Source organism: Rhipicephalus sanguineus, chromosome 4, assembly GCF_013339695.2.
Source record: "Rhipicephalus sanguineus isolate Rsan-2018 chromosome 4, BIME_Rsan_1.4, whole genome shotgun sequence".
In the NCBI taxonomy this organism is placed as follows: domain Eukaryota; kingdom Metazoa; phylum Arthropoda; class Arachnida; order Ixodida; family Ixodidae; genus Rhipicephalus; species Rhipicephalus sanguineus.
The window spans coordinates 169,408,611-169,552,789 of record NC_051179.1 but is presented as its reverse complement, the minus strand read 5'-3'; the positions used below and the strand labels follow the sequence as shown (position 1 = coordinate 169,552,789).

The following is a 144,179-nucleotide window of genomic DNA, read 5'->3' as shown; positions in this document are numbered from 1 at the left end:
CGCGATTCACTGCGTACGTTTCTTACGTGCACGCGTCTAAGTTGTTTGGGTGATATGTCAACACAGACGAAATAGAAACTGTTTCAATACAAAACACCATTCTTGTTTTATTGAACACCCCAAACAGTACAACAATGCATATTACGGTTGTATGCCTGCTTAAGAAACGCACAAAAACACGCGTTTTTATCTTTGCCCAACACTTGTAGCACTCACTATGCACCTATAAAATTATGCCAAGGCAACCGAAATCTAACTTGCTGAACGTTTTAACAGGCGTCACACAGCTGCGTAATAATGCGTGAAAGCACTAGAGCAAATGACCAACAAAGATTCACACGGTGTTTTTTTTTTTCACACACCGTATTACCATATAAGAAACTTCTGACTGACTTACAATCACATATTTCTGAAAATTTAATCACTTGCACCACTGAAGCCACAATCCTCTGTCACATGCGCTTAAAAGTGAGCATGGCATTACTCAGATTTATATAGGGAATGCGAACGCGTGTGGTATGTATCTCGTATGCTAGATTCTTCTTTGGTACGTAAAACTCAACATAAAATGCGATTTTATATGTAATATTCGTGGAGTAGCGAGCATAAGGAAGGGCAACTACTTACAGATTCACTCACCTTTGCAAAACTGGTATTCCAATTGCAGTTCAATATTAACCAACGCAACAACGATAACAACACACTTGTTGCACACAGTCGGATCAAGCTGACGCGCGAGGCCAAACGTGGCATTTTAAGTGTAGCACAGTCGTACGCGTACAGTACGCTAGAATATTCTGGCACATTGTCGTAAAGGTTGCAGTCATTTCAGCGGTTCCCACATTGTAGCATCAGTTCACCTTCTCGCGTCATCAAGCTGTTGCGACGCCGAGAACTACACACATAGCTGACCGTTAAGGAAAAGCCGGGAAAAACGCGTTCTTGCATGAGGCCATCTTTTCCAGCAACCGACGGACAAAAGTGCACAACTGAGGCGTCTGAAACATTGCCGGTCATGAGATGGCAGCATAGCGCGCGCTCAAGCTACAGCCGAAATAAATAAAAGTGGAGAGAGGAGTTAACTTAGAGCATAGCAAATCGGCGGAAGCAAGAGGAGGTGTTGCATCGTCGGTGCGGCGTGTTTGCTGATGGCGCTAGTTTGTTTTTGCGCAACGGAATCTTAAATTTCATTCAAAATGCATGGGTCCTAGGGGGGCTGAGAGAGGGTGCAACCGCCTTTCTCTTCACTAGTGACCAAGTGAGCCGAGCAGTGGCGCCACCATACCAGCGCACGAGGCGGATACTTAGTTTTTATACTGGAACACGGTTGGAAATGACAACATGAAGGTGGTTAACCACAGTTTGACTCAGTTCTACGAAAGAAGAACCTTGAGCGTTATGTGAGGAGGGCTATCGGCATCGCTCGCTTCACAGCGTTGCTGGGGGACGCCTACATGCACTTCAGAGGCTTTTCAGATAGAAAAATACTGCTTATAAAATAACCACGCGCTTTTGAGATAAATCGCTGCAGCTACAGTAACTACGAGGGGGTAGCATTCTGTTGCGCCTTAAAAAACTGTGTCGATAAAAATCGGTTGCCAGCCCCTTTAAGTTTCGCAGATGTGATTGTTGTAAGCATTATTACCCCACACGGGCACATTGAACAGATTGTTTTTCTCCTGTATGTGCACGGGCACGTCATCGAAGTCTCAAAATCAATTGAATGACATGTTAACTGAGACACATCCCTTTTTTATGTACGTTGGTATGTTGCGTATCTGTGTCATTGTTGCAGTTTCTGTGCTACAAGTTCTTAGAGGCACTTCTCTTCATGTTGATTCCTTCTTTTCATTAACGGCGTTTACCCACTACACGGATGTACAAAATCTCGGTGGTATTAGGCGAAGTTATTTTTTAAATAAAATTATTACGAACATAAAACGACTTCACGGCATTTATTCCATTCCTAGCTGCACATTGGTTACATGTGTAGCTATATTGTTTCGCCCCGCGTGGCGAAACGATGGTAGCTAGACGAGAAAGAAGATTCCTGGGCTGTGTTTGCTTCGTGGTACAGCGGTCGGTGTGGTAGAGCTTCTCGTAGCTTTCGCGGTTGGAAATGACGACCAAAAAAGAGTTCGAAGAGCTCTGCCAGAACGCCAACGAGCTGCCCTGTATAAAAGCTTTCGACAGCGCGGACATCGTCCAGGCCGTCGTTAAACATGAGGTCAACACGCCGCAGGAGCTGGGTAAGCGAGCACGGCGCATTCGGTGCCCTTGTACTGCGTTATTGTTTTTTTTCTTCCGCGCGCGCAATTTCTCTACTTGCGATGACGCACATATTATAATACACCATTCGTGATTACTTCAGTGAAAGTGCAAGCCGTGAAATGCAGTACAGTTGAAACCCGCAATAACGAAATCGGCGGGGAAAGCACAAAATTTCGCTCTTGCGGGAATTTCGTTGGCGCGAGAATGCGGCAGAAAGGACATGGAATTTACAAAAAACACTTTTTATTTCCAAAAGTCAGTAAGTTTGCTTTGGCGGGCCTTATACCATGCAGCAATTTCATGCCTCTCGATCGGGAATCTCGTTTGCCACGGCACAAAGTTCGCCCCATGCACTTGCCAGTGACGGCGGCACTGCGCTGTCACCAGTACCGTCATCATGCGCCTACAAGCGAACCTTCGTCCGGCTCCACTGGATCAGCGCGGATCAGCGCGGAATCGTGGACAGCGAGCTGCACGCAACGCCGAATTCTTCGGCGATGTCCATCTTTTTCCTGCCCTTTTCCACATCACTGATGATTGCAGCGTTATCTTCCAGCGTGATGAACTTCCGCTTTTTCGTTGTAGGCGGCATCTTCGCAGGCAGCGAAATCGGACGAAGCAATCGCAACACACAGTTCACGTTGCACCAAGCGTCCAAGCAAACGAAAGAAACTCCATGAGGAATGTGGATTTGGCTACGTAGTCCGCAATAACGAGCTGGTGTTCCGGCAAGCCATCATCATCATCATTGTCGCAAGCTTTATGTTTTTTTTGTAAACAATTATGGCGGCTGCTTCTCAAGTGCGCTGTAGCGATAGTCTTGGACAATTCAAGTGTAGCATGAATGCATTTCAGCAGTTTTCGAATGTAGTTAATGTTGCGAGAGTAGGTTATTTGCGCACTCGTGTTTCAAAAATTTCGTTAATGAGGGACTGCGGTATGAATTTCTTTCGTAGTCGTGAGTTACGAAATGCATTGACTCCTACGGGCGTTGGCCGGTGCTCCGAAAATATTTCGTTACGGTGAGAATTTCGCTCCCTCGGGATTTCGTTATCGCGGGTTTCAACTGTAGTACGATATGTGAGCAACTCGCGTACATCAATGAGCGTAACGCTATAGAATTTCACGAATCCCACTATGACACCTTGGGATAAACTAGCAATGCTCAATACAATATCCATGACCGTGCATTGACAAGTGACAAATCTAAGCTTTCCACTAACGGCATCTTGTGTGAAAAGCTATACTTATGCTAATACATATTTTCCGCTAGTATACACGTTATCCGCAATTATCCTTTATTTAGGCGACTTTTGCACATAGAGGGAATGTATGGCTGAAGTTATTGCTTGATGTTTTCAGGTAAACCCTTTAGGACCTTTGGGGAAGCACCAAGGTGGGCAAAGAAGAATCGATAAACGATAATTTATGTAAAGTGTCCAGCAGGTAAACTAAGATCAAGGTTACAACACAAGCGTACCGCATCAATAACGTAGATAGTTATAGCATTACAATCTATATACAAGAGAATTAAATTACAGGAAGAGAGATAACGTAAGCAACAAGGGAATGCAACAGATGTTAATCCGAGAAGGCAAACACACAAACAAATGAAAAATTCGGAACGTCCCACTCGTTGTGGGTATCGGTTTTATGCGAAGCAGTCAGCGAGTACTTCTATGCTGTATTTTATGGATTTCAGCCGAGCATTACGAGGTGGATCGACGTGTTTTATAAGTGTAGTAGCTGTGTGCACATTCTGGGCTTACCAGGCACGTCGACAACACTGGTGTTTAAAGGGTAACTTATGATGCGACGTAACGTCAACCCTCACGTTATAGTACATACGTCAGTATTATCGCAACTAAGTGCACCTTATGGCGCAATCATACGCGTGCGCAGAGTTCCCATTCAGGGGGGGGGGAGGGGGTGAAGGTGGGCGAAGGTTCATCGCAACGATGAGGTAGACATTGCGCCCCCCTCTTAGGTGACTAGGGGGCAGCCGCCCCCCTGCCCTCCCTGCGCACGCCTGTGGGCGCAGTCATGTGAATATCATACGTAAATTTCGTTAGCGTATTCATCCTGGATCAAGCGACGCTTGAACTTAGCTTGCTGAATCACAGGAACACAAATGTATTGTTTATTACACTGATATAAAAGTGAAGCCAACACTGAAACCACAGACGGTAACCTGACATGACGCCTGTATTGTAGGAGTACATATGTAGCGTTTATTGCTTTCTTTTAAAACTATATATCCAGCACCACCACCACAATTGACGTTGCACCGACCCTACACCTGCATAGGCTGTTTTTCCAAGCCTGCTTCTAGACCTAGCGTTTCTGTGTGGTAGAATACCTGCTTGCAACGCAGAATCCTTGGGTTCGATTCCTGCTGGGATCCTAATTTTTATTCTTTCCATATGTCGAATCAATGCTGCCGATGTCGCTTTTTTGTAGTGCTCTCGCATTTAAATTACCAATGTCTATTCTCGCCGTTTCTGTGTAGATATACACTGTCAATCACCTGTGGCGCATACCCGTGCACCACGGCCCGTGGTAAATGGATATGTGCCAGACGGTTCTGGAGGAAAGGGTTTGGCATCGTACGCGACAGGTTTTTCGCGTTATTCATATCATGACCCGACAGCCATATTCGTCAAATCCTCTTACCCTCCCATGCCAATTTCCGTCTACACCAAGTTAAGGAGGCGCTCATGAAAGCACCCAGACGTAGGCGGATAGATAGATAGATAGATAGATAGATAGATAGATAGATAGATAGATAGATAGATAGATAGATAGATAGATAGATAGATAGATAGATAGATAGATAGATAGATAGATAGATAGATAGAAACGCTCAAAGTCGAAAGGTTCGCTAAGAAATGCTTCGCATTTGACAACCCTTCGTTTTTCGGGAAAACAGGGGCAAGGGAAACTTGGCCTGTGCGTACGGGACCTATATTTTTCTTTCTATATTTCTGTGATATTGCACGATGCTGCCTCCTAACTTTAACCTTCTTCCATGCCGGTTATTCAACCTTCACCCATGCGCTTAGCAGCGCAAGGCTTTTAATACTACAAAGAACGACGGCGGCCATGCGTTCATACCCAGGCAAAAATGAAATGTCACCTGGATATGAACAATTGCGCATGTAAAGGGCGCCTTCGAGATCAGCATGCATTTGGGCTCGCGGGCGCCGTTGTTTGTTTGCGGTCACAGCTACAACGACAACGGCGCTTGTCAGGCAATACGAGATTCACATGAATAATTAAAATTGAACAGGTTAAATAAACTTAGTGAAACCCTCAGCTTTAAATCAGGACAAAAATTGACATAAAACATATGCATGTTAAACACTCCCCCCCCCCAAGAAAAAAACAGCAGACAATGACGAAAAACATCAACATTAGGGAAATGAGCAATCCAAAGACAATATACGAGGTCGATTCATTCGCCTCAGAGCTTTGGGCGAAAAGCGGTGGTGATTACATTGTGAGCGACAACAACCAGGGGTTTTATGTGAGCGATGATTGGACAGCGGTAGCTGATTGAGGAACAGTAACTAGTTATAGAAAATCAATTTGAAATAAAGAAGCTTTATTTGATAGAAGAGGAATAGGATTACTAAAGCTTTTAAATAGGTTTGATGGGCCAAGAAAAGGCGAGTTCCTCTTATTTATGTGCGAATAAATATATTTTTATTCTCCTTGTTAGCTTTCACTGAAAAAAACTCACAGTTTCACCGCAAGGGCGAAGCAATGAATGCGATAGCAACAAAATGTAGTGTTCGTGAGGCTCGGAGCAACCTGTTTTTATCCGATCTCGCGTAACTACAAAACACTGGTGTGAGAGAATACGGCCGCTCCAGGGAGAGATGCTCTCCGCATAATCACTTCGCGTTGAGAGCGCAGCACGTAGAAGGGTATACGAGCCGCCCACTGAGATGGCTGTCGAGATAGCGCACGCGCCAGCGCCCTTACATTCAAAGTTCAAAGTGGTTGCTCGCGCGGCCATTCCCTCCCCCCCCCCCCCCCCAACATTGATTCCTGTCATGGTCGTTAAAGACGGACGGGGCGTTTCCTGTCTGCTTCGATGACAGGCCTCCCGAGCGGGGTGCTGTTATCGCATGTACCCTCCGAGCGACGGAAATGAGCCGGCTCGTTAGATCTCTGCTTCGGCCGCGTTCGTCGCCTCCGCTCGCGCGCTTTTACCCGCGGTATAACATAAGATGCGTGGGCGGATCTTATCAATTTGCGCTTCATACGAGAGGGACAAGACGGCGACGGCAAAAACCCGTCGAGACTGTCCGTATAATTGCTATCGCAATAAAAGGCGGGCAGGGCAAGAGGACGACATCACGTCGCTGATTATGCAGCGACGTTACGCTCCGCTACTAACAGTGTTGTTGTTAGTAGCGGAGCGTGGTGTCTTTATGCACCTTCTCGTGTCCGCGTGTCTTTCCGCGCTACATCAAAGTTGCACAGATGATTCAATAGCAAGCCCACATCGCAACATATGACTGCGTGAGCGCTCGAAAAGTTTCTCCTACAATGCGCACACAACCCCACCGGTCAAGTTAGAACTTCTTGGGATAGTTGGTGTCTGTCATTTCTAAACGTGTGGGTCATCATATGCTGTTGCGTTTCGCTTCTCCGTGTGTTATCCCAACTCCCGTAGCCTGAATTTGCGTTTGCAGAGTGCCTCTTCTTCAGATGTGCTTCATCGTGTGTGAACGAGTTCACTGAAAACTCCGGACACAACACTTCGTATGAGCCGCAAAATAATGAATGCACTGCTGTGCAATGGAATGCCGCTGAACAGTTCTTCGAGTGTCTGGCCGCACGACGGCCTGTGCGGCCAGAAATGCAAGCGGAACAAGCGGCTACTAAGGCCGGCAGGCGTGCGCCGGAAGTAAGCCCAGTGGCTAGCAAAAATATTCGGAGCCATAAAACGGAAAGGTGGGCTAGTTGGTTTGGCTGCATAATGATAATATTGCGCACGCAACACGAAGACACAGACGAAAAGTTCACAAGAACCAGCGCACATTGCGCAGATGGAAGAAATGTATTGCATTAGAAGGTTCAACTGGGCAAGTTGGTGTGCTTTCATCTTGAATGAATAAAATGCGCGAAAGAACGAGGACGAAGAGAAGTCACAGACTGAAATGTCATATCTCAGAGATAGCTTGCTTCATGTTCATGGCTAATCAGCCACATAGGGTATTTTGTTGTTGTTGTTGTTGTTGCTTTTGTCGCCTTCTGCACATGTGACGATCGTTTGATATCCTTTTCCAGATGCTATTTATTCTGTTCGTTGCGAAATAAAGTTTTAGTTGCGAGTCAGCGCCATGGTCTGTTGGTTCTTCTGTTTGTCATCGTTCTTTCGCGCGTTTTATTAATTCAAGAGGGAAGAGGGAAGATTAGCGAAGCTGTTTGTTCTAATTATATTTAAAGGTATTCCTCTTGAAATATCCATTTTCCTAGCAAAGTCATCAATTCCTCGTCGATACCATACTCGCCACTGACGTGCGTCGAGCGACGCATGCGCATGAGCGGAAGGCTTTGATACACCAGCCGATTCTCGACATTTATTTTCAGCCGGTGCCCCGATACGTTGGGCTACGCATAGCCGTTAGTGGTGGCCAATGGACCATACCTCCCTTAAACCACGATTTGCGACACACCGCGGAATTTCTCGGGGCAGTCCGATGCCACACGGCCTGATCATCGCCGCTCCACCGTTACGGTGCATTCAGTCACGCACGCCGGATATGATAAACAAAAACATGGCTGATCCCTCCGTCAGAGGAATCGGTATAACACGAAGTGAAACGTGTCTTCACAGAAGTAGTGCTTATTGTGTAGTGATATATGAGAGCTTGTACAACGGCTATTCGTGTTTGGCAGCTATAGCACCGTTTGACGTGGATGCACCCATGTTGACAGCATGTCTCTATCGCGGCGACTAACGCCCATGATCATGATTAAACCTTTGTAGTAGCTGACGGTGTGAACATATATTTGGACACAACGAATCGTGAATCCCGCGTAAGGATGATATCAACAAGCTCATAACACCGGTACCCGGTATGCGCTTCTTCAAAGCGTCGTCAATTAAGGAGAGAAACGGCACGGTGTGCGCTTCCTAGTAATGGGTAGCCGACGCCTGTGCTCATGCATACATAACACGCACTGCGCTTCAGCAACACGGGAGGTAGAGGTTCGTAGCCTGAGCCGCAAACGCGTGCGTGCCGCTGGCCTCTGTCTCGCAGGCGCTGCTCTCGCTCCACCAAGGCATGACATTCGCCAGTCGAAATCGCGTCCTTTCTGCAACGCATATTGCAGCAGTTTTGTTAGTCGGTGCTCTCGCAATTGAAGCAGTCGGCGGTGGAGAAATCCCGTTGGTGCACGTGGAAGATGCATTACTCCGATGAGCCGACGCACGCTAACACGAAGCCAAAGGCAAAGAACGTAATTGCGTCAAGGTTGCCTCGGCGACGCCAGCGCGGCCAGTCTACCTCTCTGGTATCGAGACGCTTTAACCATGGCCTCCGATATCGCTCGCAATCTCGGAGTAAGCGCTGGTAGGTGTCGATCGTGAAGCATTACTTCTTTTCACATCTCACAGATGGCGGCACCGTGCCGCTCCGCCCGCCGCGAAAGAGAATGTGTGAAAAATATAAGGCGCGTTAGCGCCGTGTCTAGCCACTTCCGAGTTAGCTTAGTCGGTAAGGCGTCGGGCACGGGCCGTCGCGGCCGCAACGTCGTGGGTTCGATTCCCAGCGGGGTATCTTTTTCTTGGCTTTTTTTTTCTTACCCGTTGGCGTCCATTTTATAAACGTAATGCCCGTGGCGGATGTACTTGGTGAACCCCGGCATAAAACGCTTTCGTGTTAAAAAAGCGTCCGGCGAACCACCGACGATCACACACGCCGAACGAATTCCCCAACGGATTCCCGATAAGCTCCCGTTGAAATGTTATTGAAGCTCCCCGAAAGCGGTCATCTGGTTGGAATCAACTCGCCAACGGGCATTGTCAACTTCGCGATACTGAGGATCTTGGCGGGCATTGAATTTGCGCTTAGCGGTGTTGGCCCGATCTTCGTTGGTCATTTATTCTCGGTTGCATTGTTTGGACTCACGCTTCTGTTGGCACTGCCGCTCTAGACGCGGGCGCGGCGTGGTCATACTATCTCTCGGAGGCGGCGTGTCCACTCCACGCAAATCCTGTGTTTTCGTCAACATCTCAGGCACATTTCAACCATAAAGTTTCATAAAATTAACTAGGGGACACTCTGCTGCTGCTGCAGTCGTTCAGCCACCAGGGGAATGATGGGGACTTCACGGATTTGCCTAATCATCGTGCTTAAGGCTCCAAACGTACTTGTTGCTTTGTTTATTGCTGGGTCTTGGCGTTCCTTCCGGATAGAAGAATGGACTTTTGTGAACTTCGTGATCAGATTTCAATTCGTGAGCCTAAAAAACCCGCATTTCCCCGAAGGGGAGTATGAGGAAGTGCGAAGCACGGGGTGATGTTATGAGGGGGCGCGCGCGACTAAACTGCAGAGCCGAGCGAAGGAGACGGCAGCGAGAGAGCACGCGCCAGCCGACCGCGGAGCCGAGCGAGAAGAGAGCGAGCGGCAGCCGGCGGACATTTATATACGGACTGACGCGCCGGCGCCACACACACAGCTGCACAGCGACGCCAGCTGCACAGCGCGTCGTGACGTCACGCCGCGGAGAGCGGTGCGCCCGCGCAAACCGCGGTGAGGAGGCGGAGCGCGCGCAGTCACGAGGGGTGTGACGTCACTGCGCCGTTGCTACAGACGCTCCTCTCCGCTCCTCGCGCCGTTGCTATGGGACGGCGGATTCCGGGTCGCTTATAAAGTGCATTCGCACTTAAAAGATTAAACAGGTGAAGTGCAGCTGCTGACTTTTGCTCGACTTCGTTTTGCGACAAAGCGGATACAGGCGACGCGGGGCCAAACGGAGCCGAAAGAACGAAGTTTAGACAAATCCGTGTACTACCCATCACTTCCATGCTGGCTGAAGCGCCATGCGTTGCAGCTCCAATAGACAGTAGTGCCAGAGTTACCTCTAGCGTATCTATAGAAAACTCTATGATTTTAATAGCGGAGCTGTTTAGGCTTGAAGTTGAGGCGGCCTTCTTTTCAGAAATTTCGTCGAGTATGCGCAACAGAAAGCGGGTTCGTGCCAAGCAGCCCCCAGCATACTACTGCATAGCCTTGCATAGCAGGAGGGTGGGAAAAAGAAGTGAAGTTGAGGGTGAGTAGTCTGACGTAAAGTTGAAGAGGAGGGAAAGAAGGTGAGAGGGTAAACCATAACATAGCCAGGTACAGAGCAAGAGAGAACTGAGGTTGAGAAGTCATGTCAGATTAAGGAGGAGGTAAAGAAGGAGAGAGGGTAATTTGAAAGAGACAGAAAATGAATAAATGTGTCAGAAAGAAGATGAAGAAAGAAATCGGTGCGTTCACCAGGTGGTGGCGCCTGTTTGCCTGCTCCGCGATGGAACAATTTAAGAGACGGTTAGAGTATTGGTGGCAGAAAACTAGAGAGAACGGAGCAAAATAAACAGTGGGAAAAATAAAATGGTCATACTGCTGTAAGAGGCAGATAGCTGGGCTGAGGTTTTTTTCTCTATGGTAGAAAGTAGAATCGATTTAATCGAAAGCATGCATAGCCATACGTACTACAGTATAAGAAGGACGAGGAGGAATGATTTCAGAGTCAGGATCAGGTAAAAGAGGAGGGGAGGGTAAAGCATAACATTCTCATCTGTGGCAAAGTACAGAAAAGGGGAAATTGTGGGAGGGTGAGGAGGAGGGAAAGGAGCGCTTGTGTGTCGCTTTCTTGTCCTTGTCTTTTGTGTATGCTAAAAAATATTAAATATGAAAGGATGAAGTAAAGGATGAGTTAGAGGGTAGAGCATAGGATATCCGTATATATTATAAAATAGCATGATGCAGAAAGAGGAAGTGAGGATGATGAGTGAGTTGGCGGTGAATAAGAGAGAAAGAAGGAGGAGAGAGGGCGCCACTGCATCTCCAATGAAGGTTTCCTGTCCCGCCATGGAGACCGAGCAGGCTACTCGCTTCGAACGCCAGCGCACACTTGCCCGTGAACGCGAGCGTCGCTGAAGCACAGTCAAATCATTGCTTCGCATTTGTTAGAGCTTTCACGTTGAGTGCAAGTGCATGCATTTTTTCCCAGATCCTAGCCATACACACCTTCACACTAAAAGTGGAAGATACGTACCACACACAACGCCTCCTAGATAGCCTGCTTGAGCACTTTACTTTAGCACATCATGGCAATTCCATTTTCAAGTCACCCAGGACAAGAGCAGCGGCCGAAGAATTTCTGTCCGGGTGCCTTGATGCCATAATGTAGACAGCGAAAGTCTGATATCTAAGAGGCGGTGCTTCAGCCGAGTGGGTCAAACGCTCGGGTTCTGAGCGATAGTGGTAGGCACGGAACTTGCTAGCGACAACCTTTTTATTGTCGAAATGTATCCTGTTCTGTTGCATTGCTTTTCTACAGAGCGATTACCACAGCTACGCGAGAAGGCAAGCCAGAGCTTGCGTTGACAAAGAACGTATGGTGGGCAACAGAACCTTGCGAGGGTGACGTGGCGTAAGGGCAATGGCCTCTCCCCTTATTGAACACGCGGGGCGCCAGCCTGGAAACAATCGTTGCGTTCCACCACATCTGCTACGTCCATGGGGGAAGGAAAGCTAATCAGATTCCCCCGCTGTCCGAGCTGTATTAAAAAAGTGTGGCGAAAACCACGTGCTTTCGCGAGGCCTAACGGGACTCCTTAGTCACGCCGTCGTCTCGCGTCGCCTCTGCATCGTCGGCCATATTACTGCGTTGTTTAGAGAGCCGGGCGGGTATATGCAGTCGTTGAATTGTACAGATGACGAAAGGTGTTTGTGGCAACTGAGCGATGGACATTACGGTTGAGTGTTTAATTCATCCAGCTGGGCGTTGTAAACGGTTGTATTTGAAGCCCGCGACAGGTTCTCTGAAAAGGCTTGGCGTCGCAGCTTCACTGTTCTCCCTTGCACAGCGATATTCCTTTCCTCAGCGCGAAATAGCTCTAATTCGAAGAACAGAGCGACAGTATCGATAGCGCTTAATGCGAGAGGCGGCGGCGACCCGCTCCCATGCACGACGGTGACAGCGATTGGAAAGCATTTGCCCGGTGTACTCACCGAAGTTTTCGGCAATGACGTACCTAGCCCCATAGTATTTTACACAGTAAAACGCCCCGTGCGGCCGTCAGAAGTGTTCTATTATGTTGAGCTTTTCTGCGTGGTAACTTTATCTGCGTCCAAGTTTTGTTTGATACTGTCCTAGGCGGCCGGCCACGGTTGCTGTACCTCGGTTCGAGGGCCACGACAGGGTAATTATAGTTTCCTTCCGACCAACTACTTAATCGATCATTATTTATCACTTTTATTATTTGTGACGTCTCGTCCGGCAAGTTATCTCATGTTGTTGTAAGTCAAACCATGGTTGGCATAACAATGGCTTCTCTGCCGTTTCTCTTCGCAGACCTTGAAGTCAACAGAGCCAGCAACAGGGACGCAGCATGCACGAACCCGCTGCTTTCAGAAGCTGATCCCCTGTGTGAGTGCACTGTTTGCCAATTTGTACCTCCTTGCGTGTCTGTTCATTAGCCAAAAGTGAGGATTACCCTGCAGCGAAACCGTTAGTCAAATGCTCCTCATAATATAAGAGCACTCATTGTATAATCTCGAAATTTTAAACCCACTCTATTTACACACAGTATATGGTGATAGCGTTCGGCCATGTGCATCATGCTTGATCGGCTTTCTAAACTTTCACTGCGGCCCGTTCAACCGTGCTGGTCAGCCGTTGGATCGTGGCAAGTAACATTATACACGAACATTTCGTCTTGTGATTCTACTGTGCGTGTTCGCATTTTCGACAAAGCGAGATTATCTGATACAAATCACCCTGGCGAGACGGCGAAGTAGGCGAGTGATTAGTCCGGTTTCTTTTGTAAGTGCGTATAGGTGGCTGACTCGTGGTGTCCTAAAGCAAGCATTATTTAGCAAGCACAGTCAATGAAATGAACGGCTTTCTGAACATCTTGAGTGCGAGAATAGTGTCTGCGCAGAGCCGCTGGAAAAATTCATGTGATGCTGTTTTCTATAGTAGAACAGTAAACGGCATGTATTGAGGAAAGGCTTCGCTCACAACCAATTTTACTCAAATTATTGAAACGTCAATGGCCAATGTTGACATATTGTACACAAGAACAATTGTCTGTGCAATGCATTATTATTGAGCTCATTGGTGACGCAAATTGAAAATTGATCGCCGAAATTGTACTGAAATTTTATTGCAGAAGTTTAACCGCCGTAGATTTAGTATTAAAAGTACATTGCGATGGTTATCTTGCATAGTTTGGAGCTGAAATTCAAACAGCGTAAAACTTTTATGATGTATTGAAAATATGTTTTAACAAAATATGTTTTAATCGTTGCTGTATGGTTGTATACATATACTTCAAAATACGCTACCTCAGTATATTATTGCTCTAGTTCAAGGACACTTCAGACATTATTGAGTATTGGAAAGCACATTGCGGTATTTGTTAGGATGATACTCAAATTTCAAGACGAGCGACTCAAGTATTGTAAGTCATTTTAAGGATTATCCAGCTTCAGTGTATTCAATCTAATATATCTATCGTAATACTGATAATATGATTTTATTTTCGCGAACATAAATAACAACACGTCTAGCGCTTCAAGAACTGCACCAGCAAAAACTTTTGCTGTAATGCGTGCTCTAATGCTTCAATTTTTCAATACACCTGTAAATCTAAGAACAAAGGAAACTGCGCGAAAACTAGAAAAACGGCGGTTGGTAGAGGTCTTGAGTAATTGAGAAAAACACCTATTTCATTATTTAATTTCGTTAAACGACCCCCTCATCAAAATTTGAAGGTCTGTGGGGGAGGACCCCTAGCAACGGTCATGGTTCTGGCTGTCCTGTCGTTGCCGTACGGTTCGCACTCATGACGTTGGTGTTGCGGACGGCGCCTCCTGATTTTGCTTGTCCGCGAACGTCGTTTTCATTACGCTGCGCGACAGATTTGCGGCGCTACGCGCTCGGTGCGCTCCGAGGCTCATTCGAATTAACCGGGTTGCGGCGAAATGTGACCCAATTAGCGCGAGTTGATGTCATTAAACAATGTATATAGAATAGAATAGAATAGAATAGAATAGAATAGAATAGAATAGAATAGAATAGATGTTTATTTCATGAGAAATACAGATCATGAGGAGTGAGAGAAAAAGCTGCTTTTAGGCAGCTTGACAAAGCTCTCACCCCGTGTATCTTGGACTTCGGTCAGCATTTGGCCACAGACACTATTAATACATCAATAGAATATATATACAAGTCATTAAAATAACAAGTTTGCACACTATTATCATCGAGAAAAGTAGTACAAAAAGAAAACAATACAGTGAATAAATAGTTCATGATGCTGCATACATCTTTACACAGGAACAAATTGTGAAACTTTTAGTTTATTTCAGAATGAAAGAAAGAAAGAACAGTCACAAAAATGGGGATAAAAAAATAGAATAAAGCATTTAATTAATGCTATATGTAATATTGCTTAAACTGGTCGAATGTGAAGTACTCTATATGTAAGTTCTGTGCATAAAAATTATGTAGCATTCTAGGAATGAGACAACACAGCTTATATTCACCATAGTTCGTTCTGCTGAGAGGCACATCCCAATATTCAAGATGCCTAGTGTTATAGCTACGCGCGTTTACTTTTAATTTAGCCAGGGTGCGTAGACTATGTGTGTCTTTCTTAATTTCATTCCACAGTGCCAAACATAGTTTAAAATTATACAGGTTGTCCAAACTAATTAAGCCGTACTTAAGTAACGATTCAGCTGAATGATCGGGAGCAGTGTTAGCCATTACCCTTATTATTTTGTTTTGGATTCTTTTAAGTGGTTGTTCCCCAAACAAGAAAACAGTATTCGATGTAAGAAAGAAAGAGTTGTAGAATAAAAGTCTGGTCTTTATTGGCAATGAGTCGCGATGACGGTAGAGAAGTCCTAACGCACGAGCCGCTTTGTTAGCTACATGCTCAGTATGCGAGTCCCATGACATATGTTGATTAAATACTACACCAAGAGTTTTAATTCGTTAACAACTTCAACGGGGCTTCCGTTTAGCAGGAGTGAATTGCATGGTACAAAATGCTGGCCGGGACCTCATAACACGTCCTAATTATCCAATTTTCTGAACTAATGACGTTAGAATAAACGAGTTTATACTGTATTGCTATCAAGGCTGCGCTGCAACGCAAACAGCGTCGCAAGCGCTGGACAAGCACGACCGCGCTGATAGCATTCCACCGCGCCCGCAACTTCTGTGATTGCCGCATGCGAGAGTAGACAGTGCAGAACTGCATGCGTCACACCCACGTAGTAGGATCGACAGGAGCGCCGACTCCGCCACCGCGCAACGCATTCGCTCGGGACAGACTGTGTAACGTAGACGAGGGGCTCTAGCTGCCTCCTCTCTGGTTGACGTACTCTCCGCAAATGTCATTCTTTATCACGCAATCACTCCCCCTTCAGTGGCAACTCAAAGAGCTCATGACGCCCTGCGATCCAACGTTTCTAGGCCGCGAGCTGTCTTGACCTATACTCCGTTTTGAACATCTGGTGTGACGCTGTGGAGGCTAACGAAACTTCTTGCAGTAGATGCGTTCGCATTAAGAAATAGTTCAATCTTCTTCCGGCTCAGAGTATAATATTCTTATTGTTATTACAGTGAGTAGTAATTTAACGTGTTTTCATTCTTACAAGTAAACAAACACCGTTATACGCCTGTCATTTTGCAGGTGGGTCGCTTAGCGTTAGTTATTTTCGTCCTTCCGTATTTCGTTTGCAGAAAAATATTTGAGGCCTGTGTACTTAGGTTTAGGTGCACATTAAAGAACCCGAGCTGGTTGAAATTTCCGGCGCCGTGCAATACGGCGTCTTTAATAATAATATCGTGGTTTTCGGACGTTAAACCCCAACAGTTTTACCTCTCGCGAAGCGTCATGCGCCGGCACATTCTCGGCTCGCGCTAGCCTTTACAACGAGAATGCCTGCCACGAGACGTGCGGAATTATACATGTTGCTCGCATTTCTCGCATGGCTTCCACAGCGCTGCACTTTATGTGTGAAACTGAGTATAATGCAATCGAAAACACACATCGATGTTACAAAAAAGAAGTTCCAAGATCTACCGACTGTTTGCAAACATCTTTATACACATGTATGTCTGTGAAAAAGCGGGCAATTATGTGTTGGCGCTATAGTGCAGGGATTAGAGTATCTGTGTTCGCTGCGTGCGGCGACGAGTTCGATTCCTGTGTGCAGCGTACTTCGTATGCTGATATCATGTTTGTGTGTAAATGCATTGTTGTCCATCTTCTAATATACTCGAGCGATGAGTGGCACTAAAATTTCTCCGTGAAATGTTGCTACAGTTCGCAAAATGCTTTCGTGTACTCTGCAACCACTTTAGGGCAGCTTCCAAACATGACGTCGCGCGTAATCGTAAACCGTATCTACCTAGGAAAATTTTGACATTAAATCCTGCAAGGGTCACGGCAGTTATGAAGGTCGCTTAGTATTGGGCCGCTTCCTCTGAGAGCCGCCTTACAAACTGACTAGTAACAGCTGTGATTTCACCAGATTCCCAGCCTTCAAGCCTGGAATATAGTCAGGATTTACCTAAGAGTGTATTGCCAACGCAATTCATTCTGAATCGTTAGACAAAACTGTCAGTTCATCTTGCAAAAATGCAGGCACATAGGATTTCGGCGCGCGCCTAGCTGAAAAACACGGCGCAACAAGAGAAAGATTAAGCGGACAAAAATGAGGAGAGCGCAGTGTGGAAAACTTAAAATTCCGTCATAGGCGTATCTTTAGGAAGAGCACTTCGTTTGCTTTCTCTCCTGCATTGCACTTTTTCAATGGTCACGTCTTTGGGAAAACAACGAGGGTGCGATTAACGGACACGATGCGAACGTCGCATGCACTCTGTGATAAGTCTCGATTATGTTCCAAGCTGAGCATCTGGTACAAGCAGTACAGCAGGAGTGCTGCATCATTGTACTGCACTCCCGTCGTGACCTTCCGCAATGAATTATTGTCATGTTAAAGAGCTGGCTAAGGATACTGTTAATTCTGCAGTACGCGCGTCCGTTTCATGACTGCATTCGCAGAGCTATCACTTCACTCTTGCTCCAAGGAACAGCCCATGATGTTATATGTAACGACTTCTTTTCTTTTTTTTTGCAGTTTGTGACGACTGCCACAGGAGCTACCCTGGCGAATGCCCTGTACATGGGCCACTGACGCATGTCAGGGATACGTATGTGAGCAAGACGATATGGCAATTTCAATTCTTTGGAATCGAGGGACACAAGTTTCCGTAACTCTGCCATGTGATCCATTTAATGTAAACGGTGATGCTTAGTGTCGGCCGTTGCTTTCATAAAAATGGGCTCTTCTATTTGTCGTGCAATACGCTGCAGGACGTGGAATACAGCAAGAATTGCAGCTTCATCAAAAATGAATCCTTACTATGTCGCCGAGCATTCAGGGCCACCTATCAAGAATTAGACTCCTTGTTATCGACAATGCTACGTTCTGTTGGGAATGTCCAGCTGCATACCTGCAGAAAAGGTGGCAGGAGTCGCTTAGCTTGTCCAATATAATTCTTTCAGAAGCTTGTAAGAAAGTGTGATCTGTTTCTTAAGTTAAACACACGCAGCGGACAAGAGTATAGGCGTGTGCTGGTTACTGCAATGGAAGGGAACGATCCATGTTTAGGACCCCGCCGGTCCTTGCTGCCTATTCCGCCTCTAACAAAGTAAATGTAAAGAAATGGTGATTGATACAACGCAGGCTTTATTACCACTTACTCACAGGTTTCAGCATATACGTTTAGGCTAAAGGGGACTAGGAAAGCGAATCTTACAATGTAGAATGTACATAATAAGTTAGCGAAGAAAGCAACGCCACATGGAAGCGATTACGAAAGATGTTATAGTTCTCGCTTTCACTTTGCTGAATTTTTTCTACTGATCTTACTTTTCGTCCTAAATTAGCGTGGAGCAATGCGTAAGGACAAAGGAAGCACGTTTTCGGGACCGTCCTCTGTAATTTTAACTGTACTTAAGCTTCCGCTTTGTACGAAATGTTTTGTTCCTCTTGTTCATAACCACTTTGCAGAGTGACACGCTATGCATACATCACTGTGAGCTGTTTCATTTCGTGTAAGGCTAGACATTGTGCGCAATGCATTTTTGTTCACTTATGTTTGTGGCCATTCCTGCTAAATTCCTCTCGTCTGAGGCTGGCAGCACTTAGGAAATAAATAAATTAATTATAAATAAATAGGTGATCATGCAACTGCTGGTTGCAAAGTAATAAATTTAACTGGACCGCATTTCCGCCATACTTCTGGCCCAAAAGAGCGCGTGCTCAATGAAGGAGGCAGTGCCCTTTTGAATCGTCGTGCTAAACAGCTCTGCAGATTCCCTTGCATTTTATTATTCTGTGCGACCGCCTATATCACCGACATCGAGTACCCTTGCCACGCAGGTCACGTACGGAACACCTAAGTAATATTTAAGACCTCATGGACGCTGATATGTGATATATTATTCGCGAACTTGTTATTGTGTTTATCCTCACCATGTATATACGTTATATAACGCGCATTTACCTCAATCCGTACAACAAATGTTCGAATTATACGATCTTGAATAGCGATGAGGTGTTCAACTTAAATGTAAATGTGGTCTTACCCTGTGCATACTTCGCCATTTGTGGGATGGCTGGTTGCCTTTTTGGGTGTCGTCAGTTACTGGTTTTTTTTTTACCCACTAAAAGCCCGCTGTCTTTATTTTTTTGCAATGAAAACGCGTGCATTTTCTCTCGTGAAATAAACGCGCGTACATATCTGTTTGAAAATGCGGCGCAACAAGCTTGACGTAGCTTCTTTTACAGGTGCCCTATGGAGACCCGCAGCGGGCGAACAAAACCTTGCCAGAAGGTCTCTCGATACGTCGCACCACGCTAAGGGACTCGAAGTACAGCGTATTCGCCACGAAGCCACTGCCAAAAAGAGTCTTCTTCGGGCCCTATGAAGGCGTACTCACAGATGCAGCGACAACGCCAAGGACCACATTCGCCCGTCAGGTATCGAAATTTTCGAATACGAATCCAACATGAAATAGGCCGTAAACTCTCTTCAAATATCGAATCGGATATGTGTGCGTCGCTTAAATTAGCGAAGGATTTCTTCAGGGGCGTAGCCAGAAATTTTTTTCGGGGGGGTTCAACCATACTTTATGTATGTTCGTGCGTGTGTTTGTATGTGTGCGTGTATATATACGCAAGCAAAACTGAAAAATTTCGGGGGGGGGGGGGGGGTTTGAACCCCCCAACCCCCCCCTTGGCTACGCCCCTGGATTTGTTTAAAATTAGGGATGCGTAGTATTCCTAGATCGTTCTTTTTTTAATATTCAAACTTTTCCGATTATGGGTCTCTAACCACATATTCAACCGTGGTCTCTATGCGGAACAATTTTAACATGTATTAAGCATGAAATGCTTTTAGCTCCCGTTGTGTCAGCGGCCTTCAAGTGAAACTGAGCCATATCCCAGCGCCTTTATTCGGATACTTCAAACGACACATGCGGGAATCTCAACGAGCAGCATACGAGCATTCAAACGAGATAATCTGGGCATCTTCAACGAGCATCCAGGCAATCAGCTCAAAAGTAAAAAACAAATGCTATCTTTTGCAGTTAACACTTCATACAGGACCGCATTACATACACTTGATGTGCCCCAAACAAGCTGGAAATTGCATTCCTTCACATGTTCGTAGTGCCCGTTCACACTGTCAGTAAGAGTGTAATTTTTGTACGTTTAGCCCTTATTTACACGTTACGATATCGACGTTCCAAATGCAGATAGGGCACCGTGCACTTGCTCTTTGAAACGCCAGCGCAAAGGCACCGCTCTTTTGAAAACGCCAGGAGTGTACAAGTAAACGGCGCGCTGCCAGAGGCAGATTTCGCGGTGCGAGTGGCCGCATTCCTCGAGATATGGCGCCACGTTGCGTGAAGCGCCCCGCACTGCTGCCGCGCCGTTGTCGCGTCATCCGCATGCGCTCAGCGAAACTTAAGGTTTATCTCGTCGTTTTTCTGTGGGTGGTAGTGGTGGTCAGGAGGTGGCTTGTCCAGCTGTATCTCAAGATCGCGCGGGCTACGTCAGCAGTGAAGGTCGTTTCTCTGTCGCTGATGATTCCCTCTGAGGCACCATGACACAAGACGATGTTCTCATTGAAGAACTTGGCTATTCGGCGTCACTGCCTCCGGGCAGGGCCCTTGTTTCGGCGTAGCGGGTGATGTAGTCGGTAGCTACGGCAGTCCATTCATTTCCGGAATTCGACGTCGGAACTGCCCCAGTAGCCCCTTCTGATTTGCTGCAATGGTTGGCGAGGGGGTTCGATCGGCTGCAGAAGTCCCGCTGGCCTAGTCAGCGGTGTCTTCAGTCGCTGACAGTCTCGGCAAGTCTTTTACGTAATGGGCGACGTCGGCAGTGAAGCGAGGTCAGCAGCAGATTTCGTGTGTCCCCGTGGGCGTGCGGGGAATTCCAAGGTGTCCAGCCATCGGGCCGCCATGGAAAGCTTCCAGAACCTCTGGACGTAATGCTCAACGTAATACGAGTAAGTAGTTGCCGCCAAGACGCGAGAAGTTCTTTTGTAAGGGAACGGCGCTTCTCACGGAATACGACCCCAGTCTTCGATGGAATACCTTCGCAACAATGGGGGTGTCGCCCTCTAGGTATTCCACAAGGCCCCCAATTTCCGGGTCGGCTCGCTGTCGTTCAGCAAAGTCGTCGGCATTTATGGTTCCCAGGAAGCAGTCATCTTCCTGGTTGCCCTGCGGCGGCGGGTTGAAGGAAGCGCGAGACAGGCAGTCGGCGTCGGAGAGCTTTCGTCCGGAATCGTCAACGGAGGTAATGTCGAATTCTTGAAGTTTCAGACTCCGCCGTTCTAGGTGACCTAAAGGGTTCTTCAAGTAAGTTAGCCATCACAAGACGTGGTGGTCGCTCACAGCATTTAAAGGGAAACTCCGGAGATTTTTCAATATTCACTAATTTCAATTACACTTCGAACATATGTTCTCTTCGGTACCCTGATGAGATGTGCCAAGTTATACAACCGTAAGTCATTTAGTTTTTTTAGAAAGCGAATTTTAAGACGTTGTAGACAATTCCGGAATCACATCTGTTAACGCGGGCCACCCTTTGTATGTGACGTAACGTGTCTTCTCTTTTCCAGCCCCGCCTCGCCCAGCAGACTGTTGCAGCGCGCGTTTTCTTCTTTCGAGGCCGCTACGACGCCAGAAGAGTTGTTCGGTTTTGCTAGCTGCACACCATCTCAGTCGTCGTTGACATCGGGTCTTAGAGTAGGCACGCACAATATTGAACAAAGAGGAGATCGATTCAGCGCCCGTGAGCCACTTCACGCGCCGGCGGGTCGAAATCAAAAGGTGATGCTTCTGCGCTCATATAGTAGCTGCAATCATCGCTGAACGCGTCATTGGTAAGTTGAGCTAGCACAGTGTGATTCCGCGTCGGATGACATCACCAGCTTGCTTGTCGCTCGATAGAAGAAGCACGTGGCCTATGTTTACGCCATGGGCAGCCGTGGCAGTGTGTAGCGTATTTCGTGACGTCATCGCATAACCAGCATGGAGCAGCTCCCTGTTCCCGTTTCGACTGATCGTTTATTGCTTTTTTAAAATTATTGAAGAGTCTCTCACCAAAATGAACCACCCTTGCTGTTACAGGACTTTCAATACTATTTGACAAGGGCATTATCTCAGTATGGTCGAAAATGAACCGGAGTTCCCCTTTAAGGGCCCGCCTTAGAGGTGGGGGTGGAAATTTGGTTCAACCCAGATGATGGCACGGCACCCTAATCTATAGCGGAATAGTTGGCTTCCGGCTTGAAGAGCGTACCGGCTAGCATAAATGAAAGCCCTTTCTAGCCCTTAGTACACTGCACTAGGTCGGCGCCGAGTCCCGTAATGTTTGCGTCGGTCTGGATTCCCTTATCGGCGTATTCGTCGGAATGCGCAAGTATCGGAGGTGTCTGCCAGCGTCGTTTCATTTCTTGCAAGGGTTCCACTTGCGCCGTTTCCTATTTGAATTCCACGTTGGTCTTCGCGAGGTGCTTTTGTGGCTTGGCGATCCGTGACACTTCCTTGACGAAGAGTCTGTAATAGGCGCACACGGCGAGAAATCGGCGTACGGCCTTGTCTGTGGGTGGCGCGAATGCGGTGATGGCAGCTGCTTTCCGCGAGTGTTGCCGCACTCCAGATTTATCAACTACGTTACCCAGTAATAACAGCTCCTCGTACGTGAAGAGGCACTTTTCCGGATTCAGGGTGAAGCCCGAGTTCTTAACCACTTGAAGTATCGCTTGAAGGTGCCGGGGGTTTTCATCCTTAATGCGTTGGAAAGTCGCAAGTGCCGAACTAAGGCAAAAGGGCATTACGTTCCACTCGAAGAGGCCATCTGGTGTATAAAGGCAGTCTTCTCTCGGTCTCTCTCCTCGACTTCTATTTGCCAACAGCCGCTCTTGAGGTCCGTCGACAAAAAGCACCTCGCGGTGTAGTGTCGACCCTGAGCGTCATCCGTCAGCGACGATAGACGTCATTTTTCCTGACTTTGTTCAGCCGATAATAATCAGCGCAGAATTGTAGGATTGCATCCTTCTTCACTGACACTACAGGAGACGCCCACGAACTCTTCGACGGTTGGATGACGTCGTCGCTTATAATTACGTTCACTCGTTTCTTTACGGCCTCACGTTTTCGCCTCGAAATTCTGTACAGGCTCTGACGGATTGGTCGGGTACTTCTTTCTGTTATGATGCGATATTTCGCGACTGCAGTCTGCCGAATTCTTGACGACGAGAAATACTCTTTGTATTGCAGAAGCAGGGCTTGGAGCCAGTGAAAGCTCGGATTGACGTCGAAAACCGGTTGGCAACCTGGGTTCGTCGAAGCCCGTTCGGTAGCATCGAAGAGGGGGAAAGTATTGCTGGCGTCCACGAATTTATCCACGTTGGCGTCCGTCGTACCAACTTTGAAGTGCCTGTACTCGTAGCTGAATTTTGTCAGCACTACCTTCGCTTTCTCATCACGCAGCTCGGTTATGCCTCTCGCGACACAAATCTGACAGCTCAAGAGCAGACACTGATCGCCCTTGATGATGCAAAGTGAGTCCATGAATTCTTCGGTGCCGCGGGAATTTGGACGTTGAAGAAAGGCTCGTCTACCACATTCAAGGCATGGTGACCTATTTTTCTATTCGGCGGTATGACATTGTTTGTGGAAAGCTTTATCGACTGGGATCTTTCTTCAGTCATTGACTCCACCATGTTGATTTAGGAAATCCACGCGTCGAATGACCTCCTTCGAACAATGCTGTAGGACCACAAAGCCCGGTGTATAAATCTGACCGTCATTCGTGATTCTCGGCGCACTTACTGCTGTCGCTGTTATTAGGCGGCCTCCATGGCTGTCCGGATTTCGGGTCCTTCCCAAGCGGTCTTTATTTCTTCATCTTGGTAGCCAACGGGCCACTGATTACGGAGTAGTCGGCTCCGGTGTCGACTAGAGCGGTGACGTTGTGGCCATCGATAAGCACGTCCAGGTCGCCTTGTCGGATGTCGTCTTGTGATACGGTTTGGTCATGGCGTCGGATCACGGCTGCTTCGACTTAGTCTGATGCTGTTATGTCGTGTCCTCAGGTCTTCTTTCGTCGGATAAGTGCTCTTACATAGGCTCTGTCTGGTAAGCGGCAAACTGATATCTGATAATCCCTCTATATCGTCGTCGTCGGCGGCGGCGTAGGAACTTCGGCATTTCATTGCACAGCAAACGCACATCCCTCGGTCGTTGCCCTTACTTTTCCGGATAAGGACTGCTATACTCGCGGACAACTTTTCTTGGCAATGAAGGGAAAGCTACGGGGGCGGAGCGGCTGCACATGTACTACTACGCGAAGTAATCCGGTTTGGCGCGCGTCTCGTAAGGCCGTGGAAAGTGGTGGCTAGCGTTGCATTTCGCCGCAAACGCTGCTTAGCGTCTAAGGTACGGGTAAAAGGCGCGACTTTTTCACGCACTCAAAGTGACAACGTATCAATTAAAACAAATACATTTATCTCGCTTGTAGCCCTGCGTTCAGTCTCAAAAAGCTACATGTAGAAAACGAAGGAGTATTTTATATATCTCACGCAGAAAATACGGACGCACTTGTAGGACTACATTCATTAGCGGTAGGATACGTGCATCCTACGTGCATCCTACCGCATCCTACCGCATTTCTTGGCAATGAAGCCTTCGCTTCATTGCCAAGAAAAGTTGTCCGCGAGTATAGAACGGCACCGTTACCAAAACGGTCCCTAAAACACGACTTTAAACACTGACACCCCCCACATTCGAAACTATTCCAAAATAGCGCAAAAAGCGCAAAGTAGCTTTGCAGAGTCAAAATTGTTGTACAGGCGCTTCAACGTAAACGTTAATGCATACCTTGAAACAAACTCTATAATAAGCGCGGCCAATAAAAGTCAGTGCGTTCGAAAGTGAACATAAATCGCAACCTACATTTATATTAGGACGATGTAATCATGCAAGCCGCAAAAAGTACGCAGTCACGTACTTCTGAAACATGTCGCGCATGTAGCCCGGGATGCAACAAAACACGCATTTTCATTTTTCATGGTTTTCGAATATAGTTGTACACATGTAAAGAAACTGAACTTACCGTGAACAAGGACAGAGTCCTGTAGTTTAAAGAATCCGAAAATCCAAGCAATGGTAAACGCACATCAAGGTGATCGCGTCCGTCCCTCCATCTAAGCAGAAATGAAGCTGAGCGAGTCTCGCACCCAAACTGAGACGTCCATTTCTCAGCAGGAAATGTTACGGGACTATAGGCCTAACTCCAGTCCGCGTATAACAGTCACTAGCAGTCACTCCAGAGAAAGGAAGTACTTGCATGCAGGCTCTGTGATTGCAGAACGTTTCAAGTTTAATCGCCATGTAAGAGCATAAAACTGTTGAAGACTTCATCGCGGAGTTGAAGCACTTGGCGAGAAAATGGGCTTTCAGCTAATTCTTGCAGGATGCGCTAAGAGAGGCACACATCGTCGGCCTGCGAAATAAAAAAAAGCCGACGCACTGTTTGCTGCGACGAGTGGCCTATGAATCGGCATGTGAAATTGCATTAGATCGGGAATGGGCAGCAAGGAATGTAGCGCCAATCCAGGACAAAGGAAAAAAATCTTTTGTTAAACGCCTTGAACCCTAAGCGCAAGACAGCAAACAAGGCAAGTTTGCCTAGGTCTCATTCTATCCAACTGACGGAAAAGTGGTCATGTGAAAGGTGTGGCAGCAATCGTCCAGAAAGATGTTGGTACAAACATTTTCAGTACCGTAAGCGTTCTAAAGTTGGTGACATGCAGAAAATATGTCGTGCCGCAAAACACATGACGTTGTTGACAGCAGAAGCGACGAGGAAGAAAAAATTAAGGCAGCATCGCCTTAGGGGTGTCAAGCCTGAAGGAAGTGCGGAGCTGGGCAGCCTACTTTGTTTCCTTTCGTTTTTTCTCTCTTTCCTCCTCTCTTTCTTTCTTTTTTTCTATTTCGGTTTTCTTCTCCTTTTTTTCCTCTCTTTATTTCTATTTATTTCTTCCTCTCTCTTTTCTATTTCTTTTCTCTTTCTTGCTCTTTCTATTTTTCGTCCAATTTTTCCTTTTCTTCCCTCTATTTCTATTTCTCGCTTGCTTCCTCCTTTTTTTTCCTATTTTACACGTGCTTTTGCTCGCGTTACGCCAAGCGACGACGGCGTACGAGAGCATACGACAGCCCGGGCCCCTAAAGTGTTCCGCACTTATCGTAATCTAGGCCCTCGCAGAACAAGAGGAAGAAGACTTCTCCTTCGTGCGACCGCGCACTCGCAGAACAAGAGGAAGAAGACTTCTCCTTGACGTGAGCGCGTGCTCACTTATCATCATCAAGTCGCTCGCAGAACAAGAGGAAAAAAACTCCTTGGCGCCAGCGCGCGCTCAGTATGCTACAGATTGCTAAGCTATTCGTGGATTTGACTGCGTTAAGCGAAGCAACGACAGCATACGATGACAGCATACGACAGGCCGGGTGCCTAAAGTGTTCCGCACTTTAATACATTTAGCAGCGCAAGTGGGAAATCGCCGGTGCAATTCTTTCAAAGGCGCCAACCACGCACGAAGCTTTGTGTGCTCAAACCCAGCTTTCTCTAAAACGGATGCTTAGGGGAGTTGGCTCATGCTGATGAAAGATTTTCACGCAAAAATACAGAACACCCAGGGAGACACAAAGACACAGCGCTCTCGCCGACATGCAACAAAAACAAGGCGCTCTAAAAAAAAGTCACAGTTTCGCCGCAACGGCGAAGCAATGAATGAGGTAGCAACAAATTGGAATCTAACGCCAAGAACGGAAAGCAGCTCGAAATTGCCAGCACATCGCTTGAGCCCAAAGGACGCACGAAAAGAACGCACCGTGGACGAGCGTGAGCTATCATGCGTCACAGTTCGACACTTTTCAAACATAAAGCGCACTGTTCAAACAAAAGCAGGACGCACGGAACGAACGAACAGGTACACACAGGACGAGCGCGAACGTCACAGTTGTTACTTATTTCTATTTGAACAGCGCGCTGCTTTCGAAAACGCTGCCGCTGCAGCGAGCGAAAGACCTTCGTGGCGCTCCTCGCGCCATCTCGCTAGCAATGAAGAAAGGCTTATAAGCGCCTGCCGTCTCTCAGCCCGGCCAGAGGTAAAGGGTGTGTACATAACGCTCGCCGTTAGCTCCCAAGAGGATCGGCGTTTCGTGGCGTAGTGGCTAGCACCACGGGCTGCGAGAGGTCCTTGGTTCGATTCCGCGCTTCGGAAGCATTTTTCTAAATTATATTTCTTTCGGACTTTCATATATATACACACATTTATACATATACGGTGAATGACGGCGACGGGGACGGACAAAAACCAGCCGGACTGTCCATATAATTGCAATCGCAATAAAACGTGATTTTATGCGTGGTCTTGAGCGTTTGTTCTCTGTGGGTTATCGTGTATACGTTGCGAATGGAATTTCCCGTTTAGGAGGAAGGTGTTGTGCTACAAGTGGTCAGTGCGGTGACATATGGTGTGGAAACGCAAAGACAGCTGCGATTCACACATGTCGAACATCAGCGGCCACACCATGCTGATCGAATTCGGGCTAAGCGACCTCTAAGGACGGAAGTGCCTCATGGTGTGCCACCGCCTACAGCTGAACAGATGCACACACATAGCGAGCTTTCGCTGACAGATATTCCCAACCCAGGCGCTCCTCAACCCTTTCAGGAGGGCAATGCAGTCCTTGCCACTTATCGCGCTCATTCCTCACCGCGATCTATCCTAGAGCCAGCACCAGCATTGCGACCGATGCTTTCTGTCCCGGCTCAGGTTGCACAGCTTCGCAGGAGCACCCGTCCGCGCAAGTCACCAGAACGGTTCAAGAAAGAGAACGTTAATTGATTAATATATTGAAAGTGAGGAGGGAAGAAATGTCATAGCGCGACGCTCAGCAAGACGCTGTGTTCTGATGTCATTCCTCACTCTCTACATGAGCGTGTACCGTTCAATAAATGAGAGTTGTTCGTCGTAAGTTCGAGACTCCAGCCATTAGAGACTGTTTGGTCACATTTCGTTGACCGACCATTTTTAACGCCCTAGTGTTAACTACCACAGAGTGAATCTACACAAACGAAGGAACTTGGAAACGTTCCCATATATGAATAATGTCTCCACCCGCCGTGGCGCTCTAGTGGTTTGGTGCTCGACTGCTGACCCGAAGGTCAGGGGATCAGATCCCGGCTGCGGCGGGCACATTTTCGATGGAGGAGAAAATGCTGCAGACCCGTGTACTTCGACTTAGGTGCACGTTAAGGAACCCCAGATGGTTGAAATTTCCGGAGCCCTCCACTACCGCGTCCCTCATGATCATATCGTGGTTTTGAGACGTTGAACCCCAACAATTATTATTTGAATGTTCTCCTCGCACGATTAGTTCTTTCATCATAAGGCATCAGGAGAGCTAAAATAATTTCGCATTTCCCTAATATCTGTCCTGTCTGCATAGCGCTTTCTCAACACTTTTGGATTGTCGCTTAATGGCAGGTAAAAACCAGCGCTGGGCAGGCAGTTGTGGACGGTCGTCCACTTGCGTGGTCCAACTGGATGCGCTACGTCAACACCACCACGAGCGGACAGCAGCACAACCTTGTGGCCTTCGAACGTGCTGGAGGCATCTATTACAGGACGTGCCGGCCAGTCGGCGCATTTGAGGAGCTGCTGTTGTTGGATGAAAGAGCCGATTCGGGAAAGTCAAGCGCCTCGGGAGCCCAGAAAAGTGGTAAGAAAGTACTTGAACGTGTGTTCGGTGTGGCTATTACAAGTGTGTATTCATATCCAGCTTTTGTGGACACATCACAGCCAGCGCCCCTGGCGGCCCCAGCGCGAAGCTAGCGCGTTTTCAATGGAACTGGCGAGTTTTTCCCGAATAATTAAGCGTAGAGGGTGAATGTTGAAAAACGCTGACCACAGAGCGCTTCTGGGAACCTAAACGCACGAGAGGACTGCAGCGATCATGTTGCAGTAAGCTTCAATTTTGTTCCCAGAGCAGTTAAAGATTGTACAATGGGAGTCTATGGAAACAGCGAAAAATGTGGCCTGTTTTTCGAGACAAAAACGGTCACTGTCGTAAAACAAAGCAAGTTATGTTAATGGTCAGGAAATCACACGTAGTCCTGACACTCAGCTTTCGTCTGAAGCCATTGTCAACTTGCCGCAATTGGCATAACATTGTTCCCTAACGCGTTTTTTGATGCGCGGTCGTTCAAATGTTTGTGGTAAATTGATAAAGCCTTGCTTACCACAGGCGACAAGGCGTCCACCGTGGCCGAGCGAGCTAATCGCTCAAGTTCAGAGCGCGGCATCACCGCGCCGTCAACGGTTCGATTCCCGGCGACGCATCAGCTTTTTTTTGTTTCAGCCCGTGACTTACTTCCACAGCGTCGCACAGGATGTCGCCGCCGAAACAAAAAAGAGTTTTTATTTCGGTTTCGGTTCTTGACTGTAATCTTGAGCTGCTGTCTCTTTTTCTCTTTATTATATGACTTTTTTAGTGTATGTTTAAACACTCCACGCGTATCACATCGTTCAGATCTACATTTGTAATTCTTACTTTATTCTTTTATAAACGTCCTAAGGAACAGAACGCCCGATCAAGTTATGGTGAACCAAGCTCTTTCGAACTTTTGTACGCGTATTGTGGTGGAAACTTATTTCTCCCTTCTCAATGATGTCGTTACGATCTTCTCAGGTACCTACAATTCAGCAACGTAAAGGAAGCGAACTAAGCTTAAACAAGCGAGGCATAGTAATTAAATGACAAGTTAGACGTTTTTGCAGTTGCTTTTTACTTTAGGGCTAACGCAAGTGTCCGTCGTAATCTTAACGAACGAAGGGGAATTTTTCGAGGGGTTCTTTTTTTGTTAGACACTACTAATGAAACCAACAGATAATTAAGCCAATCAAAGAATAGGAAAAATTATTTGTTCTTTTTCAAACAGCAGTGCAATGATTTCGCCCTAACTTAAATGAAATCAAAATCGTTATCTCGACAAGCATCAGCGGACGGCTCATATACCCTTCTATATGCTGCGCTCTCAACTCGAAGACACTGTGCGACATCCCCTTTCCTACCTGGAGTGGCTCTGTTCTCTTACAGCACCATTTTGTAGAGTTACGCGAGACTGGATCTAGAAGAGTTAGCTGCCAGCTTTACTTCATTAGTTGCTATCGCACTCATTGCATCGTCCTTGCGGTGAAACTGGGATTGTTATTAATCTCTTGTCATATCTATCGCCCTACGTGAATAGAAAAAAACCAGCATGCCTTCTCCTTTAACATCACAAAGCACTGTGCGCTGCATTGGATAGGTCCGTGTGATATGACGTGTGTGGATCAAAGCTTTCGGGAAGTCCAGGGACTGGTGCTCCCAGTTACAAAACGAAAATCCTGTGATTCAGCAGCTTTTCGCACGCACTCGCAGCCCACCTCAACGTACCGCAATAAGATGCGATTTTAAACATCTGTAAATGAAAATGTGCGCAGCATGTACGTTTGCGCAAGGTTGGAATCGATAGCGGAGCTAGCGTTCGACCTAGCTTCTTCTAAGGTTGTGCTAGTAATACCAAGCTATTGCTAGAGGTGCAAAGTTTTTGCTTGTATAGTATTATAGGATATGGCTAGGATTGGATAATCTATTCTTCTCGGGTTTCGGTCGGTTCCCCACACTACGCACTTGTTGCGTGGTTCTGAAGGGGAAATGTCGCGTCACTAGTAGTTACGTGATGGGATTTTAGTCACGTGAGAGAGAAAGTACATCTTTATTAGAGTCCAGTGCAGACGCTGAGGTTGCCCCGCGCCACCCGGTTATTCAGAAGTTTTTGGCGCCAACACGTCACGTCAATAGTTACGTGACGTTACGGGATTTTAGTGGCGAGAATAATTACGTGATTTTACGTCATTTTTAGTCACCTGGCTAGTTGTTACGTGATTGTATAGTCACATAAGTAGATGTGCGACGTTACGTGATTTTGGTCATGCGACAATTGCAGGCCTGGTGTACAAAAAATTGTAGTCGCAGGAAACAACAACCCATCATCGATATCACATACATTTTACGATAACTAGAAATTCACTTTCGTTGCTCGAAAAAGCAAGCGAAGCTGCACTCGTGCACTTTTTATCACGTTTCAAAATTGTTTGGGCTTCTACGATTTTTTCTGGAATTGTTTGTATGCTTCATTTGCATATATTGCTGTAAGTTTGAAAATATAGTCAGTTGTAAGTTCAGCGCTGTGTGTGTTTTCCAATGTCGTCCTCGTTCCTTGCGCTGTGAAACATCAAATTATGGTCTACAGCGCATTTTTGCAAACAGAAAGCAGCTGTTTTCACTTTTGCATTCTGTTCCTGCTCTTTGGAAGGTGGGGACACTTGCAAGGAGCGTTGCAAGGAGAGTTTGACCGTAGTATCTTTAGAATAGCTATCGTATCACGGGCTAGCCGCCGCGCGCTGTGGCCGAATGGGTTGATCATACGTGCTGGCTGTTCGCGCGTAATCGCTGAAGCCTGGGTTTGAATCCCAATGCGTTTTTTTTTTCTTTTTGTCTCTCTCAGAATTGCTTATGTTTGCTGCGGTGGTACAGCGGTTACGGTGCTCGGCTGCTGACCCAAAGGGCACAGGTTTGAGGGGGGCTCCAGCATTTTTGAACAAGCCGAAAATGCTAGAGGCTCGTGTAGTTGGTTTTAGATGCACGTTACGAACCTGAAGTGGTCGAAATTTCCGCAGCCCTCCTCTACGGCACGCCTCATAAACATGGTTTGGGCACGCAAAACTCCAGCAATTATTATTACTAGTACAACGCTGCTGAAGATTTAGTTGCTTTTTTTTTCGCTGGAGCATTGCACCCAAGATATTTGCTGCAGTTTCGATTTCGCTTTTGGAAATGAAGCAAGTAAGCTTCTAATGTTTTATTTTTTATTACCACGCAACCCATTACTTAATAACGAAGAAAAGGAACGCAGATTTTAGTTAACCTGAACCATAAGAAAGCAATACAAAATGAAACCAAGGTAAGCATGAGGGCAGCCATTCATATTATAATGAGGCGTTTTAAAAAAGTACGCTACTATTAGAGACGACGCAGAAACGTAACCAGTAATAGTAGAACCAACGCAAAGCTTGTATTGTTGAATCGTCGCCTTTTTTCTACGGGAGCAGCGTTCTCTACTTCTGCAAGTAGTGCTGCTTTTTTGCCTTACATTAACTTCCCCTCCGAAAAAGAGCCATCCTGGCTAATTACGGACAGCTGCACAGTGGCAGTGAGGCTTTAGCAGGTCCATATGCACAATCTCATGCCTCGAAATTGTTTGATTACAATAGTCTCAAGCGACTTTACGGCGTATATGATGAAGTACGAGGCTTGCTAGACCAGACGGTACGGGCCGTGGTACTTCGGAAGTTTCGTAGACCGACCGGGGCAACCTAGGAGTCCAGAGAAAAGGCCCGTAGCTAGGGGGTATGCCCCAAGGGCCCGCCTCCCCTCCCAAAAGTTTGACGGAGGCGGTGTTTTACTGACAAAGAATAATGAGAATCGGTGTTTCTCTCAAACTGTCAAGGCCTTCAGCAAGTGCCCCCTCCCTTTACCCCCCCCCCCTCGCTTACTGGCGCAGACCGGCGGCGGGGACCGGTGTGCACGGAACAGACGGCGAAACGGTAGGCAAGCAGACTCGGAAGCGAGCGCAGCCGCACGCGCCGTTGCCATAGCAACGACGGAGAGATCTTCAACCGGCTGCTTTGCTGCTGGCTTGCGTTTCCTTTCTTGAATTCTCGGCACTCGCCACTTTCCTATGAAGAATGCCGTCTCACGCTCATAACGTGCATGCCATTTGTGACCTGGAAGTGCCGGGCGCGCGGCGATAATGCAATCGAGAGGCATGCACGATATCAGGACAGTTTTTGCGAGGCTTTCAACACGTTCTTTAGTGTACGCCGCTTTCCTCAAAAGCATAGGTAATTTCATAGGGAATATTAGCCGATTACACACTGCCTCTGTTGCCGCAACGCCACTTCACGCCGTTGAATGAGTAATAAGAGGGAGTAACTAAGAGGGAAGTCCAGGCATGGACACATGCATGTTGTCTTTACTGATGACTTTCTCTTAACAGGTACCCATGTTAGCAGCAATGCACAGCATAGTGAATGAAAACAGCGAGGAAGAAGACTTCAAAACTAACAAGCGCTTTTCGCTTTGCAGTTCTGCTTACCGATTCAATAAGCCAAGTATTCGACGCTCACTAGATTGCCCTCCGCACTGTGTTCCCGAGCCAAGCCTAATTGTGTGTGTGTGTGTGTGTGTGTGTGTGTGTGTGTGTGTGTGTGTGTGTGTGTGTGTGTGTGTGTGTGTGTGTGTGTGTGTGTGTGTGTGTGTGTGTGTGTGTGTGTGTGTGTGTGTGTGTGTGTGTGTGTGTGTGTGTGTGTGTGTGTGTGTGTGTGTGTGTGTGTGTGTGTGTGTGTGTGTGTGTGTGTGTGTGTGTGTGTGTGTGTGTGTGTGTGTGTGTGTGTGTGTGTGTGTGTGTGTGTGTGTGTGTGTGTGTGTGTGTGTGTGTGTGTGTGTGTGTGTGTGTGTGTGTGTGTGTGTGTGGTGTGTGTGTGTGTGTGTGTGTGTGTGTGTGTGTGTGTGTGTGTGTGTGTGTGTGTGTGTGTGTGTGTGTGTGTGTGTGTGTGTGTGTGTGTGTGTGTGTGTGTGTGTGTGTGTGTGTGTGTGTGTGTGTGTGTGTGTGTGTGTGTGTGTGTGTGTGTGTGTGTGTAGAGAATGCCATGCGGGTAGCACTCATTAAAAAAGAAAAGATGCCTTTACTAACGTTTCAGCCGTGACACCGCCTACGTAGGTCAGTGTCTTGCGAAGCCCATGCCACAGCCCAAACGTTATGGAATGCATTTTTCCGGTTTTTGATGTGCGCTACCTGGAAGTTCATTCAATGTAGAAAGCGCCGCGCACATGCGCCATTGCTCGACATGCGTTCACTAGGAGTCGCGAAGGCAACGCCACCTCTCAACGTCAACTCCTTTCACTCTTTTATAAGCACAGAATAAATCGAGAATGCCTAATAACGTGCGGCTTAATTTTGAACGCATTTTTTTTTTCTTTAGTACTAAATAGCAGCGTACTGCGTACAGCATTCTGCACATCTCATTCGTGCACTATGAAGTCTTGCCCGTCAGGCAATGCGACATGCCGTTGTGATTTTCACAGCGCAATTCAACAATACAAATCCTAATCATATGGTGAAAAAAAAAGCTCGTTTATGTCACTGCAATTCACAGCCAGGGTCTTGTGACCCATTTCGGTCGGTTGTCAGTACCTTTAAAAAATCACATCGCGAATATATATAGTGATAGAGTAAGTATTTACTCTAAAAAGGCGTGACCTCACTCAGGCTCACCTCATGTTCCACGATCCCAAATATTTGTCCATAGGTAAATATTGAGAAGGAAGGTTATTGTGTATACATATTTGAACTTTCTCACTATCAAGGAGGTAATTTCCGCGTCACTACAAAATCTGCCCTAAATGGTGGCTCTGCGCTGTACAGCACACGTGTGTGCTGTACAGCGCAGAGCCACTATTTAGGGCAGATTTAGGGCCTAATCTAAGAAAAAAAATAACATGTTATCAGATTGACAGGAATTCACTTCTTTGACCTATTTCCACTCAGACAAAGCTGAGAGGGAATACCATGCCTAGAGGGTGTTTTCTAAAACGCGTGCATCTATGATAGCACTGTGCTATCGATGTGCATTGACCAGACTTCACACCTGTGTGCAGATATCCCTATTATTAAAGTCGAGGCTACATGCCAGTTATCGCTTCTTATGAAATATTATTAATTTTCCTTAGTCGCTTTTGCGCGTATTTTTATTGCAACTTTTATGTTGCAGTAAAATTTAATACTGAATTATATATTTCTTACTAGCTATTTTACTATGCTTTCCTTATCTACAATAGAGACAAAGCTATCCGATACAGTGGAAGGGACTTTCAGGGTGGGCCTACACGTTTGAGCCAAAAAAAAAATCCCAACCAGGAATGTCTTCGCAGCTTTGACATTCCTATCAAGCCAGAAGATTCCAGGATTCAATACGCGGCTGATATTTTGCATCATGAAGTAAAAAAAAAATTCTGCGGTTTTGAAGACCCTCGAGCGGAGCTGTAATCATTCTATTCGACATGGGTCATTTTCCGTTAGGCTTTCAGAGGAAGAAGACTACTGCTTGAAAAGCAGTAGATATTAAGGGAAAAAGCAGATTTCGCTAGGCTTTATCTGGCTGAAGACTGGTATTTTTCAGTCATTGCTACGAGCGAAAAACTTCTAATCAAAATTCCTGTGCGCATAAACACCATCGTTCTCTTAAGGGAACCTCCTGGAAAGAAAGGCTTAAGATTTCCTTTGGAACGCCTGCACATCTTCGTGCCAACAGAAGGAGCTCCACTCACAACTGAAGAAATGTTTATATGCTGAGTGAACGAAAGAAGGGGGAATTAAAGGGTTCGCTTTTCTATGATGTGTCTTGTGACCCGTTGTTGAGCAAGTCAAATGCATTTTGTATTCTACATCAGGAGTGATACAGAATAAAGAAGTGATTTTGAGAGATTGTAGGAATAGTTACTATATTATGTTGCATTAACAATCGTTGTTGTCAGCGCAAAAACGCCCAAATTCGCTCTTCTTAATTTCTTTGTGCTGATCAAAGTGGACGATTGGGCCAGTAGGTGATTTATGATCGACTTTGTGCTTGCTGAAGTGCAAAGTTGAAAGAGACTGCGCCTACAGAACATGAAAGGAGAGCTTCAGGAGAGCTTCCAGCCCATTAGAGTAACCTAATGGTGTATCTGCGCCAACAGGATTCAAGACAATCACCTCCAGCATATGAGTCAGTCGACCGAGAGAAAAAAAGGGAAAAAAAGAAAGAAAAAGAAGAAATGCAATTAGGATAGATAACTGCCTTTTTTAGCGGGATAGACGGCAGATCTAGAGATTATTACACAACACGTCAGTCGTATATGTTCTACTATACGTTCATTCCTAACAAAAAAAAAACTAACCAAGTTCACATGTTCCGGTGTACAAGATCATACAAGATAAACTACTAAGAACATACAAAAATGCCACATTAGGAAGAACAGAGCTATTCGAAGCATTAGCAAATCTCCGAGCAAATACAATTTCCTATCCTTTCAGGTATCACCCACCATACCACGTTCCTTTCTCGCGTACCCATTATGGAAAAGAAAAGCTTGATTACGTACTCGCAACCACACTAAATGAACTAGAACAAAGAAATGTTGATGTTCTTAACTGTACGAACAAAACCTTACTAGATCTGTTTATATAAATGTATTGGAACTACTCATGTTCGTATATTTCCAGCAGCCGGTTTTACTAAACTGATTGTAACTTAAAACATACATTGGTGTTTTTTTTTCAGTTCAACAACGTAGATTAGGTAACTACTTTTGGTAGTAGCATTTGTATATACTGCGGCTACATAGACTTGCTTAGATGTTTCGTCCTGTCACTGCTGCTGTACGGGTGACCAGAGCTTAGTCAAGCTGCGCAAGCGCAGCTTTTTTCTCTGGTCCCCTATTTTCGCAGTGACAATGCACTGTATTGTCTGAAGCGAAAATAAAATTTGATTTGATTGATTGATTGATTGATTGATTGATTGATTGATTGATTGATTGATTGATTGATTGATTGATTGATTGATTGATTGATTGATCGATCGATCTTTCAACTATATCATTTTTGCACACCCGCTTAGACGGCGCCAAGCTTGCGGTGGCAGCCACATTTCAATAAAAACTAAATACCCCAGTCTGGCAAAGCTTTGCCCCATGTACCTCCCTATACCAGCCACTCCTGTTCCAAGCGAGCGTGCCTTTTCAGTGGCAGGGGGGGGGGGTGTCTCTGTTAGAAGGGAGCGCATGCTGCCTGATCATGTGGAGCAACTCGTATTTCTTCATGATAACATCTAGTCATTACTTTCATTGAGCCGTGATATTTGCCTGTGTTGTGATGTGCATTGGGCTAGCCTGGACATTGTGTTCTGGAGATAGCAGTGTATGTTATGTTGCCAGTCAGGCTGTTAATGTTTTTTTAGAGGCGAAGCTCCTTATAGCGGCACCCGTTCGTCCCTCGTAGCGTAGTATGTAACCAGTCTTACGCTTTGACCTGCAAGGTGGTGCCGGTGGGAGATTTTTCCTGTGCGTTGTTGAACAATAAAAAATTCGCAGCGTTAGCTAAAAGCCGACTTCTTCTGTCTCTCATTCCCATTAGCAGCCATTCTTTACCTCCAAGGTAGTGCCTGGTGAGATTTCTCCTGTGCGTGATTAAACAATAAAAATTTTGTTCAAGACGCCGTTGATTGATGAAATAAACCAACAAAAGACGCCAGATGTTTTGTAAAAGCAAAACGAAATAACGCCAGATGTTTCTAAAGCAAAACGAAAAGACGCCAGCTGCTTACCGAAAGACGCCAGATGTTTTCTAAGCAATGGTTTTCTAAACAATGAAAATTCACAGCGTACGTGTAAAATTAAAGTGCGCTGCAAGTCGTCATAACTCATCGAACCTTTAGTATAAACGCGCCCGATCTCACGTCGGTGATGATGTACTGGGCAGAATTCACGGAAGATTCACGGTTTACCGATGAACCTCCGCAGCTTCGCCCACTCATCATCATTCACTCCGTGGATATGCTGTGATTTTTTTTACTCTCATTCCTAGCGTTCTCAAACTTATCCAGTTCTAATTTGAGGTAACGCAAGGAGCAAACGAGCATCAGCCAAGTGGTACACCAAAGGAAATTCGGTTTATTATGCAACCACAATATCCTGTTCGTACCCAAACTTAATGGTTTCCGCTAGCTGAAAAAAGAAACTCGGAAAGCAGCATGCTGCTCCAATATCCCACCGGTACGGCAGCGCAAGAAACTAAACAAACAAACAAATAAAAACACGACTGTCTTCATGCATCGCGGGCGCGTCTATAACGGCCAGACATTTGGCACGGCACGTCTAGAAAAACTGCCAATTCATTGCCAGTCGTCGCCGTCGAGATAACGCCGACAAACAGCGCTCTCTTTTCTGCGCACCGAGGTGAAGCGACAGTCTCGGGGCGTGTGTACTGTTTCTTTTGATTCTCTTTTATTTGTGCCGCGTAACTGCATACGTCATGGCGGGACTTTTGAATTCTTTAAGGTCGATACGCCACGTGGTGTCGTTCACGCGATCTAGGCCTCTGGTGTCCAGAAAAGCTGCATATGGCCGGCAATAGCAGCCGGACGTGTCGGAGACATGCACCTTATATGAGAACGTGGAGTCGCGTAACTTTGTCATTGATTGCTGCTCTAAGACATTTACCATATAACAGCGAATCGCGAATAAACAGTTGTACCGAATAGACATACCTCTGACATGGAGTATCTCCTCGCTGATGTAGCAAAAACGTGCGTAAAACGTGACGTGGAGCTAATGAATATGCGCGAAACATTGATAAATTAAATCTGTCATTTGTTATTTACGACCAGTAAGCATCCGGAGCTTTAACGAACTGTGATAAACCATTTTATTTAGACTGAGGGGGCAATACCATTCAGTATAAGCATATTCATAGGTCGAAGCTTTGTAGAGCAGCCCTGCCATTATTTGCTGAGTGGTTGCTTGGTTCACAGTCTTTTCGAAAAGCTCACACGCTGCGTAGCATTTATTCAGCGAATCAGATTGAATGTAATGCCATTTGAGCCACACGTCTACTCGGGCCGTCTTTGTTGCCCAATGAGTTGCTCACAAACATAAATTGAATCCGGAGTTCCACAGGGAGGTATATCGCGCCCAATATTTTTCCTGTTCTACAAAAATGATATCACACAAATTTATGATCAGCGCTATTCGCTCATACATGCAGATGATTTCTCAGTCCTCATAGATGGCATATATGAAAGAAATCGCACCTAATGCTACGACCTTTTGTCAGCAATTATACGTGTGCTGCAAAACAAATAAGCTTAACCTAAATGGATCTAGAACGAAATGTGTCCTGTTGCGTCCACAGGGATCGGCGCAAAAGGCACTTGAGCGCATAACAAAAGCTCCTTACCAAATCACCATTGCAAACTCACTAAAACTACTCGGAGTCATCTTTATGGAGCACACGCCTTCGAATGAGCGCATAAAAAGGCTACTAACTAAATTAAAGCTGCTGGTGTGCTGCGTCGTTGTCACCACATTCTTCTGGCTAATGGTAAAATGACTTTGTTGAATTCACACTTGTACTACTTCGCATCAGTAGGGGAACTCGACAATTACAAACCTACACAAACTTACATTAATGCAGAAAAAGGTACTACGGTCAATTGATAACGCCTTGTTCCTAGAGCACAAGATCCACTTTTTCCGAAACATAAAATTATAAAATTTCAAAATGATACACGCACAAATTACTAACAATGTATAAATGTGCTCAACTATAAGTTTTTAGACAAAGTAAGCTTAAAGAAACCAGAGCGTTGTATCCCTTTAGGTACAAATCGCTGTATAAAATTCCCTACTCCCGTACACATTATGGTACAGAAAGGGTTCAACACACAATACCACTTACATTAAACGCATACAATCACGAGATATAGATATAATAACACTAACGAAAAAAAATATTCCATCTCTGTATAGTCTAAAGAAAAAAAATCACAGCATATCCACGGGTGAATGATGAAGACCTAAGGCGAAGCTCCTGACGCAATCATGGTTACACCGTGAAGTCTTCAGTGGTTTCGCCCAGCAGTAATCAAAGCGATAGCCCAGTACATCATCAAAGACGTGACATACACTGGATATACTTATGCAAGAAAGTTTATTATTCGTAAGTGGTAGCTAGACGTGGCTTCCGTTCCCACTTCATTATTGGCCTGGTGTGCGACCGATGGTGGCGCTGCGAACAGCGCCTGTATGACGTCAGAGCGGGGATTCGCGCGCTTTGGTCTGCTGCGTAGGCCCAGCGCCGTGTTGAAACCACCGTTGTGGTAAATCTCAACAAAAAAAGCAGTTCAATTGGTTATCTTGCGTATGGTGGCTACTGACGCTGTTCGAACAACCATGGGTTTGCTTTTAACGTTCATTTAGAACTACAGCTCTTTGTTTCTTAGAACTGCGGCCGCTTGCCTCCACGGCGAGTACTGCGCAATGGTGAACTACTGCTCTGTGCCTCTGTGTACTTCGTCCGCTCGTGAAAAAGGCGTTAGATTTCACAACTATCCTAAGGACCCGAAGCTGAAGAAGAAGTGGATAGTCAAGCTCACAATGGGAAAGCGCCCCAAGCCTTCATCGACAGTGTGCAGCAAGCACTTCGCGGACAGTGACTTCTGCAACCCACCGTACGCGCCACTCTTATGTAAGCTTGTGACCGCGTTTAAGCGCCTCGCCAATACTTAAGTCGTTTATTGCACGCAGGCTATAAGCATTGGCCACTTACACCAGGTGCGGTGCCGTCCCACAACCTGCCGCGAAGGCGCCTAGACAATGGAGCCAACGACGCGGCCTCCGAATCGTCTCACAGGAAAGCGCGCCTCGTGAGCTCAGCTGGGGGGCGCGGGATATCTGAGACTACGGTTGCATTTCGATGGTGTACATACGTATTTTACTCATGAAGGCAAGCGCGCGCCTAGCGGAATGCTTATCATAAATTCATAAGCGAAACCTATTGCCGCTGTTTAGTGCACATGCATTCTCTAAATGTTTTCACCTGAGGCAGTGCAGACAATTTTTTTTTAACGGAGCTCTTTAAGCTTTTCGTTAGACTGCGTGGCGTGAAACTCGACCCAGCTTGCCTTTGCCATGTTAATCTCTGTGGCCTTGTGCGTGGTATATTCAGCGATTAACTATTTGTTATATTCTAATACCCATGCGACGGCCCTGTGTGGTGTTAATATGAAGCACGACGTAATATCGTTCTCACTGAACCAACATTACGGGAGAAACTGCGATCAAGGGCATCGCCAGGGGGGTGTGCAACAAGGCGGCACTTGCGCACTTGTTTGCAGGACGAGAGCTGCGACGGTGATGCGATCTCCGTTGACGGCCTCGACCGCGCATTCAACAACGTGGCCTGCGTCGTACACCGCCGCGCCCTCGATGAGGCACTGCGCGACCTTTCACAAGCTTTACCTGCATACTTATAGATGCTGAAGAACGGCACGCTTACTGAAATATCGAAAGAAACACCCAAACTAATTAGTATCGTACGGCGGAAACAAGATAACGGGCGAGAACACTCACACGTAGTTTCACTTTCTTACCAGCAATGCGCTCGGTTGCATAGGCACAATCGTCAGCCATCCGGGGGATTTCTTAGCCCTGACGATTCGGCCGCAACTAAAACAAGTTGAAGAGTGCACTCGAAAACATTCGCTAATGGCGTTATAGTTGACCGCCGCGAGGCTGTTCGTTCAACAAAGTTCCTGCCTGAAGCAGACGATCCGCATACAGGAGCAGCGGCTGCTGCAGCGCGGTTGAGAGCGGAGTCCCCGCTGTGACGTCACACGCGAGAGGGCGCCACTCCAAGATCTCGAGGCCAATAGCGGCTTTATGGTCGGTGAAGTGATGGATCGGTGATGGATCGTAGTGGGATGTTTGCAAAGACGAAGTAGTGGGCAGTTTGGAAAGGATCGGTGATGGGTCGTAGTGGGATGTTTGCAAAGACGAACTAGTGGGCAGTTTGCAAAGGTGGCTTCCATTCCCCCTTCATTATAACGGCTTTATGGTCGGTGAAGTAATGGATCGGTGATGGATCGTAGTGGGATGTTTGCAAAGACGAAGTAGTGGGCAGTTTGGAAAGGATCGGTGATGGGTCGTAGTGGGATGTTTGCAAAGACGAATTAGTGGGCAGTTTGCAAAGGTGGTTACGCCGGACAACGGAGACGTTACAAGGTTAGACTAAGAGAAGCTTCGCCCCTAAAACGTTCGCCTTAAGTGAATCATCTTGATCTAATTATGTAGTCAACTGATTAGCATTTACTGAATCATGCTAAAATATTGCACCTGTGCTAATATGTGTCGCAACGCAATTTCTTTTTGTATTGTTCGTGTTTATTGCTTTACTGTTTCATGTCATGTAACACAGATATTCTGTGAAGGGGTTCAACTGTAAATAGAAGAAAAGCACTTCTTTCTAGGTTCATTTCTGCTTTATGGATTTTGCTGTTGCCTATGTACGAGTGGCAGGAGCGCTGACAAGCTGCGACGAAGCAGCTTTTTCTCTTGCCACCTTTATTTCGTTCTGTTGTGTCATCGGAAGACTAAAGAATCGGGAAGGTTCCCAGACATTCGGGCGCGGTTTGCGCAAGGCAGTGGTTACACGTGTAACTGGCAGGTTACAGAAAAATACAAAAAGAAGCGCGCGTACCAATACTTACAAATTGTACTCTGTCGCTTTAGTACGCTACAACCCAATGATCTGTACAATATGGGAAGCCTAGAATCTCAAGCGTCAAGGTTAAGGTCTCGTTGCTGTTATCATCATCCGACCGACTGTAAACAGCAATGGTCACACCCATGCTTGTTGGCGGAAACGTATGTGCCCGAGTTGTCGAATGAGCGGTGCTGCAGTTTTCGAACATCTAGTTTCCCATCTAGCATTACATTGCAAAAAAGGTTGCGGATCGCTACCTTAAACTTTCGTCATTGCGGAAGTGCTTCGTAAAATCTGGTCGCTGTCAAGACAGAGCAAATGCATTGAACTCTATCGACGTTCGCCAGGGACACCACATTTCTTCGTTGCCACGAGAATTTAGAACTTGAGGTATTTCGTTAATGAGGGGTTCAACTGCATATTATTATGAGTCAAAACATGTTCATGTAATTCGCGATGTCATGCTTAGAATTTTGCAATATGAAAACGTCTGTGAGATTGGTCGATAGTTTTTGAATAGCATGTTGTCTCCTTTTTTGAAGACGAGAATAAATCGAGCTGTTTTCAAATGAGTGGGAATGTTAGCTGATTGATGACAGGGAGGCACGAAAATGAACCACAAGGAATTTACCGAGTACTTCGGCATTCGGGCGACGAAGAAAAGTTTGGTATATTGTCAGGTCGAGGTGACGATATAATCTTTAAATTTAGCAACATAAAAACAACACCGGCTTCTGAAATAAGGGTAGCATTTTCACGCCCGTTTTTAGGCTATGATGTAACTGTTCAGTTTGACTAGTAAACAGATTCTCAAAGTATTCATTGAACTTTTCTGCTATACCACGTTTATGATCGATAGTCACACCATCGAACATAATGCGATAAACTGCCCGTTTTTGTGTGGAGACGTATCGCCAAAACTTCGTGCGGGAGTTCCTAGTGAAATTATGAAATGTATATTTCAAATAGTATAGCTTAGCATTACAGGTACCTTCTTCCAGCCTTGTCAACGCCACATGCGCTGTGTTATCATTTGTTTTTGCTCGCTTTCGTCTCTTAGGCTTTCGTTTGAGGGCAATATAGCCCTTGTTATCTAAGCATTATTTTCGCGTGCTTTTTTCTTTTGTAAATTTTATTCGGCAGATGATTATCGACACAATACGTGCGAGTTCCACAGCAATCTGAAGTCATGTCCTGTAAAGTTGTCGAGCTTATGAGGCAGATAATTCATAATACTTTAATCTCTAACCGAAAAGAAGTCTTTAATCAATACTGGAGTGACAATTGTTTTTTTTTTTTTTGCTCCTCGAGGGATCGCGTTAAACACACGATACGCTGTTCACAGATACCTTCCTCTGCAAATATATTGTAATTTTCAGTGGAAGGGCTCATAAATATAAATTCCAGCAGTGAAGCAGAATTATTTTGAACACGAGATGGTTGATTTACGTTTACAATCTGGCGAACGTTAGCATTCAGCATAATGCCGACCTCGTAATCAACTTGTTGAAGTGCATCATCATACGAGTGTGGGTGATTCCTTCAACGTTTAGAAGGTTCAACCCCTAGTTATAATAACTTTGCTATCCTGACAGCGTGCCACGTAATCACACAGACGATGCCAAAATTCAGGGGGCGACTCGGGTGCACGATAAATCGCAGTCAGAATTATGCGGTGTCGCCAACACAACTTCAGCGTGATACCTTCGTCGTCAATTTCGTGCGTCAGCAGAGCCGGTATATTTCTTTTCCCAAGTAACGCAACTCCCCTTCCTAGTGAACACCTGTCTTCGCAAAAACCTTGATAGGAGGGCGGAAAAACATTCCCATCATCAATGCCACTGTGTAACCGCATTACCGTGATTATAACAAGCTTGGGAGCATAGCTTAGAAGGTTGGATTCAAGTTGCGTAGCTTCCTTTACGCCTGCCCGTTTACTAATGTTCAGGAGCCAAAAGTCAGATTTTTCAGACTTGGTTGTCACTTTTCCACAAAGCTGTTCTCGCAATTCAGCAATTTCATTCCGATCTTCTTGCTTTCATCCCAATAATGCAGATCACTTATTAATACATCCCAGTAATATATTCGCAGTTTATATCAATTAGGGTTTACTCTCTTGCCTTGTTCCGTTTCGATTTTGGCGTTGTTAAAAAAAAAGCTTTCTTTTTTTTCAGGGTATTAGGTGCGTAGTCATTCTGGATGGAGAATCTCGTTAATCTGCGGTTATGTGCACTTTTCAGTATTAGTTATTCTTTATGCAATCGTGAAAATCTACTATTAGATGTCTAAGCTTCCCCGTATGACCAATGCCGTGGATTCTGGCCACTGAATTTCCGGACGTGTTTACCGTTTCGCGATTTGTCTGTGTAATACCTTTGTTTCAGATCCTGTTTTATATATTTTGAATATTTAGTTACCCCACAAACGACAAGATTTGAACGTTCGCTTCTGTCCCCAAAGTAGACGAATTTCTCACAAAAAAATAAAAGAACAACATATTTTTCCAGTCCGTCTAACGAGCTGTGAACAAGTTTGCAAGCTAATCTGCCTGGTTCTCATTGCTGTAACTTCAGCATTTAATGTGTTATGCCCCTCAAGCAACTTCTTTAGCATTTCCAGAGTATTCGGGCCAGGACTTAATTCCAGATCCCCGTACAAAAGTTACATGCACACGCAAAACACTTGGCCAGCAAAGTAACTGCACTTCATTGGTGACGGCCAGACAAGACCATGAAAGTCACTCCTAATTGTACAATGCGCTTTACCAATTCCTGCGCGACCCAAAAGAGATGCTCATAAGGCAACATGCCGAGCGTTGGTCGGCCGCCCCACCGAGGGGAACAGTATGCGGTGCGGCTTTTATAGCAAGTTGACGTGACATGAAAATCCCAGGAGGCGGCGTTTCAGCGATGTCGTCACACGCCCAGTGGAGATAGTGGTGACACGCCGCCGGCGCTTCTTCTTTGTAGCAGCACGTGCTAACATGCCTCTAGTAGACGGGAGCCAGATGCGCGGCAATTCCAACTTGAAAAAGGAAAGCCCGCGCGAACCAAAAAAAGAAGAAACATGGCTAATTCCTCCCTCAAAGAAATTTGTAAAACACGAAAGTGCGAAAGTGAATCATGTCTTCACCGAAGTAGTTGATTGTTTATTGTACATTGATTTATGAAAGTTTGCACAATGTCCATTGGCATTTGGTACCTATAGCCCCGTTTGACGAGGTGCACCCACGTGGACGGCTAGTGGCACATCTCCATCGCGATGACTAACGCCCATGATCATGATTTAAACAGTGTGGTAGCTGAAGTTAACATATACTTGGACATGGGATATTGGCACGCATGCTCCTTTCTTTCTATGTTTCATTATGTTACCGGCCCATTGCGCGTGTAGCCGCTGCCTTGCCCAAACAGCGCCAGAATGTCTGGGAACATTCGAGATTATTTTAAGATCATCTGTTATGCTACAGCGCGCAAGCGCGAACAGCGGGGTTTATTCTCGAAATAACGCGGCCACCAGCGAAAAGGCTCGAATGTTCGATGCGGCGTGTATAAATGCCAACACGCCTTGCCTCAGTGCACTTTCATCGACGACCGACGCTCTGTTCGCCGCTATCGCGGTACAGTGTGTATTGCTGTAGTTTGACTTTCCGTTTTCCGGTCACAAATTCGGCCAAATAAAGAGTTTCATCTTGGACACGCCGACTGGTGCCTTCGTCAACGTCACTACCCCGTCAAAATATTGTCACGTGATCGTGACATCCACGAAGGCAGCAGTCGGCACGTCAGAGATGAAACTCTTTATTTGGCCCAACTTGTGGCCGGGAAACTAAAAGTCAAACTACAGCAATACACTGATAGCGGCGAACAGAGCGTCGACCGTCGATCAAATGACAAGCGGTGAAGCGCGTCGGCATTTATACATGTACCGTCAAATATTCCAGCGTTATCGCTGGTTGTCGCGCAAGTTCTAGAATAAGCTCGAGTGTGCGCGTCATGCACGCGATCTTAACAAAACGATCTACAATAATCGCGAAGGTTCTCGAACAATGAGGCGCGTTTCGCGCTGAGCGTTGCTGACAGTCTTTGTGGGCGAAAACCGAATGCAGCAAGAGTTATAATACGAAACGCAAGTGACAATACCGTGAATATCCCAAAAAGATTACATCAACATGGACATAATAAGCACTAATACTCGATATGCATTTCATCAACGCGTTGTTAAATGCAAAGATACATGGCACGATGCGCGCTCCCTAGGGATACGGTAACCTAAGCTTGTGCGCATTCATACACTACCACACTGCGCTTCAGAAACACGGGAAACAGAGATTGGTAGCTTGAGCCGCGGAACATGAGAAGGCGTTCCACGTCTCACTGGCCTTTGTCTCTCTCCTAGAAGGAACGACATTCGCTTGTCGACATCGTTGACTTTCTGCGGCGCTTATTACAGCGGAGAAGCACCGTTGGTGGATGTGGAGGCTGCACTACACCGACAAGCCTAGCTAACTTTTACCATATGAATCTTCATGCCTTAGAGCGGCACATGTATTTTTTCTCGGCCCACACTTGGCAAAAAAAGAAAAAAAAATATCAACCACAGAGCGTTGTATTGGCTTCCCTCGTAATGTCGCTGAAAATCGGAAACGTCGTTTTCCAAACGCAGATTCCATCTGGCCTCGAGAGGTATATCCATGCGCAAAATGCCACGACTGTTTCTCTTCCGAAATGAGCCTCGCAAAGCACCGTCGCCTCTGTCATCCAGAGACACCGCGAGGCATGCACCGCTGTTCTCAGTGTGACTACTCCACTAGCATAAGGTAAGCCATGACATTGCTTCCACATCTAAACAAGACAAATGTCACCTGACAAAGAAAAACTAAAAAAAACAAGTGCTGCGAACTTCCGCAGACCGTTAGCAGAGGTTCTGCAATAGTTCAGCCGTATATATAAAAATTACACCATCTCCCGTTAAAGGGGACCATGAGGCGATGAAACCGGAGCACTTGCACGATCGCGTTCCGTTGGCGTTCTTTGGGCATGCTACGGACCTCGCGTCGGGGAACGCGAAGAGGAACGCTACGCGCGTCTTGTCTTCCCTCATGCCTGGCCGTTAATTTTCACAGGGCGAGCGGGGAACGCGGTCGGCAGGCGTGCGAGAGGGGGGCAGCGTAGGAGAGGAGAGAGAGAGGGAGGGGACGCGCATGCGCTGGTGCTCATCGCGGCTTTGCGCGGGAGAGAATTTCGGCATGTCTAGCCCGCGTTTCAGAGGAAGAGTGGAAAGGGGAAGTGGAGAGGGGGAAAGAGGAGAGGGGTAGTGGAGAGGGTGAGAGGAGATGGGAAGTGGAGAGGGTATGAGCATGCGCAGTCACGCCGCACACCACCACCACCACCACCCCCACCGGATTGAACTCCGCCATAAGATACTTCGCATCTAAAAACCGCTCAGTTAGACTAGCTGGCATGAGGGATAGTTAGTAATCTCGCATGCTGTTGCATGTAATATGTCTCCTTTAACAATACTTTGACTTGGGCGAGTTGGTACATACTTTGGACGAATGCAGCGCGGTTTTGACGAAGACAGGAGACACAGATAAACACAGACGACCGCTCACTTAAAATTGAGTTTATCTGCACTTGAATTGTGTTAGCGAGACGTCACTCAGCCTGTATGACTCGGAAGTACGGTATCTGGAGAGAATGTGTCCGATAGCATGATTAGGTAAGCGAGCATGTTGCGCATGTGTTGATGAGAAGTGGGTGTATATTAGCCTGTTTCCTCAAGGAATAAACAGTTGTAAGTGAGCGCCCGTCCTGTCTTGTGTTTCTTCTTCTGTGTGAACGTGAATTTGGCGCGAAGTTGACTATTTAATTCAGACATGTACCAACTAGCCCGACAGCGAGTTCTACTTGAAGAGGCATTTTTATGCACCATACCTGGCAATATCATCCAATAATTAGAAGAAAGAAAACAAAGAAGTTGTAGCAAAAATAATCGCATGTTTACAAGCTGGGCGAAACGCTAGCGCTGATGCGCCCACATATTACTCAAAGCAACCTACTTTAGCGATGAGGAGACCGACAGCACTGCATTGCACTTCGAAAACGTGGCTTCAGATTAACAAAAACGAACACGCGCAGGGCGTGAATTACATAACTGGTCCTGGTGATAAGTGACAGTACGGAAATAAAAGAACACGTGAACATCAAGAACACGGAAAAAGCACGTGAGGATGAAACGACAAAAAATACAAACCTATGGAAGAGATCTCGGCGCGAGTCAGTAAAACCGACAGTTTGCTTGTGCACTTAGCGAAAAACAAACACAAGACAAAAAAACTAACAAAAAACAATTAAGACATAACCAGGAACGGACTAAGGTAATTCAAAAGAAACCAGTATCGAGTTAATTGAATTACCTTGTCCGTTCGTGGTTATGTTTTTATTTCTTTTTGTTAATTTTTTGGTTTTGTTGATTCGGGTTGATAACATTGAGCCTTATGGGTATTTGCTTGGGAATCAAAATTTCTTTTTTAGATAGGGAACTTTGTAAAAAACGGTTTTCGTCAGATCAAGTTTTCACTATACAAAAATTTGTGTTTTTTATTATAGTATACACCAGAACGTACAGCCCCACCACGGTGGTCCAGAGGTTATGGCGCTCGAATGCTGACCCGAAGGTCAGGGGATCGAATCCCGGCCGCGGCGGGTGCATTTTCGGTGGAGGCGAAGATGTTTGAGGCCCGCGTATTTAAGATCAAGGTGCACGGTAAAGAATCCACGGTGGTCAAAATTTCTGGAGCCCTCCACTACGGCGTCCCTCATAATCATATCGTGGTTTTGGGACGTTAAACCCCAGATATTATTACCAGAATGTTCATGCGACATGAACAAAAATGCGACAGTGAACGATATGTCTTGACAGGAACGCTTTGGTCCAAAAGCCAAACAATGCGGTGTATGCAGCTCCTCTGCGACTGTCTGGCACTGCATGGATTCCCACTATGCCTTGGACCTGCCGGATTTTTGAACATTGGTTATGGTTCATACGCTCGGGGCTTCCTTCCTCTTGGTTTCGATGCGCAATGGCTCGAAACGTATGAACATCGCGCAACATAGCGCGAACCCGATCGATGCTGAAACGTGGCCACCAGATATTTTTTTACTAGCAGCTGACGGGAAATGCTCACCTTCACACACGGGTACCTATTGTAAGCTTTTATCTTAAGCTGTTTCTTGAAGGACTGGAATGCCGATTGATTGCTTGTCCTTCAGTTCGGGGCCTTGTATTTTGTATCAATACCAGCGTGTCTCCTCTTCTCGCACAAGTAATTACCGAAGCTCGGCGAAAACCCACGAACTTGCTTCGCATCTGCGCATACCCCCAAGAAACATGCTACCGTGCGTACCTTTGTGCGTTGCGTATTCCTGAAGGAAAGCCGTGGCGTTGAGTTCCGCAAATATTTGCGGACGATGTATTCTAACGATACCTAGGCATCCAATATGCGATGTTTGACTTCGTGGGACACTGCGTCGGCCCTCAACAGCGGGCTCTGGCCGCTCAAGTATACTTCCTAGCTGACATTGTGGTCTTTATTTCTGCTCATTGTATATCAGAATAGGCGTTAAATATAACCTTAGAAATGTAACATACAATCCGGAACAGAGCTTGTGACTTTTTTCAATACTAATTAATGCGCCCATCATTCCGGCCACCGGTTCGGCAAGTCGACGCTGGTATTTTCCTTCGGCGCCTATCCACTCGAGCCATGTAGCGGTGGAAAGGGAAGGAGGAGGGAAGTTAGCCGATGTTGTGTAACCAAGTTCTATAATAGGGGATATATAAGGTCCGCCTATGGGGAAGGGCAGTAGGGAGAGGAGGGGTCAGACCGGTCATTTTAGAAAAAGAGGCGAGGTGGTTAAAGGGGCCCTGCAACTCTTTTTCAGCATAGTGAGAAAACGCTGCCTATTGGTAGTCCGGGCTGCTGAGAACACGCGAGCCAAATATTATGGCGCAGCACGCGGCCTGGGATTTACAATAAATTCGCGAAGTCAGCTAAAAAGCGCTACTTCTTCTCTCGACAAAAAATGATGCTTACGGCGTCACAGGCAGGTTCCACGCCATTGGCTGATTTGAACATGGCGCGCTCGGTAGTTACGGCGGCCGCCGCGAGAGGCCGCCACTGGCCAAAAGAAAAAGAAAATGTATTCAAGATCAGGAGGTGCGCGTGACGTACCTTCTTCCCGTGTGCCACCCCCCCCCCCCTCCCCCATGCTTGGCTTCCAACGCTTTTGTCGGGGCGAGAGAAGAGTGAACGGAATTTCAGCGTGTGACAATTCTTTGTAACTCCGCTCGTACTGGATGGATTCAAAAAGTTTTGCGGCGCTCGATTCGTGAGGCAATACGTTCCTTTAACGAAGCCATTTCATGGCTACTTGGAAAAGTGTTGCAGGGCCCCTTTAATGCATTCATTTTGATGCGCCCGATAATGTGAGCCTCCGAGAGAACGAGGGTGGATGATGGGTATGGTAGAGACGCTTGCGAGACGGAGTTGTAGCCTAGGTACACTTTAATGATGGTGACGTCCTCCGACGTTCTCTCACCGTCATCCGAGGCCCTGGACAAAAATTCAAAGGCGCCTGGGGAAAAATGTCGCGGGCGAGCTGGTGGGCAAGGGCATTTCCGCCAATCCCCGAGTGCTGAGGAACCCATAGGAGGAAAACGGTGAAAGGTTGCTCTACCGGGACCACTCGTTTGAACTCCTGATATAGGGAGGGAGGCAGGGTGTTCTTATGAAGTTAGTGGATAACGGCGCAGTATTCTGAGTACATCTCACTCTCTGGTAAAGAGGCTAGGGTGGGAAATAACTGTAGAACACGGAGCCTGGACGAGGTCATCGAGTCATAGCGCATCCGTATAGTGCAAACATTAGGCCACTTTCGGCAAATGTGTTGCTAGTGTTCGCTACAATTTTTTTGCCGTTATATATCCGCTGTAAACACATTTAATAGACACATTGCGACGACAATGCTTAGCACAGTGGGAAGTTCCCTTAGGAAATAGCTGCCAATTTTCGTTCGTTACACGATCTCCATTGAAGCGCGATCGTTACAGCGGATCGCGTGATTGAATTCTTAGTGATCTACGTTTTCCCTTGCTCTCACGTTCCCAGGTCGCGCTTAAACCAACACATGCTGACCCACACCGCGGAGAGGCCGTTTGTGTGCGAAATGTGCAACAAGGACTTCACGTGGCGCTCTGACCTCAGCGTTCACCTTATTACGCACACTCAAGAGAGGCCTTACGAGTGCCCCGAATGCGGCGAGCGCTTCAACAGCCCGTCTCACGTGAACCGTCACCGAAAGAGACACTCGAGCGACTCGAGGCCGCACGTCTGCCCTTACTGCGGCAAATGCTACGCGAGGAGAGATTACCTGAAGGTACATGTGTCCACGCACACGACTGAGCGGCGGCACGAGTGTCCGGAATGCCGTCGGAGGTTTACCGATCCGAGTAACGCGAGGCATCACTATAATTTTGTGCACGCCAAGAAGTATCCTTTGTCGTGTCCTCATTGTGGTAAAGGATTTCCGAGTCGACGCGACGTGCGACGCCATGTGCTCAGGGAACACGAAGGCCAAGAAAAGTGACTCTGTGCGTCGTGGGGTCGACTTCGACGCGGACGATCGTGATTCGTGCAGTGAGCGTGTGCTCAATAAAATTTACGTAACCGCGCTGTAACACGCAAAACGCCTGTTGATGATTAACTGAACGCACGCTATCGTCTACTTTGGCACATTTATGAGTTGCCTCATAGTCTATTAAAAGTATAACTTGCTGGTGTTCAACTGAACGAACTTTCTTAACTGAGCTGAGTGTTTGTTTCAGAGACTGCTTGGAGCACGAGTTGCCTCGTTCATATATATATAGTTAAAAAAAAAATGAAGCACGTAGGAAAAATTGTTCTGTAAAGGACTGACGTTTCGGCCGCGGGACCGGCCTTCGTCGGAGCGCGTCCCGCGGCCGTAACGTCAGTCCTTTACAGAACAATTTTTCCTACGTGCTTGATTTTTTTGAACTTTTACTTCCGGGTCCTTTGTTAGCACTTCATTGTTTATATATATATATATGTATGTATATATCAACATCAAACAGACGCGCGTGCGAAGCAATTTTATTTACGTTTCGCTCGGCGTCCGACCTCAATTAGGATGGCATGTGTAGCGACAGCGCAGTTACCATTTATCTCATATCAAGCGGAATGAAGATATCTTACTACAATACGATGTACAAAAGTGAAGTGATCGTAACAAATGCTGCATGAGCACCTCAAGACAATCGCCGATGCATCTGATACGCTGGCGATGCTGAAAAATATACACATGTAGAAATGCACAACTAAGTATGAAAAAAAAATGATGGCTGATCCCTCGGTCATAGGAATTGTTATAACACGAAAATGAAACGTCTCGTCACAAAAGTAGCTTATTTTTATTGCATTGTTAGTTTATTACGAGGTATTTTGTTTTTATTAATCGGCACTGTTGCTTTGTTCATTATGAGTTCACATCTAATTTCACTGTAACCCCCCTTACTCAATGGCTTCGGGCCTGTAAAGTATTCTTCAAAAAATAAATAAATAAATAAATAAATAAATAAATAAATGAGTGCATTGGTATATGAGAGCTTGTAAACTGTTTACTGTTTTTTGGCAGATATACACCGCTTGACGTGGACGCATCTCAAGCACATTGACGCCTTGTGGCACATCTCTGTAACGACGACTAACTCCCGTGATCACGATTTAACCCTTTCGGTAGCTGAACCTCATAACATACACGTGCATACCACATTTGGTGAATCCCGCGCAAAGATGGCATCAACAAGCACATAATAAATACTGATACTCGATATGCACTCTGTCAAAGCGTCGTGAAATGCGAAGACAAACGCTACGTGCGTCTTGTCTTCCCTCAACCTGGCTGTTACTTCTTACAGGGCGAGTGGGAAACGTGGTGCGACAGCCAGGCGAGTGTCGGAGAGCTATTTTTCGATATAGATGGATGCTATGTGCGAGGCTTAGGCTAAAGCTGCCACCTCACGGTGTGCTAAAGAGTTGACGAAATTAAACTTGTATTGGAAACGCGCCGTATAGGATGGTTGTAGCAGCGGCGCATTTTTTTTGTTTTTTTTTTCGAGCCTACATGGTTGCCCAGGTGTCACCGATGGCGACAGCTCAGTGGGTTAAACGCCCGCGAGTCATCGTCGCGGGCCGAGAGGCCATGGGTTCGACTCTCGTAAACGGAACTTTTTCTTACAGTTTCTTTTTTCCATCTGATGGCGTTCATTTTGCTGACGTATTTCCGTGACGGAAATACGTCATGAAAGTCTTGGTGAACCCCGGCATAAATTACTTTCGTGTTAAAAACAAAACAATAAGGAGAAAGGTAAAAGCAATAAGAAACAAAAAAACACGAAATATTCACAGCCTGTTGTGCAAATACACGCCACTTTTATGCCTACGTTAGATGGCATAAAGAGACAAGCAACTCAATTTGCCAGCGCATTCGTTTAAACCAGACGCGATGGTGTCGAATTTGTGAATCAAAGGATTCCCGGGCGTCCCGGTCATACCTTGAGAAAAATCCAGACTCAGGTAACGTAACCTTAACGTTAAGGAAACAGTGACCAGGGAGATGCACATGTTTTTAAATGGGTAGGTTTGGTAACGTGTTAGCGTGGGATTAATCATTGTTAATCGTAATCGGATAGGGTGTGTGCGTGTGTGTGTGTGTGTGTGTGCGCGCGTGCGTGCGCGCGTGCGTGTGTGTGTGTGTGCGCGCGTGCGTGTGTGTGTGTGTGTGTGTGCGCGCGTGCGTGCGTGTGTGTGCGTGCGTGCGTGCGTGCGTGCGTGTGTGTGTGTGTGTGTGTGTGTGTGTGTGTGTGTGTGTGTGTGTGTGTGTGTGTGTGTGTGTGTGTGTGTGTGTGTGTGTGTGTGTGTGTGTGTGTGTGTGTGTGTGTGTGTGTGTGTGTGTGTGTGTGTGTGTGTGTGTGTGTGTGTGTGTGTGTGTGTGTGAAGGGGGTTTATATACGAAGGGTCGCAGACAGAGAAACGAACTCGGAGATGGCATTCACGGTGCCAACACGTCGCGATCAGTGCTCGCACCTCATATTGAGATATTGTTCACTGCTACGCGCATTGCTTCTTCGCCACTAGAATATCCTGGCTGCGAGAATGAGTCATTCTGATGACTGTAGGTGAAGAAAAAATGAGGAGGTCATGGTACGGCTTGAAGCGGCTAATGTGGACCGTCTCGCTACAAAGGAGGTGCTTGTCCAGGTATGGCTCGACCAGCCCAGTCACATAGGTGGCGGCAGATGAGCACGTGATGATGATGTAAGATAAGGTGGTGCACGGTGCAAAAAACAGAAGGCGGATGGGGTTCATATTGACACATTTTAAAGCGTTCAAGAAGGTGTACTGCGCGCGGTTAAGGCTACGCTAGACCGGCTGAATCAGAAAACGCCTTTTGTATTTGCCAAAGTGAACAGGATTGAATGCATTTGCAAAGAAATTCGTACATGCGACGCCAGTAGCAACGTCGGTGGGTGAGCATGCAATTATGCACAGATATCAGAAAGCACGTGGCCGGGTATGACTAGTGAACGAATATGACCATCCGTCTGATAGTTGAAATGTTATAGTTACGCGTCCTTTAACGTGAAATGCTTGGTTTGGTGGCGGAGGTTGTGTGGGTATGCATAAATTGAAGAGGCGGCAATCGCAATATCAGGTTTTTTTCTTCATTTTTAACGTATTTTTATTTATTTATTTATTTATTTATTTATTTATTTATTTATTTATTTATTTATTTATTTATTTATTTATTTATTTATTTATTTGTCAACATACTGCAGTCATAGAGGACTATTGCAAGATTGGGGTTTAACAAATGCAATGAAATTACAGAACAAAACAAGATGCACTGAATATGAATATCAATTGTTAGCATTATAGAGAAGGAACTCGGCAAGCTAAAATACCTTAGATGGCCGCTGTCTAAGAGAGTGCTCAGAATAACTGCATTTGAACGCATAAGTGCGGTGAGGTAAAGCAGGTATGTTCAGTTGATAATGTTAGATGGACGCAGATTTAGCGGGAGCGATGTGCGTAGCTGTTAAGTAGAGGAAAACGAAGTGTGAATCAGAGTATAAAAACTACAGTGGTTCAACGTGATGACGAGAAGAAAGGCTGGTAAGCTGAAGTCTACGATGACGGGAACTAGGTGAAATATTCCGGTCATAAAAATGAAAAATTCGTCGTACAGATTTCTTCTGGGGAGTTTAGATATTGTGGCCATCAGATATTTTGTGTAGATTCCATACGACAGAGCCATACTCGAGTATTCGACGAACCAGAGCAGTCATTGAACAGTGTTGTGTTAAATGCGGAGTAAGGTAGTCTACGTTGCAGGTTCACTAAGCTTCTAATCGTTTATTGTCATGCGACCGAGACAGATCACTCGAGAATACAAGACCTAGATAGTCATGCTGTGACATTTTTTTAAGATGGCCATTAGGCAAATAGGCATAGGAAGAAGGAAAATGACGCTTGGTATGGGACATAGATACAGCTTACTTGCATCCGCTAAGTATCACACCATAAATGAGTTGATGGAAACGAATCATTAAAAAAACAGTAAAGAGGCTCCGACATTTCTGTGATACCTCTGAAACAAGTTTGCCAATTCTTGCAGAAGGACACAGTGATCACATTTTGCCTATATCGAAAAGCTGCGAGTGGCGCAGGCGTTCCATTTCGAAAAACCTATTCCCGCGCCCATTTCCAGTGCCTGGCCAGTCCTCTTCGCCTGCAAAGAGATGTAATGTTGCCAATGGGCAACATTACGTAGCACCGACTTTGTCGATTGGTCTTCTGCACTACGAAACAGTGCTTTAGCTCTGCGGTGATGTATAGTTTTCGCCGCACAATTGTCGTGCATGTCATGTATTTGTTTACCTCACCAGTGCCTCGCAACGGGCTACGTCACCGCGCCGCGCTGACGACACGTGAAGGAATCCCGTTATCCCTGACGTCGCTTTATGTTACCGAAGTGGGCGTAGTCGCAACAACAGATAGCGCCTGCACCTCTTCGTTGCAGGGGTGCGGGGGTGGCCGAGCGAGAAACTGAAACCAGCCGAAGAGGGTTGCTCTATACCCGGGAATTTGCTTATTACATCACTTATTCGCAGTACAGTAAAAGCTCGTTAATTCGAACTCGACGGGGATTACGAAATTGCTTGAATAAAGCGGAGTTCGAATTAGCGGGCGGGCGCTAGACTAAATGGACAACGCACCACACTGCGCGGGCAGGACCCAAAGCAACCATCTCTGGACTCGTTATCGCGAACTTGACGCTACTACACGTTTGTGGCAGGTGATTTCGTAAACTAAGTTCATGGAGCTCTAACGGCGAACAGAATTAACTGGTGAGTCAGTCATACGCCAGGAACCAGCACCGAAATGAATTCATGTGAACATTGAGCCTTAATGTCAAATATATGACGCTATTTATGCTCCAAAACACGTTTATTTACATGGCAGAAATAATGCAATTAAAATTGAAAGTAATGAGTCATTTGCGTTTGCTTGCGTTTCTTCTGTCTCGACTCATGAGCATCGTTTGCAGCTTGCCCAAGAGCACCATGCAGCGCAGCGTCCGTATTCTTATCTGCCGAGAAATCTGCTGTTTTCTTGTTTTTCATCTATAGTATATTTGGTTTGGTTTGGTTTTGCAACACATTCTGATCACTTTGGGCCGACGTCTGCGAGCAGCCATGATAACCAGGGGCTCCCAGTTCGAATTAACTGTTGTGCATACCGACGCGTTTGAATTATCAGCCGTTTTCCCCCGTAGAAATACACACGGCTCTGCCGGGACCAGGGCGTCAGTTCGAATAACTGCAAGTTTGAATTAACCGTGTTCTAATTAACTGAGATCACTTATTTGCAAAATTCTTGAGGCAGCATGTTCACATCGTGTAAGTGTGCAGTTATCTCTTATCACAAATGTTTGATCGCGGATTGTATACTGGGCCTTTAACGATTATGTGATTATCAGAAGCTTTAAAAGGGTACTGACACGTTATTTCGAAGGTGATGTTTCTCTGCCATACAAATCTCCTGTATGGACAGACGGCTCGGGCAAGTGTGAAGCTCAGCAAATGTTGACATTTTATTTTAATATTAAAGTGAATTTTTGCATGGCGCACCTACCGACATAGACACTAGCTGGACGTCAGACTACAGTACCAATTCCGGTGACTTCACGCAGCAGTCTGGCTAGTTGTGATGACGTCAGGTACCAAAATTTTCAAGATGGCCGCTTGTGCGTCACCAACGGCGCCACTATGAGAAGGGGCCGTGGAAACGTCACCATATAATGTGCGAACACGGACATGAAGCTCGTACCGTGTTGTGACGTCAGGGTACAATGCGAACAGAAACTATATTTTAAAAACACACTGTTTTACTTTTTCGCGCTTAGCACTAGCTTTTTTTCTAGGCTCTTCGACAGCTTGTCCTTTCATTTTACGCAAAAAAAAAAAAAAACTGAAAATTTTCGTGTCAGTACCCCTTTAATTCTGTAATACAAACAAACTCAGCGCGCATACGGAAATGCAGTGGAGTCTTTCATGCTAGATCATTTATATCAATCAAGAAGAGAAGCAGACGACAGAATGAGGCTTGAGGTAGAGCAGACTTTACACTAGAAATCGGTTATTGAAAATACTTAAGGTGTACGTACCGAGACCGATTGGACAGAAAACAAGAATGACAGTTAAGTAATCATTAGATATTAAGGATAACAGTAACCTTTTTTACTAGTTGAGGCTCAAAACCTTTCGAAAACTCGAGAAATATTGCGTCAATTTAAACGCCTATATCGAGAGCCTGGATGATATCTTAAGTGAATTCACTAAGTTGATTTGCAGCGTTAACATCGCGTCGAAATTCATGCTGAACGTCAGATAACAGATTATTTTACTCTGTAAATTAAGTGATATCTTTGTACATTAAGCGTTGAATTATTTTTCATTAATGAGATGTCAGATACGTATGTAATTTATTAAGGACTGTTTGCTTCGGATTTGAATGGTGGAAGAATTTTGCATATTTCTTGGCGAGAGGAACTGCTTTTGAAACAGATTTCGGGAAAATAGCAGGTAAATAGCGAATAGTCCGTAATGAATATCTAGACAGAAATTCCTTAATAAGCGACAGTTACATACAGGCTGTTTGTTAGACACTACAGATTTTATATAAAAATGTTATGAGAGTCGGGGACCTTCCGCCTTAAACGAGCTCTACGCCGAGGCGGAGGACTTTGCCGCACCTAAAATTACAATCAAATGAGTAATTAAGAAAATTTCCTTAATTACCTTTTTAATTATAACTTTAGGGTCATTGTTTCACGTGAGTTGTAGGAGTTGTAAGTGTTTAGAACATGACGCTTTATGACATGCCCATTTTTTTTTTTAATCGCGAAATACGCACGTAATTTAAGATAATAATCACCGACATTCAAGTCCCCGATCTAGGCGAAACCGAAACTGAGCGCTCCGGGCATGCAGCAAATCCGTCCTCCTCTCACGTCAGACCGGAAGATGACGTGACAATATTTGAAAAAAGGCGCGTCGCAGCAGAACATTGGTCAGGAAAAGCGGAAAACCTTCTCAAATACCCAACTGGACCGCTTATTCCCTGCGTTTGGTGGGTAGCGACACGAACCATAATTGGAAAGATTTTAGCTTTATTCTTTCCTATTTTCGCAAGGTTGAAGACTCCCACCCATATACTATAGCGAGAAGCAGTAGGAAGTTTACGCGACGAATTTTGTTTTTGAAGCTGTTATCATAGTCCATCATGTTTCATAAAAGTCCACTCATGGATAGCTCTGTCTTTTTCCCTCTCCTTATACTACTCTTTGTTGTCTTTCCTTTCTAGCGCTACTGTCACATCTATTCTAGATCTTAGGGAAACAGTGTAATTCAGCATGTATTTCTTCTTTATTGATCGAAATATTCAAATTTTCACCTGCAGAAAGAACATTATTCTTATTTTTACATAAGAAGACCCTTCTCGCAGTCTTCTTTTACTGACAGAATGCTTTCGGCTTGGAAGATAGCGTCTTCTGCATATCGTAGGTTGGCTGCCTTTGTTCCTTCGATTTTCGCTTTCATATCCCAGCATTCGAGTTCCCAGTTTCCGATCATATATTCTCTGTATATATTAAGTAAGATTGTTGAAAGAATGCAGCCTTAACTAAGCTTTTTTTGAAGCCTAACTCAATCTGTGTTAACAATATTTCTTTCTTAGCAAGCGCTGATTGTCCTTTTGTATGCGTTCCTTAACAGAAATATAAGATGCTCGGGATTTCCTAAATTCATAAGACGTGCCCAGAGCTTGGAGGAGTCCGCAGAGTAAAAAGACTTGCTATAATCGATCAAAGAGAAATAGAAATGATTTTCGTATTCTTCACAGCCTAGGTTCTATCTCACATTTGTAGTTTAATCTCTCTTATACAAAGCCCTACTCGCTTACCTGCATGCCATGTAGCGATCTCTCTAATGTGTGTAGCTTGCGTACATCAGGTGCGGCTATTCCATGGTTTGTTGCCACAATTGGGCCCTGGGTGTTTTTGTCTAGTATATTACACAGCTATTGTGTCTGTTATTTGGTAATATGTAGTCTACTGTTTTCTATACTGACCACATTGAGAGCCACAAAACATTATGTTGAGCGAGTTGGTTTCTAGCTGCCATATTTAGAGCGCGAGGTGACACCGCAGAGAAGACGGCACGCAAGACACACGGAGCCCTGTACAGCGCTTCGTGTGTGTTGTGTGCCTTCTTCTCTGTGATGTCGTCTCGCGCAGTAAATATGGAAGGCGCATGGGGGAGGTCCTAGTGTATACACGACGTGGTGGCTACTTGAAGGTACTGTTATACAAAAATAGATTATTCGCAGATCAAAAGGTGACAATACAATTGCCAGCTTCATTGCTTCATCTACTTCAAACTTACCTGTAATGGATGGAATTCATTGCTAACTTTTGTGTTCAAGTAACCCAGGACCAAGTATAACGCGTTCTTGTTGTGGTTATTTAGAGCGTTTTGGAGTTCACTATCAAATTAAATTTCTTCGAATTTAGATTCTTAGGCACGGGAATGCAGCTGGATGAGCATATAGATTATTCGGTAACCTTTATCCTGATAGACATAATGCGATTGCTGACAGTGTTACAGCCTAAGCCATCTGCCTGTTGTCTGGCCGACTTGCATACTACCAATCGATGTAACGTGATTAGTTTTCGCTGGATAACGGTGCGAGTAAAGAATTGTAAGTTCGCTAGAATTGAAATGGCTCTTACCTGTACGTTTTAGCTCGCTAATACATAGCACAGAAATTTTTGCTATCAACATGTCTTTTAATACTGCTAGCTTTTCTTTATACATACTTTCAACAGTCCAAGTGTTTATCCTGACCATCTTGTTTTTTCTGGCCATTCTCTTGTAATTTTTGGTCGCAGCTCCTGAACATCCTGAATGCCTTAATCCAGAAGCATCGTGACCCACAGTCCTACTCAATACATCCCCAAGCCCTTTCTCTGTAGCCGGTGAATTGGCTTCAGACATGGAGGTTCCATCCTTCATCATAGCCTTCTTTCGTTCGGTAATTCCCAGGGTGTTATCTCTGCAAGAATTTGAGAGTTAACGACATCATCGCAGTAGTCTCACAAGCGGAAATAGGCTCATAATCTACGGGCATCCAACGCTGCGAAATGGGAACTTAAGGAATTTGAAGTTGGGGTCCACTATTTTCAGAAAATGATTGTGATGCCATAGAATTGCTGGTTAGGGGTGTTGAGCTAAACTGAACGATCCAAAAGAAAAATGGCTTTAATGACCTTGCGGCGTGTATGTCGTGCTCTTTACTGACCAAAACCGCTTAAATCGGGGGAACGCCGAGTGTGATTAACAGGATTGTCGATAAGTGCATCGAATGCATCAGTGCATCGGACATTATGTTTCGAATGTTTCTTGACGTAGATAGTCACATATTTTGACCTCTCGTCCGCAAAAACCATAACCCAGACAAATGATAACGTGAACGCTACACGGTTAGCGTACATCCATGAAATTGCTCATGTCGTTGAGCGCACAGCTTGCATGCACGAAATAACCGAGCACATTCAACCAAGCCAAGAAGACAGCGAATTCAGCCTGCTGGTCGCGGACTCCAAGTCACATGGCGGTGCACTTCAACATAAGGAAACAAGAAAATCAAAGGAAATGATTGGAAAGTTCATGCCACCTGACCTTTTGATACAATATCTTCATCCATGCGATCTTTCGCAAAATTCATTAGTTGAGTGTATCATATACTCGTATCCATATGGAATCCAGATGCTTACGCACTTAAGTCCCAGTCTTCTCAGCAGGCATACACAGGCCATAAAATTTATTCAGAAGTGTGTGTCCCTGAACTCTTTCAAAAAGCATTTTAAAGATACTCATTTCCTCTCCTAGATATTAATAGGTTGTGTATACAGAAATCATATGTTCCTGAGGCTTCGTTATTTGTAACTTTATGGCTCTTTCTTTATGACTGTAAAAACTATGCACCTTGTTCACTTTGTATAAAACTGCGTTTTGTGTGTATTATTAGTGTATAATGTTGTTTCTGTTGATACATTCCCTGAGTGTGTGCATTCGGGGCCCTGAGGTCCCGTCAGGCAGAGCACGTCCGCCTTTTGCCCTTGTATCCGGGACAATACTGTCTGAAGTAACGAGCGGAAATCAAAATGAAATAAACAGACTTTTGATCCCAAGCCATAAGCAAGTACATATAAAAAAGCATTCCAAATGCCTGCAGTCTCTAAGGTTGTATACACCCTAAGAAAATGTGGCTGAATAGAAAATGCGTGAGCTGAAGTGAATATACCCCGAAATTAAAATTACGGGCCAAATTCGAATAATTCATTCAGCCGAGCGAAAGCAACTTGAAAACAGGTACATGTGTTTCAGCTTCGTCGTGTCACTAGAAGCTTGATATTGCGAACAGGATTGAGTGTGACCATCGGCACGGTTAGCTTCATCGGGTCACCGGTCTCATCGCACGCGCTGAAAACGTACGTCCTTACTAATTTGGCGAGCACCGTCTTCAACTCTAGCAAGGCGAACCGACGCCCTATGCACTCGCGCGGTCCCAAACCGAACGGCACGTATGCCGCCGCGTGCCTCCGTTCTTGTTGCCCGGTGTCCGAGAGAAATCGACTTGGAATAAATTTTTGCGGCTCGGGCCATATGTTTGGGTTATGGTGAACGTGCCACGTGGGCAGAATGACGTGCGTGCCAGCGGGCAAAGTGTAACCCGCGACTGCCGTGTCTTTTGAACACACCCTAGCGGTGAACAGGACGATAGGAGGATAGAGTCGGAGGCACTCGCTCACTACCATGTCCATTCGCTTGAGCTTCTGGACATCCTCGTAAGCGAGGCGAACAGTGCCCTCCGCCAGCTGGGAGTTGACCTCTTGGAAAAGCATGTCCTGCTCTTCGGGATGCCGGGCCAGTTCGTACAAAATGAAGGCGAGTGTCGTAGCGGTTGTCTCGAAGCCTCCTGCGAGAAAGACAAAACAATTTGCCACAAGGTGTCTGTCCGTGATTTCTACTGTGCCGCTGTCTTCTTGTGCAGCCTCGGCTCTAGAGTCGAGCAACAGCTGGATAATGTCCACGGAGCTTCGTTGTTTCCCTTCTTTTTCCGCCGATCGGACACCTATGACCTTGCGGAGGTTGTCAGCAATCTGAATTACCACCTTCCCATAGTTCATCAGAGGGAAAATCCAAGCGTAAACCTTTCGGAGAATCGGAATGGCGACTGCAGACGCCATCATACGTTGGTCCACATCAAGGAACATCTTATTCAAAAGTTTGAGCGTAGGGTCGTCACCGTTTCTCTGGCAATCAACCTGCAAATATAGTGCAAAAAACGAGTCATAAGTTAAGACAGTGTTAGGGAAAATAATATAAAGTACGATCATATTTAAAATTTCCTGCCCTGGCAATAACCGTGGGAAATGTACGCTCGTTTAAACGAACGCGTTTCAACATAGCCACAAAATTCTGCCAATCAAAAGCCAAAGCTCCTCTGATCATGCGAGCGAGATATTATAACATTTACGCAGGAGGTAATTTACAATTTCCTTTAAAGATAAACAGCGCACAAAAAAACGTAAACAATAAAGAGAGGGAAGACACACAGCGCTGCACTCACAACTGAAAGTTTATTGGACGGTAACATGAACTTACCTTCCAATTCACCTTCACATTTGGCATCTCACTACGCCACGTGCGGTTTTACAACCGGTTTTTCAAACGCCGTTGTAAGCACTATGACCAGCTCACACGTGAAGTCTGAGAAGCTTTGCACATTAGCAAGTCTCGTCCAAATTGTGTTATCTAATCCTCAGCCACGTTGCACAAAAAGAAGTTTTGTTTTATTGATAAGTGTATTACTTAATAATTCTTTTCTGAAGTTGACCTCACTTGACATGCGCGGTCTTACGCTTATAAATTCATGGTACCTTCCAATGAATCTTCAGTTGTGAGTGCAGCGCTGTGTGCGTTCCCTCCCTTTTTTTGTTTACGTTTTTTTTTGTGCGCTGTTTTATTCAAAAATGAACGAGCACCAACTACCCCAACCTGCCAATTCGTTACAATATATTCTTTTAAAGACAGCCAAAAATCAATCGCACCCATCTTCGCAACGTAATAGGTAATCGGTGACCGTGCTCACGTACGTGCTGTATTCGGTCGCTCGTCTACGACAGCACGTACTATGCAAATCGCGATTTTCAAATTTCCAAAATTACCAGTACATTTGCCAGTACACACTCACTGCCTCGTTTGTAGTAGTAGGCAGTTTGAGAAAATATATACATACGGAGGGATGGAAGGAGAATATTTTTACTGATGGCCGCACTGTAACTGTCCAGCTCAAACAGGTGAAACCTAACGGCGGTCATCAGCGAACGAGGGAAAAGTAAATGACAGGGGGACAGGGAAAGTACAGGTGGCGAGTATACATGGTGTTAGGATCGGGGTTGCCTGGCCCATCGCTGGCCCATACGCAACGGAACGCCACAAACTTTTTTGGAAGTCACCTGTCATAACCCTATTCACGGCACCCATCTCTTAAACCTTCTTTGCATATCGGCTAACAAAAAAAAAACATAGAGCGCTAAAGAAAACAAAGTTCAATACTAGTTGAACTAAACCGTCAACAATCGCGGAAACCACAAGGATAACTAATTCCTAACTAAAATCAACAGACAAAAAAATTCCTTTCAATAAATCCTGAGCCGACATTCCATGAAAAGCGAATAGCTGTCCTCAACAACTTTTCAGGCGCACTCGTGGTGGTCACGCCCAGAAGGCTTTTCTCGTCGAGGGGGGTGTACGATACGCATGAAAGTTAATCACCCCCTCGCCGAACTCCACTACGTTCCTCACAACGGACTTGCCTTTGTCGCCTCCTTCTACCTCGCGAAGATCACCGACCTCGCGATCTCGCACCTGATCCAACGCTCCGCGAAAAGAACAACGGGGAGTTCCTTTGCCCTCCGACCCTTTGCGCGAACCATGCGCTTCTGTTTTCTTTATCTTTCGGCGGCTCGGACGCGTGCGGTAGGAACCTGTCAATGACGACAATCGCACTTCTCTCGCAATTTCGCGCCGACGTTAGAACTTCTTCCTCAAACGCGTCGCGATCTTAGCTGCCTTTCTGTCTTTCGGACGCTTTCTACTTTTTGCACGCTTCTTGGTGCAGACTTTGCAGCCTTTCGTCCGCCTCCGATTCTCATCAGCTTCAACATGCACGTCAGCTGTCTCGCGCACTCTCGATTGCGCATCAACTCATCCTCCGACCGAATGCGCTGCGCTTTTCCATTCTTTCTGGCCTCTCAGACTCATGCGATACAGACCTGTCAGAGATGACAACGGCACCTTTCTCGCCTTTTCTCTGCGACGTTTGAAGCCTTTCTTCAAACGCGTCGCGATCTCGGCCGCGTTTTCGTCCTTTAGACGCTTTCTCCGTTTTGCACGCTTCTTGGTGCCGACTTTCAAGCCTTTCGTCCGCCTCTGATACTCGTCGACATCGTCATAACACTCGCAATCTGTCTCCCGCGCACCGTGTTGATGATTGCAGCAATTCATCCTCTCCTTCAGTCGCTGGACCGGCGGACAGGTCAATGCTCTCTCGAACAATGCCGCTACTTACTCTTTTACAAGGGAGCTCGCATACCAGAGAGCTGTTCGTAACTGCATTGTCTTCTTTACTCAGTTCCTCAGTTAGCCCTTGTGGCCCTTGGTTTCTCAGGGTGGGATCTCTTTCATTTCTGGCACTCCGAACGGCAAGACTTCCGTCTAGGAGCTCTCCTGTGCACTTCGCTTCGCGACATACCCGAGAACCCTCTGAACTCCCGACTCCTTCCTTAGCTGGCGCGCCTTCCTAGACATCGTCTTTAGTGCTGTAAGCTCTCTTTCCTTGGAACGGGTTAGGGCCTCTGCTAGCCCTGCACCTGCAGTAGCCTTATCTCTGACTTTAAACGGCACCGCCGCCACATAGCACCGTTTGTGCGCTACATCTACGGATGTCTGGCCTCTTTGCGGCTGTACGTCCCGCTCATGGTGCAACCTTTCTATCGCCTCTATTAATGCCTCCTTCTCCCTACGTTTTTCCTGGCTGCGCTCACATTCTCTTTGCTTATCAACTTCAGTGTGCTGCTGCCAACTGTTTGACATGGGGGCTAAAACCGACCCTTTTTCACGTTCTAGGCATTCTTCTCTCTGGCCTTTGTACTCGGCCGAACCTACACTACCACAGGGCTGAACAACGTATCCTTAACCTCAGTTAGTTCCCTCAAGCCGTCTGACACAGGGGCTAAAATTGAGCCTTTGCCACGTCCGAGGCACTCAGCGGGCCGGTTAGCCATATTTCCTCTTCCCCGATGCGTGCCCTCGTCCGATGTCCTAGCTTTGCGCGTATGCCTAAAACGCTGTCGGAATTCTTTTGTTGACAAGCGACATTTGCGCAGCAGCGCCTCCTTGACCTTGTCATACGCTTCAGCGTCCTCTCTACTGAGTCTCGCTATGACATCGGCGGCCTCGCACGGAAGTTGTGTGAGCAATTCGTGCGGCCGACTTTCGAGGGAGAATCCGGCCTTATCGCATGTTCGCTGAAAATTAACAAGAAAAGGTGCGATGTCCTCGCCAACTTTGAACGGCTGCAAAAGGTCTATCATCGTTACCGACTCCCTCACTATGGGAACATGGCTTGCGGCGGATATACGAAGTTCCAGCTCCCTTAGGTTCAACTCGTGTTGCCTCTCGGCAGCTTTCTTTTCTCTTTCCTTTATCTCTCTTTCTTTGTTCTCTTTATCTATTTCCTTATTTCTAGCTCGAATGTCCTCATGAGCTTTCTGGGGCTCCTCGAGAGTCACCTTCTCTGGCTCCATAATCGGGAGGATCTGTCGCTACCGCTTAGCAGAGCCAACGGAAATACCCAACTCCTTGCAAATTTCAAGGAAGTCCTGCACACTGAACGTGTCCATACTGACACTGCACTCCGCCTCGTTTACCCTCTACTGAAGCTAAGCGGTCAAACCATCCAATTCTTGGCTGACCAAACAAAGATACAAGCCTATAACAAACGTCCAAACCTGCTAACAGCGACGTGGGCTAGCTAGGTCTGGCAATAAGACAGGTAAACTTCAGACGTCACCACACAAGGGTAGCTGACGCTGGCCGATCCCACCGAGCTGCCATCCATGCTATGCTATACCTTGTCCCTTCCTTTTTCTCTCTCCTCATCCTCACTTCTCTTTCCCACCCCCTTTCTATGCATGGACATGCTATACGAGTTTCTCCCTGTGTGACGCAATTCACAGCTATGCTATGTTTTACCCTCTCCGTTCCCCCTTTCCCTCCTCCTCACTCTCACTTCCTTCCCACCCCTTTGCTGTACATGACTATGCCATACGTGGGTTCGCCTACGTGACGCCAAGCGACGATATGAGACGACAGCATACTCCCTCCTTTCCTTCCTCCTCAAGCTCACTTCTCTTTCCCACCCCCATACTACACATAGTTACGTTATACATGGTTTTGCCTGCATGACGTCATAAATGGCTGTGTTATGGTTTACCCTCTCCCATCCTCGTTTTTCTCCCCCTCACTTCACTTTCCCGCACTCTTACAATACCATACTATGCATGGAAAAATCCATAAACAGGGGGCTGGTGTTCGAACCGACGTTTCGACAAGTGAACTTGTCTTCTTCAAGGCTGGAACTGATTTCCTTAGCTATCGTGTGTGTATGCTTCGTGCCCTCTCCAGAGGGGGGGTGGGGCAGGGGGGTGGAGAGGCCGCTGTGACGAACTGTGTGAGTCACAAGGAAGGCGAAAAAAAAAAGAACAAAAAGCGGGGGGGGGCGAAAGGGGAGGGTGTACGTTTCGCTGAATGATTTTCAGTGCAAGCACGCGGCATTTTAACAATAGTAGGTTCGAAATTCCTAAAAGGGCTTAACTCTCGTTGGTTTCCGTTGTGTATGTACCATAACGAATCGATTCAAGAGCCCCCTTAGAAACGTTAATACCTGCTGGCTGGAGTGTATTGAACTTGTGAATGAGCTATTACTCTGTATATTTTCTGTCCCTTGGGGACCGTAAAATTGATGAAGTATGAAAAGTTTGAGAGCTTTGAAATTGTGAGCTGCTACATTAAATTGCTGTGCCACTGCTTTGGGTAACTTCTTCGCTGTGTCCGCGCGATTCCCGTTTATTCTAACATTAACACGTCCCGTTTGGCCACTGTACTGTTTTTGAGAATATGAACATTCGATCATGTAGATAACGTTTGAACTAGTGCAGGTGAAACTAGATTTTATATGATGGACGTAGTCGCTTCCGGTGCTTTTAACCATAACGTCATCTTGAAGGTGTTTACAAGACAAGTCTTACATCTTGGACGAGAACAAGGTGTTATGTGGGTAGTAGAATGAGGGCTTACTTTTGCATGCACTAACATGTCCTTCCTATTGCGGCGATACACGACCTTTGGTACTCCGGGAAACGCTTTTCTAAGGCGCTCGTTGCTTGCCAGTATTGGGTAATACTTACAGAGGATATTATTTACGTTTGGTAGCGCACTTGAGTATTTCGTTATAAATGCTGGCGGCTGGTTGGGCTGCGCTACGGGGGCCCTTTGAGCTAGTGGTGATTTCCTGTCTAGTCGACGTGCTTCGGTGTAGAACTTGTTTAGAGCATCTTGCGGGTAATTTATTTTAACTAATGTTTCCTTTAGGTTGCTTAAGTGGTGAACGTAGTCACTGTCATCGCTACAGATCCTTCTTTACGCCTCGCCTGTCCTACAAATATCCCCTGTTTGCAGTGTCACGGGTGATGACTAGTGTAATCTAGGTATTGCTGGCTGTCTGTTGGTTTTCCGTAAAGCGTCGTCTTTAATGTTTCTGCTTCAATAGATACCGTCGTGTCTAGAAAGTTAATTTCACTGGAAGAATGGTGCATGGTGACTTTAATACTAGAGTGAAACTTGTTACAGTGGTCCATAAATGCCTTTAGTGTACTTGCACCATGTTCCGAGATGATAAATATGTTGTCTGTGTAACGGAGATAGGTGGAAGGATTCACTGAAATGATTCCTACAGCTCTGATTATAACTGTCCCATAAAAACGTTGGCGTATGTTGGCACAAAAGGGGTTCCTGTACTAGTGCCGAACATTTGCAGGTAGTAGGACGAATAAAATTCAAAATAATTTAGCGTCAGGACTAATTTCAGTAACGATAGGTAAACTTCAGCATTGGGTCATTCCACGCCAAACGTCCCAGACATTGCGCTCGACCCTCTCCAATTGTATTGTAAAAAATTGTGGATGTTCATATCTGTGCACTATTAGCCCTCGGAAAATATTTTTTTTGAAAAAAAAATTTCTTGTCTGTTAGAGTGATTTGAATTTTGCCGTAGTGGGTGAAACATAGGTTGCGAAAAAATACTCTAAAAAATACACTACTCTACGGAACGCCTTAAATATCTTCTGTTTACTTGAAAAGGAATGGCACTATCTTATTATCGCCCATTGACGACCACTACTTTGTCTCACGATGTGCTTTGTGGTGAAGCAATGCTGCAATTCTGCGCCCATTTTGATTATTTTTTAAAAATTCTACGAATATTACAGACAAAATAGGACTATATCACATGGCTGGATAGTTCGCAGTAAGCGTGTCAAAAAAGTATTTAAGTCGATGACCGAGTAGTTTTGAAGTGGAAGGGGCGCGAACATTGAAAGATGTGTGAAATGCTCCACGTTCAGGCACATGTAGAGTGGTGATGCAGTCCAAGTAAAAATGCACGCTTGGTCTCGTTGGGAAGAGTAAACAAAGGAGATTTATTTGTGAAAGTTTAATCGGAGTATTTTTTTTGTTTTTGGCGAGAAACAAAAATTTATGTTGAGCGTTCGCGGCGTGCCTGGGCGCGGGCCCGTAAGTCCGCTTCACTGCGCCGCCACTGTTCCTTGGGGCAACGGAAGTATGCAGCGTCCACGCGGGTGGCACGATCGTGTGCTGCTGTGAGTTTTCACGTTGCTGAAAACTTGCAAACAGTGTATATGGCTGGCAGAATGCTTCGGAAGGGCACTAAAGGCTGCCGGTTAGTAGTCGTAGCAGAGCACGATTTCATTGCCACGTCACTGCATGCAGCAGGTACGACAGGCGCACAGCTTGGGTTGTGTTTTCGATCTCTGCGGAGGTTGCGGTTCTTACTTCCGTTGCCGACGTAATGACCTTCGCCACTTGAAATGCCTGTGTTGCTGAGTAGGTGGTGAGCCCGGCATTGAGAGTGGTCAGTGATGATGGCACGAAATGGTGAAACGTGCGCATACCTTTGAGGGAGATTGTGGACTCAAACCTTGCTGAGAGCTCAACTTTCTGCAACGCTGCATGCGATGCCTTCATCTTAGTAATCGCCTTGCGATTACTAAGCGAAGACGATAGATATTTAAAAGGACGAAGCCGCCTTAAAGTCGGCTTCGTCCTTTTGCATATTTATCGCTTTCGGTTTCCGTTGTACAGGCTCTCCGTCTAAAATATGATACGATAGCAGTATACTCACCACTCGCAATGTTTATCTTACGCGCTGCCAAGCTAGGGATGCGGCCGAAAGACGAACCTTCGAGTGCCGCGTTCTCGCTCGGCGACGCGATCACCGGAGCAAAGTTCACCTCTGCCGAAGATCCGAGCGTAAGAATACGTAGCACCATTCGGCTCCGAGGCACGAATGGCGCGAGTCACGTTCAAGCGAGCTGCCCATAAAAAAGAATTATAAGTGTATTCCCGGTGCCCGTTAGCCACTTTTATTATATAATATATTTTAAACGAACCATCACTCGTTTTCCCTGACACTTCGTCGGCGGCACTGCGGAAAGCCGAAGAATGCGTGTCGAAACGTGAAAACTCACAGCAGCACACGATCGTGCCACCTGCGTGGGCGCTGCATACTTCCGTTGCCCCAAGGAACAGTGGCGGCGCAGTGAAGCGGACTTACGGGGCCGCGCCCAGGCACGGCGCGAACGCTCAACATAAATTTTTGTTTCTCGCCAAAAACAAAAAGCACTCCGATAAAACTTTCACAAATAAATCTCCTTTGTTTACTCTTCCCAACGAGACCAAGCGTGCATTTTTACTTGGACTGCATCACCACTCTACATGTGCCTGAACGTGGGGCATTTCACACATTTTTCAATGTTTGCGCCCCTTCCACTTCGAAACTACTCGGTCATCGACTTCAATACTTTTTTGACACGCTTACTGCCAACTATCCAGCCATGTGATATAGTCCTATTTTGTCTGTAATATTCGTAGAATTTTTAAAAAATGATTAAAATGGGCGTAGAATTGCAGCATTGCTTCACCACAAAGCACATCGTGAGACAAAGTAGTGGTCGTCAGTGGGCGATAATAAGATAGTGCCGTTCCTTTTCAAGTAAACAGAAGATATTTAAGGCGTTGCGTGAAGTATTGTATTTTTAGAGTATTTTTTCGCAACCTATGTTTCACCCACTACGGCAAAATTCAAATCACTGTAACAGACAAGAAAATTTTTTTTTCCAAAAAATACTTACCGAGGGCAAATAGTGTACTGATATGAACGTCCACAATTTTTTACAATACAATTGGAGAGGGTCGAGCGCAATGTCTGGGACGTGTGGCGTGGAATGACCCCAATATGTGTTTGCTTGCTTTCTATGAGTGTTTTTGAGACCGCTTGAATCCCTTCAGCGATAGGTATATGTATATTCGTATACAAGGAGCAGACATCTAATATCACCAGAATGGCCCGATCCGAGAGTGTTTGTGTTTCGTTAATAGAATCTGTTATTAGAAGGAAACGATTTGAAAACGTCGATAGCGACTCAGTAGGTGTATTGTTGTTAGATACTGTAGGCCTACCCGGGATTTGAGCGATAAGCAGTTCATCTATGGACACCTTATGAATCTTCAGAAGAAGCGGCCTGCTTGCTTATTTTTAGGCATTAGGAACCGTTGCTCAGAGTGTGTGATTAATTCCCTGGTTAGAAAATCCGTGATCATGTGCTGTATACCATTACTATATTCTTGAGTCGGGTCCGAGGCTAATTTTCGATAGTGCGTGTTGTTGCTTAGTTGTCTGATAGCTTCATTTTTATATTTTTTCTATAGGCCAGATTACTATACTACCACCCTTGTCCGCTGGTTTTATGACAATCTCCTTTCTGTTTGAAAGTTGTTTCAGGACCTCGTGCACCAGAGAACATAACCCATTTCATCATTCACTGTGGCACTAACAACTGTACTTACAACAACGGCGACGTCACTGTGGAGGCCCTGAAGACTGTGGAAAACGATTTGCAGAACAACAGACCAGACGCAAAACCCTAACAACAATTCTGCCTAGGATCGCAAACAAACACTGATCAATCATAGCACAATGACGCACACTCCTATCTCCTGCACTAGGATCACGTAAAATTAACGAATTTCTTCTGGACATTGAACACGGCCACAAGAACGTTGATGTCATCCATCGCGCGGAAATTCGTTAGGACCCAGACATTATGCTCGCTCGGGACGGACTACCCCCTAACTTTTCAGGCGTCAATGTAATTTGCAGCAACATCAAGTACAGAATCAGGAATGAATTTAAACAGACGGAGCCAATGACACAATCTAAGGGACCGTCCCACGAACCAGAACAACACGCTGCACATGCAACAAGCACTAGCTGAAACTCACGCCCAACCGTAGCTAAAACACAAGAAGCATCTACTCAGACGGTGGACGTGATTATGACACCAGTAACAGAACCCACACAACAAGCAGAGGCAACAAGTTCACGCACTTCCCTAACAGAGACATCTGCGAACGCTAGCAAACAGATGCAGAAACACGCATCGGGTCAGACCTCACCACTAACACAAAGAGTAGTAAGAAAACACCCCCTGAAAATGTTGTGCCCCGGAGGTCTGCCCGACTCCAACAGAAATGACTAACAAACACCAAGGACAGGAAAGGCAACCGCAAATCGTCTTTTCTCCAATACCGTAAACTTGCCGTAAAACAAACTACAGAATGCATTTGAAGAAATACTCTAGCTACGATGTGCTCTTGGTACCTTACCGCCTAAACTATTAGCGAAATGGAACAGCATTTTAGAAAGCGCGTCATTGTCATTAATAGATATTTTAAAAGAACGTTGCGGAAATCAACTTGCTTTAATAACCAACCAATTTAATAGCGTTAAACTATCCGAAGAGGAAACTGAAGAACTTGCCCAATTTGTACAACGTAGAGAAGATAAATTGCTGATCAAGGAAAAGCGCAAAGAAAACCATGCTACGAAGTCTGCCCTCAATAATTCGTTGAACACGGTAGAACGCTCCGCAATCCCAGCCCAACACCCAGAACGCCGTGGCGAAGTGGTAGACATATCACAAAGCTTAAGTCCAGTCGATGTAGATCTACTCAAGCGCGACGTTACATTTCTTCCCACAAACAATGCAATGAACGAGTACGAGCTCCACAAAGATATAACTGACTTTTCAACACGTTTGCGTATCAAGGAATTCTTTTTTGATAAGGCAGATACGGAAAACCTAAGAAATGACTCTTTGCGTCCGCCAAGCACTTCGACACCAGATACAGAACAATGCCAAGAGTTAGATCAATATATAAAACTTGTCTCAAGGGAAATTCTGAGCACAGATAAACGGAGTCGAAAGCCGAAGAACTTAACTTATGCGGAACACGAGGTCCTGAAACAACTTTCAAACAGAAAGGACATTTTTATAAAACCAGCGGACAAGGGTGCTAGTACAGTAATCTGGCCTGTAGAAAAATATAAAAACGAAGCTATCAGACAACTAAGCAACAACACGCACTATCGAAAATTAGCCTGGGACCCGACTCAAGAATATAGTGATAGAATACAACACACGACAATGGATTTTCCAGCCAGGGAATTAATAACACACTCTGAGCACCGGTTCCTAATGCCTAAAAATAAGCAAGCAGGCTGCTTCTGCCTTCTACCGAAGATTCATAAGGTGCCCATAGATGAACGGCTTATCGCTCAAATCCCGCGCAGGCCTATATTATCTAACAACAATGCACCTACCGCCTTTTGTTCAAGATACACCTCATTTCCTTCGAATAATAGATTCTATTAACGAAACACAAACGCTCTCGGATCAGGCCATTCTGGTGACATTAGATGTCTGCTCCTTGTATACGAATATACCTATCGCTGACGGGATTGAAGGGGTCTCAAGATCACTCGTAGAAAGCAAGCAAACACATAATGCTGAAGTTTACCTATAGTTACTGAAATTAGTACTGACACAAAATTAATTTTAATTTGATTCGTCCTACTGCCTGCAGATTTTCAGCACCAGTATGGGAACCCTTTTTGCGCCAATATACGCCAACATTTTTATGGGACAGTTAGAATCAGAGCTGTTGGAATGTCCAGTGAAGCCTTCCACCTATCTCCGTTACATAGATGACATATTTATCACCTGGGAACATGGCGTAAGTACACTAAACGCATTTATTAACCACTGTAACAAGTTTCACTCTAGTATTAACTTCACCATGCACCATTCTTCCAGTGAAATTAACTTCCTAGACACGACGGTATCTATTGAAGCAGGAAAATTAAAGACGACGCTTTACAGAAAACCAACAGACAGCCAACAATACCTAGATTACACTAGTCATCACCCGCGACACTGCAAACAAGGGATATTTGTAGGACAGGCGAGACGTATAAGAAAGATCTGTAGCGACGACAGCGACAAGTTCACCACTTAAGCAAACTAAGCTAAAGATTAGTTAAAAGAAATTACCCGCAAGATGCTCTAAACAAGGTCTATAACGAAGCACAGCCCAACCAGCCGCCAGCATTTATAACGAAATACTCAAATGTGCTACCAAACATAAATAATATCCCCCGTAAGTATTACCCAAAACTGGCAAGCAATGAGCGCCTTAGAAAAGCGTTTCCCGGAGTACCAAAGGTCGTGTATCGCCGCAATAAGAAATTTAAGGACATGTTAGTGCATGCAAAAGTAAACCCTCATTCTACTGCCCAAATAACACCTTGCTCTCGTCCAAAATGTAACACTTGTAAACACCTTCAAGATGATGTTATAGTTAAAAGCACCGGAAGTGATTACGTCCATCATATAGAATCTCGTTTGACCTGCACTAGTTGAATTGTTATCTACATGATCGAATGTTCATATTGTCAAAAACAGTACATTGGCGAAACGGGACAACCTGTTAATCGTAGATTAGACGGGCATCGCGCGGACACGGCGAAGAAGTTACCCAAAGCAGTGGCACAGCAATTTAATGCAGCAGGTCACAATTTCGAAGATCGCAACTTTACATACTTCAGTCAAACTTCCAGTCCCCAAGGGACGGAAAATATACAAAGTCATACCTTATTCACAAGTTGAATACACTGCAGCTAGCAGGCATGAACGTTTCTAAGGGGGCTCTTGAATCGGTTCGGTATGGTATTTACACAACAGAAACCAACGAGAGTTAAGCCCTTCTAGGAATTTCGAACCTCCTATTGTTAAAATGCCACGTGCTTCCACTGGCAATCATTCAGCGAAAGGTACACCCCCCCCTCTCCCGCCCCCCCCCCCCCCCACTTTTTGTTCTTTTTTTTCCGCCTTCGTTGTGACTCACACAGTTCGTCACAGCGGCCTCTCCCCCACCCCGACTCTGGAGAGGGCACGAAGCACATACGATAGCTAAAGAAATGAGTGCCAGCCTTGAAGAGGACAAGTCCACTTGTCGAAACGTCGACTCGAGCACCCACCTCCTGTTTACGGATTTTAAATGCGAAGCATTTCTTAGCGAACTTCTGCGACTTTGAGCGTATCTATCTATCTATCTATCTATCTATCTATCTATCTATCTATCTATCTATCTATCTATCTATCTATCTATCTATCTATCTATCTATCTATCCGCCTACGACTTTGTGCTCTCCTGGTCGCTTGGTTCATCGAATGTTCACCAAAATTGGTATGGCGTAACATGACTGTATGACGAACATAAATGACAAGTCATAACATGAAAATCATGACACACATGTCATGTACAGCATGATTTACATGCTACGCTCACGGTGCGCTGGCGGCCGTTTCGCGAGCTTGATATACACCAAAATTGGTATCTTGCGACGTGACTGTGTAACGAACATAAATAACACGAGTTAACATGAAAATCATGACACGCATGTCATGTACAGCATGACTTACGTGCCACGCTCATGGAGCGCTGGCGGCAGTTTCGCTAGCTTGATCTACCCCGAAATTGGTATTGCGCGACGTGTCTGTGTGACGAACATAAAAACACGAGGTAACAGGAAAATCATGATACGCATATCATGTACACCATGACTTCCGTGCCACGCTCATGGAGCGCTGGCGGCCGTTTCGCTAGCTTGATCTACCCTGAAATTGGTATTGCGCGACGTGACTGTGTGACGAACATAAAAACACGAGTTAACATGACAATTATGACACGCATGTCATGTACAGCATGACATGCCACGCTCGTGGGGCATTGGCGGCGGTTTCGCTAGATTTATATACACCAAAATTGGTATCTTGTGAGGTGACTGTGTAGCGAACATAAATAACACGAGTTAACATGACAATCATGACACGCATGTCATGTACAGCATGACTTACGTGCCACGCTCATTGGGCGCTGGCGGCGGTTTCGCTAGCTTGATCTACCCTGAAATTGGTATTGCGCGACGTGACTGCGTAACGAACATAAATAACACGAGGTAACATGAAAATCATGACACGCATGTCATGTACAGCATGACTTACGTGCCACGCTCATGGAGCGCTGGCGGCCATTTCGCTAGCTTGATCTACCCCGAAATTGGTATTGCGCGGCGTGACTGTGTGGCGAACATAAAAAATGAAAATCATGACATGCATGTCATGTACAGCATGATTTACGTGCCACGCTCATGGGGCGCTGGCGGCGGTTTCGCTAGATTTATATACACCAAAATTGGTATCTTGTGACGTGACTGTGTGACGAACATAAAAACGCGAGTTAACATGACAATCATGACAGGCATGTCATGTACAGCATGACTTACGTGCCACGCTCATGGGGTGTTGGCGGCTGTTTCGCTAGCTTGATATGCACCAAAATTGGTACCTTGCGACGTGACCGTGTAGGAATATAAATAACACGAGTTAACATGAAAGTTATGACACGTATGTCATATACAACATGACTTACGTGCCACGCTCATGGGGCGCTGGCGGCCGTTTCTCTAGCTTGATCGACCCCGAAGTTGGTATTGCGCGACGTTACTGTGTGACGAACGTAAATAATAGGAGTTAACATGAAAACCATGACACGCATTTTCCTCAATGACATACAAGACGATGTATGCAGCTCTTTGCTGGCTGCTTCGCATTACATCGATTCCCACAATGCGTGGGATCTGCCGGCTTTTTTTCATCGCATGCTTCCATCTTCCACTTCCTGCTGTTTTTTTGGACATACTCTACATGGCTATGTTATACATAGAGAACACACTTTTTGGCTAGTTGGTTCGGTATATTGAATGAAGCATAGCGCTGAAAACACAAGGACCAAGCAAGAGGACACGACGTGCGCTACTCGCAACTGTGAAGATTATGAACCAGCTAGCCCAGCAAGGTATTTTTGTTAAAGGTGTACTGGCGCTATTTTTCTAAGGCGAGTTTGCTCTGCCATAAAAATCTCTTGTATACGGAGACGGCTCTCAGCAAAGTAGGAAGCCCAGCAAATGCTGATAAGATATTTTATTTTGATATTAAAGTCAACTTTTCGAAGGCGCACCTCCCGACATCGACACTACCTTGACGTCAGGCTGCAGTACTAATTCTGGTGACTTCAAGCAGCACTCTGGCTAGTTGTGACGACATCAGGTATCAAAACTTCTAAAATGGCCGCTTGCGCGTCACCAAAACATTAAAAATGGTAGCTTGTGCGTCACCAGGAGGCACAGTGCGAAGCGGCCGTTGAAACGTCACGATATCTTGCGTGAGTACGTGACGAGAAGCTCATACCGGGTTGTGACGTCAGGGTCGAGTAGGAACCGAAACCAGCTTTCTAAAACACGCTCTAATTTCTTTTGTAGGGTGCAGTCAGGCTTAGCAGTACATTTTCTAGGCTTTTGATGGCTTGGCCTTTCATATGACACAAGAAAACGACAAATGAAAATTTTCGTCTCAGTACCCCTTTAAGCTACTCGGAATGTTTGAGTAGCGCCGTTCCTGTCCTCTTTCTTGTCCCCGTGTGTTTTCAGTGTTATGGCTTCATTGAATGTTATACATAGTTTGGCCTGCGTGAAGCCATACAAGGCTATGCTATGCTTTGCCCTCCTCCTCACCCTCATTTCTCTTTCCCGCACCATTACAACACCATACTATACATGGCTATACTATACATGGTTTTGCCTGCGCAACGCCATACATCTCCATACTATGCCTCATCCTCTCCCCTCCTCCTTTCCCTCCTTCTCATCCTCACTTACCTTTCCCGCACTCTTACTATACCATACTATACATGGCTGTGCTATACATCGTTTTGCCTGCCTGACGCCATACAAATTGCTATGTTATGCATTACCTCCCTACTCTTCACCCTGGTTTCCATTTCCACCGCTATTACTAGACCGTACTATACATGGTTATGTTATACATAGTTTTGCCTGCGTGAAGCCATACATGGCTGTGCTATCATTTACCCTCTCTCTTTCTCCTTTCCATTGTCCTCACCCTCACTTCCCTTTCCCGCCGCGTTACTATACATGGCTGTGCTATACATGGTTTTCCCTGCGTGACGCCAAGCGGTGACATAGGATGGCAGCATACGATAACAGCATACTCCCTTCCTCCTCTTCACACTAAAATCGTTGCTCCTCGGCCTCACTTCCTTTTTCCGGCCCTTCGCTATACATGGCTATGCTAAAGATGGCTATGATATACATGGTTATGCCTGCGTTACGACAAGCGACATTACATTATGACGACAGCACACGATAGCTCGAGCTTCTAAAGTGATCCGCACCTAAAAAGATGGACATCTATTTTTGGTTTATCACGATGTACGAGTCGTATTTTTGGCTCACCTGCCAAGCGAAAGCACACTTAGTGATGACGTCCATGGAAAGTGCCTGTGATAGTTTAGTCGCGTCGATGATGTCTTGACCCGCGGTGAGCCTCTCCGAGATAACATTGACCAGCGTGTTGCCGCAGTCATTCATAACTTGCGACATCAACTTCATCTTGGCGCTGCTGAAGGCCGGATTGAGCACGGAACGCACTTTCTTCCATTCGTCACCTACAGATGAAAGAGTGGTCACATTACATTAAGTTCAGAAAGCGTAAAAGCCAAATTTCTCAGCATTTATATGCGCACAAAAACACGCTGAATTACGGGTAGATGCAGCCATTGACATTGCGGTTACAGTTTTCCTTAACTATGGAAGGTCTTCAACGCAAGAAAATTTCTTTAAACACAAATAAACGCGATGTGAGTAACGCAAAACATGCTTCACCAGACGGCTCATGCGCTTTTATAGCCAAACATATAGTTAAAGGGGTACTGACATGGAAAGTTTCAGTTGTTTTTTTGCGTCAAATGAAGGACAGAGTCTTCAAGAGCATAGAAAATGTACTGGTAAGCGTGAGCGCACCTGAGAAAGTAATTATACAACATGTTTCTAAAAGTTAGTTTCAGTTCCTACTGTACCCTGACGTCAGTACACGGTATGAGCTTCTCGTCACGTGCTTCCACAAGATATGATGACGTTTCCACGGCAACGCCGCTGCATGGTTCCGTTCGGGATGCACAAGCGGCCGTTTTGAATGTTTTTTGGTGACGCGCAAGCGGCCATATTGCATGTTTTGGTACGCGACTTCATCATAACTAGCCATACCGCTGCGTGAAGTCACCAGAATTGACACTGTAGCCTGACGTAAGGCTAGTCTCGACGTCAGTAGGCGCGTCATGCCAAAATTGACTCCAATATAAAAATAAGATAGCTTATCAACGTTTACTGAGCTTCACACTAGCTCAAAGTGGTCTCTGTATACAGGATATTTCTGTGACGCAGAAAACTCATCCTCGAAAGTTTGTGTCAGTACCTCTTCGAGAACTAATTGTTCGCGTTATTATCGCGTCTGTGGTATACCTTTATATTTGAGAGAGAGACAATTTATTAGAAGAACGGGAAAGTAATAATAATAATATCTGGGGTTTAACATCCCGAAACCACGATATGATTATGAGGGACGCAGTAGTGGCGGGCTCCGGCAATTTTCACCACCGGGGGTTCACGGGCCTCAAACATTTTCGTCTCCATTGAATATGCAGCCGCCGCAGTCGGGATTCCATCCCGCGACCTTCCGGTCAGGAGTCGAGCGCCATAACCACTAGACCACCCTGGCGGGGCGAACGTGGACAGGTGGGGCTGAGCTGGTACGATCTGCCCTGCTACTGTGCGCAAGAAAAATAAGAAACGCTCCCAGAAAACAAAGTTCTGACACTGAGTATATTTCAAAACTTAAGACAATCGTATTTGCAGACAACTTCAAATTGTCTTATTCTCCCGAAGCGACTGCATTCTGACATACGCAAAATGAATTTTGAAAAGGTTTCTTATTCCGCCAATAGCTCATTAACCCATATATGCCCAAACTCAGAAAAACTAAAAAAAAAAAACAAATATTTTTTTCCACAAGAAGTGTACTTCTACCCTCAAAAGAAAGCATAAGTTCTTTATTTACTGCCACGTAAACGCAACACTGTTTTTCAAGCCGTCCTATACATATAGGACACTGGGCATGAGGAGTGCTATGTGTGGGTGTGGTAAGGCTTGAAACATTTCATGTGCACACCAACGTTTCACTTCGTCCTCTCCATGACGTATTTCATACAAAACATGCGTTTGCCCGGAGAAAGCGGTGGGCATTTCACGTGCACTTCTTCCTCTCCATGACGTCTTTCACACAAATGACGCGTTTGCCCGGAGCAAGCGGTCGGCACGTGGCAGCATGAAAAGCAAGCAATGTCTAGGCTTGCACACGTTGAGAATGAGGCCTGCTTGATGTGCTGTAGGTGGCGCCAGTCATCACCTAAAGAAACAGCGATGTTAGAATGCATCAAAGAGGGCTCCTATATATAGGACACTGGGCATATGTGGGTTAAAGGCGCGAATATTAAAATCGGAATTCTAACGTCGCTACCGCGCATACACGTGCATAGGGCTCCCCATTACGGAGGGGGGGGGGGCTTAGTCTCACCGCATCGCCCCCCCCCCCACCCCGGTGGTCGAGTTCTAAAAAAGAAATAATGAGCTTCGCAGTGGACGCAAAAATGAAAATGAAGCTATGACGTGGTTTGCACAACGGCCTGCCTTTGGTCCCTGACTTTCCAGGCGTAAAAATAGGAAGTAAACAGCTCTTGGAATGCTACATCCGCGGTACTCGGCCGCCATTGTAGCGCTAAACCTGCATGTTTTTAACCTTGCACTTTAAAGGACAAAGGGAAAGGTCCGATTCAGTAAAGGTATCGCGCAGAATTGGCGCCTCCCCTTCAGATGATTAGGGGGAGGAGGGCCCCCCCACCCCTGCACCCTCGTGCGCACGCCTATGCTACTGCGTGTGGAATACTCCCTGGAAGATGAACAACATGCGCGCCATATATGTGTGACTCGTGTCTGATTTTCTTCGTTTTCCCAGCGTTTTATGATGAATGGTAACGAACATTCGTACTCCGTAATATGATAGGCTTGGTGGCTGCGGTAAAAACATTACGAGAATTTTAAGAACATCAACGTCACTTGTACTCTAATAACGCTGCTAAGGATTATAGAATTCATTAACGCTTGCTATAGGAGGGTGTGTTCACATTAGAACGCTGGTGCGTGTCCACCGACCTCCTTTAATCTGACTGAAAAAAAAAATGCATTTTGCTGCCTGAGTCCTTAGGGCCAGGAAACCAATATTAGTTTCGCGGAAAAAATTATTGCCTTAGTCAAAAAATTTGGAAGTCTCCACTAAGCCAGAACCACATTTTAGGAATCGCGCGAAAATGGGGTTTTGACGAGATCCTACAAAATTGTTGTAGCTGCGAATCACCAAATTTTTGCTGACATACTATGAGTAATGTGTGTCTGCAAAATGTTACCTTGCAGTTTTGTTGCCAGTATGTTAGGTACAAAAAGTCGCAATTATAGCACATTTTTCATAATGATCATGATCTTTAGACTGACTACGCCCACTGCAGGGCAAAGGCCTTTCCCATGTTCCGCCAATCAACCCGGTCCTGCACTTGCTGCTGCTACGTTCTACCCGTAAACTTCTTGATCTCATCAGCCCACCTAACTTTCAGTCTCCCCCTCGCTCGTTTGCCTTCTTTTATAATCCAGTCAGTTGTTCTTTATGACCAGCGGTTATCTTACCTGACTGATTCTTGTCAAATTGTTCAATAGTTCTCTATTTCTCGCTCCTCGTCTATAATAGTCAGCCTTTCTAAAATTTCCCATAGTATTCCCATACATTAGGTTAACAATTCTGCTAAGTACTATTGGAGAGACTGACGTCAGCAGCAAACTAAAAATGCATAAGCGAAGGCATGTCTCTAAAAATGGAATGTTTGCAATGTTAGAGGCATGCTCTAAAAGGCATGTTCTTTAGAGGCACGTTCTTTTAGAAGGCATGTTCTAAAAATGCGCCCTCCGACTTTTTTAAACTCCCCAGAAATAAAACCAAGTGCGTGTTCTGACTTAATCTGTAAAAATATGTTGCATCATTTTTGTGAGATCGGAGTAAGGGCTGCGCTAAGATGCTTTGAAATTGTATTGCGATACGATGCAAGATACTCAGGCATGAAGTCTTTAAGATACAGATACAAGATACCACCGGAATAATTGTATCCGCTACGATACTTCCCAACTGTATCTAAGATACTTCGGTACATTTGCACGTTTGTTAGTATAGATCTATAGAACGAAGCTGCAAATGCCTGTGTACAAAAATGTATGGATGAAAATTTCGTAACTGCGAAAAAATTTGTTTAATTTTAATCAAATATCTCTCAGTATCCAAAAATTTGTCTTTCTTGCTGAAAGTATAGAAGCTTTATTGCGAAACAATTTATTAGGATTGGCTTGGCTGCTTAACATGGCAGATCTTTATACGCTGTGCGGTCAGTTGTCTTTGCGCGTCACTTTTGTATTTGATGGGTACCGTTGCTCTACTTGCTGACCAGCTAGCGGGTTGCCATCTACATACAAGAAAGTCCATAAGACGCTTCGGACGACGGTGCGAACATCTCCGTGCAGTCTTACCTTGTCCGTAAACGTATTTTGCAATACCGGATCACGCCTCAGCTGTACAGCACCAACAACGCTGATAGCGATATTTTTTGTGTACACGACGACACAAAACTGCAATAACTTTTCATATTCTAATTATCTGCGGGCGTAAAGCATTAGTCAGCCACATATTCACTAACGTGCAATCTTCTAACATTTCTGCGCAGAAAGAATTTGTGCCGTCCAGAGACGTCTCAGACGTATTGTAGTGACACAATGCGTCGCAGTATGCCACTGCTATTCACACTACTACCGCTTATATCTCAGATTACCTGGTGATTTGTTACAGTTCCTTAGCAAACGGTTCCTTAGCAAACAATGACAGTGAATAAGTACACAGGGTGTTGCACTTAACTAGAACCAAATATTTAAAAAAAAACAAGGTTGTTAATGGCAACTGAACGAAACCAACTACATATGGTTTACCGTCCTGTGACGCTTATTATGGCAGTCTTTTATATTGCGCCTAATTTATTGAGCAACAAAGGTGAATTATGCAATTCTTTTAATATTCAGTTAAGTACCAAGTGAGTTTAGTCACGTCGTAGATGACATTCCAATACGACTGATCCAAATTTTATGGCTACGTACATGCTGCGTGGTGTTTTTTCCGGCCTTTAAAGAAAGCCTGCAAGTTATGAAATCACGTGACTGCGCTCATGCGCTACCGCACTTCAGCGCTCTTAAGGCCCAACCACTGGCAAGCGCCGGCACGCGTTCCACGCGCCTACGCGTCAAATGCGTCGCGGCGCGCCCCGTGGAGGAAAAGGGCGCGCAACCACTGGCAAGCGTCGACCGCGCCGACGCTCGCTTTTGTCAGAGGCACAGTGTTGCTTGATCTTTTCGTTTAAAACTGTCCATGTACAGCCTAGAACGGTGCGTTATCAATCGAAGCGAATTAGACTGTCGTTAAAATATTGATTGTGCTTCACCCACCACAGTTTTGACTATTTAAGAAGTAATTAACATCGCAATGACCAAAGTAATAACCACGGTATGCACAAGTAATCGACATCGGCGCGTGCGCTGCTAAGTTCACGTCTGCATCACGCGAGCCAACAATGTTTGCGAGATCGCTAACGCTTGTGCGATCGCCTTGTTGACGCCTGTTCACGGCCATGCTATTAGTGCCCAACACGAATATAATCATCCTGTTCATGAAAATGGTTCTGCTCCTGTTGCTGCTAAAAAGAAGCGGACGGGAGCGGCGTCGCCCGCACCGTCGGTGGGCTTGACGTCGTTTCTTGGCACGTACTTTAGTTACGAAAAAAAAAAAGGAAATAGACGTTTGCTGCAAAGTCCAAACGAGGTGCCCTAAAAATTCGCCTCATAACGACTAATACTGTTCGCATTAACAAAAAGACGGCTTTCCCGCGTACCACGGGTGTCACCGTGACTAATATTCTAGCTGCCTAATATGAGTTACAGTTTATTACGTGGGCTAACATTGAGAAGCTCGAATCCTGCAGCAAGCATACATACTAACTCAAATTTTTTTTCAGCAGCATGGAAACAAGAAACCAACATTACTGGAAACTCACAGTTACTTATGTCCCGTCTAGCAACAAAATGCAGGTAAACTGTAGCGCTGCAAGTATGGCCTGGCTTTCTTGTTTTCTAATAAATGAATATGCACTGTTCACCACAAAATACGCATCGAGTTCATAATTAAACAGTCTATCCTCACGCCTTATACACTTCCAGGCAGTGCACAAAACATACTCAGATACCTGCTTATTGTTTACTTGCACAGCGTGATGTTTTGATTAAGAAATAATTCAGGTCTATAAAACAAAAAATAATTGACTAATTGACTTATACAGCATTTGGTTCATGTAGTGGGATGTGCAAGAGATCTTTTCTTTGAATTTCAGTGAAATAAAATGAGTGGTATATGATGGTGTGTGTACATTGATTGCATAATCCTTGGTAGGAATGGCTCAGAAAGCAAATTGGCGAGCAGCGCTTTTGGTGAAGATATCGTAGGGCCCGTCCTATTCCAGAAGCTTTTAACACCTAAAAAACTTTCTAAAGGCTCTAAAAAGCAAAAAGTAAAGTAGCATCAAGGTTTATAAACCACCAGGCTTTTTCATATACCTACACTAGAAAATCCATTAAAATTATCATGAATGTGCTGGTGCATCCAGTACATGTTTACACTTCATATTTTACAGCATTTATCGAAGTAATAAACCTCACCTGAAACTTCATGATGTGATAGAAATCGGTCATAATATTGCAATCAAGCACTGTGTAGAAGGCTTTTGCACGTGGTCTGTAGTTGAAATACCCTCTAACGCAACAAACCACACCTGTCACTTCATGATGCGACAGATATCAGTCATAAGATTGCAGCTGAGCACTGTCTAGAAGAGAGAGAGAGAAAACCTTTATTTGTGAAGGCCTCAAGGATTATCCTCGTTGGGTGGAGCCCTTAGTTCAGGGCCCCATTGGCTCGCGCCACACAACGTGCCCGCTGGATCAGCCGACGCTGCTCCTGCGGCTCTGAGCTGGTCAGCGCAGTCTCCCAAGAGGATTGTGAGGGTGGAGGAATAGGGCGGCAGCCCGGTGGTTGTGGACATTCCCAGGTGCAGTGATACACCGTGGGCTTCGCTCCACAATAGGGACAGTATGAGGGATATTGTGTGGGGTGGAAGAGATGAAGGATGTAAAGGCAGGCGAATGGATTAGTCTGAAGCTGCCGCCAGGCAACAGCGTCTTCTCGGTTGAGTGATTTGTGTGGTGGTGGGAAGTACATGCGGCTTTGTCGGTAGTGTTGTAGCGTTTCAGTGTAGTTGAGTGGTACTGTCGGTGCATCGTCTGGGTTGGACAGCTCTTCCGATGGCGCCCGGTTTGTGAGCTCTCGAGCTACCGCATTAGCGCGTTCATTGCCATGGAGAGAGGCGTGTCCAGGTGTCCAGACGATACGCACCCTGTGTAACAAAGTGGGGTGTATTGATGTGAGCATACGGTGTGTGTAGGGTGTGACCATTTCTTTCGCTATGTTCCGACAGGCAGTTTGTGAATCGGTAATCACGGTAATTGGTTCGTCCGGTGCTGGTAATTGTGAAGCGTGTATAATAGCCAGGGCGATAGCAGCCTCCTCTGCCGTGCCGCTGTCCAGGGTTTTAAGCGTAGCCGATACCGTTACAGAATCGGTGTTGTCCACTACGACCAGACACATGGCCCGTTTTTGTGGATATCGGGCCACATCAGTGTAAAGGACTGGTGCTTTAGATGTGCCGTCACCTACGACTCGCATTAGAGCTTTTACTCTTGCTCGTCTCCGGCCTTTATGCCGATCAGGGTGCATATTACGGGGTATGGGGGCTACTTGAATTTTCCTCCTGACATCAAGTGAAAGACGTTTGGGCTCTTGTTGCGGTTTGTTTGGCACGCTGTATCCCAACCGAGAGAGGCTTTCGCACGTTCTTGGTGGTCTGCATATCCGCTAACACAACAAACCACACCTAACACTTCATGGTGCAGCAGATATCGGTCATAATATTTATTTATTTTAAAATACTGCAGCCCAATGCAGGGCTACTGCAGGAGTGGTGTACATGAATACAAAAGGAAAGAATGTATACAGTAATATCGCAATAAGTGCTTCAACAAAAGCAGATATCGCCACCTGTTGAGTGCAACTGGGTAAAAAATGAGAGAAATAGAACACTAGTATCATACAAGTGCCTCCAAAAATCAGATACATTCATTTCACGAACCGAATCAGGTACATCACTCCAGAGTTCGTAAATATCAGAAAAAACTGTATTTTAACATGTTAGTGTGCACAAAAAATGGATTATGTTAAGATTGTGATTGCAGCTGTGCACTGTGTAGAAGGCTGTTGGACGCTGTCTGTAGTTTAAATATCCTCTAACGCAACAAACCACACCTGACACTTCATGATGCGACAGATATCGGTCATAAGATTGGAACCAAGCACTGCGTAGAAGGCCTTTGCACGTCGTCAGTAGTCAAAATACCCACGTGTCACGTGGTCGTGACGTCGATGAAGACAGCAGTCGGCGTTTGCAGGATGAAACTGTTTATTTGGCCGAACTTGTGGCCGGAAAATGACAACTAGAACTACAGCAATACACGCTGTACAAATATAGCGGCGAACAGGGCGTCGTCCGTCGATCAACTGACAAGCGCTCAATCGCGTCGGCTTTTATACAGGCGGTATCGAACTTTCCAGCAATATCGCTGGTGGCGGCGTTATCTCTAGACAAAGCTGGAACGTTCGCGTGCGGGGCGCAATCTTAACAGAACGATCTACTATAGACGTGAAGCTTCTCGAACAATGCTTCGCGGACAGCGTCGAGCGTTGATAACCGTCCCTGCCGGTCAAACCCGAACACATCAAAACAAGACAAGAAGTGGGCGTGGCATTGCCCCCCTCTGAAAAAGCATCGTCCCGATGCTTGTGAAAGAACACAGAAGAGAGAAAAAAAAACAAGTGCATACAAAAATAAATTACAATAACAAAGGAAGAAAAATAGAGTCCCCAGGTTCGCTAACGCGCAAAAAACGGCTTAAGGCGCACGACATGGACGACTTCAGGTCGTGCGCGGCGTCGCTGGGAGTTCGTAATGCCGTCCGGGATCACCTCGTAATCAAGAGCGCCGAGGCGTCGAAGAACCTTGTATGGCCCGAAGTATCGCCGAAGGAGTTTTTCGCTAAGCCCACGTCGGCGTATCGGCGTCCAGACCCAAACACGGTCGCCGGGCTGGTATTCCGCGAAGCGTGGTCGAAGATTGTAGCGACGGCTGTCGGTGTGCTGCTGGGTCTTGATGCGCAGGCGGGCGAGCTGTCGAGCTTCTTCGGCACGTTGTAAGTAAGCGGCGGCATCGAGGTTTTCTTCGTCGGTGACTTTGGGTAGCATGGCGTCAAGCGTCGTCGCCGGGCTCCTTCCGTAGACCAACTTGTACGGAGTCATCTGCGTCGTTTCTTGGACGGCCGTGTTGTATGCGAAGGTCACATACGGAAGGATGGCATCCCACGTCTTGTGTTCGACGTCGACATACATGGCCAACATGTCGGCGATGGTCTTGTTTAGCCGCTCGGTCAGGCCATTTGTCTGTGGGTGGTACGCTGTGGTCCGGCGGTGGCTTGTTTGGCTGTATCTCAGTATTGCCTGAGTTAGGTCAGCAGTAAACGCCGTACCTCTGTCGGTGATGAGAACTTCTGGGGCGCCATGACGCAGGACGATGTTCTCAACGAAAAACTTCGCTACCTCGGCGGCACTGCCTCTAGGCAGGGCCCTCGTCTCGGCGTAGCGGGTGAGGTAGTCTGTAGCTACGACGATCCATTTGTTTCCGGTATTGGACGTCGGGAACGGACCCAGTAAGTCCATCCCGATTTGCTGGAACGGCCGTCGAGGTGGCTCGATAGGCTGCAGAAGTCCGGCTGGCCTAGTGGGCGGTGTCTTGCGTCGCTGACAGTCCCGGCAGGTCTTCACGTAACGAGTGACGTCGGCGGAAAGGCGCGGCCAGTAGTATTTCTCCTGTATTCTTGCTAGCGTGCGAGAAACACCCAGGTGTCCAGCCGTCGGGTCGTCGTGCAGAGCCTGGAGGACCTCTGGCCGCAATGTCGAGGGTACCACGAGAAGGCTATCGGCTCGAAGCGGTGAGAAGTTCTTCTTTAGGAGAACACCGTTGCGCAAGAAAAATGACGGCAGTCCCCGCGTGAATACCTTCGGAACAACGGTGGTCCTGCCCTCGAGGTATTCCACAAGGCCCCTGAGTTCTGGATCCGTTCGCTGTCGTTCGGCGAAGTCGTCGGCACTTATGATTCCCAAGAAGGAGTCGTCCTCCTTGTCGTCCTGCGGCGGTGGGTCGACGGGGGCGCGAGACAGGCAGTCAGCGTCGGAGTGTTTCCTTCCGGACTTGTAAACGACGGTAATGTCGAATTCTTGAAGTCGTAGGCTCCACCGTGCGAGGCGACCTGAAGGGTCCTTCAAGTTAGCTAGCCAACACAATGCGTGGTGGTCGCTCACAACTTTGAAGGGCCTGCCGTAGAGGTAGGGGCGAAACTTGGATGCAGCCCAGATGATCGCTAGGCACTCCTTTTCTGTTGTGGAATAGTTCGTTTCTGCCTTTGATAGCGACCGGCTAGCATAACTGATGACCCTTTCCTGCCCGTCAGTCTTCTGCACAAGGACGGCGCCGAGTCCTACGCTGCTTGCGTCGGTGTGGATTTCCGTATCGGCGTATTCGTCGAAATGTGCTAGTATAGGAGGCATCTGAAGGCGTCGTTTCAGTTCTTGAAATGCTTCGATTTGCGCCGTTTCCCACTTGAATGGCACGTCGGTCTTCGTGAGGTGAGTTAGCGGTTCGGCGATTCGTGAAAATTCCTTGACAAAGCGCCTGTAGTAGGCGCACAAGCCGAGAAAACGGCGCACGGCTTTCGTGTCGGTGGGGGGCGGGAAGGCAGCGATGGCAGCTGTTTTCCGCGGGTCTGGGCGAACACCACCCTTGCTGATCACGTGACCCAAAAACAGCAGCTCCTCGTATGCAAAGCGGCACTTTTCAGGCTTCAAGGTGAGGCCAGAAGTCTTGATTGCTTGTAGTACAGTGTCAAGGCGCCGGAGGTGTTCGTCGAAGCTTGAGGCAAACACAATGACGTCGTCCAAGTACACAAGGCAAGTCTGCCACTTCAGTCCAGCCAGCACGGTGTCCATAACGCGCTGGAACGTCGCAGGTGCCGAGCAAAGACCAAAGGGCATAACCTTGAACTCGAAGAGGCCATCTGGTGTTACAAAGGCAGTCTTCTCTCGGTCTCTCTCGTCGACTTCGATTTGCCAATAGCCGGTCTTGAGGTCCATCGACGAAAAGTACCTCGCGTTGTAGAGTCGATCCAGGGTGTCGTCTATCCGTGGGAGAGGGTAGACGTCCTTCTTCGTGATTTTGTTCAGGCGGCGATAATCGACGCAGAAGCGTAGGGTTCCGTCTTTCTTCTTCACTAACACCACGGGTGACGCCCATGGACTCTTCGACGGCTGGATGATGTCGTCGCGTAGCATTTCGTCGACTTGTTCCTTTATGGATTCGCGTTCTCGCGTTGAAACTCTGTACGGGCTCTGCCGGAGTGGCCTGGCCTTTTCCTCTGTTATGATGCGATGTTTTGCGACTGGGGTCTGGCGGATTCTTGACGATGACGAAAAGCAGTCCCTGTATTTCAAGAGCAGGGTTTTGAGCTGTTCTTGTTTATGCTTCGGAAGGCTAGGATTAACGTCGAAAACTGGTTGAGAAGCTTGGTTCGTCGGTGTTGGCTCGGAAGAACCGGCGATGGCGAAAGCCATCGACGTAGCTGTGATTTCTTCGATGTAGGCGACTGTCGTGCCTTTGTTTACGTGCTTATACTCGTTGCTAAAATTTGTGAGCATCACTGTTGCTTTGCCTCCCCGCAACTCTGCTATTCCTCTTGCGACGCAAATCTCGCGGTTAATCAACTGGTGCTGGTCGCCTTCAATGACGCCTTCCAGGTGTGCTACTTTCTGAGAGCCGACGGAAATGATGACGCTGGAGCGAGGGGGAATGGTGACTTGGTCTTCCAGCACATTCAAGGCATGCTTCCCTGGCGGCGTGTACCGCGGTAATGCTTTTTCTGTAGATAGTGTTATCGACTTCGATCTGAGGTCGATGACTGCACCATGAAGGCCTAAGAAGTCCATACCAAGGATGACATCTCGGGAGCAATGCTGAAGGACTACAAAGCTTGCGGGATAAATCCGGTTGTTGATGGAGACCCTCGCTGTGCAGATTCCTGCCGGCGTTACTAGGTGACCTCCCGCTGTGCGGATTTCGGGGCCTTCCCAGGCGGTCTTGACTTTCTTCAGCTTCGTCGCGAACGGTCCACTGATGACGGAATAGTCGGCTCCAGTATCGACGAGAGCGGTGACGTTGTGGCCGTCGATGAGAACGTCGAGGTCACTCGTTCGTCGCCTACCGTTTCGATTTGGTCGCGGCGTCGGATCACGGCTACGTCGGTTTGTCCCGCTGCTTCGTCGTTGTGTCGTCAGGTCTTCTTCGGGCCGTGAAGTTTCGACGTCAGGGCTTCGTTCGGCTTGCGGCGTGTTCTTTAGATGTCGTTGCGGCGTTGTCGTCGGCGGCGGAGGATCTTCGGTATTTCGTCGTACAGCAACCGCACCTCCATCGGTTGCTGCCCTTAGTTTTCCGGATACGGGCTAGGTGACCGGCCCCGAGTTGGGCCAGTGTATGGTCGGCGTTGGGGAGAGACGTAGCGGCCTGGCGACGGCGAACGGGAAGGTTGTCGGGGCGTCCATTGCGTTCCCGCGAGGTAGTCGGCGATGTCACGAGGTCTTTCCCCTCGCTGTGGACGCGGCGCGTCGATGGCGAATCCACGCAGTCCCATCTGTCGGTACTGGCAGCGGCGGTAAGTGTGGCCAGCTTCTCCGCAATGGTAACAGAGTGGGCGGTGGTCGGGGGCGCGCCAAACGTCGGTCTTCCTCGGCGTGTATCGTTGGCCGGCTGGCGGGCGGTGTGACGTCGGTGGCGGCGGCGGTGGTGCCTGGCGGCGGAACTGTTGAGGCGGCGCGGCGTCTTGACTTGGCCGAGGAGGGGGTCGTTGCGTCGGGCTGCAGCAGCATAGGTCACTGCTTGCAGCTGCGGCTGCGCTGACTCGGGGGTGCCCAGAGACTGCTGGATTTCCTCTCGGACGATGTCAGCGATCGACGCAACTTCAGGCTGTGGTGAGGGTAAGAGCTTGCGTAGTTCTTCCCGCACGATCGCTCGGATCGTTTCGCGCAGGTCGTCGGAGCCGACAGCATGAACAACTGGGTTGTCTTGAATCGATCGGCGATTATACTGCCGGTTGCGCATTTCCAACGTCTTCTCAATCGTCGTCGCCTCTGAGACGAACTCTTGGACTGTCGACGGTGGGTTCCGCATTAGCCCAGCGAAGGGCTCTTGCTTTACCCCTCGCATGAGCAAGCGGACTTTCTTGTCCTCGGGCATGGCTGGGTCGGCGTGTCGGAACAGTCTGCTCATCTCTTCCGCGTACAGCACCACGTTCTCGTTTGGAAGCTGCACACGGGTTTCCAGCAGAGCTTCGGCCCTCTCCTTGCGGACGACACTCGTGAATGGGGCAAGGAATCTTGTGCGAAAAATGTCCCACGTCGTGAGGCTTCGTTCTTGGTTCTCGAACCAAGTTCGGGCAGAGTCCTCCAAGGCGAAGTAGACGTGTCTTAACTTGTCTTCATCGGTCCATTCGTTAAAAATGGCGACGCGGTCGTACTTCTCCAGCCAACTTTCCGGGTCTTCAGCAGATGATCCGTGAAAGGTCGGTGGTTCCTTTGGGCGCTGTAGCAGCACGGCTGCAAGCGGCATGGTTGCTGTCATTGTCGCTGTTGTGTTGGTCATGGTCGGGGTCTTCCTGGTCTTGTTGGGTAAAGGCTGGTATTCTGGAGGTAGTCCTTGTGTCCTGCGGCTTGCTCGCTGTTCGGGGTAGGCGTCGATGTCTTCGTTGCGGCCCGGACTGGGTTCACGGCCTGACGGGGGCGACCGGAACATGAGCGAAGCAGCACCTCCACCAGATGTCACGTGGTCGTGACGTCGATGAAGACAGCAGTCGGCGTTTGCAGGATGAAACTGTTTATTTGGCCGAACTTGTGGCCGGAAAATGACAACTAGAACTACAGCAATACACGCTGTACAAATATAGCGGCGAACAGGGCGTCGTCCGTCGATCAACTGACAAGCGCTCAATCGCGTCGGCTTTTATACAGGCGGTATCGAACTTTCCAGCAATATCGCTGGTGGCGGCGTTATCTCTAGACAAAGCTGGAACGTTCGCGTGCGGGGCGCAATCTTAACAGAACGATCTACTATAGACGTGAAGCTTCTCGAACAATGCTTCGCGGACAGCGTCGAGCGTTGATAACCGTCCCTGCCGGTCAAACCCGAACACATCAAAACAAGACACGAAGTGGGCGTGGCAATAATAAATCGTGCCTGAAACTTCATGATGCAACAGATATCGCTCATAGGATTGCACCAGAGCACTGTATAAAAGTATTTGGCAAGTTGTCTAAAATAGCTAAACTGAATGTCTTAATATTTCAATTGTGCGTCAATGCATGCATAGTCTAAGTTAGTGCATATACAAAGAACTGAACAGAAATGAAATAGTCCTTGCAGTACATCCAAGGATTTGGCATTTGAAACTATCAAATAATTATTTCAGCTTGATTCAGTCTGGAGGAAGAGATAAGTATGTGCGCAGTTTAGAATGGTCTCACAAGTGTCTGAGGTTCCAGTGAGGCACCGTTTGAATTCCTTCTAAACAAAGAGCAGCACAGTAATATTGCACTTTCATTCCTTCTGCACATACGTGTGATGTCATGCTCTTCTCTTCTTACTATCGTGTCATTGTGCACCTCAGATTTCAATGGAGGTGCTTGTCACTTACAAGCTTTTTAGCAAATTAGCTGTCCAGCTGTAAACAAAACGTGTTATATTTAAGTAAACTGTAAAACGATGGAGAAGCGCCACTGTTCACATTCTCCCGTCTATGAGTATCAGAAAAGTCAGAATAGACAACCTGCAAAACAAGGCATGTGCAACTGGGCATGTGCTGAGGTGTAGTTGCACGGCAGAGAAGCAGACCAAGAGTTGAGAAGTGAAATAGCAGGCAAGACAAGCAGCACTTAATCATGCAACTTTCTTCTAACACGAAAGTGTTTTATGCCGGGGTCCACCAAGACTTCAGTGACGTATTTCCGCCACGGAAATAACGTCGAAAAAATATACGCAATCAGATGGCAAAGAAAAAAAAGGTACCGTCAACGGGCATCGAACCCACGACCGCTCGGTCCGCAACAACAGATGCCGGGCACGCTATCCACTGCGCCACGGTCACAGACTCTGGAGGCTTTACGAACGCGCCTTTTATATCTACCACTCTCCCGGTCGGCTGGGTGGTGTTGACCTCTGGGAGTGGTAACGTAAAGTAATTGGTCATTGCTGTGGCCTCCGCGACTAGCACCTGCAACGCGTTACACGTCCGTCCCGTTAGGCGCGTTTTCAATAGAAGTTGAATTTTGTCAATGCCTTAACACACCGCGACGTGGCGACCTTTGCCCAAGCATCGTAAAAGCGTCGGCCTCGCTCAGCATCACGCTAATACAAACCAAAAATAGCTCTGCGACGCGCGTCTGCCTAACACCGCGTTCTGGCTCTAACACCGCGTTCCATGCTCACACGCTTGCCCCGAGAAAAATTGCGGCCGGGCTACCGGGGCGGCACAACGCGCTTTGCGTTTCCCTCTAGTCCGGCCGTGGTGTTCAATCACATTTTAACATGCCGCGGGATGGCGACCAAGTTCTGCGTCGAATATGCGACGCTCTTCTGGCTATCCTACCTCGTTCTCTGATTACGCTTTCACCGTTAACTACTACAGCTACCACAAGGGTTTGTTTAATCATTTAGCATGGACGTTAGTCGTCGAGATGGAGATGTACCACCAATCATCAAAGTGGGTGCATCCACGTTAAACGGTGCCATTAGCTGCCAGACATCAATATACATTTTGCAAGCAGCCCTTATATGAATGTGCAGTAAGCATTCAGTTACTTCTGTAAGGGCACGCTTTACTTTCGTGTTATTCCTATTCCTATGACGGAGGGATCAAACGTGTTTTTTTCGATCACCACACTCGCGCACGTTCGAGCTTCTATTTTATACATGAATGTAAATGAGACCGCTTACAGCTGAATATGTCGGTGTCGCTGGTACCCGGCACGAAAACACGTCACACTGATACCAACAAGCGCACGCTTGTTAGCTTGGCAACACACGCAAACGATTTGCGCCGAAGTCAACCAATGTTTCAGCGTCGTAAAATCCGCAAATCCTCCTCATGTACGTTGTCACATCCCCGAAATGCGTTGGCAAGTGCGATGTTCGCTTTCGGCAATGATGAGGCGAATGGCGATGTTGAAAACAAACACACTGCGGTTAAAAACTCCTGCGTAAGCGCCACGCCAAATCTCTGGCGTCATATACAGTGTCTATGTTTCGACGGAAACAACTACCGTCAATTTCCTTCAACCAAACTTCCTCACATGAGCTGGTTCACACGAACTCGACGGTAGAGGCCTACGCTGAATGCAGACGACACCGCTCTGAATTGACTTCGCGGTAGGCGAGGGCTCACGCTGAGGACTTCAAACCTCCGAAGCATGTTTACACCCGTTCCGAGCACAGATACACGCAGATCAGAGCACCGGAGCAGCGACATGCTGCTGTAGTTGGTACGATGTTTTCACTCGGTCGACGATCGCACTCAAGACCGCTCTGAATTGACTTCGCGGTAGGCGAGGGCTCACGCTGAGGACTTCAAACCTCCGAAGCATGTTTACACCCGTTTCGAGCGCAGATACACACAGATCAGAGCACAGGAGCAGCGACATGCCGCAGTAATAGGTACGATGTTTTCACTCGGTCGACGATCGCACTCAAAGTTTCTGTGCTTGCCCTGCACTCGGAGGTTCCTTCGAAGCGGCGGCCATTAGGCATAGCTTCGGAGAGTTCGGCGGAGGGGCGGAGCCAACAACCATCCAAATTTAGCCGCGGCGCTGTCCGCCATTTTGTGCCGCGGCACTGTAAGCTCGCGTTGGCGTGCGCCCGCAACGCTCCGTCTCTGGCGAACCCTTTCTTCAGCGAGTTAAGGGGCCGATATACTCCAGCGTAACGTCGACGCGCGCGCACGCTCGGCACAGTGACGCTACGCTAACAAACGTGCAGCACTCTATAGGCCAACGCGCGATGCGACTGACGCGCCCAGCGTTCGTCAACGCGCCCCGGCTGCAGCCGGCACGAGATGCGACATGCTGCATTCCACGCCGGCGACGTTATCCAGACTGAACTGCGTCTGTGTCTCTACGTGAAGAAGGGACGCCGAGTGCGCTCAATTGCGCATGCGTCAAGGCGACGTAGCGCGTCGTGCAAGTGGGTGTATAGAGTGCTCTGTTTTCGCGTCAACGTAACGTGACGAACCTAGCGTCGCCAACTCCCGCCGCCGCGGGCTGACGCGAACGCACGTCGGAGTATAACAGAGCCTTTAGAGCAGCCTACTGCGCTGCAAGCCCCATTGCGACGTCCGTGCAGGTCCACGATGTTCCACGCAGCCGACACGTGCACGAACAGCAGCAAAGACACACCAGGTCGGTCACAGAGGAAGCATAAATGCCGACAGCGACGTCACGGGTACAGCATCACCAGAAACCTCGGCACGAAATGGCGTCGGCGGCGCGGAAGCGCGCTGTTGCCAGACTGGCGGCGAGATCGAAAGAGCGCCGAACTCTCCCAAAGGGATTATGACATAGCGCTTAGAGGTATCGCGGCCTCCGATTGGTTGGCGGCGCCGGCCTCTGATTGGTTGGCGCGCCGTACGCGTGGTGACGTAGGCGAAAATATCAGTCGTCTTGACGCCTCGCGCCTCGAGGCGTATGGACGCGTACAGCCCTCCGCGACCGACGCCGAGAGGCGCATTTCACGCCTAGGCGCGTGCATACGCGTGCGTACGCGTGCCAGTGGTTGGGGCTTTAAACGTGCTTCTCAGCAAACAAACGGCGCGTGGACCGTCAGCCTGCCGCTTCTCAGGGTCGATCGCGTTTCCTTGCTGTGTGCAGCCGTCAAAAATGCTGACGAACTGGGAAGCCGATGCCTATATATATAGAGCCGCTCATTTCGCCGTGATCCGTACGCCTGTTGTTTCGCTCGAAGCAGGTTCGAGAGCGCTGTAGTACGGCAGCACGAAAGTAGTCACGTGGTCGTATTTCGCAGACGTACACACTGCGTGGTAATTTTTCCCGGTTTCTAAAAGCCGGGAAAGATTACCACGCAGTGTGTACGTTGCCGCAAAAAAAAAAGAAAAGGTGTATCGGTCGTCTTGGGATACAACGTACCGAAACGCATTTGGCCCTAAAGTGAATGTTTAAAATTTTGCAGAATTGATCTTTGGTAACTAAACAATTAAGCGCAACATAAAAATACCCTAACGAGCGCCACATGACTTCAAACCTTATGTAGTAACAATAATATCTGGTGTTTTGCGTCCCAAAACCACGATATGATCATGAGAGACGCAGTGAGGGGCTCCGAAAATTGAAACCATGTGGTGTTTTTTAACGTGCGCTGACATCGCACAGTACACGGGCCTCTGGCATTTCGCCTCCATCGAAATGCGACCGCCGCGGCCGCGGCCGGGAACCGAAACCGCGACCTTCGGGTCAGCATCCGAGCACCATAACCACCGCGGCGGACGTCGAACTACATGCCGTTGGTTTCATTCAGTTAACGTTTATATTTCGTTCTAGTTACGTGAAACACCCTGTATAAACACGATACAGGCGGCACCTCTAGAAACTATGACAATATAGTTTGACGCATCATCAACTTAACTGTTAAGCTTAGACAATAGAAAACTTAGTGCCTATGGAAAGTAGCATAAGACGGGTCGTGGGTACGCTCATGAGAAAAGCGGAGTACTTGGTATTATTATGTTTCTCGAATCCTCTTATCTTTAAGATATGTTTGCTTATATTTTCCATCATTATAATGCAAACTGAATTTCGCTATTTTACCAAGTCCTAAGCAGAACTTTTGTTACGAGGGGCGTTCAATAAAGATTTCCCCTGACCCACTTCCTGTGGACGGAGAGCAACGAAACTTTGCAGATTTATTAGTCTTTCTCTACATAGGTGACACCCCGGGACACACACTTCTCCCATCTTTTTATGCAACTATAAACACCTCGCTTGTAGAAGTCGACAGGTTGCTCCAAAAGCCATGTTGTAACTTCAGAAATCAGAGTCTCATGATCTGGAAAATGCTTGCCCTTCAAATATGACTTCAATGTTGGAACGAGGTGGAAGTCCGATGGTGCGAGGTCGGGTGAATAAGGGGAATGCGGTAGAATTTCAAAGCCGCAGGAGCGTGCTTCCGTCTGGGCAACATGTGAGTTGTGAACTGGGGTATGGTCTCGCAGAAGGCGGACGCCTTTGGTGAGCATGCCATGTCTCTTGTTTTTGATGGTCTCTCGCAATTTCCGCAGCAGTGAAGCATAGTATGCCCCAGTAATCATGGCACCCTTTGCTAGGAAATCCATCAAGACTACTCCGTGCTGGTCCCAAAAGACTGTGAGCATGACCTTGCCCGTCGAGGGCTGGGTGCGTGCTTTCTTTGGAGGCGGTGAGTCCAAGTGCTTCCATTGCATCGACTGGACTTTAGTCTCCGGATCATAGTGATGGACCCAGCATTCATCCTGTGTAATCAGTCTGTTGAAAAAGTCCTGCTGGTTTCCATGGCACATGGTCAAAAGAGCCTGGGAGCATTCGACTCGTACCTGTTTTGGAAAGGTGTGAGCAGCCGGCGAACCCAGCGATCGGATACCTTGCGCATATGAAGATGGTCCTGAATGATTTTTTCCATGGACCCTACACTAATCTTGACATGTTGGGCTAGGTCTCGAACGCTAATGCGGCGATTTTCCAAAATGGCGGCCTTCACTTTCTGGATGGTGTGTTCATTGACAGCGTAGTGGGGTCGCCCTGCAATCGGAGCCGGTTCCACGGAAATCAGACCATATTTGGATTGGCGATGCCAGTTATTCACTACATCATATGATGGGGAATCCTCCCCATAAACCTCTTTTATCTCATCGAACGTCTTCCTTGGAGTGCGGCCTTTCAAGTACGGGAACTTGACTGCTGCTCTGTATTCCACTGCATCCATTATCACACCTCACACCACTTCAGCACCTCTAAAAGAAAGACCGTTATTAGTTTAGAGTTGCAAATTGGCACGTGACCTACAGTGACTTATGTCATTACACATGCGCAGTTTCAGCATCCTGCAATAAATGGAAGTTAGTCAGGGGAAATCTTTATTGAACGCCCCTCGTACTAGTGTATACTCTAGGTACGCCCAGATTATTTTACCTTTGTCCTGAACATCGCCTTGGCATAACAGCAAACTCAAATGGCGTGTAGATATGCAAACAGTAGGCATGACGCAGACAATTAAATATAAAAATAAAGCAGAGAACGTATTTTAGCAGCAGGCTACAAAAGACCTATTGCACTAAACAGACGTGCAAAAACTATACGGGGTGCTTCAAGAAATGTGTCCAAAATTCTCAAAATCAGGGAAATGCGATATTCGTTCGACGCCTTCACAATTGCTTTTTCTGTAGCTGCAGATATCTTAACCTTGTAAAAGACATCAGTTGAGACAGTAATTACGAAAGTTAAGTTATTTAACTTTTTGATTAGTGGAGTTAGGCCGTTATGTCAAATAGGTGAATTGAGGTAATTCATGCGAAGAACCCACTGCAGCTTAGGAATTTAGAAAAAGCGGGCTCTAGTAAATATTGTGGCGTAATGAAATTGAACCACATTCAATGGCGAAACCGAAACCGAAGAAACAATGAGCCCAGCAAGCAGAAGGCCAGAATTACGTCACTGCTCAAGACTACGATTACAGAGATGTAGTTCTTCCGCGCTGGTTAACGCTTGTGCGCAATGCGCCCTATAATTGCAAGCGCAGGCCACACACCCACACAACGAGGGCAGTTGATGGTTGATTTATTTATTTATTTATTTATTTATTTATTTATTTATTTATTTATTTATTTATTTATTTACGAGATACTGCAGGCCCGTCTTGGGCCCTAGCAGGAGGGGCAAAAGTGTACTCGTAATAGCAATACATAGACACATTTACACACAGTGCATTGAAAAAAAAAAAAAAAACCCTGAAGAAATACAGTGTCTAATTTGTACAGCAAATCACAAAAGTAATAACACCTTGAACATCACAAAAGTGTGAGGAAAAGAAAAAAAAGCAATATTCACACAACAAAGGAACATATTTAAAATAACCTAACATCAATCCTGAAGACTTTCAATTGCTTTTATACTTTGCACTGATGATATTGACAGCGAGTTCCAGTCGTTAATTGTATGCGGGAAAAATGAGAACTTGAATAGGTTAGTTTTGGTGCTGTATGGGGTTAGTGATTCTTCATTTCGATGCCTTGTAGTTCGTGACGCCAATGATGTCACGTAGTGCTCAGGGGGAAGTAGCAATTGCCGATTCTTCAAATTAAACAGAAAACAAAAGAAACAGATTCGATTAACGACGCTCACTCATTATGTACGTTTCAGAAGATTATGGCAGTTGTGCTATTCCTCTTTTCGGTGTCGGTTTCGCCGCTGAATATGGCTGAATTTCATTACTTCGTGAATATTACTAGAAGCCGCTTTTCTGACATCTAAAAGCTTCAGTGGATTCTTCGCATGAAGGACTTCAATTTTCCGATTTGACATACGCGCCTAACTCAACTAATTAAAAAGTTATTTAGTTTAACATTCTTAACTCCTGTCCTAAATGATCTCTTTAGCCATCATATGATGCCCGCGGCTACTGAAGCAGTAAATGTGAAGGTATTGAACGATTATGACATTTCCCTGATTTTTGATAATTTTGAAACCTTTACTTAAAACGCCCAGTATATCTAAACGGAGGTCAGCAAAGAAAGTACTTTTGCTAACAATCAAACAGTGACTAAAAGAACTCCTCGAACACAGATACAATACGCATCCAGCCTGCGCCCTTGGGATTTTCTTCCCGAAGATCGCAGGTTCAGACTCTGCCAGCGGCAAGTTGTCTTTTCGTCCACTTTACTTCCTTCACATTTACATCACAATTATTACAATGCACTTAAAACAGTACAATTAACGTTCCCTATACCTGCCTTGGCTTCATTGTCTGCTGGTTTTCGTTAAGGTTGTGTCAAACAAAAAAAGGAGCCCTCGAAAATTTCCTTCCTTCATTTATTGCAGTATATTGTACCTTAAGATACACGGTACATTATTAAACGTATCGGTACTACAGGTACAGATACCCGTCTTGCGAGACGTATCGCAATACAGATACAACATACTCAGAGAATGTCTAAGATAGTATTTAAGATACATGCATCTTTATTGCCGCCCAGCACTGATCGGAGTCAGAAAGCTACCGATGTTGCCAGATTGACTTTAACACTTTCGTGACCGCGCCTATTCCGATAGATAGTATGTCATCAATGACTTGAAGCTCAAGTTTTGGCGCTCTCTGAACGCTTGTGGACATCCAGTGCCATTTAAAGGTTAAAATAGACAGTATTTTATCAGTTTCGTTCGTGGGTTTCTTTTTTTCCTCCGCGGTGGATTTTTAAAGCAGGTTCGCAGTCGGGGAGGTGAGCGCTTTTGGTTTCGGTTACGGCATCGGCATTGATCATGAGTGCTCTACAAAAACAGCTAATCTCGACGGATTCGAAGAAATCTGAGCGTGAGTATTTGAATAATGGTAGCAGCAAAGACACGGAAGACGACTTCGATTCGTCAGACTTCAGTACGGACAGCGATGGTGCTTCAAAACCCGCCCCGGAACATCAAAGGGCACCTCAGGGTGCCCAGCACCAAAAAAAAAAGTAATAATAAAATTGAAAAGTACCAGAACTGCAAACTATGCTACGAAGAAAGGAAAGTTGAACAGAAATGTGAAATGTTTTCTGCGAAACATGTGCAGCCAACCTTTGTTTCACAGCGTCGAGAAACTGCTTCGCGCGGTGGCATGATAGGCACTAGTGGTTATATTTGTTTATGTTGGTAAGTGGCTTTTGTACTTACAGAGCCTGTATTTGCAGTATTATTGTGTAAGGGCTTTAAGTTCAAAGCGTATATTTTGCTTTATTTTATGTTTACGCTGTGCCCTGTGTTTTTTATGTTTACCCGCTCGTGCTTTTGTGACTTTTTCTCTTTTTGTTACTTCTTTGCATTGATAATTTTTTGATGATATTTGAAATAAATGTGTTGAAATTAAAACTGGTGGCAAGACCAATTCTTCCACTATCATTTGATACCCTGTGCTTTAGCCTAAACCAGTTTACGTGGCAGGGAAAAAAACTGGGCAATGGTTCAATAATCGACTGGATGAGTGATTACCTTTCAGATCGCCACCAGTTTGTGCAACATAATTGACATAGCTAAGGGCCTTTCGGGCGTTCCGCAGAGATCTGTTCTGGCTCCACCCTTGTTCCTATTATTCATAGATGACACTGTTCACACAGTTAACGTTAAAATTAGATTGTTTGCAGACGACTGCATCATAGGCAGTGAAATTAAACACATTGATGGTGAAGTCGCCCTTAACAATTCTCTACACAATATCCCAGTGGTATCGAGACTGGCAGATGGTAGTTAATTCTGAAAAAAAAACGGTAGCAATGAAGATAAGCAGAAAGAAACGGAAAGTATTATTTCCATACAAATTGAATGGTGGCATGTTAAACAACCCCAGGTGGTCGAAATTTGCGGAGCCCTCGAATACGGCGTCTCTCATAATCATATCGTGGTTTTGTGACGTTAAACGTCAGATATTATTATTTTTCAATTGTGTCACCCACAAGTGGACTAAGCATGTGCATCAAGCGACGAAAAAGGCAATGAACAAGTGTTTTTTTTTTTTTTCCTCAAACGGGTGCAACGCTGGGCCACCACAGAAACGAAGCGTTTATCTTTTATCACTTTTATAAGAACGATGCTGGGATATGCGAATGTAGTGTGGATTCCTTCAACAAATAACCTATCTGTACGCGAGAGCGTACAGCGCAAGGCGGTAAGATGTATCTTTAACCGCTTCAAGCGAACGGGTTCCCCTACCGAGCTTCTGTACCGAGCAGAGCTGTACACTCCGTGAGAGAGCAGAAGTACATTGGTCGAATTTTTTTACCAATTGTTGAATGGTCACTTTAAAACTAATGCCTCGGCCTTCGCTGCTATAAAAGAAAAAGGGAAAGTGCGCCAAAAAGACGACCGCATGTTTAAGGACTACTTCTGCAATAACAATGCCTCCAATTTTTATTTTTTTTCCTCCTGTGATAAAATAATTGAATGCGCTTGAGCCAATCGCTGTAGCGTATCCAACAGTGGAAATGTTTTTAGAAAGTATTGAAAATCTCATATCGGTGCTTCTAAGTTCCTGGTGCTAAACTACTTGTGTACGGGTGAAAGCATTTACATTCTAACGTTCTGTCCATTCTTCATTGTTTTTGGTTGTGCAAGCAATGTATTACCATGTTTGTATATCGTATGCATTAGTAATCCCCATGGCCTCGACACTTGCTCGTGACGACGTCATTATTCTTGTGTGCTTTTTATTCTTGTGTACTCTTCGTTGTATTGGCATTCCATTGCCTTGCTTGTATAATGTTCGTATTATTCACACTCCTGTAATAACCCTCACGTAGGGTGGACATTAGTCGGTAAATAAAAAAAAAATCACAGCATATCCACGGAGTGAATGATGATGAGTGGGCGAAGCTGCGGAGGTTCATCGGTAAACCGTGAATCTTCCGTGAATTCTGCCCAGTACATAATCACCGACGTGAGATCGGGCGCGTTTATACTAAAGGTTCGATGAGTTATGACGACTTGCAGCGCACTTTAATTTTACATGTACGATGTGAATTTTCATTGTTTAGAAAACCATTGCTTAGAAAACATCTGGCGTCTTTCGTTAAGCAGCTGGCGTCTTTTCGTTTTGCTTTAGAAACATCTGGCGTTCTTTCGTTTTGCTTTTACAAAACATCTGGCGTCTTTTGTTGGTTTATTTCATCAATCAACGGCGTTTTGAACAAAATTTTTATTGTTTAATCACGCACAGGAGAAATCTCACCAGGCACTACCTTGGAGGTAAAGAATGGCTGCTAATAGGAATGAGAGACAGAAGAAGTCGGCTTTTAGCTAACGCTGCGAATTTTTTATTGTTCAACAACGCACAGGAAAAATCTCCCACCGGCACCACCTTGCAGGTCAAAGCGTAAGACTGGTTACATACTACGCTACGAGGGACGAACGGGTGCCGCTATAAGGAGCTTCGCCCCTAAAATAAAATAAAGAATTTCAGAGGAGTACAAGAAGAACATGCATACTCACATTGGCTGCTCTGTAGATGGCTGCCGGCCAGTCGACGGCACGAGGGTTGGTTGTGAAAGATAGATGATGTGCTGTTACGACTTCGAGTTCAAGCTTTCTGATGCGCATTGAGCTGTTTATTTTTTGTTATATTTATTTGTTCTCTCTTTTTTGTGTTCTTTGGCGCGGTAGAGTTGCAAAAACACCGCCTGAACCGCTGCGATTTGTAGCTAGGCTGTAAGTATTTTCTCGCGTTCACGGAACGACAAATTGGCGGAAAGAAAACAAGAGTTGGTTTTGGAAAATGCGTTATTACCTCATTTTCTCCCTCAATTTTCTCCCGCAAGAACCTCAACACGGCTCCCAGCTACTGAGCATGCTGCGATGCTCAGTCACACGCTGCGAAGCGCCATCTTACAACATCTTTCGCGTTTGCGAACCCGCGCACGCTGAATAAGGAGGAGGCGGGAGCTTTATCGCTGCTCCTAGCGTAGCGCTAATCTCACAACGTAGACGGTGCACGATGATACAGGTAGTGCTATGGCAGACCCACCGCGCTGAAGAATACAAGAAAAAGAGAATAAATGAGTACAAAAATAAATAGCTCAATACGCATACGAAATGCATCTTTGACGTCCGTCCATCGCGTCGTCAACTGCCCGGCATTCCTCTATTGAGCAGTCTGTGTGAGTATGCATGCGCTTCCTGCACTCCACCGAGATTTATGGCTAAGTTGCACGGTTGAAAGCGAACGTTTATCGCTGACTATCTGAACAAGCGCAAGAAAAAGATTAGCTATAAGCGGAAGTTTCAGATTATCAAAGATTTGGACAACGCCTTGTTCATGATCCTTATGCCAGAGCAAGCTCTCTCCGTGTCAGAAACTGCTTCGGCCTCTTCGAGATCGGCGTAAAATGTACAGATGTGTCCGAGTCTGTGAAAAATTCTCTTACATATGAACACGCTGCTGAGCAGCAAAACGTATTCATTTACTCGACAGAAATTTCCCCTCTGAAAACAGCGGTGAAGGTGAAACAGCATTGTCGGACGTCCGACGCCAGGCGCAAGAAGGTGGAGATCGTGGGTGTCGTCACCAGCAGGGTTTCTAGGTTTGGCTACCTTGCGCCAATTTGGCTACTTTTCTGGGCCGGTGGCGGCAGAAAGAGCGTCATGGCTACTTTGCTACTTTTTGGCTACTTTCTTGCTCACTAGACTTGAACCAAGTTATCAATATCTGATGATGTCGCAGCCACTGGTGTTCAAGTATGCGATGTCAGAACATGGTGGCCGAGGGGTGTTTCCAGCTCCGAAAGTTAAGTTTGGCGCTTGCATTACACAAAGAGAAATAGCTTTTCAATGCATGGCTGGCAGACGCGGAAAACTCTTGCATGGCGCCTAGTTTTGCAGGCCACCTATTTGTGAACGCGTCTATAAACCGTAATGGGAACTGACCATGACAATCGAACCATGGAATGGAAGCATGCAAGTGAGCAGGACAGTTGCGTCCAGGTAGTTCTGTACTAACTGACGTTGTAAATCGGCTATCCGACAAGCTTGTTGTGTCGCCTGCTATGCCTTGTGTCACCATGTGGGAAATGATTGTGGAGCAACATTTTATGACTCAATCTCTGAAACTGATTTTTTGCACACTCGTGCCGTACTCATGTTTATTCTCACCACAGGTGTGCCCCGCCACGGTGGTCTAGTGGTTATGGCGCTCGACTGCTGACCCGAAGGTCGCGGGATCGAATCCTGGCCGCGGCGGCTGCATTTTCGATGGAGGCGAAAATGTTTGAGGCCCGTGTACTTAGATTTAGGTGCACGATAAAGAACTCCAGGTGGTCGAAATTTCCGGAGCCCTCCACTACGGCGTCTCTCATAATCATATGGTGGTTTTGGGACGTTAAACCCCAGATATTATTATTATTATCACCACAGGTGTTACGTTTAGTTCTTTTAAGAAGAGTTACGTAACACATGTGAAAGGAATGTAATTTTAGCAACAGCGAAGCAAAGTTCGACATCCTGCACGCAATGATCATGAAGTAAAAATGTACCTCGAGTCTCAGCGATTTTGATTTTTGAGGGTTACTTATAGTACTCATTGAAAGTTTCGCCAGAATGCTAGTGTATTTAGTCAGTCAAATAACCAAATGTCGTAGTTTTGGCTCACGCGTGGCTTCGTATGGCTACTTTTGCTATCCTTGGCTCATGTTGGCTACTTTATGGCTAGTTGTCTAATATTCTGGCTATTTTGTGCGCTTTGGAGCTGGCAACCCTGGTCACCAGGACACTTTCTGCGCGGACCCACTCTTTCTCCAATGATTGTCGCTCGTCATTTGTACATTAAGGTTGAAGAAAGTGTTGCCCGCGCAAAGCCCGACTCGAGTGCGCATTTAGACGAACGTTTCCCGATAATTGCTTTCGCCGGGAACAACACTACGAGGATGTGTATCATCGGTTGCTCAACTGTCCTAAGCACGACACACGTAGAGATTCGAACAGGAGCTTCACACGCTGGACTCTGAGCGAACGTTTTCGTTAGCGAAAATACTAGGCCCATGGCCGGCTAGGATAAACCACAAAGCAATGAAAGTGCTCCAACGTCTATGTTTTTTTTTGAAGACACCAATATTTGCCATGGTTACTGAGCGGACTATATTGAAAGATTGCACCGCGACGGTATGTGCGCTGTGCAGAAGCGAGTTCTTGAACTTGTAGGAATATATATATATATATATATATATAATTTTTCTTTCTTACTTTTTATTTTATCCTAACAACTATGTGGAAAAGGGGTAGCCGTCACCAAGCAATGGTGACAACAACTCCTTTATATATTTTATATTTCAATAAAAAAATACTACGACGCGTACAAACATACACGTGAACAAATTTTTGCTTGAAAGCAACTCCCCGTCTTATTTCTGTCAATTTGTTGTCTCGTGAACACGAGAGAACATACTTAATACCTAAGAAACACGACAATGGCAGCTATAGCTACATGTTCGCTCATTTAAGTGGTTGCGCGATAACGTCAATTTGGCCACATTGGCGGCTTTTAAATCCCGCTCCCACAAAAATAACGCAACATCTCTTTACAGATTCACTTAGAACACGCTCTTGGCCTTATTTCTGGGGAGTTTAAAAAAAATCAAAGGTGGCCTTATTTTTTAACAGCGAAGCTGTTTATCATGTCGTGTGTTCTTCATGTTGAGGCTTTCATGTCCGCGGTCGGCGTAGAATTGATCACGCGGCATTTCGCCTTGCAGTGTGGCTAGAGTCAGGCTCGTTGGGAAGGGGAGGGCTGCGCCGCGCTGCGAGAGACGAGGGCGTGCAGCGAGATGCGAGGGCGACGGCGGAGGATGTCAAGGGTTGAACCTTCGAGAAACGCACCAAGAAGGAGTGACGGTGAGCAGCAGTGTAGTGTAATATAGCGTGACAGTGTCAGTGTTCAGGAGTTTGCGCTTTCAGAATGGCGAACATTTCTCGCTCTCCCAATGAGGGAGCTACCCGATGTGAGCGTCAGCGAGAGCTGACGCGAGAACGGGCATGTCGTTGCGGAGCCAATCGCCGTGTTCGCGCAAGGGACGCCGAAGCTAAGCGTTAGCGAAGGGAAGACGTTAAAAAAGTAGAAGTGCGATATATCCTCATGAATGACTGGCATAAGCTTCGCTGTTTTGACAGTGTTCGCGTTGGGAAGTGGCTGGATGTTTTAAAAATTGAAAATGCATTTTATTGCGATAGCAATTATATGGACAGTCTCGGCTGGAAAATGTCCGTCCCCGTCGCCGTCATGCACCGTATATGTATAAGTATGTATATATATATATATAAAAGCCCCAAAGAAAAATAATTCAGAAAAATGCTTCCGAAGCGCGGAATCGAACCAGGGACCTCTTGCTCCGCAGCGAGTGGCGCTAGCCACTACGCCACGGAACGCAGGTCCTCCGCGTAGCTAACGGCGAGCGTTATATACACACCGTTTGCCGCTGGACGGACTCTGAGATGACCGGCGCTAATAAGCGTTTCTTCATTACCAGCGAGATGGCGCTAGGAGCGCGACGAGCGCATTTAAAAGTCGTCGGCGAGCTCGCTCGCTTCTTCTTATATTTGCGCAAGGAGAACCTTGGCCTTCCGCTGTCTGCTCGCGCGGTTTTGTCGTGGTGAGGGCAAGAGGGATATTTCAAGCTTTAACCATGATGTCCGCGCTCATGTTACGGATCGCCGCTAAACGACGCCGCTAAACGAACAAACAGAAGATGAGCGCGAACTATCAAGTGTCACAGCTCGACACTTGAAGCACGCTAGTTTCCTTCGCTGCTTCGGCCGCCTTTGTAACAGGAGCGCTGTTCAAACTGAGAGTATCCATTGGCGAGCCTCACTTCGTATAGCATTAGTTTCTTGCTATCGCATTCATTGCTTCGCCCTTGCGGCGAAACTGTGATTTTTTAGAGACAAGCCTTCACTTAAGCATTTTTGTTTTGCGTTTCACGTCATTCTCTGCAATAGTATTTTGAAAAATTGTTAACCTGATGTGTGGCTATATTCTGACAAAATTTGGAAATGCTGACTAATATTGTTGAAGAATGGATGCATCGTGGTAGAAAAGTGGAAAAAAGGGGGGACTTTATTGCCCAGAGCACATTTGCAACGCGTCCATTCTTGGCCGTTACAAATTCAGTTCCGCGCGAACTACGAAATGCGCTAGTCCCATCGTCGTCCTTTCCTTCTAATAGTTCACAATTACAGACGTGGAGAAAAAAAATGAAAATAGCGCATTAATGAACAATGTGCCATATTTGCGATTTTTATTTAAAATACTGGCGACAAGACTTCAAGTAGGAACATTTTATAAACGCATGTTACACAAATTAGTCAAGAAAAATCTAGAGACTCACAGCTACAGGAATTCATTTGTAGGATCTAATCAAATCCCCAGTTTTGCGCAGTTCGCAGAAATTGGTTGTGGCTCAGTGGAGATTTCAGCAGTTTTTTTTTTTACTAATGCAATATTTTTTCAACGAAACTAAGATTGGTTTCCTGGCCTTGGGGACTCGGAGAGCAACAATTTTCTCTTTTTTTGGCGAACTAACGTTCTAATCACCGACGTTATAATGTGAACACACCCAACAGATGTTTGCTCAAAGTACCTCTGAGAGCGAGTAGACTGCTCTTGATGGGCTCCGCTTCGATTATTAAAGGCATTCGGTCGCGGAATGTGCGTGCCTCCTTGACGAAGCATTCCTTGATTATGTCGAGATCACTGATGACCCCTTTCGGAACCTCGCCCTCGTAGAAGCCGAATACCTTGCCATATTCCCGGATCCACTCCTCCATGACCTGCAATATAGATCACAATGTATAGGGTGTCTGGTACCAGAGGGAATGCTCCGAAAATGTTGTATTCGAAGGACCGCTGGCGCAAATTTCGTGATGGTAGCTAATTAAATATATTTAATGGAATCCCTCAAGAGCGACAAACTCCCCCGGAAGGCGAAGTATTGTGCCGTATACGGGTTCAGCCGAGCATTAGCCGATGACCGGACAAGGAAGAATAAACACTGCGCGAGCCCACGACAATGTTTCTCGCTTACGCAACTGCTTCCGTGTTTATTGTTTCTCCTCCTGTTACCTATCGTGGCAGCTAAGTGACTAACGTATTAAGCTGCTGAGCATTGGGGCGCCGGTACACAATTTCCGGCCACGGCGGGTGAAATTCAAAAGTACCGACATGCATAAAAACAGCAACCAACTTAAACGCCGCCGCATTCTCAATTATGTGCTCGTTAAGGCAGCCCAGGTGGTCAAAATCAATCAAAAGGCGATCAATACTGCGTGCCCCATAATAATATCGTCGTTTTGGCACGAAAAGCACGGAATTTTCCCATTTCGCTCTCGAAATGGGACATCGGATTGATCCGGTGCGCTTATATTTAAACGCTGTGTACACTGGCAATGCGCACAACGCAGCCGTATTTTGCCTTCGTTACTCACATAAAACTACTGGCTTCGTTGCGGTCTGTCCAGAATCGAAAAGCCAGTGCCCAGCGTTCAGAATGACACGTCAAAAAATGCAGCTGTGCGTCGCTGAACAAGCCTACAACTAATGAATACACATTAAATTCCAAACATTTCTTAGCGAACTTCTACCACTTTGACCGCATCTGTTGGAACGCGCGGCTGGGCCGAGCTTAACGAGTATAAGCAGCAGGTGCCCCAAACAACAACTGACGGGCTAGCCGTAGCTTCTCGGGTGAAAGACGCCGTGGCCGCGCGTAGGCCGGTGGTCCTGTGATTTCTGTGATGCTGAACATCGTGTTTTACTTCGGCGAATGCCTGTTGTTTTCTTGTCAGCTCTGGGAACTGTTGTACTATGGCGGTGAAGCGCGATTCTCCGGACGGCCTTAATAAGGTCGCGCTGAGAGGAGGACGCAAAAACGGCCTGCCTTGTACCACTGCACGACATACAGGATCGTGAAGCCGTTTGTTCCGAACATCAACCAACAGACCGAAGTATTGCAGAAAGTCAGCGCTCAATATTGCGAACTTGACATCAGCGGCTATGAACACCCATTTCAATGTTCTATTCAAACCGAAGTTCAGCGTGAGCGAACGATGTCCATATGTTCGTATCACCGTGTTATTGACGGCTGGGAGTGGAGATGTACTAGGGTTCTTCCTTTCGGTTTGTGACGCTGGTATCACGCTCTCCTCGGCGCCTGTGTAGATTAAGAAACGAACACCGTTGCGGCGGTCGGTAGCAAAAAATACTGAGGGACGACTTAAGGCAACGTAGAAGCACCGGTCGTCCTCAGTGCTTGCCGCGGTCGTTTCCCGAGCGCGCGCAGGGTAGAACACACTTACGTGCACAGTTGTGATAGCGCCGTGTTTGACTCGCTTGATTTTTGTGCTGTTCTGCTTGTGCGCGAAGCTTATAATGTGTCGGCGAGTCGAGAAATATCTTCACGCATTTGCTGAAGCTCGTCCTGAGCGTGTTGTGCTCGTACGGCAGCCAGTGGTGTGGGCGTGGTAATCGCCATGAGCCGATCAGGAAGCTCGTCGAGCGCAGGTAGGTCTTTCTGCTCTGACGCCGCGACAACCAAGTGGACACTTGACGGCAGCTTTTGAAAAAAGAGTTCTCAGAATAATTCTCCGTCTACAGTATTTGTTTTTTCGCCGCGCAATAGTTGCATGTGCCGCAACAGCTGACGGGGAGTAGGGTCGCCGAGGTACGTGTAGCGAAGCAATTACTGTAGCCGTTGCGATTCAGGGGGCGTGATACGGCGGATGAGGGTTTCTTTTGGTGTTGCATGTGCTTTCTTAGCAGGCGGGTCGAGTAAAAGATCCGTTGTTTCGCTGGCTATGGGCGGCGGGAGACTGCTTACGACGTAGCGGACGTCGAAGTCATAGTCGCGGAGTCCGTCGTCGACGTCGAAGTCATGCCGACCTTGATGCTCAACCCCGGTGGTTGCACCGCAGTCCCGGGTAACCAATGTTGAAACGCGCGGTGAGGCCGATGTAAACAAGTATAAGCAACACATGTCCCAAATAACTGAACTTTTATTCACTTCGAAGCTCACGAAGAAAAGTCACGTGGTTCCTCGTGCAAATAGGACTACATTGGGCAAATAGTTCACGTGACAAAAATGCTATAAATATTATTTATAAACCAATCGTTTCTCTTATGCGTGTACTATCGCGTTCAGTATGAGCTACATCACGCGAGCGCGTGGCCGAGCGCTATGCAAGGTTGTAGTGGCGCCGATCACGGCATATTTTCGAGCTATCGTGAGAGAAGTTGGCTGTCCCTGCAAGCGAGCACCGCCTTCAATTGATTTGACCCTCGCCCTCGTCTTGCCTTGCAGTGATATCAGCTTCGCAAATGATAACTGCGATGGAATGTTCGAGGGTGTAAGCAAGAAATTGGGAGGCTGCCCCTGCTATCACGCATCACCCCCCACTTTCTTGCTTACACCCTCGAACATGCCATCACAGTTATCACTTGCGAAGCTGATATCACCGTAGGGAACAACGAGGGCGAGCGTGAAACCAAGTCGAGGCGATGCGCGCTCGCCGGAACAACAAAACGCGCTCCTGATAACTCGAAAACATGTCACGACCGGTGCCACTGCATAACCTAACAGTGCGCTTGGCCACGCACTCCCGCGGTGTAGCCGATACTGAGCGCGATAGAACAGTACGTAGCGTAAAAGTGGTGGGTATGAACTGCGGCAAAAATGTGTGCGATTCAAAACTAGCACTGCTTGCTCCGTTCTTATAAAATACAGTTCGCTTTCCTGCAAAGGCATGGACTATACATCAATTACAGATCATCTCATGCACAGCAGCGAATTGCTAACCACGAACGTGACGGCAAGTAGAATTTGTACACGAACAACATGGAACATGTTTTAGGCAATCGGAGCCTGTTTAGGCATGTAAGAAATTTTATATTGCTAGCAACATCTAGTCGGAGCCACGAACTCACTCCTTTTGTCTCAATTAATTTGACAATTACTACTGCCTTCTTAATTACACCGTTTACGACATTCGTGTAAATACGCGGTTTGTGAAGTTCGTCTTACACCATTCAAGTTGTTGTCGACTCGCTGCCTTTTGCTACAGTCTTTTTTCATATGGGCACCGTGCATACGTTAGGAGCCGCCACAGTCGCGCGCTGCCTCCAGCGCCAAAGCGGCCACGGCAGCAGATTTGGCGGGATGGGGGAGGGGGGGGTAGGAGGGGAGGCAGACGACATAGGCTGCGGTACGCCACCGCGCCGTGTTTTGGTGCTTCGCTTGAAGCGTTCTCTTTCCCGTTTGCTTCCAAAAGACGTCAAATTGTTATCAGCTGTCAGAGAACGTAGCGCTAGCGCATGTGCTTCTTTTCGCCAGACCTCGTGTATCCTCAGGCGAACGCGGCAACATAAAATGCATTAACTGGGGGAAGACAACGGAAGTGACGAGCCCGCTGAGCGAAACTGCGCACGTGTAACGCGGGCCGTCTCACTCACCAAACAATCACAGCTTATCACCCTCGAGCTAACGCGGCAGCGAACTCAGCGGCAGCTTGAAACCGGCAATACCAGCAATTGCACTGTCACGGCCGCTGAATGAAAAAAAAAACGCTTTCCATCAAACGGCCATGGCACTGCATTCGCTGCGCCGACTTATTCAGTGCAGCCGAGTTCGTCGTCGCGGCTCGTGTTTTGCTGCCATGGCACTGCAAAGCGTGCCAATTATTATTACGTTTGGATTCAGAGAGCTACGTGATATAGATAGTTTCTTCCGAGGAGCTAATCTGAAGAAGGGCAGGGAACTCCTCGAAGCGGGTCACGTTCACGGCGTCGTGGAAGAGGTGTTGCTCGGCAGATCAACAATCACGGGCAAATGCAACCCCAGAAAAAAAAACATCTATTTACAAAACTCACTTTTGTCGTCGAACAAGTGCGATCCACGGTTCACGCCGATTCCGTTCATATTCTCTAAATGGAAACCGGTAAAAACGCGTGCCCAGAGAATTCCTGTAGGGGTTATTGCACCCAACAACGCAGCAATTATTCCTGGAGTTTGGCATTCCTACGAACAGCGGAACCGGCACAAAACGAACTGCCCGCGTACGAACTTCGCGCTGTCACAGCGGGAGCGTGGAGCGAGCAGGGGTGCAATCGCGGAGCGATGTTGTATGCTATATTATTCTTATCGTCCACCACCTGCGGCTGACTGATCGCGTTGATAACGCGGACGTACCGTCGCTCTGGTCACTAGCCAAGCGCGAGAAGCACGAAAAGTGTAGTCATCGTAAAAGGCATAGTTCCTCGACTTCACCCCATTGCGAGCGCGTCAGAGCATCCCGCCAAATCTGCGCTTCTTGCCGCTAGGGACGCCGAGCGGAGTTACGTCTGCACGGAGCCTATAGCAGCTTCATCCTTGTCTAACCAGCTTTTGCTTTTCTTTAACTTATGGCCGTGTAACCCTTGAAACGCTTCCGTCATACCAGTCTTATGGACCACATTTAAGGTCACTCTTTGGTATATTATACTGTTTAATACTAACGACAACTAATTGCTTTGCCGTAGCGGCAGCGCACAGGACGACGCATACACAAGTAAAGAAAGGACGGAACAAAGGCTGGCCCTTTTGTGTATTTGCTATGAGAATGTTATGATGCTTCATGTCCACGTATTCATCACGCCATTCGAAGATACTTGATATCAGTTTCTTAATGGAGATCCCACCGTGCAATAAAGGAGGCGAAACAAAAGATGTTTCTATAGCGAATGTTGTTTCGTTGCTGTGCTGTCCTTCTGTGCTTGCGTTCTGCGTGACATAAGAACAGAAGGGACAATAGACTAATTAGGGACAAGACAAACATATGAGTCATACCTGTAGCCTATCTTTCCTAAGCTGCTTCCAGTTTCCGAAGAGAATGCCGGGCACGGGTCCAGGAATCCCGTACCTTTGAAATAGACGTTGATGGTATCTTCTCTTGATCACCCAGGTAATGCACAGAGCAACCACAGCCGATAGCAGCGCTGCGGTCACACCGAACGCACCTGTCTCCATGGCGAATAATCACCTGCCAGATGACAAAGATGCACCCTCACATTAGCTGAACGTCTTTTTTTATCGATAATATATTACGGTAATCATCGCTATTCCTTGATCGCCTACATCTTTACTCTCAGCGCTAAGTAAGCAACCACCGCCTCAGTCAGACTTCAAGGGATGCTTTAGTACGTTAGTAAACTCATTGACTGACAGTCCGCAAACAATAAAAAATTAATGAACGACAAGAAAGTCTGAACAGTGAAGAGCACACCGTCTTGCGCAGTGACAGAACGCATGGTCTAAAGCGGTGTACCACGAATCAAACTATACGCAAGTGTGTTTTATGCAAACATCCTGTGTGTGTGCGTGCGTGTATGTGTGTTTTACTAACGTAAAAAGTTGTGTATTGCATAGTAATGCCAATTACTTCGCCAGGACAGCTGCATTGCAAATATTGCCTTACCGTGGTCTCTCATTTTCCAAGCAGGCGACGACTGTACAGAGCTGAATCATCAATAGTTTTTTGCAGTAAGCAATTTGAACTGCGCAAGCGTATTCACAACGAGAAGAGAAAGAAGGAATACAAGAAAGGCAGGGAGGTCGAGCGAAAATGCGTGCTGAATGGTTCGAATAAATATTATGACGTTTAAGGAGTCTACCTGCGCTCTTCTTCAAAGTTACACCTCCAAGTATTCCCAAACCTCGCGACACAAATGAGTTTTCGCTGTTCTGCGAAGAATCTGGTACGCGTTGGCTGCAGTTCTTTGGTAGATATGCCGTTTGATTTAACGAAGAGCGTTACGGCTACGTTCCATTTTACAATATACACTAACCGCTAACATCGTTATTTTAGTGTTCTCACTTTTAGTTGTTTTGCAATATTTGTGTATATAATAGCAAGAATGTGTGCATGGTGGACGAGCTTGCTTGCATGTATGGGTCATTGTACTTGTTTGGAAAGGAACCCTGGACATGTCCTGCGTTTTCTAGAATAAAATACATAGGCTATCATATACTATGTACCGATAGCTACATATAGATCAGAATCACGCCTTCTGCTTCAGTATTCACGGAGCATTCACGGACCATTTACGGAGCATTCAGTATTCACGGAGCATTCGGCAGAGGGCTCATGAATAGTGAAAGACAAACAGGTGGAATGATTACCGGTCCAGACTGTCAGCAGGGCTGGGCAAAGATACTTCGAAATTGTATCGCGATACGATACAAGATACTCGGGCAAAAAGTATTTGAGATACAGATACAAGATACTCGCGGAATAATTGTATCCGATACGATACTTCTCAATTGTATCTTAAGATACTTCGATACATTTGCAAATTTGCTGTTATAGATCTCTATAATGAAGCAGCAAAGGCCTATGTAGAAATGTGTTTACTTGAAGAAAATTTCTTAACTGCTACCAGCTTTGTTTAATTTTAACAAAATACTTGTTTGTTTACAAGATACAAACTTTCTTGCTCAAGGCGTATTAGTATCATTTCTAAACGACTTATTGGGATTTGTTTGGCTGCTTAACAAGACAGCTCTTTAACTGCTGCGCTGTTGTTTTTGCTTCACACTTCTGCAGTTTATTGATGTCGCTGCCCTACTTGGCGACCACCTAGCTGGTTACCATCTACTTGCAAGCGCCTCCGCACGATGGCGCAAATACCGCTGTGCAGTCTCACCTTGTTCGCAAGCGTATTGTTTTCGTAATATCGCATCCACCGACAGGTGTACAGCAGCAACAACGTTGGTAGCGGTATTGTTTGTGACGCGTCGTGTAAAGACGATGAACTACATAGTCGGCGCTCACAATTGATTGAGGACATAAAACTGCAGTGATTTTTCATATTTTACTTATCTGCTGGTGTAACGCGTTCGTTAGCAACGTATTCACTGACGTGCAATATTTTACCATTTGTTCTCTGAGAGAACTTGAGCCGCCAGGAAACGTCTCAGACGTATTCTAGCGGCACAAAACGCCGCAGGTTTTCACTGCTATTTACACTATTGCCACTTCTAGCTCTGCTTACGTGCGGATTTGTAACAATAAGAAAACTTTAAGGAGACCTAAAAAAGGAAAACGAATATGTTTAAGTCAAACAGCAAGGTAGTTCCGTATTAAACAATCAAAGAGAATAAGTATACCGTTTGTTTCACGTAAGTAGAACCCAATATTCAAAAAACAAGTGGTTAACCGCCGCTGAATGAAACCAAAAGTATTTGGTTTGCCGTTATGTGGCACTCGTTATGGTATGTTTTGTACTAAGCTTAACTGGTTAATTAAATAAGGTCAATTATGCGACATTCCGACGTTTTTAATATTCACTTTAGGGCAAACTGCGCTTCGACACATCGTAGAGCGAATTTAAAAACGACCGACCCAACTTTTTTCGTAGCGTACACTCTGCGTGGTGAATATTTTCGGGCTTTTAGAGAAAGACCGCGAAATATGAAATAAAACCACGTTCGCAGACAGTTAAAAAATAAAAATAAAGCAGAAAACGTATTTTAGCAGCAGGGCAAAAGACGTAGTACAATAAACAGACGGGCGAAAAACTATGCAGAGGACTAGGTAATGTATGGGACGCAAACGGAAGACAGCAAAGAAAGCACTTGTACTAAAATCAAATTATCATTAAAAGAACTTCTTGAATAATTTAGCATGAAGAACAAAGATACAGTACGTCAAAGTATTTCCTGTTACGTAAATGCTTGTTCTATTGCATCTAACGTCAGCACCGATATTGGGACGGTTGTTAGAATCTCCTTTGCATGTAAGTCGATCTGATCGTACTATGCAAGTCAAGCTTGCATCCAGAAGATGTTTCAAATCGCTGATGCGTGAAAGACGCGAGACGCCAAGCGGCCCCATTCTTGCATTCTTGAGACATTGCAATGAAGCATCACGCAAGACAACCTTCGATGGCGACAGTATAGCGGCATCAGAATTTGTGCAAAAGACTCCGCACGCATTGGAGTACGCAGCAGGGTGCAGGGTCTATGAACAAGTGTCATGACATCAACACAACTAAAAAGAAAGAAAACATCTAGAAAAAAAGGTAGGCTGCGCGTAGACGTTCGCACGCTTGTTTTTGTCGCGATGGCTCAAGCGCCATCACGTGACTCTGCTCCACCAATAGGGACTCTTAAACATCATCACCTGCGCTCGCTGGAGCGCTCTGGCGGAAATATACAAGGATGTTACTGTCGTTAGTTTTATTCAGGTGGCTTAGTGGCAGCAATATCAGCTTGAGAACCGGAATTCCGGTCGACGTTTATTGTTTCGCATGGTGGTGTTTCTATAGCAGTATCTTGTATCTTAAGATACACGATACATTATTGAATGTATCGGAAATACAGATACAGATATTCGTTTTGCAAGACGTATCGCGATACAGATACAAGATACCCAAAGAGTATCTAAGATAGTATCGAAGATACATGTATCTTCGATACTGCCCAGCACTGACTGTCAGGCTATTCTCGCCTGCAAATGACATCTAAACCAACTGAACAACAAGGCCGTTAGTGCTGAAAAAATGCAAAGACTGTTTATCGTAGTTAGAAGGACTGCTGTTTCGTAATCACTGTATTTATTTACACAAACGGCGCATAGATGATCCTGCTATATTACTCAAGGAAATATATTAACGCGAAAGCGGTAAACGGCTCGCTTCGCAGAAATTCCGCTGTCGGTGTCGGCATTGGTGTCGGCGTCGTTGGTTGTCAGCAAAAAATCATCATCTTGTCCGTGACCGTAAACTCGAGAAAGATGCAAATAAAATAAATAATAAAAAATCTTCAGGTTCGAGTGAGAATCGAACCCTGCGTGGCAGTCAGGTGTACTACCACAGAGCTGTCATATTGCTTGAAACGGTTTCTCAAAAAAAAAAAACTATATAAATGTCATGTGGTGGAAGCAATCCTAACGCACGTAATACCGCGCGGCAGAAGCGTAGAATCGCGCCAGGCGTCAAAACATGGCAATTGCGCAACAAGTGGGTGCTTTAATTAGGCCCGTTCATTTCAAAGTGCTTCGACATATTTAATCATCATCAGCTGCAAAATCATCAACAAAGTGAGCAGCTGCGTAGGTTCGCGTGTTCTCTTACACACGCGTAGTGGCCCACTCGCTGATTCGCAAAAGGAAGAATCATGGCGCAGTGGGCACTTAACAACTGTACTTGCAGTAGGCATTCTAGGATAGTCTAAAACGGCCAATGTTACGCTCACAGTCCTTGATTTCCTTACGACACGATGGAAGCATGCATCGAGAACCGAAGCTTGGCTAGTAATTGAGAAGGCGATGTGCACGGGGCCCGATCACGCTATCGCGTTCTACTCTTGAAGTCGAAGCTCAACCTTCCTCCAAGATTTTTTTTTCGTTTCTCTTTGAGATTGGGGGGGAGTATAGTAGGACTATACGTTCAAAATATACGTGTATCCCTAGGAAAGCGGTGACGTCTGCAGACCTAAATAAGATAATCATGAGAGGTTGCATTCGGTGACCACGTGGCCATTGCTTTAGCATACGCTGGAAACCTTGCCGGCTTCCAGGGATTGCTCTCCATGTGCGGACAGAGGTATGCGCACGAGCGCATTAGCAGGCGCCTGCAAGACTAAGGTGCCAAGCATGGGCAGACGCTTTCCTTCGGACCTTAGTCTTGCAGTAAGAAGGCAATGGGGTGGGGGGGGGGGGGGGCTTATGGTTCTTCAGCCTCTTACCCTCGACCACCACACCGAAATGTTTCGTGCTATTATATACCGCCGATCAAAACGACCAGCTTCCGTGGCAAATCGATAGGATATTGTATACAACGTTTTTAGGCGAAAGCATTAAATGTTTATGTTTGAAGGTCGCGTGGGGTCCAATGCAAATGGTTAGATAAAGAATGGAACGCGCCAACTACACGTGTACTTCGTTCATTTCGTCTTTGTGGCATTCACCCGCCGTGGTTGTCTAGTGGTTATGGTGCTCGACTGCTGACTTGAAGCTGGCGGGATCGAATGGCGGCCGCATTGCAATGGAGGCGAAATGCTAGAGGCCGGTGTACTTAGATTCAGGTGCACATTAAAGAACACGGTTGTCGAAATTTGCGGAGCCCGCCATTACAGCGGCCCTCATACCATTTATGCTTTTGGGACGTGAAACCCCAGCAATTATTATTATTAGTCTTTGCCGCGCTCGCGTGAGTACAAAAAAGCACGAATTCGGGGGATGCTTAGAACTTTCTAAGAATGTGAAGGCAAAAGCCTGTTCAGACCTTCTGTTGATGCGCTGTTGAACTTCCTGCTGGTGCGCTGAACATTACGATGAACGGCAACTACTGATGAAGGCACATGTATCAATTTGGCGTATCACAAACGGGAATGTGTAAAAGCGATGTACTACGTTTCATCTTACTCCCGAGATGATAAGCCAATTCTTGTGAGTGGAGCGATAGAGCTCCGGCTTAGAGTTGGGGGAGTTGGTGTGTTCACATCTGCTGTGAATCAAGTGGACAATGACATGTCGTTGATAGTGGATGTGGAATGTCTCAGTACTGTTGTGATTGAATCTGCACTGGGAGAGTGGGATCTCATAGAATGAGAGTAAAAGATATTGCAAAACCCAGCGCCACTTGGTACCAGCGTCCAGTGCCATGCCTGATTATGGGCCCAGCGTCGCGCTGGATACTGGGCCGCTGGAGCGGCGTTTTACTGGGAGGCGCTGGGTACTCAAGCGCAAAACGGCTCTACTGCGCGGTGCCTACGTTCCCTGCATAAATGTATTAGTAAAGAAAGTCATATAGAAAGCATTAGTGCAATAAAAAAAGAAAAAAAAAGCAGTATGAAAAGAAAAGCTCCACGACGAGGATTCGAACTCGCGACCTCTTAATCTCCAAGCGAGTACTCTACCACTGCGCCACGCTGAAACACGTTGCCGTCGCTGTAAAAGGGCTAGTGAACACAGTAAGACAGCGTTTCGTTTCATATTTCGGTGTGTGTATTCAAGGGAGACGCGATCTTCCTTTCCAAATCACGCTTGCGTCTTCATTAGACACAAACCAAGGGTGGCCGGCAACGAATGAGAGAGAGAGAAGAAACTTTATTAGCACTTGGCCGGCAGTTTGGTCTTGGTGGCCTCAGATGGCGGCGCTGAGTCCCTGAACTCGGGCGGCATCTTCGGCCTGCCGGACGGCCCAGAGCTGGTCGTTGAGCTCCGAGCTTCTGAGCGCCGCCTCCCAGCGGCGGCGTCGCCGACGGAGAAGGTCCCCCGCGGCTCCCGCAGCCGGGACGGCGGCGGGAACGAGTGAGCCCGAGGCTTCCTGTTGCCTGGTATTGGCAGCAGCCATAGGCGCATCGCGAACGGCGGGCGTTTCTCGACTGTTGTTGCCGGCGCATTCCCAGAGCATGTGGCGTAGCGTTGCTCTGTGCCCGCATGTTTTACATAGAAATGCCCAAAATGGGAAGAGCGCTAGGTTTCTTTAAGAATTCCCGTTTTAACTCCGAAAAACATCAAATGGATCGAGGAACAGGGTAGAGTTTGACGGCTGTTACTGCCGATTTTTAACAGCCGTTTCTCGCCCTTGCTAATGATGAACATGTACAGAAGCTTTATGATGACTCGTTCGATAAACACGTGCCTACATGAATTCATACTGAGTAGGTTTCTCGCGCGAGCGACGATATTACTGCGGGGCGGGCGTGCCTGTATTCTGACTTGCAGTTCTATCGATACCTACAACTGTAAAACCGCTCCGCAAAAACCAATAGAATTAGTTGAAAAAAGATGCCGGTGTGTTAGTTCACTAACGCGTTCCAGTTGACAGGTATGTGTTCTGACGTATGAGTCAGAGAAGTACCGGCGAGTGCGGCCGGCTGCTTTGGGTGCGCCTGCGCTTGTTGCTGAAAGCGCGTCGCATCGATGGTCGTCGCTCCTTGTGCGGACACCGTACACAAGAAAAAATGGTTAATTTAGGTTAACGGATGTCCATACTATACAGTAAATCTTGCACGTTGGAATTGCGTATACTTAAACCAAGAAGCGCCGGTGGCATGTAGACGGACTCGGCCAGTACGCTAGGCCTAACACTCGCTGGGAGCCGCACTGGGTAGGACTAGAGTCACTGTATATGCTACCTTTAGGTAGCAGAGTTGCGCATAGGTCCGGCTAGCAACCACAGCTATGCGGTGAAGTCGCACTTCGTTTTTGCAGGCGACATGCCTACCGTGTCGCCGATTAACCTGTCTGGCGTGTCGAAGACCGGCGATAAACATTGGCTGTCGATGGCTAGTGTTAATTCAGTTCGCTGCAGCGGCGGCGTCGACAAATAAAAAAAATTGGCCCAAGCGGCAGCTTCTCCGCAATGCATGGTTGCTAGCGGCGTTGGAAGACAGATGCGCAACTCTGCTACCTAAAGGTAGCATATACAGTAACTCTAGGTAGGACCGATCTCGGCGCAGATGAGTTGCGATGGTTGAAGTTTCTGCATTTTAGCCTCCAAACCTGTTTAACTGTTACCTAACGTATAGCTGAAGTACGTGGAAGTGCAAGAATTGCACGAGATGCGTTTCCGGTGTGGCGATATCGAACGACGGCTGTTTTTCTGGCCTCCGTTGAGAGAGGTCGCGAAGCCAGCGCTCATTTACTTCTTGCCAAGTGCACGGCGATGTAACGATTTGCTCTGCATGTTCAGGCCAACGCTTCCAGGCTTATAAACATTACAATATGACGTCATTACCGACACACATCACGGATGCAAAACTGATATATATATATATATATGAGCGGCATGCACAAAATGTGTATTCATTACTGCTACGTACGTGCTCCGCAAAAATTATCGACGTTATTGGCACTGCATGAATAAAAAAAGCGTGGTGGAAAGCAGAATGATCAGTGTTGGCTGCTTTTGGTTATTAACATACCTTTCTCCACATTCGACAGGGAAACAATAAAAGTGACCGTGATTTCACATATATATCATAACACGTATATCATGAAAATAGTGCGCATTTCCTGGTCTTTTTCTGGCAAGCTAGAATTTGTGACACATGTTTGGGACCCGTTAGGACAGTATCTGTCGGTACCATCGAATCAGACATTCGATATTCAACGATACCAAAGTATTGCGCCGCGCACGATACTGAAAGCAGCGCGCGGCACTGGCAGAACAGTGCAGGCTCCAGTATGTGCTAGCGCACGCCAGTGAGAATTCCAGCGTCTGCAGCGCTTCCCAGTGAGCGCCAGCATCACAGCGGCAAAGCCAGTGGCTATACCAGTGCGACCCAGCGCTTTCACAGTGCTTTCACCGGAGTCCCAGTGAATTCGAGCGTGTACCAGTGTTCCCAGTGTGGTCCAGCGCCAAGGAACGTACTGGTATCACGCTGGGGGTACTGGAACGGCGCTGGTTTTTGCAATAGGGGAAGCAGCCCAGCTGGCTATTGGTCCGAGAACACAGCAACTTAGTGAAGAGAAAGTGGTTTCAGAGCTTACACACACACACACACACACACACACACACACACACACACACACACACACACACACACACACACACACACACACACACACACACACACACACACACACACACACACACACGCACGCACATACACGCACGCACGCGCGCGCGCGCGCGCACACACACACACACACACACACACACACACACACACACACACACACACACACACGCACACACACTTAATTGCACGTGATCGTCGTATACAGCATCGGTTACACAGGACTCTGGCTGAAGACAACGTTAGCGATATTTGAAAGTTCCGCAAACTGCGATATAACAGTTCATAAATATCAGCAGAATGCTTATAATCGTCAATGGGAAGCTTCTCGCAAGCCTAACAGAAAGTTTAACTAAATTTCAACACAATGTATGAAAGAAATACCGCGGCAAGGTTTCACAGGAAATCAGAACTAAGTTGAACGCAAAGTTCAACAGCACATCAGCAGAGCGTTCGTCATAAATTACAGCACGTCAGCAGAAAATTCAAAAGCAGACCAACAAAAGGCCCGAGCAGGCTTTCGACTTCACATTCTGGGAATGTGCGAAGCATCCGCAGATTTCTTTTTTTTTTCATGCTCTAAAGGGCATTTTGGCGCAAGAATTATCACTTTGGGCTGGCTATGGTTGACACGCCCGTGCACCCCGAGCCACGCAAACCAGCAATAATGAGCTCTGGGATTTGACGTGCCAAAAGTAGTACATGATTACGAGGGACGCCACAGTGGAGGTCTCCGGAACGTTCGATGACCTGGGGTTCTTTCACGTACGCCTGATCACTAGACCAGCGGTTCTCAGCCATGGATGTTTCGGGGACCCCTTGTGGAGCTTTGGAAGTGATAAGGGACCACTTCCAGTGACAAAAAAAAAGGAGGAGGGGGGGAAGGCTGTTAAAATTACGCAACATGTGGCGTGGAATAGGTGCCTTTTATTTCTCCCTGGCAAAGAATCATCAAACTTTAATGCACTTTAACATCACTTTAATGCAAAAGTGCTATGCGGTGAAGCATACCAAAAAATCAGAAAGGGCCGCTGTCACGGGACGTTGTGTGTCTTCAAAAAACGCGTTTCTTTTTTTTACGAAGATGGGTTTCGCGGTCCCCCAGAAATTGCTTCGCGGACCGCCTGGGGTCCGCAGACTCCCATTTGAGGATGGAAAGTCCTTTATTGAAAAAGAGGGAGGCGCATAGCCTCTGTGGCGATAAGCGGGACTTTCGAACTATACTAATATTTCACAGTGTCGTAGGATTTGCACTTACTCAAGTCACAATCACTTGTACTGAGGCGGTGTGTGGTCACTACTGTGGTCTATTGGACCCCCTAAACCACTCTGATCAGGCCGCTCTGACTTCCTTATTGCGCGAATACTAACTGCGTGTCCGGGTCCGTAAGCAGCGCTTCCCGATAATTTGTGCACTGCAAAGCCTGTATGGCCATTCGCCCTTTATCAAATGCGGAACATTGCCACAGTAAGTGGTGAAGGTCTGCGCGGCAGCGCAGCCCGCAGGGACGTGCGCACGTAGTGCATTGTGGCTACCGAGGGAGCCATTTGACTTAAGAGCTCATACGGGTTTATCCTGAGGGGTGGGGGCAGAGAAAGATTGGTGAACCCACCTGCGGAAGCAGCAGCGGCGTGTGCCGCCGTATTGCCCCCGGGCACACCCGTATGCCCCGGCGTCCAAATAATTTCTATCGGCCTGTCGGCTTTTTCGTGCCTACGAAGGATGCTTTGAATAGCGGCAGCTGTAGCATCCTCCGAGGCTGGGCGAAATATTTCCGAGTAAGCAGCGTACGAGTCGGTAAAGACACGAAGGGGTTTCTGTATTGTGTATGGGAGGCTTGCATTTGCTCCCCATATGACAAGGAGTTCGGCATGCAGAGGGGTACCGTTCGGGAGCTGGCACCTGTAGGTCCCAGTGTACTCGGTGGTCTGCGCGCAAATCCATGCTATACAAGCTTGGCCATCGGAGAGAGCAGCGTCCGTGTAGATGTCGAATGTATCTAAGCTCGCGTCCCTGAGTTGTCGCGTGGCAAGAACCTGGCGGGCAGTATCATTGTGACGAGATATGGGACGACGGAACCGTGGAGAGGCTGTCGGAGCCTCCCGTGGGGGTAATGACTGATAAGAAGGGGTGCATCATCATGTCGCTGACAATCCCAAGCCAGAAGGCGACGACCTTGCGGCGTGTTTTCCATGCGGATGTGGTGTCGAGAGTGGGCTTCACGGATGAAAGAATCACTGCACTAGGCCATCGTGACGGGTGCCGCGCAAAATCCAAAGCCCCATCACAGCGCGAGGTTTTTATAGTGTGCGTATCGATGGCAAGCGGGATCGTCGCGACACTTCATGGCGGCGGGGTATCTGGCTACGCAGCGCGTGACTATCAAAATTACCTTTCAATTTTTTATGGATAGTGTGTCTGTTTTTAGGTAGTGCAGCTTTTTTATAAAAATGTTCTCACCGTTAGACGCCTGTCCTCTTTGCACATGAACTCTACGTTGAAGCGGAAATATTTTGCCGCACCTAAAGTTATACTGGAATGAGTAAATAACAAAAATTCGTTAAATAGTTTTTCAAGTTATTAAAATGAGGACAATGCTGTATGCGGAAAAATTCCAGGAGGTGAAAATTTATGCCAAGCCAATTTTTGAGAAATTCCGGAAAACACATATCATTTGAGATATTGATAATCGAAATTGAAGGCCCCGCCTGCCTTCACTGACAACCAAAAAAAAAGGTCGTGTCGCAGCAGACTCTGGTCAGGAAAAAAGGAAAGTCTTCTGAAATATACAAGTGGATCGATTACTCATTGCATGTGATGTTTCGTGCTTAACTGATTCTTTCGCACAGTACCCAAGAAAACAGCAATTTCCACGTCTTTCTCCTGTACAAGCGTAACACTAGTGGGCAGCCACTATGGCGATTATTCACGCAGATATGCGAAACATTTGTTTGCGCTTATTTAGAGTTTAAGAAAGAAAGAGGTAAGCACTACACACTAAACGCAAAGAATAAGCGGTACATCTCTGCATTTGAGACACGCCACAGTGGTCTAGTGGTTATGTGCTGGACTGCTGACGCGGAGGTCAGCCGCGGCCGCCGCATTTCGATGGATGTGATAATGTTAGAGGCCCGTGTATACAGGTTTAGGTGGACGTTAAAGACCACCAGATGGTCAATACTTCCAGAGCCCTCCACTACGGCGTCCCCAAGCCGGCAATCTTAGCGCAACTCTTAGGCGCCCGTTCCTGCGTTGAGCGGCATCGCCGTTGGCGTTTCAGGCGCCGGCGAAACCGATAGACCGAACAAGAGCGAGACCGAGCGAACGCGGAGTCTGCCGATATCACGAGCAACGAGCCACTGAACCTCGCTTTCTTCCCCCGTCACGTGCGCTGGCCGCTCGGTCGGAGCTCGTGTGTATGCAGTGCTGGCACATGCACTGCGGCTGACCTAGCTTGTCCTAACGGGGCTGTCAGCGTTTCGCTTGGTGCGCGACGCCAGCAATGAGCAGAGTGGTGTACGTAGCACTCGAGCGCTGGCAGTTTCTATGGCAATAGTTCATGTGGCAATATGTAACGAATGTTACATTGCTACGACTGCGGATAACCAAAGCTTCAAACACAGTTGGCGTAGCCCAAACGCGAAGCTGCGCTCAGAATTCGCATTAGGTAGTATCGTAATCGTCGGTGATTTTTTTTTTCTTACGAGATTCTCTGGCGACGGGCCTTTCTCTGAAATTTGTCGCGTGAATTTTCGGTCTGGCTTAACACAGCAGTCACATTACCTGCGCTGTCAGCGTGATCAGTTTCGATATTGCATCGATCGGTGCCTGGAATTTCGATGACTTATATGTCAAAGTAAGAGTGTTTCTTGGGTTCTTCAAATAATGCATATGCCATAAATTGTTACGAGCTACAATTGTTCCATAAAAATAACTTCCTTCAAGTTAATTAAGGAGTTTTTGTTGATTACTCGCTCCAGTGTAACCTTACGTACGCACAAGTGTTTCCGCCTCGACATAGCGTTCGCGTGTGAAGACGACAGGTATCTGGCTGTCACAGCATTTTTATTAAAAAATTCTGCATCATCGAAAAAAAAAACAGCCTATATAATGCCTTTGGCGCCGCAGGTGAGCTGACGTTTCTGAAATGCTCCGATGGGACGCACCGGAGTTTTTGCCTTCGCCAGATTAGAAGCCATGTCTAGATTATACACATAGACGAGGCTTCCAAGGAGAACACTACATAATAATGCAGCCCTGCGTCATTGCCAAAATTGATTCAGTCCACCAATGACAGTGCTACGTGAACGGCATTTTGATGAAGAAAGTGTGATGAATATATCCGTTGCATGCACGCTTTGGGTAGAATCGTTGGATATCAATTCCTTTTTCTTCGCCTTATAACTATTACCGAGGCGAATACAGCGCGTGAGACGAGTACGAACAGACACAAGAAAAGGCACAGACACAGGCGCTGACTCACAACTTGTTAGTTAGAGTTGTTAGAGTTGTTAGTCAGCGCCTGTGTCTGCGCCTTTTCTTGCGTCTGTTCGTACTGTGCTGTTTTCGCCTCGTTATGAACAACCAACTAGCTCGAAACCTGTTATTCCAGTTTATAACTATTAGAAAACGTTTGCTGACAAGACGCATCTCTCAAGTTCCGCCACCACCAGTTCCTCTCGAACATTACTTGCGTGAACCACGACATTTATGTTCGTCAATCGACATGCATGCTATATGTAATTTTCTTGCGAATGTGATTATGAAATTTGACTTCTAAAGCTTTACGAGTACGTCGGCATGTTCACATTTCTTCTGTTCAACGTAGTGTGATGCGTCTGTAAATCGCCAGAAAACATAAATTATGACCTATAGAAAGTTAAAAACATACAAAAATAAAACCCAGGAAAATTCAACTGCTCCATGTTTTGTCGCATTCTTGTGCGTCCCCATGTTTCGTCTTGCGTTTAGATCTGCATATAGACCGTCAGCCGAGTACGAGCACATAAAAACTTCACTCATAGTCGAGAGAAGTACTATATCGCTGAACCCTAAATAATCCTGCAAACGCAGATACACACGTTTCACAAACGAAAACAACTGATAATTTCTAACTAATGTTGCGGCCGTTGGACTGGCCTTTGTCCTTGGACGCTACCTCAGTTTTTTTCTTTCTTTTTGGTTCTCTTTTTTTGCGAAGGGGCGCAAAGGTACAGGCATGCGCACGGGGGGGGGGGGGGGGGGTCACAAGTATTCGCGTGAAAAGATCACGTTTAGGAGAACAGTGATCTGGGCAAGTTGGTTGGTATTCATCTTAAAAACAGCGCAACGACACGGGGACGAAGAGAGAAACAACGGGACGCTTTCTTTCTTCGACCTCGTGTTGTTGCACTGTTTTCAAGATGAAGACCACGTTTGCAGGTTCTTGTGCAACAGCAGTGAGATGCAATTGGGCAAGTGCATGAAGTACAAAAACTACCACGTGTCATACCCACTTGCACGCAGAGGCGCGCACGAGTCTGCGTGCGTAAATTAGTACTTCGTCTGTATGCGACGCGAGGTGATTCTACAAACACACGCTTAAGCAGATCACCTTGGGTAACACCACAGGGATGTTTTTTTTTAAATAGATGATACATTTGGCACAGATATAATATACCAATGCACCAACTTACCATTTCTGGTTATGTCGAGCAAGCTGTTTATTTATTTATTTATTTATTTATTTATTTATTTATTTATTTATTTATTTATTTATTTATTTATTTATTTATTTAAATATTCCCAATCCAATTTACGGCGTTACAGAATAAATGCCTGATCATGCATCTTGCAAGACTAAAAGCCAGGTATGAGCTATGTCACAGGCAGATTAATCAGGTTTATTTATTTGGCAATGGTCATCGATGCCCCAGACGCGTACGCAATTCTGTTTGCCTATCCGTTAAATCGGTGCGCCCTTCTTCGAGACATTCTTGGGTTCCAGCGTGTGAGTTCTAGGGCCTGCCTGATATTTTCGTCTTTTTGTTTTATTCAGGTAGGGCGCCTTTCTGCTAGAAGGAACAATGGCACACAAAAAAATGAACTGAATTCGGCGGGTTGGTTTCAGTGCCACATAGTTGACCACAAAAATGGCCATGTGCTGTCGAACCCTTTTCATTAGAATTTGTTCTGTTTCCGTTCTTCTGGCATTCCCGTTTTTCTAAGCATTACGTCTACAGCAGATCATTGAGGTTAATGTCATTCAAGGAAAGTAGCAATGTCCGCGTCGCTTTGCAAGGCGGCGACGTGTGATTTCACTGCCTAATAATCTTTTTCTCGAAAAACCTTCTGTGGTTTCGTTGGTGTAACATGGTGCGGCGAGCGTCGCTCTCGACGTTCAGACGATCCCAGAAACACAGGAGCAAGAAGCGCTACATTCGAGCATCGCAGCTCGCCGCTGACAAGCAAGCATACTTCACTGAACATTCCCCATACGTGCGCTTGCAGCTCGGCTTACCGATTGCCGGACCACCTTCAGTAACAGGGACACACGGCCTCGCAGCCGCCACGCACCAGCCGTGCTACTTCATCGCTCCTTTCGTATCCGCAAGGCCTGCCACGCCACGGCTGGCTCGCTTCAGTGTCGGTGCCTCGCCAGTGCGACAGGGACGCCGCATTGAGGGCGCAAAGACCTATCTACTTGGACGTGCAAGGTCCTTTCCGCCTCGCACGGCTCGATGAGAGAGGAGTAGCGATGGCGGGATAAGCCGCGCTGCTGACAGGGACGCGGACGAAGCCCGCTCGACGGGCTGTTTACGTGTGTTCAAGGACTGTTCACGCTTTGGACTGCGGGGACAATATGCCTTCCGAGTCGGCTCCTTCTAGTTTAATGTTAGTTTTCATGCAAGATTGCGTATGAGGGTTTCAGGGTGGACGAAGTTGCCAGAATGAGTCTGAAAGTGGTAACTGGTTGTGGCAGTAGTGATTGTGTCGGAACCAACTAACGATAAGATAAACGCTGCGTGTCTTAACAGCGAGGCTGTTTAAGGCATCGGTAACTTGTGTTCCGTCGTGCAAAACTGCACAGCTGGGTATGCAGCACACGAATACGGTAAGCCCCACTACCGAATAAGCGGTAAGAAGAAGCGGTAAACAAATACTCTGCTCAGCGAAGAGGAGCACGCGAAAAAGAGAGAACGAAAGATATTAAAAAAAGAGATATAACAGCGATAGAAAGAAAGAGAAAAATACAGAGAAATAAAGACATAAAAAGAAACAAAAATAAAAAGACGTAGAAAGAGGGAGAAAGATAGGAAGAAACGTACACGAAAAAGAGATAGAAAAAAAAGCAGAGCAACACAGAAAGAAAAAGAAAGAGAGAAATAAAGAGAAACAAAGAATAGGAGAGAAAGAAGCGGGAAGAGAAACAAAGCAAAGAAAGAGATATAAAGATAGAAAGAGCGAGAAAGAGAAAGAAAGAAGCATATACAAAAACAGATACAAGAAACATAAAGAAAGGGAATACAGCAAAAACACATAAAGTAAAGAGAAACAAGGAAGGCCACCTAGCTGTGCTCTTCCTTCAGGTTTGGCACCACTATAGTGTGACGCTGCCGTAACTCTTTATCTCGTTTTTAAGTATGATTTTTAAAAAGCCGTCAGTGAAAAACAGGCAAAATAAAAAAAACAACTAAGAAACAAATAGGCAATTATAATATGTAGCATATTACGGCCCAGTCTGTGGTTTGGCATATAATAGAAAGAACACACCTGTGTGAAGACGAATTTACAAGCGCCACCACATATTTCTACTTGTATTATTGATAGAGCGATCGCAAACACTTCAGTTGCGTAGTTTCGCTTGGCGCAGGGAGGTATGCGGCTAGGGACGGTTTCGCCAGCTCTTGCAGCGATCTTGTAACACTGCGCCTGCACCCGACGCTCGTCCATTGAAAGCTGCTGTTGTGCGTCGTTTTATTGCGCTCTACTGATCTTGTCTACCGTTGCTTGTCTCCCAACATTGCCCGCGGTTTAATTAATTCTAGTAAAACATCTGCAACTCGGCCATCCCGTGCAAAAATGTATGTAGACAGTCTATAGACTGTCGAAAATGAGTTTAGACAGTCTATAGACTGTCGAAAATGAGTTTAGACAGTCTATAAACTGTTTAAACGCATTTTTGTAAGGGATCGCCGCGTGGTGGCTTGGCGCAAACTGTTACAAGGTGTGGGAGCGGGCTAGTTGGTATTCCATAATGCTAAGACTTTAGCGCAAAACGAGCACAGCGGACAAAGAAACGACGAGGACGTTGTCCTCGTCGTTTCTTTGTGCTAAGACTTTAGCGCAAAACGAGCACAGCGGACAAAGAAACGACGAGGACGTTGTCCTCGTCGTTTCTTTGTCCGCTGTGCTCGTTTTGCGCTAAAGTCTTAGCAAACTGTTATCCGCGAATAATTTGCTCTCGTAAGCCAGCAACATTCAGTTTCTAGATAGATGATGGCACGAAGAGACCCTTGAATTGCGACAATGAGGCGGGAAACTGGAACCGCACAAGTAACTCGCAGTTTTGTTCTGCCCATTTTGTCCAAATGAGGTAAAGAATGCATACTCTATAAGGCACAGATGCGATCACGCAAATGCTAGTTTAAACATCTCAGTTCTCCATTAAGGAGAAATGCTAGAGGCCCATGCATTGTGCCATGTCAGTGTGGTCGAAATTCACGGAGCCCTCCACTACGGCGTGCCTCATAACCATATGGCTTTGGCATGTAAAACCGCAGATATTATTATTACTATTATGATTATTAAACATCCCAACTACAAGTAACGACTTTCCAACAGATGTACAGCGAACGCTGTAGTCATCTGCGCACGCCAGATTACGGCGCCCTCACTTGCTGACGAAAATTTGTCGAAAACGTTTCCTTGTGGCTGGAGTCTCGATGGCCTTTCAATCGGCACTGTCCGAAGCAGCGCTAAGGACACCAGCGCAGCTGCATTCAAAATGTACCTCCACATAGCGCATACGGATGCACATCGTGACGCTGGCGGTGCCCGAGGTAATTGTTTCTTATCGATTACACCGAATCAATCACATTTTTATCGATTAGACCGACGCTGCCGAGCTTGCTTCGCCTGTTCTAGGTGCTCCCACAGGCGGTGCAATGAAAAGATTGTGACATTTGCCGCGAATAGAGAGAGCTCTGGTTTTAAGCGAGCACTATAGTTGTAGGCTGATCACGTTAGCTTCGATGTGTGCATAGCTTACCCACGAGTACACCATAGATGTTCGCGCGACCCTGCCGGTCTCAGACCTTTACGTGACGAGTATGTTGTGCTTTACCTCACCCACTTTCTCCTCATTTTTTTTTCTCTTCCTAGCCATCGTTTCCTTGCGCACAGCCTAGAACAGTAAAGCAGACACTCTTCTCGTAAACATTTCCTCTAGCTTCCTTTCTCTCTCTGCCTCAGTCAGACGGAATACTTTAGATCGCGATCAAACAGGATCGTACCCGATCGTTGAAGGAAGTACCCTGTGTGACACCGGCACAAAAAAATCACACAGTCATTTATACCTAAGTCGACTGGAAGGTGAGATAGATCTCCTTTTTCTGCTGCTTCTTTTTCATCTGAGTCTACTGCTTTGTCGCAAGATGATGAATTATGGTGTAGGGGACACTTCGCAACTATACTTGACGTTGACACCTGAGGAGAGTTTACAACGGCAAATGTCCACCGAGAACTGAAGCATGGCAACCAAATGAGAACGCGATGCCAAAGGGGCGCGACTACGCTGTCGTGTTCCACTCTTGATGGCGAAGCTTAAACATCATCCAAGTTTTTCGCATCGGTCGAACGGATAATGCTTCGTAGTACTTAACAGAGTTGTCGAGACCACTGTACCTAAGGTCATATTTTTCTTTTTGCAACGATCAACGGTAGCATTTGCATGCCTTGTTTTTAGCCGACTGAATGGCATAGCATTCCCAGAATAAGTATATTGTGTTGATATATTGTCATATTATGTGCACAGAAGGCCACCATAGCCATGATGCACTTTCAGAAACGAATGGCCTTTGCGGAAAACTGAATTAACGTTCAACACATGCCTGATCACCCCTTGTAAACCTTCTTTTCTATCCGTGTTTCCTTCCGCAAGTGTAGCGTAGGAAACCCACTGCAGCCTGGTTGATCTCCCTGACTTTTCGTTTATTATCTCTATTATTGGCGGCGAGATCGAGCAGAGTCGGCACCTAACGGCGAGCGGACGAAACCCCGCGGTGCTGATGGCTCCTCGCGTCGTCTGCTAGCGACACCGTGTTCGCATGTGTGCGTACGTCATGCGCGTCCTCAGATTACAGCTTATTCCATTGTGCTAGCACAGTATGAAATGCTTGTACGTATGCCTACACGATATACATAACCATTTCGCCTTACGAGACTTGTATGCATTCTAATAAGTTTACAGGCCCACGTCGCTATGGCGCAAGGTCTAACCATCGTATCGTCCATTCGCTAAAATCATTTCAACGTGGGTACCGCTTTCTCGTCCAAGCACATCACATAGTTCATTCGGCGTCGTCCTAGACGAAAAGAAAAGTACTAAATGTCGAGTTGTGAATGCAAAATTTTAGTGACACCATCTCGTGATGTGTTGGCGATTTGGAAATCCTTGTGATACCGCAACGCATGAACTATCGTCTGCCGAGGATGGTAAGCGGTAAAAAATACCTGAAGCCACGCATTTATACATCAGTACGCGTATTAATGCAAACAGAAAAGCAGACTACACACCATCTAATTACGCAGAAATACAGGTCCTATTGCTTTGTAGCCGCTAGACCAAGAAGTAAATCTTTCAAGGGCTCAGTCGCGCAACACAGTTTATATTGTGATATAGGCAAAACACACTTTAAACACGTGCAAATAAAGAAAGAAAAAACATCGAGCAAGGGGCAAAACACGAATGTGACTGAAGGCCAGTACCCCATTGATTGGCAGATTGCACTTCTCTCACAATTAATAGGTACGTTAGGACGGTTGCGTTCATTTATGTGGCAATGGAGAGCACATACATCCCATTAGGCTGCACTCAACGCGCTTTATTCGCCAACAATCGACTCAAACCGCATACGGCGAAGCGTCGCTGCGTCCATTTGTATACGCGTCGCTGACCGCCTATCCACACAAACGCGGCGACGGTGCTGCCACCTATAGCCCGATGTCACGGCGAATACACAAGGTCAATCTAAATAGGTCGCGAAAGTCGGAACGAAAAGTGGTCGGAAACCTATTGCGACAAACATCAACACCCGCGTGACGATTAAAGCGCTACTAGGTGAGGGGGGGGACAAATAATGAAAACAAAAAATTAATTAAACGTTCATTTTCATTAGTTCTAATTTTATTTGTCACGATTTAAATTAGTTGATTACTTTAATCAAACTTTAGTCTTGGGTATGTGGATGAGTGGCCAATTTTTTTTCGTTTATTTTCAGAAACAGCGGGCACATGCAGGCAGTCTGGTAACATGGGCCAACGGTCTTGCGCATTTTCAGATGCAAATGGCGTCGCTCGTTTTTGCGCAGTAGGTTTGTGCCTGTCGTCCGTAGGTGATTTCCTCGCATAAGCGTTGTTTTCTAGTCGTGGTACTTGGCAGAAGGTAATATAGCCCATCGCAGCCATCTGGAACCTTTTCAGTGACTGTGTTTTGCCAGCGCACGGCCGGCGTGCTGTCGCCCTTCGGGACGATGAGTCCGCCACGCTACGCGAAGAAACGTTGCGCTGTCTACGGATGCAAGAGCAACACGTGTGCAAGGTTTGTGTGCACGTTGAATTGTTATGCTACTTCTGATTTCTGTGTTATATATTTTGGGGTAATATCCTGTTCAACTGCAATATTTCGCCAATAAAATACACCTTATTTATCAAATCTGTCTTTTTCGTCTTCCCGTTATCTTGCAGGCTTCCATTATGGAGCCGTCATAGTGATAAGAAAAAGAACATGCAGCTATAAAAGAAAAGTAAGAAGCGGCGCCCTGTCAAACAATTTCATAATTGCACGCCCATCGCGTTAAAACGTGACGTCATTTCCGCTTCCAGCTGTGACGTCATCTTTTTCTTTTTTTTAATTCTGTTTTTCCCCTCCTCACATAGATGGCGACTGTTGCAACAACTAGCTACCGGCTTGACACGTGGGCTTCTACGGAAGATACGCTACCAGTTTACATATACCTTAGAATACATTCAAACGCAGCCTCTCCTACCGACATAGTATAGTTGTGCGAGGCTAAAGTTGGTCACTAATTGTTATCACTGATTGCACAAGGCGAAGTCGTGACGCGCAGATATAGAACATGGGTGGTATATCCCTACTGTACGAAGAAAATAGCACACTGCATCACATCACATTCCCACTATGGCAAAAATTCACAAGTGCTTCGTGAATCCGAATCTTACGCTCTGCCCCTGCATTAGTAAGTACTAGGAAATACAAACTGTTATGTAAGCTGAATCAATGCCTTTAGTCGGCATTTCTCATTCCCCGCTAGTGCACAACGACATTCACAGCATTTCCCAGAATGCTAGAGATGATTCAAAGAACTTACCATTCAGAGGAGCTTCAAGGAATGTTGCCTTCGTTGCAGCGGTAGCTGGCTTCGTATATAGGAACACCGAGTAGCGACAGCAGATTGCGGTGGCGTCACCGGTGCGAAGTTGTAACGTCGTTTAGCTTTAACTCGAAGTTTGTGAAGTGCACTCGAACAAAACGATGCCAACCTCTAGTTACACACGATGTCACCTGAAGGCCAATATTTTCACCCCACCGCTTGAGCAGCGATTGCAGGTGCACTAGATCGCACGAAGATTGCCATCCTTTCCTCGTGCAGTTCCGAAGAAAGGTATGCGTTTGTGTCCAAGGCTTCTAAGTCAGCGTATGTTTACACACGAGCCAGGAGGTTGAAGGGCGTACTTGGAGGTGGCGGAGCGAGAGCGCAACGCTCTGTGATTCGGCGGCCTTCATTCGGTGGCGTATCGGTGTCCTATTGTTTTCATTCACGGCGGCGTTCGCTGGAGCGATTGAACGTGATCGCTAATAATATTGATGTTTATTTTCATCAATACATTGATGCGGGACATATGTAATTTACGTTAGCACGCTCATGGCACAGCAAACAGCGAAAATTAGTTTTTTTTTCGTCGGTTCTTCTTTCGATACCACTAATAGTGAGCACAGCGCCAGCTGCTTCAAGTACAGCTCTGATATTAAAGATTTGGATATGTATGGAAAACGCGCCCATTATATAATCGGCTGTACCAGTAGAGCGTAATTAGTGTGGTGCGGCTATATTAAACTTTTAAAACTGTGCTCGGAAAATCGTTTATATACCATGAACCTAAATCTAAACGAACCCGCGAATACGTCCTGAAATCCAACATGAAGAAAAGTTTCTGGTAAGCCCCGTATATTATACAGGACCGTGAACAACATTGTTCGACTCGAAACAGACAAAGCGATTACTCGAAAATAATTTGCAGCGTGGAGTATGTTTGCAGTGGAACACAATGAGTGCCGTAGCAAAATATTAACATGAGCAGAGTATGCAGGAGGTTGGAGCAGGATGTTTTTTTTTTAACCTTGCAAATGCCGCTGCGCTTAATTCCCAACAGAGATCACAATTCCGTGGAAGCGCAGGCCAACTCACACGTGTCGCATCACATCTTGGCTCTCACCCCTATTCTCCAGTACCAGCATTCTACCAATACCTCCAAAGGCGGCGGAAAATTAAGCAGCCCGCATCATCTGTCCCTCTCGCAAGGTACGATACGAGCTGCGTAGGGGCGCCCTTAGGCCACGCCCACAACCAATCAGAGCCGTTTCGCTTCCTACGGGAGTAGAAAAAAAAAGAACAAGAAAGAAAGAAAGAGAGACGCATCATGGCGGCGGGATCAGCCATATTTTTTCTTCTAGTTTTTCGTTGTAATCTGCTTTTGTGCAATTAACCGACGTCACTTACGTGATGGAAATGATGACAGTCAGGTGTTGTTGGCACCCGGCATAAAACATTTTCGTGTTGAAAAGGAAAGAAGGTAGTAGGTCAGGCAGGCATACATCAAGCTCATCCTGGCCCCATTTTTCCGATTTGGAAAGGGCTTCTGATTTTTTTTCTACCTTTCCTCGTTTTCTTTTCTTACTGCTTCTTCCTGGAGCTGATAGTATGACGGAAGCGCCCGTCTGGCCAGGATGAAACATTTTAAAAGAAGGAATCTAGACACCGACCAAAATGATTTCGTCTTCTTTTTATCGTTTTAAATCGTTTTTTTTTAACATAATTTTGGTCCGTGTCTAGATCCCTTCTTTTAAAATGTTTCTTCCTGAAGCAGGTAGTCTCGCGAATGTCATTAACAACACGTGCTTTACGAAATAAAAGTTTGCACTCGCATCTCGACCTGTGTCTTTAATAACTTTGTTTATCGCGTTTTGTCGCACTGACCTTTAATTTACCAACTGGTCCATATTTCTAGCCTTCTCCTGATTACTTCGACCCGATGACTTGCCTCCTCCTGCTAGCTGTTCGCATAAAACCACCTTGCAACTAAGGATACTGTTGTTATTGCGGCAGCAATGATATGGACACTCTCGGCTGATCTTTGCCGTCGCCGTTATATCCTAGATATGTGTATGTGTGTATATATATATATAAAGGGAAAAAGGAAAAGAAAGCAGAAGAAAGAAAAATCCGAAGCACCCGACCCGGGATCCGAACCATAGACCCCACGCTCCCGAGCGCGCTGCGTTAGGCAACTCAACCACGCGCCATAGATATGCATGCGCAGTAACGGTGAGCTATTTATATACACCATTTACCACTGGTGGTAAGCAAATCTCGGAGGAGCTTCAGCGTGTTTTCTATCACGCAACGCTCCTACATTTTCTTTCCGTTCCAAAACTGCCCTTCAGACGCGCACGACAAAGTGGCCTTTTTCTGTACTCACTCAAGAACACCCGGTACACCTAAAGGCACTAGAACGGGGAAAGTACCACATTCCTTTTCTCTTCACCGCCGCGCGCTCTCCGCGGCCTCGCCACACAAATGGTGCAGCTCGCTAGCCTCGCTACTGTCTCCCGACCGCCGACGCACGGTTCTTTGGAGGCCGATTGCTTTTATGGCCTGAGAAGAGCGTGCAAGAACTTCACGACATCCATTATCGCTTTGACATATAGTCGCAAGCCTGTCAAGGCGTCGAAGAATGCCTGGGTGCTGCGTTTTTGAATGCTGCAACCGGCGGAGATCGGGCAAAGCGCTCTTTGCTATTCCAGCAGGAATATAATGCGAAGCCTTTTTTAGCGGACTTGTGCGGCAGTAAACGTATCTATCTATCTATCTATCTATCTATCTATCTATCTATCTATCTATCTATCTATCTATCTATCTATCTATCTATCTATCTATCTATCTATCTATCTATCTATCTATCTATCTATCTATCTATCTATCTATCTATCTATCTATCTATCTATCTATCTAAGATTTCCTGCTCTCCTGGTCGTTTCGTTAATGGTATGTATGCCAAAATTGGTCTGACATAACATGACTGCATGACGAATGTAAATGACAGGTCATAACATTAAAATTATAACATGCAAGTCATGAGCCGCATCATTTACACGCCACACTCTTGGTGCTCTTGCGCCCGCTTCGATCGTTAACTTTATATGTACCAAAATTGGCATAGCGTGACAAGAGTGTATGACGAACGTAAGTGAATGGTACTAACGTGGAAATCATGCCACGCATGCCATGTACAACATGATTAACATGACATGGTCTCGGGGCGCTCGCGGCCACTTAATTAAATGAATATATGCCAATATTACTATGACGAGATATTTCTGTATGAGGAACGTAAATGACAGGTGGTAACGTGAAAATCATGACCTGAATAGCACGTACGGCATGATTTCGATGCCACACTCATGATGGGCTCACGGCCGGCTTGCTAGCTTGATAAGTACCTAGATTGGTATTGCGTGACGTGACTGTATGACGAGCATTATTGACAGGTGGTAACATGAAAATGATGATATGTATTTCATGTACAGCATGATTTACATGCCACGCTCATGGTGCACTTGCGGCCAGTTCGCTAGCTTGATATATACCAAGATTGGTTTGCGTGATGTGGCTGCACCAGAAACATAAATGACAGGTGGTAACATGAAAATCATAACATCCATGTCAGGTACGGCATGACTAACGTGCCACGCTCATAGTTCGCTCACTTCCATTTAGCTAGCACTCACACTCGGTTCGCTAGTTTGATATACCCCAAAATTATTATTGCGCGACGTAACTGTATGGCGAACACAATATTGACAGACGGTAACAGGAAAATAACGAATGCATGTCATGCTTTTCGTGTTACCACCTGTCATTCAGTTTATATTACAGTAACCTCACGCAATAACAATTTTGGTATATTTGAATCTAGCAAATCTGCGAGCGCAGCATGAGCTTGGCTTGCAAATCATGCCGTACATGACATGCGTGTCATTATTTTAATGTTACCACCTGCCATTTACGTTCGTCATGCAGAAATATCTCGTCATAGCAATTTTGGTATATATGCATTCAATGAAACGGCCGCGAGCTCCCCGAGGCAACGACATGTAAATCTCAGAAGGGTGTCTTGCTGGGCGATTTGGTACGATAACATATTTAAACGCAGCGCAAAAAACACGGACACAGAAAAGGAGCACACTGCACAGCGCTAAACTGATGAGGCGTTTTTATCGGAAAATTTGGGGAAGAATGTGTCGCGAGGCCGTCAATATTGTTGCGTAATATCGAATTAGATTTCCTCATTGCCGATCACTAAATCTCCTCTTTTCTTTCGTTTCGGATCAAGTGTCTGTTTTTCATGAGTATATATGTGTGTGTGTTTTCTTCAATAATCTGAGTTGATAGTTAACGCTGTTAAGTGTGCTTCTTTTCTGTGTCCGTATCTTTTTGCGCTGCATTTAATGATGTCATATAAATCATGTTTTACATGACATGCGTGTCACGATTTGCGAATTAGGACTAGTGGCTTATATTCGGCATACACTCTTGTCACGCCATACCAACTGTCCTCTATATAAAGTTAGAGAATCGGCCACAAGAGCACCAAGACAGTCACGTGTCTACGGTTGATGACTTGCACGTTACGATCTGCATGTTAAGACCTGTCACTTGCATCTAATAGGCGTCTATAAGATAGATAGATAGATAGATAGATAGATAGATAGATAGATAGATAGATAGATAGATAGATAGATAGATAGATAGATAGATAGATAGATAGATAGATAGATAGATAGATAGATAGATAGATAGATAGATAGATAGATAGATAGATAATGTTCAAAGGAGCAGAAGTTCGCTAAAAATACTTCGCATTGAATAAATGCCGACAGCCGAGCGCGCAAATGCCGCGCAGTTTCCATTACTTTATTGAATTAATACGCGCGCGCGCGCACTGGCATGTGAAAACTGCCGCTATTTCTTTCCTAATCAGTTAGAGAACTACAGTATGCTTCAGTATTCGGGGCTACAAAATTGCACGACATGTTAACACACGCGTTACTCCACGTGAAATCAACACCGCGCCACCGCAGCTGGACCAAATATGGGGGCGGGCCTGACGGTCGCGGTAGTTTAGCCGTTCCAGTGACTATAGACACACCTTGCGTCAGACGCCTCCGTGTCGCAGGAAACGCAGATGGGATTACTCCACGCGCCACAGTTTAGATGAAAAGAAATATCTGAGAGCGTCTGATTCTCGATTGTCGACACTTGCAGCGCGTTGCTCATGCACAAAGACGTAACGACTGTGACATTTGTTAGTTCACACTTTTCGTGTATATGCGTGTGCGTTATAGAGCACTGCACGGGCCGTGATTTTCGGCCCGGGCCCGGCCCGGGCCCAGAACTCGTTCAAGTTTACCCGACCGAGCCCGGCCCGGTGATTCAATACGCGACCCGAGCCCGGCCCGAACCCGAGAAAAAATTTCGCCTACCCGGCCCGGCCCGGCCCGACGGCAGATCAGGCCCGACAGAGGCCCGAGCCAATAATTAGGTGGTGTTGCCGGAACATAGAATCTACAGCAAAGTGCTTTAAAGGGGCCCTGCAACACTTTTCGAGCATGCTCAAAAAGCGCTGCCGATCGGTAGTCGAGGCTCCCGAGAACACGCGAGTCAAATATTACAGCGATGCGCACGGCCTGGAATTTACAATAAATTCTCAAAGTCAGCTGAAAATCGCTCCCTCTTCTCTCGACAAATGATGTATTAGTCCGCAAAATATGACGCGATTGTCGGCAATTCCACCATTGGCTGATGTTATAATCACGATAACACCCTCATTATTACTTTCGTTGTTAATTTTGAGTTCAATAAGTAGATAATATGTATGTTTATATTCTGTTATCGCGTTAAAAACACCGAACAAACATTAATATTAGCACTTCCGGTCTCACCGACAGCTCGCAGTTGCGTGGTTCCGTTTTCTTCGCCATGCGCAGTGCCGAAAACGTGAATATTTCTGTGCTTTTGACCATCGCCGGTTGCCGTTGAGAGTGGCAGCCGTTCGAGTGTTGCCTCGTCAGCTGGGAACTACATCGTCGGCACGTTCTCACGACCGACCGAGGCAGCCGCGCAGCATGTCTCCGATAACAATGCTGGCGTCCGGTAATGGCGGCGCTTCGGGGTCGTCTGCCAGTGCCGTCTTACGAGGCGGTGTATCGGAGTATGGGCCGAAACCGATCTCAGCTGTCATTCGTTCCAAACGAGCGCGCAGGTTCGCTTCCATGGTTGGCAGAGTGATGAAAACACTACGGCGTTCGAGGTGCACACCCAACATTACCAAACCGACGCGCAGTTTTCAAGCACGCGCGATACACATTGCGATCGGCTCCGCTCGACGAGAACGACGCAAGCCGACCGGAAGTGGCGGCACAGACCACGTGGTTGCGCCCAGACGTCAGAGAGAAAAAAGTGAAGAAAAAATTTCCGCCGGCGCTCTTGGGCGGAGCCTCGCTCGTCTGCGCTCCCTCCCTCGAGTCGCTGCCTAGCTCTCCGCGCGCTCGCGGCGTTGAGTTGAGGGAGGAAGCTGCGGAACGTGATCTCTATAATTTGGTAACACCACTTAGACTTGACGGATTCGAAAAATTTTTGTGGCATATCACTCGTGAGGAGTCATACGTCAATAATGAGACTATTCCAATATAACTAAGAAAGGTGTTGCAGGGCCCCTTTAAGTAGCAAATATCTACGCTTTGTTGGCGAATATTTCGCTAACAATTCTAGTTTAACCTACGGTAATTTCGTGTAAAAAGGGGCTCACGGAGGAAAGAGTTGAGTGGACATATTGGGTACAATGAATGTCTGTTCGGCAATGGTATACTATAACATTTTTTTTCTTTTTTTTTTTGCTAATGCAATGGGGATCATCAAGAGCGTTTTGTAGCAGATATTGCAGCAAGGAAAGTGATTTGCAGCATGATTTCAGTTTCGACAGGAAATGCAATAAGAACAGAGGTGACAGAGAACACAACGCTCTCATTGCGCTCTTTACTGAAACTTAAAACATGCCCTAAAGACAAAGCCGATCATGCGCCTTTCTGGATATGTAAAACGTCTTCAGCATGGTAGTACCTTACCACAGCAAAATGGAGGAAGAAAGCCATGTTTATTACCTTGCTGTATGTACAATAACCTAGATAAAAATTATAACGAACCGAGTGCACCACGTGTACTTTTAGAAGTACGTATAGGCAGCCGATAGGACGAAAAAAGTATTTGTGGTAGCATTCTTTTCATATATCATAAATACTTCATATGCCACCACGGCTACTTTATACAGTCCATAAGTCTCTTGTCGCATATTTTATAGTTTATTTCTTCACGTGTTATTGTGCAAAAATTCAAATTATCTAGAGATTCCGGCTTTAAGCACGCCATCCACCGTTGTATTACATATCCTGCCACGCCAAAGTTTCTCGCACTGCATGCGCTAGCTGCAGGGGTGCACATCTGCTGCCTTGCGAAATGTGAAGGCTTCGGCAGTCGTTGTTCTTAATTTCTACCAATGGAGCAAATTCAGGATGTCTTTGTGGACCTCTGCAGAATGAATGTAGCTGTGCAGCTTATTTCATTTCTATCGTTCCCGAACGTCGTGACACTCTTCAGTATCACCTATAAAACTTTTTGAGGGCTTCTACTTGCACTTTTCAGCAGTGTATGTTATGCACGGCTTGCACCGCGCTCTTCTTTTCTTCCGTATCATAATTTAAGCATTATTTAAATAAATAAATAAAAAACAATGCTCTATGCCTTCCTAACGATGTTGTACTGGTAGAAGGTGACCACTGCACTACGCGGGTAGGACTGGCAGGAGGTGGACGAAGCGATTTCGA

General features: G+C 46.3%; 2 protein-coding genes across 2 annotated transcripts; one reads left to right on the top strand and one right to left on the bottom strand.

Moving 5' to 3' along the window:
• Nucleotides 1–47,315: 47,315 nt before the first annotated feature.
• Nucleotides 47,316–52,238, top strand: LOC119389118 (gastrula zinc finger protein XlCGF9.1-like). Its single transcript, XM_037656363.2, has 2 exons — nt 47,316–47,400; nt 51,754–52,238. The coding sequence occupies exons 1-2, from the start codon at nt 47,360–47,362 to the stop codon at nt 52,229–52,231; spliced, it is 519 nt and encodes a 172-aa protein (XP_037512291.2). The 5' UTR covers nt 47,316–47,359; the 3' UTR covers nt 52,232–52,238.
• Nucleotides 52,239–62,457: 10,219 nt separating this feature from the next.
• On the bottom strand, nt 62,458–130,313 carry LOC119390889 (cytochrome P450 3A8-like). Its single transcript, XM_037658593.2, has 5 exons — nt 130,239–130,313; nt 115,057–115,249; nt 109,822–110,011; nt 79,426–79,637; nt 62,458–63,613 (listed from the first exon to the last, which is right to left on the bottom strand). Exons 2-5 carry the CDS (start codon nt 115,234–115,236, stop codon nt 62,669–62,671), a joined length of 1,527 nt encoding a protein of 508 aa, XP_037514521.1. The 5' UTR covers nt 115,237–115,249; nt 130,239–130,313; the 3' UTR covers nt 62,458–62,668.
• Between the last annotated feature and the right edge of the window lie 13,866 nt (nt 130,314–144,179).

What these genes read in the sequence shown, in the direction of transcription:
- LOC119389118 (XM_037656363.2), top strand. Translation starts at nt 47,360, where the DNA reads ATGCACCGCTGTTCTCAGTGTGACTACTCCACTAGCATAAG. An exon ending in GACTACTCCACTAGCATAAG is followed by an intron (nt 47,401 to 51,753) that starts GTAAGCCATGAC and finishes TCACGTTCCCAG; the next exon opens with GTCGCGCTTAAACCAACACA.
- LOC119390889 (XM_037658593.2), bottom strand. Translation starts at nt 115,236, where the DNA reads ATGGAGACAGGTGCGTTCGGTGTGACCGCAGCGCTGCTATCGGCTGTG. An exon ending in CAGTCTACTCGCTCTCAGAG is followed by an intron (nt 79,638 to 109,821) that starts GTACTTTGAGCA and finishes TTTCATCTGTAG; the next exon opens with GTGACGAATGGAAGAAAGTG. An exon ending in AGTGTGCTTTCGCTTGGCAG is followed by an intron (nt 63,614 to 79,425) that starts GTGAGCCAAAAA and finishes CTATATTTGCAG; the next exon opens with GTTGATTGCCAGAGAAACGG.